Raw genomic sequence first — 144,179 nt, forward strand, 5'->3', positions numbered from 1 at the left:
GTCAAACTTTGAGCCACGTGGTCCAGTGGAAGATGTCCCTGCCCATAGCAGAGGGGTTGGAATTGATGATCTCTGAGGTGCCTTCCAACCCAAACCATTCTGTGATTCTGTGACTGTGGTTCCATGAACAGCCAAGCAGTAATGTGAGGTTGAGGGAATGGTTCATGTTTATTGTATTTGTGGGGTGCCCCGTGGCAGGAAGGAAGGATGAATCTGACTCCATGTTCTCAGAAAGCTAATTTATTATTTTATGATAATATATTATATTAAAGAATGCTATACTAAACTATACTAAAGAATACAGAAAGGATACTTACAGAAGGTTAACAAGGTAATAATAAAAAACTCGTGACTCCTTCCAGAGTCTGACACAGCTTGACCCTGATTGGCCAGTGAGTCAAAACAATTCACACAAAACCAACAAAACAACCACCTGTTGGTAAACAATCTCCAAACACATTCCACATGTGCGCAAAACACAGAAGAGGCAAATGAGATAAGAATTTGTTTTCCTTTTTCTCTGAGGCTTCTCAGTTTCCCAGGAGAAGAATCCTGGGTGAAGGGATTTTTCAGAAAATATGAATGTGACACACTTTCAGCAGTACACACCTGTCTGTGGGTGGAAAACCTAGCCCATGAGCTCCCCTGGCTCAAGGGGCTGTGAGTGCAGAGCAGACAGCTCAGGTGAGCCTCCTACCATGGCAGATGTCATGAACACACTTTTATTTGTCCTACAGATATTCCCTGTTGCTGAGGGTTTGATATGAGTACCATAAAGGGCCAAACTGTATTACCGCGCCTGAGTGGGTCGCAGCTGGTGAGAGAGAGACGGTGAATCTTGTATCTCGAATCAGAAGGCATATTTATTAAGATATTATATATAATACATTATTACTATACTAAATAGAATATAGAGAGAGGTTTGCAGAGCTGCTAGCTAAGCTAAGAAGAGATAGACAAGAATCCACAACAAAGCTGTGGCCAAGGACTCAGTCCCCTGGCTTGCACTGGTGATTGGCCCTTAATTATAAACATAAAACATGAACCAATCACCAATCAAAATAAGTGCCCCTGTTGCATTCCCCAGCAGCTGATAATAATTGTTTACCTTGTCTTCAGAGGCCTCTGGCCTCCCAAAGACACAGAAATCCAAAAGAAAGGATTTCTGTAGAGAAAGTCTGCGACAAAACTGAATGCATTGCTCTGGCCTGTCTGGCAATTACTCTTATTTCATATGGTAAAGGAAAATTGATGTCTCTGTTATTTTAGGATACAGCCAAGCAAATTACTTCAACACATGAATAAACTGCATGCAAAGAACTTCATTCCATAGAAACTTTGTCCAAACTGGGGGAAGATGGGTTTATATCTCTACCACTGTAAAACTATCTCAGATGAAAAATTATTCTAAAAAATTGAACATTCTATTTTGATGCAGCTCTACCTGTCACTTTCTTTTTTCCCCTTTTTGCTCTTATCTGACATTGGAGTTAAGGAACAGCTCCCAGAATTCTGGCCAACTGCACATGGTAATGTGATGATGAAATATAATTTCTTCTCTGTGGTCCATATGTGCTAAGACAGAGACTATGCAGATATGCTGTATTTATAAGATAATGACAATATTTCCTAAAGCAGTGCAATTTTTTACTGCTTTTGCTGGGTTTCAAGTCATTACCACATCTTTCATGCAGTATTTCCTTAACCTCATGATTACTAGGGTGAGTGCAAGGAAATACTGCAAGGAATTGCTAAAGATGAGAGTCATTTATACAAAAAGTCCTTTTTTCCCCCTGCTTACAACAAGAGAATGTGGCAGTCACGTAATGTAGAGCTGACCTCAGATCAGCATGTGCAGAATGTCAGGGATATTCAGCTCATGCACTCAAGCTCGCTGGAAAGGCAGCTCTCAATGGGGCAGCACTGCCAGCAGTGCAGCTGGAGGAAGGCTTGGCCTGGATCCCAAATTCAGGGTCACAGGGTCACAATCCCCCACACAGTGACAAATCTGAATCCAGGTTCAAGTGCCAGGGGATGCTGGAAGAAGAGAGTTCTGCTGCTGTGTCCAGTGCTGGTTCCTGTCAGATGCTCCACATTAGGTATGAGAACAGCACAGCAAACAGAAAGAGCAGCTGAGGATTTGGTGTGCAAACTTCTTCTGAGAGCTTGGCCACTCTGCATGGGCAGGCACAAAGCTGCCTCCAGACACACATTGTATAAACACCTCCAGTTCATAAAAAGGTGTAAGCAAGCAAGCACCATCAGCTGTAACCTGCCTCTCACCTTGAGCCCACCCCAGTGGGAAAAGTTGGACTGTGTGATCCAAAATCCCCTTGAGCATTATGCCTATGATTTTGAGTTGTGCCTTTCATACAGCAGAAACTACTCTCTAAATGCTGGATTCTCCGGGGAGCTCCAGCTCCTTTATGCTGCTCTGGGGAAGCAAAGCAATTAGCTGCTTTAGCTTGCTTTACAGCTGCTCCGTGTCCCTGGGGCACTGCAAAGGGCTTTGATGCATTTTCTCCTGCAAAGCCCAGGGCATGCTAATGGTAGGTGTAGGAATAGACATTCCCATCTGGGACAAGGCAACAGAATCATGCCCAAGAACCTTCCAGAGACCTCGAGCACACTGAAGGACACTGAGCTTAGCATTAGCTGAGGAAGCAGGAGTATACATTTTATGGAGTTTTCCACATAATTTGCCAAAAGTCTCACTTCCAGCTAAGAATTGGTACAGAAAATGCTGCTGGATGTGCAAGAACTAGCACGTGTGTGGTTTAAGGGATAAGCTGTGGAAAAAACTATATCATTGGGAGCTAGATTTGGGATTTATATGCCCATTACAACTCCTTGTTCCATGCTGTAATAATATTTGATTATCCTGCCAGCCTGCAGCCCAAGATCATGAAAAGTTCATGCATAAGAAACATGTGTTTTAGCATTCATGACAATAACTCAAACAACAGATAATTTACTCCAGCACTTTCTTCACCATGGTCCTCCACAGGACAGCACAGTGGAAACAGCTATTCCTCAGCAAGTACTTGCATCTCCCAGGGGAGGGGACAGAAGAAATGCCAGATTTGGGCTTGTTAGTGAGGATGTGTCACCATTCTGAGCAAAGGAGCAAAATTTTAAGAAAACATGGGAGAGGGATGTGAATTTGAAACCACTGAAACCACTAAATATCCTATTTCTCTTCAAAATTCCCATGCCTCAGTTTTCAAGGAAAGTGTAAAAAAGAGACATCAATAATTGAATACAGAGGGTTGACACTTTCTGCCATTTAATGGCGCAACTCTTTCTTAGGCACCTGCTTCCCAATCCAGTGCAATACTGAGGTTTCTCTGCTTGCAGAAGAGATGATCCCAAAATATTTCTTCTGAGCAACCTCTTCCTGGTGGAAATGATTGTGTAGAGGATCCTGGTTTCCCCCAGTCTCCAGCTTGGAGGTGAATCACAGACTCCCCTGGTATGGACTGGCAATTCCAGGCATCAGGCAAATGCTCTATGAGGACATGCAAGAAGTGGAAGCTGGGTCAGTTTAATGAAGATGCCTATAAAAGAATGGCTGGAGCATATAGGGACAAAATCATAAAGGCCAAAGCACAAAATTAAACACAACTTGCAAGGGATGTGCAAGATAGCAAAGAGCTTCCAACTAATATTTCAGCAGAAGGAGGAATATGAAGGAAGAAGCTGGTCCTTCACATAGTGAGGAAGAAAAGCTGATACTGCCTGGAGGGCTGAAGTGGTCAATGCCTTTCACCTTTCAGCCTTCACTAAAACTGCAGTGAGTCTATAACATGGTAATACCAGTGAGGGGAGAGGAGTAATTCAGCTGCCAGCAGGCAGAAGGCAGCTAAGGGGGTTTCATTAAAAACACAGATTTTTTGTTTTGGTTCAAATTTCAAAACTGGCTAGCCACTGTCTTGAAGGATATGTGAGACCTAGGAGGGAGAGAAAAGGGCAGATTTGGGTCTGATGTTCCGAAGGAAAGGGAAGAGCTAGGGAATTATCAGCAAATCTGCATACTGTCAACACCTAGAAAAAATATTGAAACAAGTGAAGCAGACCATTTTGGAACACTCTGAAAGTCAAATCATGATTAAAAGAACACCAAACTTGACAGATCTTGAAGGTATGGGAGACAGAGTATATACTGTAAAAGAAGATGAAGTTGCTGTGGTGTGATTTCACCTTGACTGTAGGAAGGCTTTTGCTAATATTTCACATGAAATTTGCTCAAGTGAATTGGAAAGCTAATCCAGATTCCATCCTGTAGTGTCCATGGCTATCTTCAGCAGGGGTTATCTGTGCTGCCCCCTTGTCCTGGAGGAAAAGCTGGAGGGGGGCTTTGGAATGTAGGCTGGGGTCTTGCAAAATCTGCCTTGAACAGCAGCACATAAGGGCTGCACCACTGATGATGCAAATCCAGGTTGGAAAATAAAAGATCCCATGGAGATCCTATGAAGGAATTATTTCATAAAGACATTGAGGAGAACAGCAGGCATGGAGCTGCATCCCATTTTTCCTCTTCATCTCTGCAGTCAGCTCACTCAAGGCTGAGGACCTTGGTCCTGCTCTCAGCCCATATCCTTCCCTGGTCCAAAAAACCTGCAGTCCCGAGGCAGGCGAGGGCTTGTGATGGCTCCCACCTGAGGAGGTTCTTGCCAGGAGCTGTGCTCCATCTCTGGTACCCTGATGGAGGCCAGGCCTCTCCACCACCCACGTGGACACTTTCCCTGGGCACATTTCAAGAGCCCTGACCCAGCACATGGTGAATAAATAATGCCAAGAGGTTTTTAACAGAAGAAAGCTCTCCTGACTTGGTCACCTTACCTGTAATCTCAGCAACGGCTTTAAGCATCAGATGGGTCAGATATTTTTCTTTCTGAGTTTCCTTTGGAAGGTGACAAAAGATGAAGTCAACAGTCCCCACTGTGCAAAGAAAAGAGTGATTTTCTTGGGGAAAAACAAAAAATCAAACAGACAAACACCAGACACCATGCTGGCCACAATTTTTCCTCAATTGAACTACAGGCTTTTCCCTCTGGATATTTTTCTGGTGCTTAAACCCAGGGATAACAAATGCAGCCTAAGAAACACAATGTGGTGGATCCCCTATGAGGTCTCACATAGTGCCCCAAAATATATCTTCCTTGTCCAAATTTCTTTTGGAAGCCTGTCCTGACTGAATATTTGCAGCCCAGCTGTTCCTCAGGGACTCAAAAGCTTCAGGTGTGATTAAAGGGAGATGGACCAAAGTCATATTAAAGGGAAAGAAGTATTCCCAGAACCCAGGAGATCCTGAGTTCAATTGATGAAGAAGAAAAACATTTGCTGGATCAAGGCAGACGTAACTGCACCAACATTTCCTCTGAGCATGTGGGGTCAGTGCTTTGATGCAGCCTGATCTTCTCCTTCTCCTTCTTTCTCCTTCCTCCCTTTCTTCAGGTTGAATACAAGTCTATATCATGTCTTCTGCTCCAAAAGGGTGATAAGAGAAGAGGAAGGAAAAATAAGTCCAGAGGCAAACAGCGATCACTGTGTGTGATGCTCTCAGACCAGGAGAAGGTGGAAAGTTTTATCAGACTAGGCAGGGATGGAAAGAAGTAGAACTGATCACAAAGATCAGAGCCCAGGAGAAGGTGGAAAGTTTTATCAGACTAGGCAGGGATGGAAAGAAGTAGAACTGATCACAAAGATCAGAGCTCAGGGCAGTGATTCTGCTCTGGCACCCCAGGTGAGATACATCTTGTGCTCTGGTTCCTTTCTTTGCCTTGAGTTTGTTGTGTTGGCAACAGTATCCAAATAAAATTAAGAGACAAAGACATAATGCTCCCAATTTTGTAAAAATGGCATTGAATGCTAGCAGATATTGTGATGAACACCTTCCAGGGCATGGAAAAGTAGTTTATTATCTTCACTGTAATATTTTTTAAATGCTTCAAATACAATTATCAATGGTAATAAAAATGTGAATATTCTGAATGCTCTCCTTTTAGACCTCCTTCTGCTGAGAAGAGGTCTAAAAGAGCTCACATCATCAGACCCTCAATTTATTCATCTTCTTGAGACAGAACCACTCTATATCAACTGGAAAGTGTCTGTATCTTTGCACTTTAAAAGCATCCAGGCAGGAATTGGGAATGGACTTAATATTTTACTTCCTAAGTTAGTAGTGTGAAAATGGATACCTTTGTTTTCAACTCTTTTGCTTTTATAACCAAGATCAAATTAAGAACAAATATTGGCATGAATTGGGAGAAGAGGAAGTGTAGAGTTCTGCTTGCAAGAAATAAAAAATAAAAATATGAGAACCTGAGAGCACGTGGGCCATGTGTGCCTAAAGTAGCAGTATTTTTGTGAGCATTACATCAATAGCAGCCACTTTCCCCACAGATTTGTGTCTGGAGGCTGACTGCAAACTGCAGCTGAAGGTGTTTTCCTGCAGACTGACAGGTCTCAGCTGTGTGGCTTCTCTGGCTCTAATGGTGTGTGAATAAACAGCTCACTTTTCCCAAAAGTGTCACACTCCGGTGGCCTCTCTTATCTCCCTCTGTGCCTCCTCTCACAAAGTGGAGAGATGGCATCATCAGGTGAGATACCCATCTTTCTGACATAATTTGGCTTGGTTTTGCCCAAAAGGCTCAAAAATTACTGCAAAGGCACACAGACAGACAGACATGAACACGCTCAAAGTGATTGCATAAGCTCCATTTCCCCAGGAAACACAGACTGAAAGCAGCTCTGTTGAAAGGAAAACATTTACTAACCAAATGCTACAGGAAACTTTGAATAAAAAGTTACCAGAGTTAGAATGCAGAATTTGGATACTTGGGCTATGGAGGAAAAATATTTGGTCCTCAAATATTTCATGTTTCAAGCAGGTTTGATCTCATGGGAATTTATTCATAACTTTTCTAAATGTCTCACAAGGTTTCATTATTATTTCCTTTAATAAGAAAATAGTATGATTTGTCTGATTTATGAAAAAAAATTTTTAAAAACAACACTTGGGCTGGAAGAGCAGACCTGGTTTCCAACAAAAAACAAGGCAATATCAGACAGGAGATAGTTCTGTTTTATAGACTTCATTTACTTCTTGTACATTTAAGGCAATTTCATGTGCTTGTTTGGTTGGGTTTTCCCTCAATCAAATATGTGTGTAATCTAACCCAGTCTTGGAAATGCACAGACATATCTACAGTGCTGGGAAGCCTCAGTGTGTGAGTGAAAAGTTCAAAATCTATTCTTCCCTAGAACTGAATTTCCAGGAGAACAGAGGAGATTTCCCTCCTCATGTAGCCAACTCCATCCCAGAAACTGCAGAATATTGCAGCACTAGTAGAAATAAAAAAGGGCCAGATTAATGTGTAATTTTGCAGTTCTGTGGTCACTGATCTAGAGAATAGAATTGTCAGCATGTGGACATTATCTGCAGTGGGTGACATCATTTTTTGGAGCATGTAACAAAATTGCTTGTCCAGGAGACCATGATAATGAAGCTGACAAACCTACAAAGGGAGCAAGCTGTGCCATTTCAGGAATGGCACAATATTCCTGAATTTCAGGAATGTGTGTCCTAACAAAATTATTTGTTAAGACTCTTCATGCTTTCATAGCTTTTTAGCCAATATATTTTCCTCTCTTTTAATGGGCATCAAGAAAAGCATCTGCAGGAGGCAAGCCCAAAGATTAATTCCTCCCCTGCACCTCCTGCATTTGTTCAAATAGTTGAACTAATATTTATGAATAATGCATTGCACCCATGAATGCCACAAATCAATGCAACTCCAAGCACTTCATACTTAAACCAGCTGAGGCTCAGACTCAATATGTATTATTAAGCCAGCTTCTTTTAATGGCCAGTAAACATTATGTAAATATTTGTTTCCAGAAGACTACTTTTCTACAGGAAGAAATTATTAGGAGTTTGTTTGTGTTTCTGGCAGTTTCCTCATTCTTTATGGCCTGTTTATTTTGTTCATTAATTATTTTTAGAGCTTGGTATCTTACCTATGTGATGGTTTTGTGTTTGATTTTTAAAAATTATTGTTATTATTTTTTATTCAAATTTCCATTTGAAAGATTTGATTAAGTAATTGGGGATTTAAATGCAGATATTAAGACAGACAATTATTCAGGAAAAACACTGGATACCCTAGGGTACTGCTGTTGTTGTTACAAATGCCTGGTGGTGGTTCAAAACCGTCAGAGTGTGTGTTTTGCCCACATAATGTCCATCAGGAAGTGATGAGAATTTATGAATGGATGAACACAGTAGTGAGGCTATTGAGGGCAATGAAGAAAATACAATGTTGCTGTCATCAGTAACTGAAAATCTAATATAAACAGATTTGAAAATTGATATAAAGTTCTATAATCTTTTATATGGCAAACTACAGTATTTTAATGACTTGTTTCTTAGCTATTGCCATTGGTGCCTGTTCATTTTTGCACAGCTCGGATGCTGTCAGCCAGATTAGTACTGCTGAAATCAAAGGAGTCACACAGATTGACACCAGCTGAAGACCTGTCCTAATAAATCTGACTTTATTTATGGGGAATGAAACCACAATCATGTCTCCTCAAAGGCAGCAGTCCTGCTTAAATGGTGGGAATAAATTATTTTGGCTGCATGAATGAATTAAATATTGAATGTTCCATTTTTCAGACTTGGCTGCTGCCTCACCTAACTCAGTGGAGCTGATTTACACCAGCTCTTTGGAGAAATGACCAGCTGGTCCTGGAGTGCTGACAGTCAGGCTGGTTTACCTGGACCAGCTGATTTTCTGTTTAGCAGCTGGGTGTGTGATCAGCCCCACAAATATTCTGGCACAAGGAGTTCAATCCACACACAGCATGGTGCAGGCACACTCAGTAATGGAAACCTGGGCTGAGTAACATTCCAAGGTAAATCCCTTCATCTGGCATTTCCTAAAGGACTGAGGGAATTCAGTGCTGGGTTTATTCCCTTAGGTCCCGGAACCTTCTGCATCACTGTATCAGGGGGACATGAGGCTGAACAGCAGCAAAGGAGCTCTTGGCTCTGAATCCAGTGTGATTCCTGTCCATCTTCTTCTTTGGAAAGACTCTTTAGACAGCAAAAGAGTGAGTTTTCCTGCTGTATTGCAGCTTCTTTCACTCAGGTGCCAGGTCTTATCTGCAAAGGCCAGCATCTCTAAAAATGAGATATTCACTTGTGCTGAAGTGGGGCTGGATGAGTGCTCAGATTCTTGATGTTATCAGGACTCAGCTAAAACAGATGGTTACATGCTCTGGTTTGTAAAGCTTTCATATTTCAAAGGCCCAGGCTGATGTAACTCTCCTTCCTATCTCCTAATCAGTGTCAAAAAAAACAACAATAATTGATGGTACAGTTTGATTTCTCCACCTCCCTTTCCATTCTAGTATGTTCTTCCTGAATCCCAGCCTTTCTTGATGGTACAGTTTGATTTCTCCACTTCCCTTTCCATTCCAGTTTGTGCTTCCTGAATCCCAGCCTTTCTGCTGATTGAAAGGGATGTCACCTCCATCACAGAGAAAAGCAGAAGTAAAAGCATCCTGATAGGAAACTAACACAGCCAGTAGTTTGGATAATTTAAAAGTCAGATCCATGACTCAGCCTTTACCTTTAATGAGTCAGGAAAGTCCAAGATGTTTTTTTTTCCCCTTGGACATGTAGGTAGACTCTGATCTCACCTATTTATGAAGGAAATCAGCTACAGACAAGGAGATATTCTTGCCATGCATTTACAAGAGGAAACAGCACCTATCCTCCCTGAGCTCTCTTTCTGTTCTTAGTAGTCCCTGTATTCTTTGGCTGGCTATAGCCTTCAGTAAAAGTGTCAGACAAATCAAACAGCATAAAATAAATCAATCTATTTCCCAGTTTATTTGTTCTAAGACTGTAAAATGAAGTCAAGTTGAGAAACCTGTTTATGTGGCTGAGAGACATAAGGGGTGTATTGAAGAAGAAGTGATATTAAAGCGCCAGCCTGAGAGAATCAGAGCTAGCTGGAACTGGGACATGCTGCCTGTTGCCTGCTCACTCTGGATGGCTGTAGAGTGATGGATAGTGCCATGTGCATATGTAATGTCCGTGGAAAGGTAAAGAGGTAAAAGCCATTCAACTATTATATTCAAGTTCCCAAAAAACAATTTGACACTGAGAATTAAAAGCAATGTGGCTTCCTTGTTTTATTAAAGGGAAGAGTCAGCAGTGATTTATGGAACCTTTGCATATTTATATGCTGGAAGAAAGTGCTGAATTCTCATCAGCCAAGCAGACATTGGCAGAAAGATGAAACCAGCAAACTCAGACTGAAATATGGCACAAATGTTTAAAAGTGAATGTAACTGAACTCATCAAAACATGAAGTGGATTTTCCATCATTTGAAGATCTTAAATTGAAGTCTTTGAATTAGACAGAGAAGTGTCTTCAGAGGCTTCATTTACTGGGATCAGTACAAGACTCCCCAGGATCAAGCCAGGGTGACACAGGACTGCAGTGATCTCTTTTAGCACTCTCATCCTTTGAGGGACCTGAGACCTCATAGAAGCCCAGGTTTGGGCTACTGCAGTCAAAGAGCTCAACAAGAGCCAAAATGTCCCTGTCATTTGGGATTTAATGAAATTACATTACACCCAGGCACACCTGCAAGTTCTCTGTCACAGACATCTTTTATGAAAAATCCTTTCCTTAGGATTTTTCCTCCTGAGAAGCTGAGAGGCCTCAGGAACAAAATGTAAACATTGATTATCTGCTGCTGTGGAATGCAACAGGGGCATCTGTGATTGGCCCATGTTGGATGTTTGTAATTAATGGCCAATCACAGTCAGCTGGCTTGGACAGAGAGTCCGAGACAAAGCCTTTGTTATCATTCTTTCCTTCTTAGCTGGCTTTCTGATGAAATCCTTTCTCCTATTCTTTTAGTATAGTTTTAATATAATATATAACATAAAATAATAAATCAAGCCTTCTGAAACATGGAGTCAGATCCTCGTCTCTTCCCTCATCCTAAGACCCCAGTGAACACCGTCACTGTGCCCCAGTGTGCCATACCCACTCAGGAATCACCACCAGAAGGCTGCTCAGGCACCTGGGTGTCCCTGGGACTGCAGGGCCAGTGCTTGAGCCCTGTCTCATCCAAGCCAAGCCAGAGTGAATGCTTTATCATCACATGACAAACTCTCCGAGCCAGCTGAGGTGGGCTGTGGAGCTTCAAGCAGCCAGATGTCCACATCTCAGTGACTTCATCCTTGCTGACACACTCAACCACAGCATTTGCTAAGGAATTCACTGAGGCAATGAAATACGCTGGGGAAATAGTCAAAGAGTGGGAGATAACCAAATGTTTTTTGGGAAAAAACCCAAACCAACACAATGCCATGTTTATATCATTTCTAAAGTGCTCTTTCCCTTGATGTTGTAGTCTGATACCACATGAGCTTTGAACTTTTGTTCCTCCTTCATTTGGAAAGTTATTTTTGCCAGACCTGCTATCATGGCTCCTTTATCTCCAAGCCAGCAATCACAATCTGTATGAAATATTATCTATCAGATTTACATCTGAGCCTTTTACCCTAGGCTAACCCAAATAAGAAAAAAAAAAGTGAAACTTTTTTAAAGAGGCCTTTTCACCTAGGTCAGAGGAATTGAACTCTCAAAATGCTACTTTCACTTCAGAGAGTATTAGAGGTTTGGACCCCAAAGTCTGGCACTCAGTAGTGTCCACATGCAGTGAACACCACCTGGGTGACACCAAGATTGCAGGGTTTGTGCTGCAGAATATCAAGAGCGCACAAGGAAGGATGTGCTGGCGACAGCAGGGTGAGAGAAATATTGAAATAGAAAAAGCTGGAATGAACAAACACAGGAGGAAGTGAGGAAAAATGGGGAGGATGTAGAGAAGGGAGAATAGACATAGTTCTGGAGGAACCTGACAGAAAACATAATCCTGATCCTGCTCTTCAGGGTTGTGACTCCTAGGAAGGGGCTGTGGCAGGGGTGAAGGTGCTGGAGGAGGAAGACAGCTCGTGGAACTTCCTTCAGTTTGATTTAATTCTGTTTGAATCATCTCCCAGAGCAGCTGTCTGTCCAGACAAACAAACCGATCTTTTAGAGCCCTCTGGTCCAGCTGGTGTGAAACCATTACTCTGCCCATGCCACATCCCACAGCATGGATGGGCAGAAGCTGCTGTGTGACCAGGAGTCACTGGAGCAGATTTCTCACCCTCCTCACCCCACTCACTGTCAGCCCCAGCCTTGAGCATTCAGTGTGCCAAATCTGCAGAGCAAACCCCACATAGCGCCAGACACCCAGCAGGGCTGGGAGAGAGCCACAGAATAGTTTGGGTACAAAGGGAATTTAAAGATCAGCTCGTTCCAACCCCCCCTTCTGCAGGCAGGGACATCTTCCACCAGACCAGGTTGCTCAGAGCCCCATCCAAGATCAGAGCCCTTGGTCTTGAACACTTCAATGGATGAGGAATTCACAGTTTGTCAGGAGAACTTGTTCCAGTCTCTCATGATTCTCACAGGGAAGGATTTCTTCCTAATATCTAATCTAAATCTAGCCTTTTTCAGCATAAAGATATTTTTGCTTATCCAGTCCCTACTTGAAGGCCAAAGGACCCTCCCCTGCTCTCTTGGAGCCCCTTTACATACTGGAAGGTGCTATAAGGTCTTCTTGGTGTCTTCTCCAGGTTGAACAATTCCAACTCTCTCAGCCCTTCCTCACAGGAGAGGTATCCCATCCCTCTGATCACCTAAGTGACTCCTCTGGACTCACTCCAACAGCTCCACGTCCCTCTTAGTTTGGATGGCTGCTTAGGGTGAGGGGCTGGGAGTGGCTCATCCCAACCCAACCTGGCACAGCTGAGTTCCAGCTGGTAACCAAAGCAGAGCAGAAGTTAAGGAAACATCTCAGTTCTAGTTTGGCCATCAGAGTGATTCACCCACCCATCACTGCCCAGCCTCAAGAAGAGAGGTTTGCCTACTTTTAAATTTAGCTTGACACTTATTTTAGCCCATGAACAAACTCTTGCATCTAAGACCTGTGAAACTGTTTAACAAGGTTTTCCTTCCCTTTGCTAGCACTCATTTTCCTTATAATATTCTATTTTAGTTTAAGGATGGAAGAGACTTCAAATTCTCTCAAATTCAGATTAGGAATGGTTGGGGGAAAGCCTATACCTGTTCCTAAGTAAAAGGGCAAAAATACATCGGACTTTTTCTCAGCTAAAATCAGGGCATATGTTTGCAGGGATACAGGTGATCAGAGAGTTTGGGGTGAGGTTTGGGTTCAGGGAGGGGTTTGCACTCCCATGTACCTGGACAACATTTGTCATGCCCACTGCTGGCACAGGACAGAAGTGTAATAGGGCTGATGCACCCTCCTAAACACTGAAATCATGGAGGGGATGTGAGGCATGGCAGGGGATTGTGTGATCTGGGGTTGCTCTGTAAAGAGAGGAGTCCCAAAGGAGTTGTCAGACTGCTTCCCACAGGGTGTGCAGGACAAATGTCCTTTTGCTCTTCAAATGAAGTCACTCTTTTAAAAAAAATCAAACACATCAAACATCTGTGAATAATTGTACACGTGTCATGTCATTGATTGTAACCAGTAAAGCCAGATCAAACTTTCCTCGCTGTACCAGCCACATTGCCAGAGTCCGAACGCCTTCAGCAGGGTGAGGGATGAGCTCTGAGCCCTTTGGAGCTGAGCTAAAATCGCAGCGGGCTGGACCCGGCGCTGCCGCTGCCCCTTTAAGAGCCCTTTGGCTCACGGCGATGCTCTGAAATGCAGGAGGTGGGACAACACCGCGCACAAAAATGAAGAAGTGAAGGCAGGAAAAGTTTCTCCAGAGGAAAAATGCAGGGCTTGTCCTTCACCGTGACGTCAGGTCTGTCTTTAATAAAATCCCCAAAGAGCCAAGAGAAAAAGGCAGAGTGCCTAGGCTGGGTTGCCGGTTCAGGATTGCTCTGCGTTCCCCAAAGTGGTGTTTTTGTTCAAAACGGCTCTAAATCTGGGTTCAATCAAATGTATTTAATCCCGGCTTCCAGGGATGAAGTGGCTTTTGCCCTGGATTCTAGCAGCAAGCAGCATTTTGCAGGTGAGTTTGGAAACTGCCGGGGAGAGCTGTCTCTGCATACACACCGGGGTTGGATGCAGGGTGGGCTGGGAGAGCCGAGGGTGCTGCAGAGATCTGGGGAGGTGTGAGAGCAGGGGGGGAAAGGTGAGCTGAAAGGAAAGGAAAGGAAAGGAAAGGAAAGGAAAGGAAAGGAAAGGAAAGGAAAGGATGCAGAAGTGTCTCAGAGTTGAGCTCTTCTCAGCATCCAGGTGGATCAGCACAGAAAACTGTCGGGTTTTTTCTGTGTATTGCCACTATTTATGCCATGGAGCAGAAGAAGGATGAGGAGATTCCCCTCAGCAGCGCGGCCGAGGCTGTCAGGACCGGTGTGGAGGGGACAGGGCAGGTTCCCCACGGGTGCCCAGGAGCGCCGGGACCGAGGCAGCCCCGGTGCCGGTACCGGGGCGGGGTGAAGCCGTGACGGGGCCGGGATGGGGATGGGGATCGGGACCGGGATCGGGTCCCGGAGGTGCCGCGGCCGCTCCCGCAGGTGGAGCCGCTCCCGCCGCTGCCCCGGGAGAAGGGTTTGATCCTCGATCCCTTCCCGATCTCTTGGAGCCGCTTTCCTCCCCCTCCCCTTTGGGAAAGCCGGTCCAGGGAAGCGCTCGTTTCCCAAAGGTGCCGGAGTTTTGCTGTGCCTTTGCCGGGTGGATTTCCCGGACGGGAGCCGGGGCTGGGAGCGGCTGAGGCAGCCGAGGGTCCGGCGGGACCCGGTGAGCGATCCCTGTCCCCATCACCAGCGCTGCACTCGGGGCTCGGGGAGCCTCAGGGACCCCGGGAATGAGTTCCACTCTATCCTCCCGTCCCCGGGATGTCAGAGACCCCTTTGGGCTCCCCAGCTCGGGGTGGGGTTCCCGGATTCAGACACGTGTCAGCGGTGTCCGAGCATCCCTGTGCCCGGAGCGGGGTGACACCGCCTGCTCTGCTCTGCACCGGGGATTTTGCATCCCCTCTGCTTCAGGGGCTGGTGGTTTGTGAGATGCAGCGAGACTCTAAACCAGGGGAGCAGCACACCTGGGTGACGGCAGATGGCACACAGATAAGGCCTGCGTGGATGCTGATAACAGGCCGGCTTCTGTAAAATAAAACACTCCGCAAAGCCGACGGCAAACAAACGGCACCTCCTGTGCTCCTGCGGGAAGCTGGTTCTTACCGCAGCTTATTTTTGTTCAGCAGGGAAAAAAATCAAAGGAGGGAGGTGCCCCCTGCCCCCCAAACACTGTCACTAGAAGAGATCTGTGCAAACGTTGTAAATTGTGCAGGGGTTGTCCTGGGTTCCCTTGGTATCAAAGATTTTTGTGAAAAACTTGCTGTGGAATGAAAATCTCTGTGTATGTGTCAATACATGCAGGCACATGCTTTTGCTGAGGGGCTAGGCAAGTGAGTGCAATCCAGATGCTCCTGGCAGCATGTTTGGTCTAAAGAGTATCTAAAAAGAGTTCAAAACAGTTTAAAAAATAGCCTAAAAAGTCTCCTGGGTCTCAACAGTTCCAGCTCAGGCTCTCCATTGAGCAGAGCAGGTGAAGCTGCTCCTTGGGGCATTTGGGGACGCTGTCACCTCCTGAACACACCCTTGGGTTGGAACTTGGAAAGCTGTGCTCGGAAACCACTGAGTGGGGATAATTTCTCCCCAATAATGAAATGGCTTTCTCTGGACCCTGTCCATGCCTGAGCTGGGATGTGATGGGGGTTGGTAGGCTGAGCAAAGCAGGTTTCTGTTTGTCATATACAGGGGAGTGGGGAAAAGATGAAAAAAGTAAACAGCATGAATCAGTGAGAGGGGGTGGGCAGAGCACCTGGGAGGGAGTATTGGCCTATGGAGTATTGACAGGACTTTGGGGAGCAGAGAATTCTTAAGGGTGTTGTATGAAGAAACAAGGAATATTGCAATTATTTTGAGATATTGTGAATATTTAGCTGGCCTGGCCACCCTGCTAATGAGATATTTTAGATAAGTCATGAGACTCATAACAGATGAGTCCTGGTAAAGCTCCAACACTGTCTCAACTCATCATCCGTAGCTTTTTGTCTTTGCTGGCATCATCACAACAGTAATAAAGATCTTTCTGACTGTGTGGAGACATCCATGGAGTGGCAGCACCAGGCAGGTCACTGTGCACATTGTGCAAAGCCCTGAGGTCTCCATGGAGGCTTGTCACTCTTCACATATGGGAAGAACTGTGGGCAGAAAAAGATGTTCCACTGGGAAAGGATTGACCCTCTGGATTAGATATAATATTGTTCCAGGGAGAAAGGCAGAGGAGATAATATAGGAAGGTCAGGCAGGTCTCAAAGGCATTTCAGAGGGCAGCTCTCAGGTTCTGCATCTCCTGGTACTGTTTGAAGCAGTTATTCAGTTCTTAAGGAATTTTATCAACAGGGGTTTTTATTAGGGCAAAACTGCACAGGTGATGGGCTTGTGAAAAAAAAAATAACTGAACATTGCTGGAATTTTAGGCATAAGTTTTGAAAGATTTCTTGAAATATCTTGTTGTTTTGGGGTTTTTTTTTGTGGGTTTTTTGGAGTTTTGGGTTTTTTTATGTTTGTTTCTTTTTTCTTTTTTTAAATATAGATATAGGGACAGAGACCTTGGGAGCCTAAGTCCCTTCAACCAGGCTGAGATTCCTCAGTGCCTGACTCATTTTTGCAGCAAGGACTTTAAAACTGGATGTGTTGGCTCCTTTCAGGGTTGCACATTGAGGAGTCAGAGCCAGCATCTTCAGTCTCCATTCCTGATGAGTCAGAAGTGTGAGACCACTTCTTCAGAAAGGACAAAATGTCCTAAACCAGGGAGATGATTAAATAAACTATTCTGCACTTTGTAGAAAAGTAGCAAAGGAGCTTAGGTAAGAAGAACAGCATTGGAGGCTTCTAAAACACTTGAAGTGGAAGAATGGGTGTTGTGTGGATCTGATAATCTAAAATAAAAAATAATAGGGTGAATGCAAACCTGCAGACTTCTCAAATAGAGAAAGAAAGCAATGAATCAAGTTGTTCTTCATCACATCTACTAGGAGGCAGGTATTGATTTATCTGATGTGATGGCAGTCATGGTCCACAAACACAATGCTTTTGGCTTTGATGGGTGGGAAGGAGGAGAGAGATGCTCAAAAAATGGTTTTATTTGGCACCATCTCATTTGCGGCCACCTATTTCACTACATAGGAACTGATAATGACCCAGGCTCAGGGCTGCCTCAGGCTGTGTGTTAAGAACCACAATGTGTTATTTTTCCTTCTTTTATGAGACTTATCTTACAGATATAAAGCCAAGAATTTAATCTTTAAGATATTTGGATTTGGTAACATGAAAAAAATTTAAAATTTCTTTGGGCTCTTCCAGGAAAAACCATATTTCCACCAAACATAAACATAAACAAAACCAAAACAAAAACACAAATAAAAGACAAAGTGACACCTTTAGTCTTCCCTGCAAAAGTCCCATGGGTCTCCAGGGAGGGTGAGCTGAGCTTTACCTGTTAAGTGCTTCTTGACAGAATGCTCCTGGTTTGCACCATGGCTAATGATGCACAGATAATCTCAGGCAGCAGAGGTTCAAAATTGCAGTGTCTTGTCCCTCTAACCTTCCCACTATTCCCTCTTGCTCAACAACATCTGGTTACCAGAGGTAGACTGGATACACTTCTCTGAAGGGCTCTTATCCTACACTTCCATAAATTGTGGTCAGCAATTAAATCGCTTTGGTTATAGCAGCTGAAGATTCAGCTCTGGAAATTTAACATCTTGAGGCTTGGAGCTGGCAGACACACCTCCCATGGGCATGGCTGCATTGTGCACTGGGCCCTCACAAAGCTGAGCTTTCTTTTGGCAGACCCCCTCACACATCCATTGCAGAGTGAAATCATTGCTAAGGCAACGTCCTGAAGGTAGCACTGAATGTTCTTCACGTGGGTCAGAGACCCACACCCAGGTCTGGTTTTGATGAAGATGCTTCCTAAGTACACACAGACACTCACACACAGAATTTCTGCCAAGGGAAGTAGGGCCTGATGCATTTTATTTCAGAATTTCTCCTGGAAGTGTCTGAATTTGCATTGGTAGTGTGAAACAATATCTTTTCCAGCATTGACCACTACAGGGCTGTGGGCAGGGATTGGTTTCCTCACCCTCCTCATAGCTGTGCCTGTTTGTGTCCCCTGGGACAGGTCCTGTCCCCATTCCACACTGCAGCACTCCTGCCCTCAGGAGAGGCTCCTCCAGGAGGAGGCATTAGTTAAAAGTGAGAGGTATGGAGTTTAACAAAAAGGTGAGGTTTATTTGATGATTCTGTGTGTCTGTCCTTTCAAGTACTCATGCATGTTTACTTTCTCCTGCCTTCCCCAAGTGCTATGGTCAAAAATTTCAGAAGTCCTCAATACCCATAGGGGACATTTGTTCTTCAGAAGCTCTGGATTCCCATGTTAGCATGTGAAGAATTGCTGTAGCATTTTGCCAGGCTCAGCTTGCTGAGAACTGCTCCTTTTGGATGTCTCTGTGTCCCAGAGGGGTCTGGAGCATTCCTGTCTGGACAGCCCTGGCTCTCAGGCATGAGTGGAATTGAAGCTGTTCACAAACCCAAGAAATGTATGTGAACCTTGGCAGCTGTGGCCTGGCAAAGCTGGACACCCACAGCTTCAGCTGAAGATACATTTGAATATTGAACCTGGCAGTGTCTCATGGTGTGGGCCAGGAAGCAGAGTGAGATTTTACTCAGTCTTTCAGATTTGTCAGTATGAGGTTTGGGTAGCTATCCTGGATTAATTTATTCCTCCTGTTTTCCCCTTTGCTTTCATATTATATAGTTCAAGCATCCTCATTCTTATGGCACATATCTTAAAAACACAATTTTCCCTTTCTTTGAGTAGAAACATTGACTGGTAGTTGATAGACCCAAAGAAATGCTACCCATTTCTTTCCTTTCTGTGTTCTGATGTCCACCGAGTTGGACTGGACTTGCAGCACCCAATTTCATGTTTTGTGCCACCCAGGGTTTGCTGCTCCCTGAGGTCAGTTCACTTCAGCTCCCCATTGCTGCAGGACACCACAGATCTGATTTTCACAGATGTGTTGCAGGGTCAAGGGACTCTGAATGCTGCTTTAGGAGCTCTGTGCAGGTGTTCTCCAGTGCTGCTCTGAGTTTCCTAGCTGTGGGTGAGGGTCACAGGTTCTTCTACAGCCTGGTGGTCTCCCAGCTTTGGGATGTACCTCTGCTGGTGCCCTGTTCTTTCTTCATCCATACTGAAACCTTAAGTGTGTTTTGGCATCCTGGATGAAGCTTCTGGAGTCCTTTTAATCCCTTGTATTTTCTTGTAGATTACTGCTGGGTTTTGTAATCCTTGCATCTGGGCAAGGTGTGGGAAAGCAAAAGGAAAAAGGGCATTTTTACCTCTGTGGGTGCCAGGCACTGACTCTGTCCCACAAGAAAATATTCTTGTGGTTGGGGAAGGAAAGGAGAGCCTTCAGGCTGCAATAGCTGTGGAAGAAGATAGCACTTGAGCTGAACTTTGTGGCACAGCTCAAATAATGCATTTCTAATACTTGGGTTGGTAATGCATTCCAGGACTCTGTGGTCATCTCAGTTCCTCTTCTGTTTCTGAATAGCTCCCACGTTGTTCTTCTGTTTTATTAGTCTGGGTCTGTCATTCCACTTAACCTACAAAGCAAATGAGAGATGAGCAAGTTGGAAGGCCAAGTTCCATGAAATCCAGGATGGTGAGCCATGAGCCCAAAAGGAAACCTGAGAGGGATTTGCAGAAATAATTGTGGGCTCATCCACAGAGGGTTATGAGTCACCTGGACCCTGATGGTGCTGGACACCTGCACAGTTAAACCTTTGCAATTCCAGCACTGAAAAGGACCTTATCCTATGAGCTTGCACTGCAAATTCACAGGATTTTCTTGGAAAAAATATCTCATGCTGCGTGGTGGGAAGGTGCAGCAAGATCTCTTGATCCAGCATGAAACAAACTGCTACTCATCTCAAAGTAAACTTGCCCTTTCCCTTCCAAACACATTGAAATAATCTCCAGTGAAAGGCTTGGAAGAGGATATGATGGATTGGTTTTATTATTACATCTCTAACATGCAACTGTGTTGCTTGACTCAGTTAGTATTTACATTAGATTCAGAAATATGTAAATATCATGTGCAGTCATAGAATTATAGAATGGTTTGGGTTGGACAGGATTTTTAAAGGTCAAGCTGTCCAACCCTGCTGCAATGAGCAGGGGCATCTTCAACTCAACCAGGCTGCTCAGAGCCCTCCAGCCTGACCATCAGTGTTTTCAGGGATGGAGCAGCCACCACCTTTCTGGGCAACCAGTGCCAGTGTTCAACCACCCTTCCAAAAATCTTCCCTATGTCTAATCCAAGATCCAAGTTGTCCTTCCTTCAATTTAAAGCCATTACCCCTTGCACCCTTGCAGTGTATAAGGAAAAGAACACAGTCAAATCAGGAGCAGTAACCAGTTTTGTAATTCTGTACAATGCCTGACAGAAAATTAGCTGTATGCCACCAGGAGCAGTGCAGCCCACACAGGCTTCACAGCTCTGACCAAAATTGCTCTGAATGACCCACTGACTATTATTATTTAAAATAATGATAATATTTTCATAATAATGATTTTATTTTCATTAGAAGGTAGCAATAATGTGTAGCTGCATGAACTGCTGCACTGTCCCTTTTCTAGGATTTGTAAATGCAACTCACATTTGAATTTCTGAGTGGCTTAAAGGTTTTGATTCTTTCCATGCTCCACCAGTTTTCCACGCTATGATCAGGGTTTTGTTTCTGTTGCTTTCTTACTGAAGCTTTATGAGTTACAAGTGATGGCAGGATGGGTAGGGGGTTGGTTTTTTTTCTCTTACTGAAGTTTCCTCTTCTCCACACACATATCCTTGTCCTGTGAAAAGAAGAATATAGAGTAAGAAATGGAGCATGGCTTTGCTGGAACACAGTTTGATGCCTTTTGGGAGCAACACTAATCATCCCAAGCAATGACTCTGGTGGATTTGTTTTATCCATGTAGAGACCAGTCTTCTTGCACTGGGTGAACAATGGCTCTGCAGAGAGACCGGGAACTTCCCCAGAAAGGGCCATGATTATCCCATAGCATCTCCTGGCTGTGCTCTACACCCCTGTGCCATCATCACTGCCGTGCCTGCTGTGTCCTTAGCATTCTCATAGCTGTGGGCACATGAGGCCACTCTGCAGCTGAGGTTTTGGACTTGCAAATCCTCCTTTCTGGTTTTGTGAAGTCCACCAGTAAATTCCTGGCTGTATGTGATGACCAAGCAGGCTACAGCTCACATTTATGGTCACCAACTTGTATCAGCTGTGACAAAGGGAACTCTGTATCTGGGCTGATAAGGAGGCAGAGACATTGAAATCCACACGAGGAGAATTAAATTCTCCTCTGAATGGCTGGCACATGTTCCTGGCTGCCCCCCAGGCTACCAATTCCTGGGCTTGAGACTATCAGCTGGGTCACTTTAGCTGTTTAGCAAGGAAGGACCAAACCACAAAAACTGCAGCCAGTGCTAAGGATCTGCAAATGGATTACAAGACAAAACTCTTCAGTTACATTTTAATGAGGGGGAAAAGAAGAATAAGGAAAATAAAACAAGAATAAGGAAAATAGCCAGGTTTCATTAACTAGTTTGGCATTCAGCAGGTGATTTATTGATAAGTACTGCTGGCAATATTTCCTGCAAGATCTTGGATTTACGGGACTGGATCATACCCACAGCATCTGTGTGTGGGCTGATAAACACTGAAGTAAGAGAATGAGGGCACATTCATTTGGCTGCTTTCTGTGAGTTTAATTTCCACATTTGACCCTAGCAGTTAAATATAAAATGATATTCCTGCTATTTGACACTGCAGTTCATTTATGGAGACTGTTCACTATTAATTTTCACTGTTCTAGTGGCGTCCCAAGGGCACATTTTTAAAATGACATTTATTCTATGAGGCACAGCAGTCCTTGAGCCTGACAAAGGGGTCATAGGGAGTGGAATTTGGGAGGTTGCTTGAGTTACATTTGCAGATTTTTCATCAAAACCTGTGCTGTTGTTGCTCAGTGCACTGGGGCTCCCCACAGGGGTGGTGTGATCCTGCTTATGAGGGCTGGTGAACTCCTTGCCCACCAAAGCTGCCTGGGTGTGGGTGAGCTCCTGGGTTTGTGGTGGAACAATGCATTACATACCTAGTTTCGGCTCAAATAAGATGTTTCTGCTTTTTGAAGATGATTTGTTTAATTTTGTGTGGTTTACATGTATGTATGTGTGTGTGTGTATACATAGTGTATATATATAGTACACATATGCATACTCCACTCTCTTTGTATTTTTTTGGTTTGTGTCAGTTTTTCCATACATATCATACAGAGAGTCTGCTTGCACTTGAGGAGATGTTTGTGCTGTATTATTCACTGTTTCTATACTATAGAAACTATATTAAAATGCTTGCCAGAGTATCATCTGTGAGTCTGGAGTATTTGATCAGAGGAGTAAATGCATACCGCAGCAGCAAAGTTGAGATTCCTTTAAAACCTCTGCATCCTCGATAACTGTAACATTTTATAGGGCAATTATTAAATAATTGAATTTATTTCATTCCCATGTAACTATATGACTGTAAAGGGCTTGATCAGTGTTTCATTGTTCACCCTCTAACATACAAGGGAAATCTTCTTACAAAAACTGCCTCTGCAGTGGGAGCTGACAGGATATAAATGTATACAGGATACAAATATATGGCTTCACACCTCCCTGCCCCTCCCCATTGCCTGCTCCAGTGTGGTTTTTCTGGCACAAAAGGTGTCCGTGGAGCAGCCTTAGCCCAGGGGATGCTCTGCTGGGAGCACCATTTGTGCACCAACACTGCCCTCGCGTGTCGGGGCTGGGGCAGACCAAAATGCTGGTAACCGCCTCATCAGCAATTCATCTTCATCCTCCCAGAGACAGCTCACACAGCTGCTGTTCTCCCCCATGGCTGCAAGCAGCAGTGTTAACTCTTTAAGGGCTGAGGTGTTGCCACTTTCCAGGCTGGTGTGGTTTGGGATGGGGAAGTGACAGCAATACCCTGGCCTGAGCAAAGTTCTGTTTGGTTTTGCTTTGTTCTGTGTTGAGACATTCACAGTGTCAGCAAGTCTCTGGATCACAAACAGGAATTTTGTCACCTGCTTGGTTTAGTCTCAGCAGTATCAGAGCTGCCTGCAAGCAAGAGGGAATTGTGTGAAAGACCCATTTCATCACTCTGCACAGACCCATCCAGCTATAAACTGCTGATCGCCGCTGATATGTGAGATTTGAAGGTGCTGGAGAGGTGAAAGAGTTCTGCCCTTTTGCAGGCATCAGGTGCATGTAAGGATTGAAAGCCAAACACTAAGAATCTGGCTTTGCTGAGCTGACAGCACCTGAGAGGCAGCTCAGGGGAATGATTTCTTTTTTGCATCCAGTCAGAACTCAGTAGTTTATTAGCTGTGGGTAGGAGGAGGGATGATGGTATGGTTACAGTGTAGGAACAAGAAATCTAACTGCTATTTCTGGCTCTGCCACAGATAGCCTGTCTGTCTGTGGGACAGTCACTTCACCTCTGGGGCCCCAGATTAAAACAGAGTCATTTAATAATATCACCCTCATGAACCTTGCTTCTTTCCACCATGAGTGATCCCTCCTAGAAACAGAATGTGACACCCTCTTCTTGCTTGTGCATGTGATGTATATGCATCCCAAGCTGGAGAGATGATACCTTTAAGTACATCAGAGTTCATATTTAATTCCTGCATCAGTTTTTTAGGTTGACTCGCTGGCATATCTTTTTACCAAAGCTCTGAATTTCAGTTCTGTTTCCGCTGACATTGGGATCCAAGAGATTAATTCTCCAGCTCATTTCATCCTTTTTATATATTTACAATTTCACTACTTTTCTTTTTTCTTTTAGTGAATTTGTGCCTGGAACTGTTCCCTTTTCATACTTGTAGTTTCCACTGTATTTAATTCAAAAGCTATGGTTTTGCCCCCAAAGTCATGTAAAAGTCAAGGCCTCTTTCTATTTTCTTTCTTCCAAATTTGCAATCTGTCAGCTTTTGTTAGGGGTGGCAGGGAAGGTACAGCTGCTTTTTGGAGCTTTCTGTTGTGTATTAAAAGAGGATCTGAGCTTCAGGCATATCTGGTTTAAGGCTGGAGTGCAAAGCCCAGGCTGGCTCAAGAGCTGGCTCTGATTTCTTCTAAGCCCCCTCACTCCCACTGCACAAATTTTCTCTTTTTGCTGTTTCTGGGCCAGATCATCAGGAACAGCCTGTTCTCCCTGTCCAGGGACTCATCACCCCCACTGCCTTCTCTTTTGTGGCACATGGGACAGGATGCTGCCCATAGCCATCACTCTGCTGACTGCTCCTCCCGAGCAGCTCTCACTGAAAAGAAAAAAAAAACCCTTAGGAAAATTGTTTGGATCAGCCCATGTCCCAGGCCTCACATGGGAGACTTATCCAGGTGATCTTCTCTCCAAATTCCCTTTGGCTCTGTCTCCCTGCTGGCTTCTCATCCTTTGTGCTGTGCTCAGCTGCTGCTCGGGCAGCCAAAACGTGGCTGAGAGAGCCCTGTGGTGTTCTCCTGTCAGCAGCAGGGACTCTTTGTCTCCCAGTGTGGGGCTGCCAAGGCAGGTGAGCCCCAGGTGGTGACCTCGGGGCCTGGGCACCCACAGCCCCAACTGTGGCATTCACATTCTCCGAAAAAATTCCTTCGCCCAGGATTTTCCTCTTGGGAAGCCGAGGGGGGGGGGGGGGGGGTCTCAGAGAAAAGGAAAACAATAATTATCTCATTTGCTTCTCCTGTGTTGTGCTGGTCTGGAATGTGTTAGAAGATTGTTTACCCAAGGTGATTGCTTGATTGGATTCTGGTGTAAATTGTTTTGACTCATTGGCCAATCAGTGCCAAGCTGGGTCAGGACTCTGGAAAGAGTCACGAGTTTTCACTATTATCTTTTAGCATTCAGGAAGCATCTTTTCTGTATTCTTTAGTATAGTATAGTATTCTTTAATATAATATAGTATAATAAAGTAATAAAGTAGCTTTCTGAGAACATGGAGTCAGATGCATCCTGCCTTTGTTGGGCCATTCCCTGCAAACTCAATACCCAATGGGCTCCCCTTGACGTGGGCTCCAGGGCAGGAGCAAACTCCTGACTCAGAGCTGTCACAATGCACTGGCCCTGGGACCTGACCACCTTTATAACCACCTTTATAACCACCTTTATAACCACCTTTATAACCATCTTTATCCAAGCCTTGCATGACAAACATTCTCAGCCAAGTGCTGCTGATTTTCAGAAAGGGAAAGAATTCTTTTCCCAGCCATGAGCTAGCAGCCAAGAGAAGGAACTTTCCCCTGCCAGGTCTGTTGAATTTTAAATATGAGCTCTATGGAAATCCAGACCAAGAGGGACCAGATGTGGTGAAATTGCCCATGACAAAGTAAGGAAGCTTTACAAATCTGAGAGAACATCAAGGTGAAAATTTTGAATCTGAATTCAAGGTTTTTTTTAAAGAATGTTATCAAGTAGCCAAACTATTAAAAAGTGATTTCCCTTAACCTGAGATGCAGAGACCATCTTGGAACATCTGCTATGGGAACTTCCTCATGAACCCCAGATCAGTGCTGAAGAAAAACTGTTTTGGAACAAAACCATTCTTTTCTTCCCTTCTCACGAACATTGAATAAATCTTTCTCAGATATTTGAATAGCAGACATTCTGAATTATCTTAATGCCATGGACATACCTGCTGCCTTCTGACAGTTGCCCTGGATTTTCAGCCTCTGCTTGTGGAAACCCCTGGTTCTTCTGGGTATTTTTTAAATCTCATAATATTTTGTGATCATCTTATTTCCCTTTGCTGCTATTAAAGTGTAAAACAGTGTTTGGTTTTGGTGGTGTTTTTTTTTGTTGTTGTTGGTTTTGGGGAGTTTTTGTTTGGTTTTGGGTTTTTTTGGGTTAATCTACGTGGATTATTTGATGCTATTAAAAACTATGGCATGAAATGATACAGCACCATTTCCCCTGAGTTGAGTAATTACCTGAAATAAAACCCCCAAACAAAGAGGATATGGATCTAAATCCCTCTTAATTATTGAAAATAAGGTAAAAATGTGGCAGAGTGGCTGTGAAACCCAGGCATCCTCTCTCCACAGCCACTACCAAGCAGGCAGTATCTGTTTTCTCTTCTGACCTGGGGATTTAATGGTTGTGGGCTCTGTGAACATGGGGGCTGAGGCTCTGGTCCCTAAAGGTCAGCCTTAAACTCCCCCCAGCCACCATGCAGTTTGTAACAGACTTGAAATCATTAGTTCTTGGCTTGCAAAATGAGTATATTTGGAAAAAATAAAATGTTGTTTCTTCTCAGTTTGCATCAATCTCCGTAACAGGCTGGCTTGCTTGTGTGCCTGTGGTTTGTTTTTTCTAATAAAAGAGACTGAGTAGGAAGGACACTTTTGCTACAAGTGCCCTGTAGCAAAATTTGCAGGTTTTTTACTCATCTTCTGGTAAAAATGCTAATGCACTTCCTGCCATTTTTGTAGAGTTGTGATGAACTGTATCAGAAATGGGGGGTGAAGGAAGAAAAGTCCTTTTGTATTACAGTTAAAATGCTGAATTCCACTGTTTACTTGGAAAGCTGATGGGAGATCTGGGTAGGGTCAGGAACCTGATCCACACCAATATTCTAAAATCTCTTTATTTTTCTCTACTTTGTGTCTGAGTTTTATATTGAAACCAATGAGTGTTGGACACTCCTCTGGGGCTGGGAGCTTGGCTGAAGGAATTCAGAAATACAAAATTGAAATCATAAATTCTTAAGGGTATTCAACCATGGAGAGTAGGGGAGAGAGGAGAAAAGTGGCCTGGAGGCCAGGCAAGATGTGGGGGTGTATGCTGAGATGGAGAGTCATGGAGGTCCGGTCCACACAACTTTGGCTGCTTCTGGCTCAGCTCGACCCAAGGGCCTGTCAGTCATCCCCATGTCAGTAAATTCCCATCATCTGAGACTTCCTTGAGCCTTGAACAGGCTTTATGTCTTCATGGTGGGCTGGAGAGAGGATGCTACTGCTGATAACTGCTGTGCCAGCACACTGGATCTGCCCTCTCCCTCTCTGTCCTTTGTTGCTACAGAGTTTGTACGCTTGTGGTCTTTCTTTTTTGTGTTAAATCTCCCCTGTTAATCTCCTTGGTAGGTTTGAGAAAGAAAAGGACAAGTTTAAAAATGCACTTCTGACTCCAGATTCCACTTCCTGTTGATACAGCTGTGTTTCCTACTGGATAGCTCTGTAAACACAGAGTTTAACCCTTCACATCTTCCAGTTGTGTTGCTTCAGCATCACCAGTTTCTCTCCTTAAAGGAAATTTCTAGCTTCTCTGTCCAGAGCATCCTTTTTTCCCTCCATCTTCTTTTAGCACATCCTCACACGTTACACATCCTGCTGTAGCTTAACACTTCACTCAAAAGGAGCAGGATTTCCTCTTGCTGTTGGTGAAAACACTTCTGTCCTTCAGAATCCCTGTTTTGTCATGTTATTTTGGTGGAGGGGAAATAATTGAATCTTCTAAGTTTAATCTACAGGTATTGAAATAATTAAATTTCCTGGCAAGAGCACCAGCAGAAAACCAATGTACCAGAATTCCGTAAAGAGAATTTTTAGTGCATGAGATGAGAAAGTGTCTAATAGACCTCAGCTTGGGATAAATGACATTCCAGGGGTGAACAAAATCTTCACCTCTGTCTGTTTTCCTTTTGGGTCTGCACACTATTTAATAGATGGCATTGGGGGTATCAGACCCTATTTAATTGATGGCATTTGTGATATCATACCCATTGGTGAGGACCTGGTTGCATCTGACTCTGCCATCCTGAGTGAAACCTCTCTGCTGCTGGAGCTACAGGCATATCCAGCCTGAAGAATGTCCTGCCTGCCAGATCATGCCTGAAGAAAATGCAGAAACCCTTATTTTTCTAAAGTAGATTTCCTGAAGGTGCTCAACTGTGGTGTTCCACCATATTTGAACTCTTCCAGACACATCTGAAAGTCATATTCAGACAAAATCATATGCTAAAAGCTGAATAAGGATATTTCTGTGGGTGAGTGGGTAGAAATTTGTTCTTCCCAGGTGCAGCACCAGCAAAGCCCTGAGGTTACAGCCCTTGTAGCAGCTCTGGGTTTCCCACCTCTCCCTGTCCATACTGATGTCTTCATAGGGAACTCATCCCTCACCTGCATTCACTCCCTTCTCCCTGGCAGCTGCATGTTCCTCCATGGTCTGGGCACCTCACAATCTTCAGAGTTTGTTCCTTGTAGCAACAGAATTGTTACCACTCCTGTTCTGCAGACACAGAGAGGTTCAAACAGCAAAGTCATGCTCTACTCTTCCAAAGCAGAGTTTATGTTCTCCACTTTGGCTGCATTAAAATCAGGCATTTTATGTAGAATTGTCAAGATTCTTGTGAAGTCAATGCAATGATTCCCTCTGCATTTAACACAGGTTTGCACCAGGGTTTGCACCCAGCAGCTGTGAATGCAGCTCCTTGTCAGAGAAGCTGAGGAGAGTGGGTGGATTTTGACACATTTCAGCAGTGCCAAAGATCCCAGTGACCTACTGAGTGTCTCACAAGGGTGGTTACTGCTTATAACCAAACCTGGAATCTTCTATAGCACTGCACAGAGCTGTGACCGTGTTCACAGGGGTCTCAGGTTGAGGGAAGAGATGAGGATCTGACTCCATGTTTCAGAAGGCTTGATTTATTATTTTATGATATATATTACATTAAAACTATACTAAAAGAATAGAAGAAAGGATTTAATCAGAAGGCTAGCTAAGAACAGAATAGGAAAGAATGATAACAAAAGCTTGTGTGTCGGACAGAGAGCTCGAGCCAGCTGACTGTGATTGGCCATTAATTAGAAACAACCAACATGGGCCAATCACAGATCCACCTGTTGCATTCCACAGCAGCAGATAATCATTGTTTACATTTTGTTCCTGAGGCCTCCAGCTTCTCAGGAGGAAAAATCCTAAGGAAAGGATTTTCCATAAAAGATGTCTGCGACACAGAGCTGGTGACTTGCTCCAGCACATTTTTGGACCCAAAACACTCATACATTTGACTTCCAGGGGGATTTATTTGTGGACTAGATCAAATTAATTTGTCAGTGCAAATTATCTGACTTTTATTAGCATAAATATTCTTTTAAGGCATTGCTGTTTTAGTCATGCTGTTCTGCCTGTCATTTATCCTTTGCAGTGACTATGAGAAGTGAACAAGATGCATGCATGTGCAATTACCACGTGGCTTTGTGGTCTATATTAGAAAAGGAACTTCTCTTACATAGTCTTACTTGTAATTATGTCTTGCTGCATGGGCATCTCCAGGTCCCAGACAAAACTGATTTCCTCCATTTCTCCTCCTCTCTCCAGCTGAAAGATTTTGTGTTGTTCAGCCTGGAAAAGAGAAAGCTTCATGGTGGAGTCATTGTAGCCTTCCATGACTTATAAAAGCAGCTTATAAAAAGAGAGGCAGAGATTTTTACATGGGCAGATGTGACAGGACAAGGGGGAACAGGTTTAAATCAGAAGAGGAGGCACATTTACATTAAATATTAGGGGAAATCCTTTACTGCGAGGGTGGTAAGGCACAGACACAGCTGCCCAGAGAAGTTTTGGACACATTGTCTCTGGAAGTGTTCAAGGCCAGGCTGGATGGGCTCTGAGCAATCTGCCCTACTGGATTCTTTCCTTCTCTGGGGGAAATCTGGTCAGATATCCTCTTGAATGTGTAAGAAATGAGTAGCTTCTACATTCACAGAGAAGAAAAATGTTTCTTTTATACCTTTAATGGGATAGATTGACACTGAAATGACTGCATGCCCCAAACCCTTTCCCTCCTGATGGGCTTGTCTTGAAAGCAGATTTTCTTTTCCTTTCTTAAAGAAAAATTAGAGGTTGGTTTGCTTGTGGTTGGGCTTGAAGCTTACATGAAGTTTATGACAGCACTAAGAAAATTAATAATATGTAAAAATAATTTGTGTTTTGACATGTCTTATTAGATGTTCTCTTGGAAATGCAGTGCTGATGCTGATTTCCAGCATGATCCCCAGACAGGTTAAAGTCTGTCATAAGAACTCATCTGTCCCAGATTGGTGCCAGCTTTAGGGGGTAATTTTCACTCTAGATAGCATCCAGTCTGTGGGCTTCTGATGTCCTTTTGCACATCTCTAAATTCAGGTACTGTACAGCATTTCACACCTGACCACCACTGAGACTGAGCTGATCAGCTGGGTGAGAATATCACTTGATCTGTTTTCCTAGATTTCGAAGACAGAGGATGCTTCTTTCCAACACTGTCTGTTTTGGTAGACCAAAAACTACCTGTGCAGGCTTGTCACTTGTAACAGATCACAAAAAACTGAGCACAGGGCTGTCCTGGATCTGGTACATCTGGTGATGAGTACTTTGGGTATCTGAAATTTACAGTCTCTTCCTTTCTGCTTGCAAAACCTGTATTCCAATCTACTTCAGTGTCTCAATTACCATCTGGAAAAATTAACAAATTGCAGATTTTTTTAGTTTTCCTTTCCATCCTCATGGCTTTAGGCCTAATGGTCTTTGATATCATCATTGGGAAGGGATGTTGTGTTCATGTTTTGGCACATAATGTCCCTGCTCCACATGTTGAGCTAGTAAATTTCTTCAGATAGGCTGGGCTTGTTCCAGGGATTTAGGCAGATAAGTTCAGCAAAGCTTGGGAAAAGCAGGCCTCCAGCTAATCACTGTGCTCCTGCTAAATGATCTCACCATAAAATTGGCAAGGTTGTTGGTGCTGATCTCAGTTTAGCTTCTAATATGAGCTTAGAGCAATTCATCATTTCTCTAGCTTATGGACCACCCCGTGTCTGGCTTGCTGCCTCCCTGCTGTGCCTGGGCTCAGACTCCCTTCCAACCATGGTCTTCTGTACATTTGATCTCATGAAGTGCTTGCAGCTACATTTATACTGAATTTACTGGTTTTATTTAAAAAATCTTAAGTCTATTTTTGTATGTGTGTGTTGTTGTTGTTTGGTAGTTTTTTGCTTTTCAAGTCAGAAGAAAAATGCTCAGAAGGCTTGTGTTAGCATTCTGCTGCTTGCTTCTCTTTTTAGGCATCACTGCTGCAAAGGACTTCAGATTTCCTTTGGAGAACATTTTCTGCACATTCTAAAGCACAATGACAAAATACATAATTAAATCTGTTGGGGGGATTTTAAGAGGCAGTTGTTTGACATTGGTACCCTGTGATATGGCTAAAAGGTTGATACCAGCTTTAGGAAGTAAACAGATTAGGAAGATAATGTCTCCCTAGGGAATTCTCTACTTCAGTTCCTCTAGGATGTGATTTAAAGCAGCATCTGCTCTGTGCTGTGTGTTGTTTTACACTTTCCTTAAGATCCCTGAACTGAAGATTGTTTAGATGTGTGTCTGAGTGAATAATTTTACACTGTAGCATAGAGAAATGTCATGGGAATTCTGTCTGGGGTTTTGAAAGAGGCAGAAGGAACTTTACATGGTGTCCCACCCTTCTAAGAAAGGGAAGCATTTGTAGGTGTTCATGTTGACAAACAATGACAAAAGTCCATGAAAACTGACAAAGTTTTATTGGTTTTCCACTTTGCATGGAAATTGGTGTAAGTCAGACCCTGTTCTCCTAGTGTAAGCACACAGCAGTGGGGTTTGGGTAAAGGAATAGGGTGATAGAGAAAAGAGAGAGATGGATTGGATTAAAGAAGGGGAGAGACGGGAGGGAAGAGAGACATCACCAGTCCTGGTGATCCATCTGATAGGGTGTGCAGGTTCCTGAGGGTCACAAACACCAGGGCTTCATGGGGGCACTATTTTATTGATAGATCTTCCTTGCCCTGGAAATAAGTTTCTAATTTTCTATGGAAATTATTTAGCATGCACAGACAGTCTGTTCTTTTTGACTTTTCTGGAAATGGGTTGGAGGATTTTGGGAATATTTAGTGGTCTTGAGCCTGTTCCTCATCCTCCTGTGGTGCTGTACTGAGTTGCGTTAATCTGCAGGAGCCAGAGCAAGGACATTTATCCCAGAAATGTACTGTCTCTACCTGCCCATGATCCCTTCTCCAGCCACGTCCTGTTCTTCCTCACAGTGTGTTATTACTAACACCTTTGGCTGGCTCCACAGCTGTGTGGCTGTTGGTGTTTGAGGCATCCACATCAGCCCCTCATCTTCTGTGATTCCATGACTTACATGACAGTGAGGGCAGAAAACCCAACCCTTGGAAGTAGCACAGGCCATGGTGCTGTTTCTGTGCTGCTGTCAGTGCGATCAGATGCCCCCAGAGGGTGATGGGGGGAAAAGCAGAAGGTTCCCCTTTTCCTCTTTGTGGAAAGGTTCAATTCCCCTTTTCCTCTTTGTGACAGCCTGAGCACTCCAGCTACCTCATGTTCATGGTTTGTGCCTCCCCCTGCCTTAACCATGTCAATGACTTTAACTCACAGGGAGGTTTTGTGGTTTGTCTTCTGTGTGAGTCTCTCTTTTCTCTGCACCCCCAGTGTGATGACAACAATCAGTCACTTCCCAGATGTCTCAGCACTGCCATGGTCCTGTTTTCAGGGATTTCCAGATGTCTGCTGCTTCTTCAGAGCATCAGTCAGACCTCTGGCTGTCTGGATGCATCTTCAAGTCATGTTTCCCTTCTTAAATTTAAATGCTGTTCCATTTGATCTTTGGAATTTGATCTGGTTTTTTTTTTTTCTCAGAGGAACTCATGGTGGGGGAGATCAGCTGAATTTTTCACAATACAGATGTGAAAGTATCACAGGCTGAGCTGAGCTGTGGTGGAGAGTCTTGTCCTTGCAAGCACAACGCAGCAATCATATGGATGGGGTTTGTCATTGCTGGTACTTGGAACTGCACCATTGCAATTCACTCTTTCCCCCTGCTTGGTGTAAGATAAAATCTGATGATACTCCTTTCCCACTCTGTGTTTCACAGCTTTCCTGATTTGGTTTTCTAGAAAGGGCCATAGGCTCTAGTTAAAGTCTCGAATATTGAATACTTGGATTCCATGATTCTGCTGCTTTCCTCACAGAAGCATGGCCAGAGCACACCCAGATCAGGCCACCATCCACTGTGCTGGGGATGCCTTGGCTTCAAATGTACAAATGCTGCTTTACTGATCCTTTTGCACACACAGAACCAGCTCACTTCAGATGCTACAAGAGATTTGTGCCATGACTTTGCCTGGCAAAGGGTGAGATAACACATGCCACTTCAAGCTGGATCATAATTTTCTGCATTCAGACTCAGGATTAGTTTCAGGTCCTCCTCAAGTATGCAGAAGTCTGGCATCTTCCATTGGCCCTAAGGATGGTGCTGACCTCTCTCTTCTCTCTGCATCCTCTGTCTAGCAGATCTCATAATATACCATATGCCAGTTACCAAAATATGCCACACTTGGAACAAAATACCCTTTTGTGATGGGACTCTGTATCTGGAAATGCTGCTGCTTATTCAGACAAGTTGTAGGCTCCATCTCTTTGTTACTTAACCAGAGGGATGTAGCAGTGCAAAGACTGCTCATCTTTCATTGAGAGCCTTGAGGTGGGTTTGATATAATGATGTAACACTGTATTAAATGGCAGCTATGTTTTTTTGGATGAAGCCAGGCACGCCATGTGTTCCAAAGGGGCCATTAAAGTAGCAGTAGCAGCAGCTTCTTTTTCCTTCCAGCTACAGAACCAGATTTATGGTATGTTTCCTGTCATCAAATAAAATAATAATCTGTCAAATAGCTTTTGTTTGGCTGGGCTTATGATAGAAGTTGGCATGGTCCTGAAAAATAGAATTCTTTCATCTGCATTATATGCACCATTTAACAAACAGATCAGTTTTTATTCCATTTATGAGCCAGAAGCAGACTTTGGGGGGCACAATGCAGAACTGAACTGGGGAAGATGCCCTGTAGGTGGTTTGGGGGCATTTTCACATGTGGATTTGGCAAGGTGTGCCTGCACAGGCTGCCAGGAATGCTGGCTGTCCTTGCCCTCTGAGGGCGACGCGTGAGGATGGAGAATCCAGAGCCTCCCTGGATGTCCTGGTGGTGCATTGCTCTGCTGGTAAAGAAGTTGTGTTCAGAACCTCCCCAAATATGTTTTGTGGCTTCTGCCCATTGTTTCACCCTCTGCTACCACTGGGAAGAGTGGACTGAGAGCAGCCCAGCTCCCTCAGTGTCTGCTCCTTTTGGTCTCTGACCATCTTGGCTGCCATGCTCTAGACTGCAAATTCCCAGACAGACCATTTGAAGTGAGAGTTCAAGACTCTACTCCAGGAATTTAATTGTTCTATTGATATCTCACCAAAACCAGATTCTTTTCCATGTTGCATCTAAATTAACTTATTAACATAACAATTGCAAAATGAGAGCACTTAATATGGATTTCAAGGAAGAAGAAACTTTGATAGTTGGAAAATAAAGTGACCAACTCAGAAATTCAGAGCTAGAGAGAAACAGTTGTGAAAACTTGATATGGAGGGAAAATTGCTATTTAAGAGAAATAGGGATTCTTGACTTAATTAGGGATTCATGACTTAATCAGTTAATTAACAACTCCAGGGAAGAGCAGATATTAGGTCAAGCAAATTGTTTCAGATTAGAGAGTTTAAATAACACTGAAATTTAAAAATAAAAAGTTGTTTTAAGTCAAAATTCTCTGCATTGGAACAGAAACAGAAAATTCAGGATACTTGAAACTGCAGATTTATTTTTTTGTTTTAAAAAATCCTGAAAACCAAGATAATATTGAAGAGCTTAATGAAATTTGGACTATTCTTGCTATGGGGAAAGACACCACAACGAAACAAACAAGTGGAGCTTTTAAATTTTTCTTTACTTTTTATGCACAGCATGGAAGAATGTCCCCAAGAGGGTAAGAAGATGAAAAGCATCTTCCTTTTGATTTCACAGCCATGAGTGAAAAGGAGATAAGCAAAAGCAGAACAAGGCCACTTGTAAAGTAAAACCTCTGCCAAAGCACTCTGCTCCTGTCTGGCTGCTGGAACTGACACTGGTTTTCCTACCCAGCTTTTGGCTCCATACATATCTTGTGCTGTGCAGTTTTAGGACGGTTTCAGACTCTGTGATCTTGGATGGTGCACACACATTTTCCCTTTCCTAAAACTGAAGTCTGTCTGCTTCTGGAGACTTTTCTCATTGCTCCTCCAGATGTTCCCTGTTACTTTTCAAACTCCAGTTCAAGCTTCTTTCATGGGATGAGCTCATTGCAGCACAAGACATTAAAATGCTCTTAGACCACATAAATTGTGTTCCATATCTCTATTTGTGGAGTCAGTGGTGGCAATGTCAATTTGTTAATGATGCCCAAACATTTTTAGGTCACCCTATTCTAAGTAAGTGCTTCTACAGGGGGCAACAGTTATGAAACATCAGGTTGCTTTCTAGCAGGGAAGGTTTTTTTCCCTCTGAATACTCCATAGAAATATATGAAGAAAAGGGGAGGTCACACTGAGTTTGCCAGTATAAGCAATCTTTTGGCAAAGAGATGAATGTATGTAATCTTTACTCTGTAATTGTCTAAACTGAGTTAGAAAAGGCTATTCCAAACATCTGTCTACATTCTTCCCACAGATACATTTCCCAAAATAAAGTTATGGGAAGCTGATTGCTCATCATTCATGGATCCACAGACTTATAATGGTTGGCTCACTGGGGATATTTTATTTTCTTGGGCTATTGGGTGTTTTCCTTAATGCAGAATGTTCTTTTCTGTTCAACCTACCATGCACAGCAAGAATAAATCCAGCTGGCACCTGACATCTTTAAAACTGTCTTATATTTTCTGGGTTCAGAGTCTGTTATTTCATAATATGTCCAGGAGATTTCAAGTCTGGGATCAATTTTAATGAGCTATCTAGACCCTCATGCATGGGGAAGCTGAGCCCTGCATAATCATATTTTACTCTGACCATTAAATTATGTGTCCTGCAGAATCAGATTTATATCTCTGTCCTGATGCTACTTGTGCCTAGCATTAGCTTGTGACAATTTATGAGCATTCATGGGGACTTAGGGATTTGTTGCAAGAGTTTAACAGCAAGGAAGTCCTGATGGTACTGTGATTACTGCTGATCTCCCTGTAAGAACTGGCTCTCTGTTAACCCATCTGTTTTGGGTATAATAATAATGCAAATATTCAGAAATATTCAGCACAGAAGTTTCAGCTGAGCAAAATCAAGAAAAATGTCTACCCTGAGGGCCTGATTTAAGCCCACTGATGTAAGCCAGGTCCTGTTTTACATTGCCATCTCTCTGACAAGCATTATGAGTTTTTAACTTCTGTCAGTTCTGGAATGAAACTAAGCATCCTCTATGCTTGCCCAGAAATACAACTGAGGGATGGAAAGGTATGTGGCTTTATTTAATGGATTTTTATATTTCATTTTGTCTTTTCATTTTTTACTTATTTATTGAGCTGCAGCTGCTGTGTTCCCCTGGGAATGTGCTACATCAGGTTAATGTAAGAAACTCTGGGAATGTGCATGAGTCTCCTGGGGTGTCTTTAAAATAATTTTGGATAATGGGAATAATGGGTTCTTGGAACTGGAATTGTCTCTACAGGCATTTCTGCTTGTGCTGTCTCAATAGTTCAGCCAGTAGGTGGAACCAGGGGAAAGCAGATGTGTGTTATGTACAAGGGCCCAGCCCTTTCCTAGGAGATGCATCCCAAAGTGTCTGCATAAAACTGCATTTTTTACTTCAGTGTTCTTGTTTAGTACAGTCAAACTCCAAATCTGGACTTACTTCTAAACAGTGACAGGATGACGTTGTCAGACCTTGTAGTACAGAGAATGTTTTAATAAAATTTCCTCACTAATCATTTTCACTTGTGAGTATGTCAGAGATAGAGAACAGGATAATCCAGATCACATCATATCCCTCCATCAACAACATCTGGCATTTGCTCAGAAGGGCAGTATCAGAATTGTAGGTTAAAACTATTTTAATGTGTTCTACTGTTAGAAATTAAATGTAGTGCACCCAGCAATGTGTATCCTGCAAAAGACTGCTTGGGCAGCTCTGACTGAAATAAAAAGTTCTCCTTTGAGACTAAATTACCACCAAGGAGAAAACAGTGGAAGCTGATAAAGTACCAAGGTTTCTGCTGCTATGGAACCACTTCTCCAGCTCTCTTGGCAGCCAAAGGAATCCAATTTAGAAATCACCCTCCTGTCTGAACATTTCCCATCAACAAACTGGAAGGGAAGAACAGGGAAAGTTTCCCCCTGCCTCCACCCCGCTGAAAAGAAAAATACTTGAAAGAAAAAGGTTTTAAGAGTGAGATCTTTCAGCACTGAAACAGTAAAATCAATGCACATGAATTTATTTTGAAACATCTGTAAAAGCTGGAAGCAAAGGGGTATATTGTGATGCTTTGCTGCTTTAAAGCAAAGGTAGAGGTTTCTCATGTACTATGTAAAAGTTCTGCGATAAGACTGCCTAGCTTGTAGTTTGGGCTACATACACTGGTTTCAGTACCATAGTGTGATTTTTCCAGTTTTCAAAATTAAAACATACTTACAATTGCAGGATTTTTCAAAAGATTGAAAATATGTGCTGCCAGTAGGAAGAATGTGCTGCTAAAATGCTGCTATCCATTTTATGTCTTAAAAATTGGTAGTAAAACTCCTGGCTAATAAAAATACTGAGTTTGTGGCTATGGCAGACAGTGGGTAGTTTTCTTATTTTCTCCTCTTTTCTTGAATGTGAAGACAGAAATTAGCTGGGAATTGTTGCTAGCCATCTGCTCTGCAGATGCAAAAAGAAAGTAATTTTGGAGCTTGGCAAGCATATATCAGGATGAGAAAGGCTTCATCTTGTTTTAATGAGGTGGGCTTGTGTCTCCAGAAGCAGAAAAATTAGAACTCATGAATAATTTTGGTGGAATATTTTCTCCTTGGCACCCAAGATAACAAATCTGCAGACTCCAAGATTAAAGAATAATTAAATGAAACAGGTTAATTACCAGTACTTCAGAAAATTAATTTCCTAACAGGCTAATTCTTTTATCTTTCTGATATTTTGAAATAAGCTTGTCAAATCCCCACTAGTGTGACTTTTACTATTCATTTTCTCTTTGTTCTTATCACTTTCTTAAACTGAAATCTTATTTCAGATTTCTTACAAAATCATTGTCCTCCTCTGCATTATACTGACCCTAAATACATGATTCCTGAAACCTTAAATAACATGGGTGGATTTTTTGGGGGTTTTTTTGGTGTTTTTTTCTAATGAAAGACAGCCATTGGGAAAGGCTGTTACAGTGTGATTTCCTGTTGATAGCACTTGTGGAAAGCATTAGTCATGATGATTTAACCAATATACTCATTAAAATGGAAGGGTCTATTTTCTAAAATGTTCTGGGACATTGAAGTAGTTGGGCTGAATGACTTTTCCAAAGAGACTTAGGTACTCCTAAGTGATGACAGCTGACCATGGAAAGGGGAAACCCAAAAATTTTATTAATCTACAGAATGGTTTTTCCCTCAATGAAGGCCTGAGGGAGAGGAGAGGAGAGGAGAGGAGAGGAGAGGAGAGGAGAGGAGAGGAGAGGAGAGGAGAGGAGAGGAGAGGAGAGGAGAGGAGAGGCTGCAAGGCTGTACAGGTTGTGCCCTTTTAAAGGCTCCAGTAGAAAACAGTTTCCAAAGGCTGGGTTTTGTTTAGGTGGAGATGGAGCCTAGGACACGATGCCAACCCCAACACTCCATGCCTTCCCTGTTTGTAAAACCCAGAGTGATGGGTTTGATGCCTGTCCACACTGATTATCTGAAGATGCTCATGTGCACTATCCATCCAAGGGACTCAGCCACACCTCTGGACAATTCAGCCAGCACATCCACAACAAAACCCTAGCCCCTGATTTTTTATCATGCTCACTTCATGACTCACTTTCTCTTTAATTATCCAACCCAAACTTCTGTCATTCATGTCAATAAATCCCCCCTTCTAGCAAACCACCCATTGCTCCAAACTCTACCCCCTGAACCTGACCATGAACTTAAGCTTCTTCAACCAATTTCCAAGCCCACCCTTCCTAGGAATCCCACTAATTCTCATCTCAATAACATTCCCAGCTCTCTTACTACCCTCCCTAGACAATCGATGAATTACTAACCGACTCTCAACCCTCCAACTATGATTTATCAACCTTGTCACAAAGCAACTAATAATACCCCTAGACAAAAAAGGACACAAATGAGCCCTAATTTTAATATCCCTCATAATCTTCCTCCTACTCATTAATCTTCTAGGCCTACTACCTTACACATTTACCCCAACTCTCTATAAACTTAGCCCTAGCTCACTGTAAGGACACTGGAAGGGCTTCCCTGGCTGGCTCAGGTGTCAGACCTAGAGGAAGGGCTGTTGAATAATTTACTCTAATAATAATTTACTCTAAACTCCTGTTTCTCACAAGCCACCGAATGTCTCCCAGCTGTTCTGTGCTTTACAAGAGCTCAGCCTCAGCCCTTCACATATTAACTAAACCCACAGGAGCACGAGGGCTCCTCTTTGCTACGTGTGCTGGCTCACAGACACGTTCACATCTGCACAGGGAGAAGCTGATTGCTCATGTTGACAATAGAAACAAGGGATGGTGAAGGGATTTACTTACAGGGCTGGGCTGTGGCAATGAGCTCTTTAAATAGCTTTGTGTGACTTTTGTCTGTATTTCTGGACCTGATTATTAAGCACTTTTTTAAATGATCAGCAACAAAGTAAATAGGTTTATGGCACTTGAGGAGGCCTCTCTTCTCAAGTGGCAGATTATTGCACCTACTCAAATGATTGTGAGTGGAATGAAAAATCCTAGGATTGAAAGGCCAGAGCTTTTCATCAATCTGAATGTTCCTCTTTTAACAATCCTGACAGCATCAAGGAGCCCTAAAGTGGGAGTAAATTATATTGGTATGTTTTAGTTTAAACAAGAGTTTAAAGGTGTTTTTAAGCCTACTTTAGGGCCAACTGTTTGTAAAGGGGACCTTAATGGAATTGGGAATTCTGCCCAGAGCAAACACATTGTCTATTTGGCAGTGATTAGCAATGTGTTCCCAATTTAGTGTTCTAAATATAGGATAACCAGTTTCCAAGATATTTAAATACACCTTCAGATACAGCAGCAGCAGGCTTAGAAATGTACTTTAATAAAATCTGAGCCTGCTAACAAAGAAACTGTAAAAGAAAGTAAAGGGACTTCGTAGAGCTATCCTGATGGATAGCTCACCAGCTGTGGTGTCCTTTCCCACAAACTCTTGGGTGAGGCATTTTCTTCATGGAGAGATTTTGGAAAACCTTTTGTTTGAGACATCTCAAACTACAAACAGGAAAAACACTGGGGATATAAAGTACAGTACAGGGAAGGCAGTAATGGAGGGAATTGCCTTAGCAATTTCTAGAGTCTGACTTTCCTTCTTTGAAGTTTTTAGGGTTGCACACTTATTTTTTGCAGCACTAGAAAGGGCTTCTAGACTGCACGTGCCCAAGCAGTGCCATGTTCCTTCTGCTGTCGACCTCATGTGAATAACTCCATTTGTTTCTGTGCCCTGCTTGACCCCCATGTAAAGCCCAGGTTTTCTTTGCAGTGATTCTCTTAGAAAAACAAAATCTTTGCTTTGTCACTTGCCTGATTTGCACCTTTCCTGCACCACAAGCAAGGCTGGTGCTGTTAAATGTCATCCAGAGTTTGTTGTCTAGGGATTTGAGAGCTCAGAATGCAATGAGCCTCTACCTTCTCTGGGTTTTGACATGAACTACGGCATCCCAGTTCTCCATGATCTCAGTAATAGTGACCTGGAATGGCATCACTGTGCTACATGAAATCCCTTTCCTACCTTGATTAACCTTGATCATACTTTTTATCTGATTATCAAATTTTGAATGTGATAATTCATTGATAACGAATAATTGAATAATGAATAATGAATAATTGACTTGTAGGCTTGGTTTGTTAAAGTTTCTTTTTTTTACTCATGAGACCTGAGGGGATTTTAACTGAGGACTAAGCAGCGCAGGGTTTGCAGCACAGGGTTTGCAGCACAGGGTTTGCAGCCCCCATTTCTCTGTAACGCCCTCCAAGCTGTGTTTCTTTGTTTGCAGGCCACTGGCCAGACCTCCCTGAGCATGAGCAGCCCCGTCCCAGCCACGGAGGAGCCCTACACACGGGCTCAGTACTGCAGGTGGCCCTGCGAGTGCCCCCGGTCCCCGCCACGCTGTGCGCCCGGCGTCAGCCTGGTCACGGACGGCTGTGACTGCTGCAAGACGTGTGCCAAGCAGAGAGGGGAGAGCTGCACCGAGGCTGACACCTGTGACTTCCACAGGGGCTTGTACTGTGACTACAGCGGAGACAGACCTAGGTACGAAATAGGAGTATGTGCACGTAAGTGATGTACATATATTTTTGATTAGATATAGGCTGGCAGCTCAGCTGGCTGAGCAGGGGTTGAGATTTATCTCATTTTAGATACCTGGCTTCACGTTTATCAGCTCCTCCATGCGGCATCTTCCATTCCCTTGTAGCTGTCTTTGTTCTCAGGGCACTTGGCTGGATGAGAAATGACACCTGAATTCCTGCCTTTTGATTTGAGTGCAGCCAAGAGCAAAGACCACCAACATTTGGAAGTCTCCATATGTGTAAATAGATTATTCTGTAACAGGAGGAGGTGCTGTAGTAGGTTGGGGATGAAGGAAGGATAGATAGACAGCAGGATTTACAGACAAGTAATATGGGCCCCTACATGATATTAAGGGGGCTCTTTTGGCCAATTCCCTATAGCAGATACCTTAGAAGGATAGCACATGGTCTGTAGAACACCCTGTCAAGATGGTCAGGAATTAATCATCTCCTATCAGATCTTGTCAGCTACAAATTGAGGTTTGAGCCTCAATTTTACAATGGTTCCAGTCACATTAGCTGTTATGAGGCAGAAGGATTTCTTTCCACCTCTGATAGCAAACTTTTGGTTCCCTGACACTGGAATGTTTTTCAAGAAAAAGCACAGAAAGAAATTAGATAGTGGTTTATGTATCAAGAGCATATTCACTTGTTCTGAGTTCCATTTATGAGACCCTAAATCTCTCATAAAAATTAGAAATTTTTGAAAATTATTACTCTGGGAATAATTAAAAGTGAAAGGATCATCAGCCCAGCCACACACATTGCTGATCAGAAAGGCTGCTTTTAGTAAGTTATTAGAATATATGGTCATGGCTTTAGGTTCATAAACAGGAAAAAGCCATTCAAATCAAGGGGCTTCTGGACCGGAACATAAAAACAAATTATTTAAGAGAAAATGTAAAGGTGAAAGGAAACCCGGAGGAGAGCTGACTGTGAGATGGACTGATAGAATAACTCATCCACAGAAGAGGAAAAATATCGCAAACTGTGGGCTTCAATAAACTTAGAATATGAGCAGAGGTTACCCAAAGGACAGGTTTGAGGAGTTAAGAAGTTCAGGGTAAGCTGGCAGGTTCTTGCAGAAGCGATACTAGGCATTGCTCAGCAGCAGGGTGGGAAGTCTAGTAAGAAATGACCCGGCTTTGCACTGGCTCAGGCACAAAAGAAGAAAAAAAAAAAAAATCAAGCATGCAAAAAGTGCAGTCTGACCAGATTTTTGTAGGATACAAGCAAAATAACAACAAGAGAAGTTACGTGCTAGGAGCTGTAAGGTTAAACAGTGATTTCAAGATTAGAAAAGATTAAGGCTAAGAAAAGAGGATATGAGATCATTTAAATGCATTGTCTGGACTGTGTGTAGAACATTCATGAGAGGTCTGCAAGAGCAGGTTAGACAAACATTGTCAAGAATGACATCGTTACAGCTGGCCCTGTGCTGGAAGAGGAAAACAGGCTGGATGGTGTCTCAAAGCTATCAGGCTTCCTAGGCCTCTCTAAAGGCCCTCGTGGTGCTTTGCATCTGTTTATTTATTTAAATGGCTGTTTTCTTAGTTGGATATCTTTTGGTCTTTGCAGTCCTCCCACACATCCCAGGCACTCTGTGTGCCAGGGGCACATCCCTGTGCTGAAGGAACACTGACCCCAGCTCTTCCAGTGAGCTCTGGAGGCATTCCCAGTCTGCTTTCCCTTCCCTACTGCCATGACAACATGGGACATTTGTGGTTATGTGACATTTATGGGTTTTTTGGGAGCAGCTTTACAGTGTGCACAGCTGAAGGGAACAAGAGGAAGCTCTTTCCATGGGTAGGATGTGAGGCAGATTGTCTCTGACTGCCAGAGAAACCTGTGGCCTTTCCCTTGTTTTCAGCACCCAGGCAGAGGCACAGGACAGGGTCTGCTGATGTGTTCTTGTACCCTGGGCCACACAGAGGCTGCATCACCCTGCTCTGAGCCCACCAGCTTCTGTCCTGACCGGGGGTCTGAAAGCTCCTGTGAGTGGGAATCCTGTGCTGGATGTTGGGGACTAACTTCTGTGAGGAACTGGATTTGCACATGGATGCTTTTGGCTGGATCTAGAGAATCCAGGGCTTGAAGGGCTACAGAAACAATGTAATTTATGGAAACTAAAGACCCTGAAAGAGTCAGGAATATGTGTTGGGAAAGGGAGTGGTGTCAAACTGGGGGAAATTCAGTCTGTATCTGGACTGCCATGCTGAGGTGTGCCCCGGGATTTAACCTCACAGACATCAAATAGGAACCTGCTGGGAGTCACTGCAACTCTCCTTTTGTTGTTGGCTTTTCTCTGCAGCAAAGCAGAGGCAGCAGGTGCTGAGCACAGGCCCAGGGGGTGAGGCAGATATTGTGCATGTGGGGCTGGGAATAAGGATGTGGGTCCAAATTGCTTTATTTTGATGCAGACTCAGTGAAGTTCTTCATGAAGACATTCAACAGCCCCTTTGTCTGCGTTTGGGGATGTTCTCATAGTGAACCTCTTGGTTTATGAGACCTGTAGGAAGTCTCTGCAGAGACTTCTAAATTAACATAATCCAGGAGGAATACACTCATAAGAAAGCACCAGGAGACACAGCATTTTTTGAACTGTCACAATCTGTGTGTGTACCTAGAAGTCTCTCTGAATTCTCAGGCCCAGCTCCAGCACTGGGTGATTGCCTTTTCAGTACAAAGGCTGAAGCATTACAAAAATTGGAGCTGAGTGTGAACTGGAGATCTAGATCTGTGCTTGAAATTCCAACAGCTCCCATTTTTGTGCAGAAAAAGGGATTTGTGCCTCATGTTTTCATTCAGCTCATTCTAAAAATAGGAAGCCTTTGCAGAATTTTAATCCAGCATTTCAATTTGTGTTTTCCTGAAGCAGCTCCATTTCTGACCAGACTCAAAACATAAGCAACACAACCAGTGTGAGCAGTGCCTCCATGTGACTAAACAAGAGACTAAAGTTTGAATTTTCCATTGAAAGATGCTGCTTCCAAATAACTGTCTATAATTTGAAACAACAACAAAAAAAATGCTGCTCTGTGATTACTGTTCATGAGCAATCAAAAGGCTTGACTTTTAAAAGTGATTTTATACAAAAAATAATTACACATAAAATATTTATTTTTATGGCTTTATAATGTGTACTTTATTTTCCAAGAAAACTGCTCTGTGATAAACTGGGTAAGATCTAGTTTCCTGAATATAGGAATCCAGTGACATTTAGGTGCTCCTTTTCCTCCCTTGTTTGTTCTCTCTTTTTGCTTCAGATATACACAGGTGTTGTTAACAGCTGTGTCATATGTGCAATTCCATGAATGTCTCATATATCTCTGAAAACCTCAAATTTCACTAAATATACTTTTTTAAATTATTTGATTTCTCCCCCTGTGAGTAATTCCTACCACCACGCTATGAAATGATTTTGGTTTTTTTAAGTAGGAATTTGTAGATAAAACTTGTTTTATTTTCTAACTTATTTTTTCATTGAAACATTAAAAGGTTCTCTTTTTTTTGCTGTGATTTAGAATGGAAACAGTTTCCTAGATGGTGTAACTACGCATGGTGCAGCATCAGGCTGAACACGATGCTCTGCAGAACTGCCAGCCCACAGATCAGCTTGGTAAAGGAATACATTAGAGCTGTTTGTTGCCAGCATTCTTTTAATGGTGCTCTGTGTGTTTTTCTCTCTTTTTCTTTCTTGTCAGAGATTGTTGGTGTAGGATGTGTCCTCAATGGACTCAGGTACAAGAACGGGGAGACATTCCAGCCCAACTGCAAATACAACTGCACCTGCATTAATGGTGCTGTGGGCTGTGTTCCCATGTGCACAAACTCACGTCCTCCACTTGTCTGGTGCCCAAACCCAAAGCTGATTAAGATGACAGGGAAGTGCTGCGAGCAGTGGGTTTGTGATGACTCCAGGAAAATCAGGAAGACATCTCCACGCCACATCTCCTCTGCAGGTACGGCGGGGATGAGGCAGAGCTCTTTGCCAAGGCAGATCTCTCCTTTGCCAAGGCAGAGTTCTCCTTTGCCATCTGGCAGAGTCTACAAGCAAAGTATCAATTTGTATTGCCATTCCTGGCAGGTGTCTGACCTTTGTGAGGGAGACACAGCCTCCCACACAGCACGTGCTGAAGGACAGGGCAGGCAAACACCAGTGGAACTCATTAGTAGCAATATGGATTTGGATGCCCCATCCCTGGTGGTGAAGGCCCTGATCTAGTGGGTGCTACCCCTGGCCATGGCAGGGGAGTTCATTGAGATGATCTTTAAGGTCCTTTCCAACACAAACCATCTCACAATTCCATGACTGTTATATTCATCAAATATGCTTGTGCATATTTGATGAATATAATGATGTGCATATTCCATTCTGGAATTCTGTGTGCCAAAGCCCCCTTTGAAGGACATGTCTGCTGGAACTCCAAATATATCAAAAGTCCTTTTTAATTTTTCATATTAATTTTTTTCCCTCAGTCTGAACCCTCTGGGAAAGAGAATGGACTCAGTTTAATTTGGGACTGAGGCTTTCTGTCCAGGTTATATTGCTACTGTAGTGCAATTTTAAAGCCCCTGTACATTAGGATAGGACTTAGGAGTCTCAAACTTACACAACACCTTAAAGGCAATTATTGTGTAGAAATTTCACTGTGAGCTGGGCTAAGTTGTCTTTGTGGTAGTACAACTTTTCATCAATTCTGAACTGATGGCATCATTAAACATTCTGTCCTCACACTCACATTTATAATAATGATCACGTAACCCACTGCACAGAGGTGCTATCATTTGCCTCAAACATGGTCCCAAATGCTTAAGATGGATTCAACTTGCCAAATGTCTTAAATTTATTGTCAAAATGCCCTGTTACAACTGTAGTGACATTAGCCACATTAGCTCCATGTTTTAGACCATCTCACAACAGCAGAGCTCAAGGAGAGACAGGATTGTTGTAAACAAAGATTTTGGCTCCTTGGTGGGAAGAGCTTTTTCCCAAACCTTGGTCTTTTGTTGCAAAAAAATAAAAAAACAAACCTCAGTCTTCATTTTTGAGGTAAAACCACCAGAGTTTAGCCCTCATTTCTTTGTCCCTGATAGCTCTGAAATGTGGGGTGGGCCCAAATTCAAAATATCTACTACCGAAACTGGCCTTATGTCCTCATGGCTGTGTCCCAAAATGGGCAAAACATAGCTTTGTTTTCCTGGCTTTTCTCCTCTAAGGAGAAGTCTTATAGAAGTCAGAGTAGCATTTATTAAATTTAATATAATAATTAATATAATAATGAATATAAAAGCGAGCAAGCTCAATGCAGCAGTTTCTATGGACTGTCCTGTGAGCTGTAAAGCAGTGGGGACTTTGGCTGAGGTTGGGACAGAACTGTAAGTAGGGATGTTGGCTGCTTTCAAAACAGAGCCCATCCTTTCTTCAAATGGCTGCTGAGCTCTCTGAGAGCTATTGAAGCTGTTCTTCCTCCCAGTGAAAGGCTGTGGCTGCTTCCCAAGCTCTCTGCCATCCAGCAGAGACGCTGACCACTTTCTGCTATGGGGAACCAAGTGAATGGGCTCAGAAATAAACCTTCATGGTGAGATCAGATCTCACCCCCTCTCTCCACCCGCTGGCTCAGGCTTCTGTAATTGTTTATACTGTGGCAGCACCTGGGGGTCCCAGACAAGGACCCCCTTGTGTGAGGCTGTGAAGGGGAATAAAGGAACGAGCCCTGGCCCCGAGCGCTCGCAGCGATGGAGAGCCTGACACAAGTAGGTCAGCACAAAGAGGGTGGGATGTTCACAGGAATGCTGGGCCACTTTGCTGTGGTTTAGTTATTTGGGTTAGTGGCCTGAATGTGCAATGAGCTGGGGAGAGGGTGTTTAATATGTAAAGCTGCCCGGGCTGAATGACGTGGGGTTAATCTGTGTCCGCAGCCTACGAGGGAGAGGAGGAAGCCTGGCAGAAGAACTGCATTGTGCACACCTCACCCTGGAGCCCCTGCTCCAAGACCTGTGGGCTGGGCATCTCCACCAGGATCTCCAACGACAACGAGCAGTGCCGGCTCCTGAAGGAGAGCCGCCTGTGCAACATGAGGCCCTGTGAGGTGGATATAACCCAGCACATAAAGGTGGGGGCTGTTCCTTTGTGCACCCCATGGACACTGAGTCAGCCTTTGTTTGGCAGCGTTCAGGCCTCATGAGGCTGCACTTGTATGTGGACTTATTGTGCTGCACAGAGTTCCAAAATATGTCCTGCCTGTGCTGGTATGAAAACCTTTCCCTGAGAGTCTCAGCTCCAGCCAAAAGGTCCTTGCAAGGAAAGCCAAGCCAAGCCTGCTGTGCTTGATGCTGGCTCGGACAGCCCTGTGCTCAGCTGGCAGAAAAGCAGAGCTGCATGCCTGGTCATGGCTGTGAACTCTATTGTGCAAGTATATGCACAATATACAACTCTATTGTGCAAGTATATGCACAATATACTCTACAGCTTTTGGGTTCCTCTGTCTAAACATGTAAATCTTTCACACTACCTAGGTCAGGGCTGTAAAATCTTTCCTAATCTACAAATCCCTTTAAACATAGGAATCATAGAATAGAATCATAGAATCCTTAAAGTTGGAAAGAATGTCTAAGATCAGTAAGCCCGACCTTTGACTGAATACCACCATGCTTGATAAACCACACTGCAAATTGCTATATCAGTTTCTTGAATACTTCTAGAGATGGTGACTTCATCACTTCTCTGGGCAGCTTTTTCAAATGCTTAACCACTCCTTCAGTGAAAAAATTTTTCCTGATATCCAGCCTGAACCCCTTATGGCACAATTTGAAGCCATTTCTCTTTGTCCTACCACTGTTCATCTGGTAGAAGAAGATGAATCCCCTCCCTTGCCTAAGCCTCCTTTCAGGTAGCTGCAAAGAGCAATGTGGGTTTTATTTCCTACATGTCTCAGCACTGAATATTAACCTCTTTATTTTTATTTTCTTCTCTGATTTAGCCCGGGAAGAAATGTTTGGCTGTCTACAGGGCGAATGAGCCCATGAACTACACCATCTCTGGCTGTGTGAGCAAAAGCCCCTACAGGCCCAAGTACTGTGGGGTCTGCACAGACAACAGGTGCTGCACACCCTACAAGTCCAAGACTATTGAAGTGAGCTTCCAGTGCCCAGATGGAACTGAGTTTTCCTGGAAAATTATGTGGATCAATGCTTGTTTTTGCAACCTGAACTGCAGGAACCCCAACGACATCTTTGCTGACTTGGCTCATTACTATGATTACTCTGAAATCGCTAATTAAATTGGCTGAATGCTGGAATTGACCCTTTGCTCTGATTTTACAGAGGTTTTTAAATAAAAGGAGAATCTTCATCCATTACCAATGTGCAATTTGTTCTTTTCCTGAGTTAGGATGTTGATGCCTTGAGAGGCTACCTAGAACAGAGGCTAGACAGTGTCAAAGGAATAAAATATTTATTTAAAGATATTTATTAAAAAGGCCTTCAAAGAATACACCCTGGGCAGCACAAGAGCCCAGCTGGGGCTACACCCAAGATGGGTGACTGGTTGTGTGTTTTCACGCTTGTAAGTTTTGGCCCATTTACATATTGGGTTAATTGTCCAAATACAGCTTCAGGTTATGAAGTCCCATCCTCCCAGTTTGCTCTCCTTAATTTGCTGTTGTTTGTACTTTTTGGGCCTGAAGCTGCAGGGGTGTCCTTGGTTCTCAGGCTGGGAAGGATTGTTTTGTCTAATGAAACTGTGAAGAGAACTTGCTAACACTCTACATGAAGTTCAGAGTTATAAACTAATGCACTACAGAATCTGGAAAATATGAAAGCTAAAGCCTAAGGCATCAATGTTAAATCTCTTTGTTTTGTCACACTGTTTTTGACGAGGCCTTGAACAAACAAGATTTTTAATAGCTCTTCATCCATTAACAGTAGCCAGAAATTCCTTTATGCACTGATGCTGGGACTTGAATGACAGTTCTCTTGGCACTGTCATTTACTAAGCCAGCAGTTTAATTGCCCATAGGAAAGAACAGTGCACTAGTATGACAGCAAAAGTATGGCTGTCATTAGCTTAGACATGAGGTTCAGACATCCTTACTGTCATTTCTTGAACGTTGTTGTCTAAGCTGGAAAACTGATGTAAATGTTTCATATTCAACATTAGACATCAGGATTTGATGGCCTGACCCTTGCAGCTAAAGTCTAACATCTGTCAGGCTGAGATCAGTCCTAGAATCACCCCTCTGTTATTCTCAGACAGATTTTACTGCATGGTGAATTTCATGGAAAAACCTAGGGGAAAAAATGTTTCTCCTGAAATCTCTGTGTGATGTTTCTGTCTCACTGCAAAGGCTGGGTCCAAGAACTTCTGTGTCCTGCTCTCCTTGGACTCACCTCAATCTCTTGAAGTACCTTGTGCCAATAACATTTTCATAGTTCTCTGAATTCTCTGATATTGAATAGCCTGACTGAACCCAAAACAGCCACTCCAGAGCTCATGTTTTCAGGATCCATCTAATCCACAGTATTGTTCCTAGGCTATCTCTGCAGATGAAATGTAGAGAGCCAGATAAGAGGTGAAGGACAAAACCTCTTGCATCCATTTATTCTGATAGAAATAGAAATTGTGTGGCCTCTGCTTAGGGACCACCAGCACGTCCTGTTCCCCATGGTGTTACCAGCACACAGGTGCCTCTTCCCACTGCCAACTTGCCAGTGACACAAATAATTGTTTTACATGACTGGGGAAGAGGGAAAAAAACATGTTAAATGAGAAAACAAGTGTTAGGCTTTACACCAGCTCTGAGAATGTGTGGATGCAGAAGGAGAGGCAGCCCTTGGTGTAGCTTCTGGTGCATTCATTCCAGCTGGGCTGATGCTTAGAGTAAACATCAATATAAACATTTTCTACAGAAGTGGTTTCACATGCAAATGTCAGCTAAGAGAAAAAGAAAAACAGCTCTGCCATTACCTTTCCAGGTAAGAAATTTATCAACACTGAAGGATGTTGGAGCCAGCTTTATCTTCAATAAATTTTTAGTACAGCAGCTATGCCCCAGGGCATGTTTGCTGCTGCTTCAGTTGGGAGAGCAGAATTGTGTTTCTGTATGAGCAAGAGAAATGTAGTATCCACTTCAAAAATCCCCGGTGGCACAGCAGAACTGCTGAGTGACACATGATCTGGGGATCTGACCTGTACAGGGCTGAACTTTGGGTGATGCAGTTATTTTGCTTTATTTTCAGCTGGCAAATTGTCTGTCTTCATCTTGATAACCCAGCAGAAGCTTGATTAGTTTCTGGGAGACATAAATTTTTCTGGCTATGATGAATTAAAATTTCTTGTGAGTGGCCTGAAAATAATACCATCCCTATAAAAAAACAATTGGGAGAAATGTTGTATATCATCAAAAGCTCTTAATACCAATAGCATCTCAATTTGTACACAAGGATTTGGTTCATATATTCTTTATAGACCTAGGTCATTCCTGAATTTAAAGCTTTATTTCTTTTTTGAAACTTCCATGAAATCTCTAGTGGCAGAAAGGAAGGGTGATCCCTGCCCACAAGTTCCAATGCAGGTGCAAAGCTCCTCTTCCCTTTGTTTCTCTGGTCTAAGGAACCTGAGGCCACCACATTTTGCAAGACTCAACCTCATGACTGCCTTGGCCTGGATGATGTGACAGCAGAATTGATACCTGACTTATTTGCCTCCAGTACAACAAGACCTCAGCACTTGCAAGAATGAGAATGTTACATTTCAAACTCCATCCTTGGTAAAAAAAAGTTCCATGTGAACACACAAAAAAGAGGCCATGGTCAAGAATTTCACAATGTTTTCCAAAAGGGAAAATGGTGTGAATTAAGAAGTTATAGGGAAGAAATACTAGGACCTCTTTCTCAATCAGTTCCCCAAAATATGACTTAGAACCCTGTGTTCTAATTCTTGCCCATCTTAAAATGCCATATATATGCATGTGTGTATACACATTAAAATAAATAAATAATAAATAAACAATATAAATAAATAAATAAATATACATTTATATGTAGATGGATACACACCTATAAAATATTATGTGAAGTCATCTATATAATATTACATATAAAATCTTATGAAAACATGCCCTTGAATATATATATATGTGTTTATTTACCTATATACATTCTTATGGGGCACAAAAAGCAGTGCATGTATAATGGGTGTTTATAAGTACATTCAGTCTTTCTCTGTCTTACATGAACACATAAGGAAGCAAGAAAACAGGATCAGATCATGTATGAAAAACTCTGTCTCTTAACTGGCTTGCTCTGCTTGCAATTAGTTAATTCTGTAACCACAGCAATCAAATGCTGCAGTGGCTGTAACACAAGGCTTTCTCTGAGAGATAAAAGAAGCTATTGAGAGCTAATGTATGACCAGCAGCTCCAGTGTGTGTCAGTTTTTAGTGAAGTGAATGCCTGGAAACCACAGATCTTGCCCAACGCACCCAAGATGTTTCTGTCTCCAGCCTGGTTTCCTAAGGAAACTGAGTGTATGCAGCCATACTGTTCATTTGTGTGTCTGTCAGGCAGCCCCTTTGTGGGAAATGTCAAACAAAGCAGGCAGAAGTGTAAAGATCTCAGAAGCCTTGCAATTCCTGCAATAAAACATAAAATCAAGGAGCAGGGTGGGGAAGAGGCTGACCACATTGTCCCTGCCAAGGCCATGCACACCTGCCAGGCAGTCACTGTATACAACACGTCTGCAGTGCGGCACAACCACCCCAGCAGTAGCACAAAAAGTGGTTTTAAAACAGATTTTCAGGGTGGAAAAAAGTAGCCATGGAGGAGGCAGAGCTGAAGGAATCACAAATGGGGAATAGCAGTGGTTATTACACTGCTGTAAAGGAATTTTGTGGGGACATTGGACACAAATCTGTAGGAAACCAAGCACTGGTAGCTCTACTACTCTGCTTGTACCACTGGTTGTCTGTCTAGTGGCTCTGAATGGGGAAGAACATCACTTGTAGCCAATTACCTTGATCTGCAGTCTGTGGTGCATTTGAGATCCTTTGTTTTAGTAGGTGTTTACAAGCAGATTAGCCCTAGGACTGAGGCAACAGTCCAGCTTTAGATTCAGTTCCCTGGCTCCCTCTGTGCCTGGGGAAATCATGTCTCTTTTACAAAAGTACTTTTGTGGTTACTGTTTGAATTCATTGAAGATCTAGATCCCCGAAGGCTTTCATGGATCCATCCCTTTGCTTCACACTTCCTCAGGATTTCAGAGCCAGAACAAGGCCCTGCTGTTCACTGCCTCCTCCAGTAGAAACTGATGCTCATTGTACATTTGTGCAATGGGCCCAGGTCTCTGCTGGGACCTGAAAGTGATGCCACCACCAACAATTATAGCACTGAGGAGGTGCCAGGGTCAGACCCCTCTGCTGCAATGGGCAAGTGAAAGGCTAAAGAAAGGATGAGAGGGACAATTTTGCAATCCACCTAAGCCAAGACTGTTTGACCCCCATTCAGCTCATGGCGATCATCCTGTTGGTCCTCTAGGTTGGGTCAAGGATGCAGGGTGGGATATTGAAGGTCTGGTCATGCTGGTAGGAAAGCAGGCATGAAGATTATTAAATTGCCTTTGCATGGAGTGCTGGCTGGAACTTAAAACACCATTTTGGTGTGCATGCAACTGGAAACAGGGAATAGTGCAGTTGCCATGTTTTTCACATGTTCACTAGGGTTGTGCTGTGTATATGTAATATTTCAGGAATACCACAACATTTAGAAAGACTGTGTCATCTTGTAAATGAAACCCTGGGATTTTGTTTTCTCAGCTTTCTTGAAGGAATTTTGAAACAGTTTAGTAAACTGATAGAGACAGTGTTCTCACTATCTAGAGACACATCTCCATACATTTACCTTCTCAAATTGGAACTTTCCAGTTTTAACATTTCTATAGAGTTATTTCTGTAAGCTTCATATACTGAAATATATGAAAAAATAATGAGAAAACCATTGGTTTGGCAGTCTGAGTTACTCCAGCTATATAACACATTACTTGTTTGTAAAGCATCATGGTGAGGTTTTTTAAGATGGCACATTGCTTCTGTGGTTTAAAGATATTAAATAAGTGGCAAATAGTTAATGAATCTGTGACTGGCACCTCATTAAGAAGTTTAGGCAAGCAAATGAAGGTGAAATATATCTGTGACTGACATTCCCTTTTCCCATCTTCTTGCCTGGCCAATGTCCAAGTGGGCATTTGCAATCTGTGACAAAGCTATGAACTGGAGGACACAGAAAAGGAAAGAGCCTGCACTGTAATGTGGTAAAAAAAAATTGGTCTGAGAGCGTTTCCTTCATTTTGAATATTTTGGCAGATTGGAAAATCCAGTTGTTTCCCAATTTACATTTCTTTGCTGGTCTGTTTCTGGCTCAATATTTGGGTTTTTTTCTGCAACACTCTTATTGGACCTGGGACAGAGGTCTAGAGTATTTGAGCAAAGTGGAGTGTATTACCCAACCTGCCTAAGCATGTCTTCATTATCAGCTCTCTTGAAAAGTTGCAGGAGTAACCTGTTTGCAAAAGCCATACACACTGAAATTGTTCAAACAAGGTTATTAAAGACATGGGGAAAAGCATTTGAATTAAAGATCACTGTTTTGGATCCTTTCGTTTACATATCTCCAGAGCTAACTCAGTAAGGATTCTACCTTTTATTTCTAGAAATAAATGTCTGTAGTGTTTTCCAACAAATCAAGCTTGCCTTCCAGCCTGAAGTACCCTATCTGCCTTCATAGGAGCAAAAACACTTTGAGTGGCCTCCTGTCCTGGACTGAGATTGGTTGATTTGGCTTGTTTATGGCAAGAAAGCACATTCTCCTCATTCTCCCCACCTTCTCCTCCAGTGTGCCTTTTTTATACTCTGTTTTTTTCTTTTTCCCCCAAGAAGGGCAGTTCTCTACATTTTTAAGCATTTTCCAGCCATATTTACTGGCAATAGCTTTCAACAAAGGAACCATATTTCCCTGCTGTCTCTACAGGCACCAGAAGTCCCATCTGGCCTCTGCAACCTCTGCTCACCCATGTGGCAGCTGCCCAGCACATAATCCTGCATGAAAGGCTTCCTGGCTGCTTTCACTAGTCTGGGAATATCACAATCTCCTCAGTATTTGCACTTTCCAAATGAAATGCTGGCCCTTTGTGAGGCTCTGCTTCTGTAGGATCTCCTCTGCCCCAAACACTCATGAGCAGCAGAGAGGGAATCACCACAGGATCAAAGTTTAACATTGGCAGCTGGTGATAAAGAACTAAGATTTTTTCTATTTGGTCATATTATCACTAAAAATAAATGAAACCATGTTGCAGTCATTCAGTAAATGACAATTTCCTTGCTGGAGAGATCTGTGTGGGTCTGAGGCCCAGCAGGGCGGTGGGACAGTGCACATCTCACCACTGTGCGTGGGGCTGGGTGGCACCTTTGCTTGGCGTGGGCTCGCCAAACCCTACAAGAAGATTGGCTGCTCCCTGTGCCAATGGCAGGTCCAAAGGGTGGGGCAGAGCCACAGCTCAGCAGCCCCATCCTCCCTGCCCGTCATGTGCTGAGCCTCGTGGGGACTTGTGCATACACACACAGATACATATATACACAGAGCCAGGGCATGAAAAGCCCAGGCTGGTGGTGTATCCTGCTCTTTTCCAAGTGCCCTGGCTTGTGTAGGCTTTTCCTGGAGCTGCCCCAGCCCTTCCTCAGTGCTGCTGCCCAGCAAACAGCCCTGCCCTCCCCCAGCCCCCTCCACGCACTGACCTTGGCCTGAATCCCATAATCCACTCCAGCCACAGCAATTGCAGAGAGTGGCAGGTCACCCAGGGATAGTTCCTGCAGCTCTGCTGCAGGTCAGAGCCCACTATGGTGCAGCTGCTTGTGAAGGAAAACTGCCTGCCATCCCCTTTGCCAGCCCTTGGGCTCTTTCCCATGCCCAGGGGTGTCTGCATCGAGTGTTTGATGCACATCCCCCCAGAGCCAAAGCATGTAGGGGTCCATGGGATGTGGAGCTGCCTCTTTAATAACATCAAAACAATAACTCTCCTCCAGCCCATAGGAGTGCTGGGTAAGAAAATGATCCCCACACTGAGCTGCAGAGAACAGACACTGAACTGTCTGGCAGTTGCAATCAGAAGCCTTTTTTTTCCTTTTTCTTCCCCCCTAACACTGGTCAGCAGCTGTGTTGTTTATAAAATGAATGGAGCCCTTAATGAAGCAATAGATAGAAACAGTGAGAGGCAGTGTCTGTTTGCTACAAAGGGCTGAGGGGGAAGGGTTGAGCTCTTAAAATACCCTGACATCCTTTCTGTCACTTATTTAAACATTAGGCATAGCAGTGATCAGCTACCACCATAAAGTCTATATTTGGCTCTGTGGAAATGCTACATCCGCACTCAAACCAGCTGTTCATATAGACAGGGAGAAGTTTCAGTGCCTATGAATGTAAAACAGTGCAAAACAGTGTAAAGAAAAAGGAGGAGCAGACAACATGTGGGCAGGGGGAGGGCCAAGCTGCAAGCAACACTGCTCAGGGTGTTGCATTGGTGGATGCAAGACCCCATTACAGGCACAGGGAGGATTGCAGCAGATACCCTGCCCAAGATGCAAAAGCAGACAGGGAGAGGATTCCAGCCCTGGGGAGGAAAAATAAGCAGCTTTGCTATAAACAGTTTTCACTCCAGCTCAGCCCATCACTCACAACACATGACATTAATCATAAACCTCAGAAACACATCTAGGTTAAAGTTTCCAGCTGTTCAGTCAGTAGAGACTTTTAAAGAGGAAAGCAGCAGCATCCTTCAGCACAAAAGTCCTGCTGCCAGCACATGGGATTGGCACATTCCCTCCCACTCCCCCTCTGCAAGGACAGGGAGGGGCAAGGATAATATGAAGTTTAGTCAGATTTTTATACAGTAGATGTCAAGGCCTAGGCAGAAGTGGAAATAACTTGGATTTCAGCAATGACATCCTTTCTATTAGTGATTTTGAAGTGTACCACTGCAGCAAAGATTTGGTATTGAGATACACTAATGCAACCAAGCCTCATGGTCCCTGGGAGCCCATCCTGTTTTTTTACTTTATAGCCCCAAAAGCACTGTGAGGAGTGAACTGGATATTTTCTGGAAACCTCCTGTCACCCAGTCAGAATTTCTTCTATGCCACAGTAGCTCCCTAGTGGCCATTCACACATGGAAAAAAGTGAGACCCCAGCTCCATTTTCCAGGTTAATGACTCTGCAATATCCAGGCTATTTTTGTCTCCAACAATAATGCAGAAGTCAGTACTTGCAGGTTTGGGAAGGGTTTTTATAAAAATTTCTGATAAATCTGCAAGCCACTTGCATCTCTTCAGTTACAACACAAGCTAAAGATGCCAGGAGAGCAGCACTGCAGGAAAGAGGAGTCATAACTCCTTGTAAAAGGTGAGACACCACTCCTCTGTGCTGCCCTCCAGCTTTTATGAACAGGAACACAGTGTTCTCTGCCAAATGAACACTCTGATGGCAAAGCTGACATTTGTAGTGATCCTAGCAACTCCTTGCAGCTCAGAAGTTCTTGCAGATCCCTTTGTGCTGCAATAAGGCTTGGATGCATTCCTCCCCATTAAACCAAAATAAACTGCCTGGGCTTGACAGGCACACCATGGTGTCCTTGTGGGAGGACATTAGCCATTCCCAGAAAAGCTCAGCAAAGAACCCAACTTTGCCCCTCTTTTGTAAGATGAGCTGGCACAGGTTGCTGCTGTTTTCACTGGCACTGGCTGTCAAGCCCTTTGCTGGTATCAGTCCAGTCCTGACTGCTGAATCATCACATCCAGTAGAGCCTTGGCTCAGACATGACAAATATTTGCTTTTGCATCTTCCTATCACAGGATTTTTTGAGCTACAGGAGGAATGAGCAGCCCAAAATAGTCCTTGCAAAGTCATCAAAGCACCTGTCCCTGAAAACTCCAGTATGTTAAGTAAGTCACTGGGTTAATCTTTACTTTCCTGAAGTTACATTCTTGTAAGAGCTCCAAAAAGAACCACCTTCAAAAAATCCAAGTGGCATCTGCAATTTCAGTCAAGAGGCCTGAATAACTCCAGATATGCATGGGGAATTCATCACATCAATGGATTTAGATCTCAGAAAGGATGCAATGATTGTGGCACCACCTCCAGTGAGGAAGTCAGACCCCAGATCTGTGCACTAGACAGAAAAAAAACTTTAAACAGCAAATAGTATTCTGTATCATGGCTCAATAATTTTCTGCATTTCTATATCCTTTAGTACTAAAATAGTCAGCAAAAAAGCTGAAGAAGTGTGTGCTGTTTTCTTAGAATAGTACGCTGGAGGAGGGAAAGCTCTGAGTACAAAAGCAGGGAATGACAGATCTGAGTGAAATCAGAAAAACTTCATTGATACAAAGGGATGACAAGAATATATTTGGACTGAAAAAGATTATTGTGCTCCTGGTAAAATATGAAGACACCAGACATTGCAAAGTTACAAATTTATTTGTTTTGAAATAAATACAAATACTTCATTAAGAAACTTTTCTTGATAGACTTTACACAATAGCTTTATTCTTTCTGGAAATTGTCTGTTCTTCCCACAAAATGTTATGGATATTCTACACAAGAGCTGAAGTTAGTCAATATAAAGTAACCTAGATGGTGTTCTTCTGAACAAGAAATCCCAAAGTATTAACATTTTCTTTTTAACTGCTCAGCATTTGAGCTTTTTGTCTGTTGTGAGGACTGCAATTCAGCAGGTATGCACTGGAGCTGTGGAAATCCTGTCCCACTAGCTATGGAAGGACAAACTTAAGAACACCCAACTGTGACATTCTGAGTGGCAGAAAGGTATCAAGCCACTAGCTTCAAGGAAAGCAACTCAAGGAGGCTATGCAAAGATGCAGAACCAGCAGATCATGACATTTACAGAGTCATTAGACACTGCATTCCAGACATGCAGTGTTGCTGCTCCACCACTTCATGGAATACACTTCTCAGCACCAGTGAAATCTCATCAGTTTCAAATCTAGTAATTAGTGGCAGTTGAATGTACAGTATCTAATTACATGCCCGTCCCACAGTTATTCATCTCTCCCGACAAAGAACAGCTGGATCTGTCTTTGCTTACAGAATTCCAAATTTATGACAATTGTGCTGGACACAAAAAAACTTGAGCTGCAAAGATAAGAAGCTTTCTGAAGGAAATATCAAGCTGTTTCTGTTTAGCTGGCATATCAAGCTGTTTCTGCTTAGCTGGCATATACAGCTACCCTACTTGTTACAACTACACCAACTTCTGGAGTTTGGTAAACCCTTTGGCCCAAGTTCCCAAACAGGAAATCCTACCTTGCTTACCAAATTTAAATCCTGTCCTCATTTGGCTAAGCAGGTTTTAGGGTCTAGGAGGGGGGAAGGAAAGGAAGACTGGAACAATCTCAAAAAAGTGAAATGAAAAACCTTAAAGATTTAGTTCATCTCAAAGTCACATTAAAATTGCCTATTTTAGTAGTATATTATTGTACATAGGAAAACAGGCTTGAATACTAATGAATTAGAAGGCCTATAAATGCACGATACGTTAACTTCTCTATCATTTGAAGTCAAGCTATATACAATGAATTCAACTCCAGCTTCAACATGAGGCCATAACACATTTGTTTCATTTCCTTTGCTTAAAGTCATTCTTAACAGTTATTTTTTTCTCCCCCGCTTTGAAACTCATCTCAAATTGTGCCAGTTTACTTCAAGAGAAGAAGAGATAAAATAAAGGGGCTTGTAACAGCTTTGATTTTAAAGGAGGGTATTGAGCAATTCTCTTTTGACTCTGAAGTGTTTACAACCACATCAGCTTTTGGCAAGAATCCTTTAGAATTTGGCATCCACTGAAGGAGGGCACAATAGCAGCAGCTGTCTGAGACACAAGAATAACGATAGAGCAAATGAGATGCTTCTTTTCTTTGGTCCCTCTCAGACCCTGGTGAACAGAGTTCATCCTACAGAATATCTAGAGATTAATACCAGTTATGTTTTTGCAATACACAGGGGGCATCCATCACTTTTTCACACTGTGACCAGTTTTGAACCTCCCAGAGCCATCTAACAGGACACTTCCATGGACTTGGGGCTCGATTGTTCCGCGTTGCTCGCCGAGTTGGGCGTCAGCTCGATCCGCGTGTCTGTGTGGGAGCGGTTCCTGGAGCCGTCCCCGGTGTGGGAGCGGCTCCGCGTTCCCTCCCCGGTGTGGGAGCGGCTCCTGGTGCCTTCCCCAGTGTGGGAGCGGCTCCTCTGTCCGTCCAAGGAGGTGACGCTGGAGCCAGAGGCCGTGCGGGACCGCATCAGCCTGGTCATGCTGGCAGAGGGCACTGCAAGAAGAGCCCTTCATTAATGCCTTTCATTAACGCCCCTCATTAACACCTCGCTGCATGGACATGGAAAAATGCCCTTGCCTGTCACAGGCATATTTGCTGAAAAATCCTTTCCTTAGGAGCTTTTCTCCTGAGAAGCTGAGAGGTCTCAGAAATGAAATGTAAACAATGATTATCTGCTGCTGTGGAATGCAACAGATGCACCTTTGATTGATCTCATGTGATTGTTTTTAATTAATGGCCAATTACAGTCCAGCTGTCTCAGACTCTCTGGTCAGTCACAAGATTTTATTATCTTTCCTTTCTAGCCTTCTGATGATATAATTTCTTCTATTCTTTTAGTATAGTTTTAATAGATAATTTTCTTTTAATATAGATCATAAAATAATAAATCAGCCTTCTGAAACATGGAGTCAAGATTCTCATCTCTCCCCTCATCCTGGGACCCCTGTGAACACCACCACACTTGCCTTCCCCTCAGCCTTAACCATCCTTGGAGGACCCTTCATAGTGGAATAGGTACTTTCAGGGTACCCTCACATGCTCCCCTGCTCCAGGCATGTGGTTAAGGAGACCAAATCACTACAGTGGAATTAGTGGCCAGGGCTGAGGGATTCAAGAAACTTTAGGGCACACTGCTGTGCCTGCAAGAATCCAGAGGGAGACTGAAGAGACTCATCAGCCCTCCCATTACTTTCCAGTATTCAGCCTCTGAAAAAGTGCATCCTCACAGCAGCTATCTGAGGCAAAAATGTGGAAAAAACCCAGCTACAACTAAAAGAAGTTTAAATGAGGTTTTAAACCTCATTTAAAACCAATGAGGTTTTAAATGCTGTGTGCAGTAGATGAACCTCATCCTTTGATGCCACGAGGGGACACTTAAAAATAGCCAACCTTAACAACATTGAGATGAAGTAAAAGAGGTATTTGTGGGTATAAGCTGTTTACAAAGCACTCTAATATTTAATAACATCACTTGGTCTGAAAACCTTTTGCCCAGATATAGCATGTGTTTTTTCCCCTTAAAAATGCATTTCCGAAAGGGAAAGAGTGACACATCTGGGATCAGAGACTTCTGGGTGCTTAAATGCCCAATTAACTTCAGTAGCAAGATCAGCCATTCAATAAAACCAATACTTACTGTATCCCATTCCCTGAACAAAGTATTTGAAAGCTTCAGCAAGCTTGGCAGGCTGCAAAAGAGAGGCAGCGTTATCATAGGCAGTGCTCAGTAGGTTATATTACAATTTTACATATTCCACAGATGCCCTATTTTAACAGGGACATATTAAATATTATCTGGGTTCTACTGACTGCATGAAAACTTCATTTATAAGAAAATTCCATCATTCCCCTTCCTAGTCATCCCCCCAATATTTTACAAAATGGATACATGCATTTGAGATCCAGGGAACACAAAGGGTCTAAACCTGGCTCAAAACTCAACTTGTGCAGGTGAACCAAAGTAAAACAACTGTCCTCACAAAATGTACAGGGCAGTTCATACAGGACTGGTAATTGAGTAATTCCTATCAGCAGAGAACAAATTCAGCTATTCAGACCTGAGTTATGTGTACAGGGCTAGAAAGCTCACCAGGCATACACCAGCACAACTGCCCACAACCAAAATTCTTGCAATGAGAATTCTGTTCTTCTCTGCTAACAGTGGCCACATCAGCTTTACAGTCTCAGTTATTTCACATGAAAATATTTTTTGCATAATTCTCTGAAACACTGCAAAGAATGGACTCCCTATAACAGAAGCAATGCACATACTACCACATGGCTTTTAAAAAACCTTTTCCCAGTTCCTACTGTTGGAGCACACACTGCCTGTATAGGGATTCAGCTGCAGGCAATTACAAATTTAGCTTTTCCTGAAGTTCACAAACACCACTTTATATTTCTTAGAAATCTGTTTAAATGTTAGATCACATTCCAAAGCTGATTACAAATCAGCTCTTTAAGTGAAGCAACACAAGGGCATAGGTAAATTTTAACTTTGCCTGCCTGGCTTTATTAGCAGCTTGGAACTTATGCCTAAATGTGTTCTAGAAACTCCGGTTCATCCACAGTCAAGCTGAGCCAGTGTCTGCAATACCCTAGCATTGTTATTTCCTGTCTTCCACTTTCCTGATATATTCTATAAATAGTCCAAGTAAGAATGTTCTTTAAATGTCAGTGGTTAAAGCCTTAATCCACATTACCTTAGTAAATAGGCATAAAGTAATACCTCTGCATTCCCACCTCAGTTCTTTACTTGGTTAAAACTATCAGTGAAAATAATATCCCCTTCCAGTGTTAATTTTGTGCTTCATTGCTCTTTAAAGAAAAAAGAAAGCTCAGACGACCAACTGACATCATTATTCATGAAATCATAACCATCCTTTTGGCTGACATTTGGGAACAGCAAGTACCCTACAGGAAAACACCCATTTGTTGCAGAACATGGTTAGTAGGATTTCCGACAGCAAATCCTACCTGGGAAACTTGGGGGAGCCCACCACAGTCAGCCATCTGAAATGGGATGAGAACAACCAGTTAGAGTAATGCCAGAGGAACTCAGTTGTGCTCAGGATATATTGAAATGACCTTTTCAGCTATCTGGCTGAAAAACACTTCCTTTTGTTGTGTGAGTAACATACATGTGGATGAACACATCAAAGCAAGCTGTTAAATGTTTATAAAGTTACCACTGCACCCCAGAAAACCACAAAGGCTCTTGATGCTCAGGGAAAGCATCAGCTGGAGCTACAAATGCTTTTTGCTGGGCAGCAATTACCAGTTTCTTAGAAACCAGCCTATTAGTCCTGCTTGCAAGCTCAGCTCTGAATTCCAATAACATGACTGTGTATTAACCTGGATGACAAACAGGGTAGGGAAAACAAACACCTAAAGCTCAGAGGTGAGAGAAAAAAGGGGAAAAATTATTTGCTGAGATTGCTGATGGCAAGCATCAGCCTGACTTGCCAAGGGAAGCAGGGAAAGCCAAATGAGAAAAGCTATCTTGAGTGCATGAAATATTTTTGGAGCATTTCATTTTTCCTGCCACTCCACCCCTCAAAGTCAACCCAACAAAAACAGTCCTGTTCCAAGGAACACTACAAGCTGAAAACAGTAGAGTTGTAAATTACAGGAAACCCCAAATCCCATCTAGGATTAGTTAACAGAAAAACAGGCCTGCAGCAGGATCTGGCATCAGGCATATCCCTGGACTAAGCAAAGGCTGGCCACTGATACAAATACTGAGACAGTGTCAGATTTTAGGGTGATTGCCACACCCACATTATAGGGCAGCAGAATAACTCTTCAATGTTAGGAGGAAAACAAATTAAATATTTTTATTTATTATAATTTTCACTGACTAGCTCACTAAAGAGAGATGCAGTAGAAGCTCTTGGCAAAGCATGACCAAACTTGTTTCACTGTTTGCATGCTATTACTTCATCATTACTTCATTACAAGCTGAAGATTGCACTCATACTCTGAATGCCAAATATCAGCCAAAGCCTTTGCATGATCTTCTGCTGTTTTTAAGTGCATTTTATCAATTTTTCTGGAAATTAGCAGTAAGATGTCCTAGACTCTACCCTCATAAAAGGCAGATTGACCAAACTGTGGCTGATAGATTAGTTGTTCATTCACCTGACACTGCTGTTGAGAGGCAACCACAGGAACAGAATGAACTGGTTTGCACTCCTACTCTGCTCACAGCTTTTCAAACCTTTCAAAATATTTCAAGATCATCTTTGCCAGCTCTAGTCAAATTCATTATGGGTATGTGAAATACTGAACATTTCAACTCTCATCTCTACTATTCTAAAAATGGAGGAGCTGAGAAATTCCTTGCTGTAATTCTGACATGAAGCCCCTAGTCTTGTTTATCCCACTAAAATCTCTCACCCTGAAGGAACTGTGTTTTTAAATCAGAACTGGCTTCTCACTGTATTATCAGTATTGCAACACATCACTCTAGTTCTGCTTTTTTAGCTAATCCATCTGGTTTTATGTGAGAGGAATGTTTATTTTGAAAAGCACAGTTTTTGTTATTACCTTCAGAAGCGTGGTCCTTGTTGGGTCCAGCTTTGAGTTGCATTCAACCTATAGAAAAGAAAAGCAGCATAAGGCATTGCACACAAGATTTTAGGTATGAACTTTTATATGAAAACAGATCCAACACCTTGTTTTCTGGCTTAATTCAGACTAAACTGAGTGTCTTATGATTCTGTGTGAAGACTCTGTGTATACATGTACACATCTCTAAACCCAAGTAAGTCAGCTCACATTTTTAACTGCATTTTCTCCACGTTACAAACCCATACTTGGGAACTGGAGACTTTCTTTTCCCATCTGTTTCTGGGACTTCAATGGCAACAAGTGTTGTTTATCTTGTGATTTGGGGTCATCTGGTAGCGTCCCAAGTGGTGAGTAGCCATGTGGCCACGGGCCAGCAGACTGGGCATGCCCATTAAGGCACAACATTTGAAGTCATCCAGTCATCTGGGGAGAGTTATAATGGTCAAAAAGAACCTCTTCACTTGCAGAGTGACCCAGGGCACAGCTCCAGCACCACACAGCAAGTTAAAATACCAGCAGCAGATTCCTCTCCAAAGGAAAATATTTGCGGTTCACTGCAACTGCTGTGGTGATTGTTCCTAATGTGGTAGCTATTAAATAATAGTGCACAGGCAGAAGGGACAAACAGCATGGAACTAATGGCAGCTCTCCTGTGGTCTGGAGGAGGAGAGCCACTGGGCTGGACTGAGAGCCAGCAGGGCTGCAGGGTGGCAGGGGCTCTGCTGGCCTCCTGCTGCCCCTTGGCTCACCCACCCATCCCCAGCAGGGTGACAAAGAGGGCTCGAGGTACCCACCACAGCATCCACTGCTGGGGAGCTGTCACCGACCACCAGGAGGACAGGACACCTGCAAAGAAGCACACATGAGAGGTGTTATCTCTGCCACCCAGCCCAGACTTGCCCTGAGCTGCATTTTGTGTCTTTGGAAGGGTGGGACAGTGAAGAGTGTGGAAATTATTTGGTTTGTATTCCAGGCGCCTTAAAGATACATCAAATCCTGTATTGGCTGCAGATCTAGTGACATGCTCTGATTCCCTGCCTGAGAACCTGTTCTCTTCCCCAGCTGGCAGCAAACCAGCCCTTGCCAGTGCTCTTATTCCTTCTTTGCTTTATAAGAAATTGAATGTGAGTATCAGCATCAAAGCCTCCTGCCTACCCCCCAGACCCCTGAGCTCCAACTTTGGTTCTGTCCATCCAACTCCAAACAGATTGCCAGAGGAACAGAGTGCCCTGTGTATAGCCATCAGCAGCTGAGCTAGGAAGACTTCACAACTTATATTGCACAAGTTGGAGCATAAGCAAAAGCCAGATGATCTATCAGTCATTCTCACTCCTGCTTTGTCTTCCTGGGAGTTTTTGTTGTTTGGTTGGTTTTCTAAATGGTTTTAAGCTGGGCTTTCTTTATTCTTGGTTGTATAAGCACAGCTCAAGTGCCTTTAGAGGTATAGTTCCATTAACTGTAACACATTTCTGCATGAATCTAAACACACTAACTTTTCAAGTACTTTGTAAGCCCAAATTTTTACATGTACAGTGACAGGAACTACTTAACTTTCAATTTCAATATGCTTGCCAGGTCTGAAGAGAGGAGTTCTCCCTAATGACAGTCCCTAACCTGCAGTAAGCTCTGAAATAAAATACTTACTGAAGGGTGACAACATTCACTCCAGGAACAGGGCGCTCAATCTCTAGGTCTCGTCGACTAAAAAAAAAAATAGAGAGGACAAAGGCTTTTAATACTCTGGAATTTTATATTCTTCTAGTTTAGGGAAAGCACAGACGCTCACATGGTAATTTAATTGACTTAATTTAATCACAATTTAATGCATTGTGGCCTCCATAACTGATGTAGAACCACACTTAGAATGAAGGATCAATGTTGTAGTTCAGTCCCAGTGTACAACCTTTCACCACACAAATACATGAGGTCCTTCTCCAATAAGCAAGCCACCTGAGATCCCTACAGGTACTATTAAGCAGAACTTCATACTGGGGGAACACATGTAATCCCACCACACAAGAAATACTGTCTCTAAAGAGCTGGACAGCCTCTTAAAAGTTTCCAGTTAGAAATCAGGTAAATGTATTTACCTGTTGTAAGAGTTGACAAAGAGATGAAGGTTGGTTTGATTCATATCATTAATGATATGCTGACGGTAAGTATGGATCAGGTCATGGTTGCTGTGAATCTCTTCCTAAAGTGGAGACAGAATTGTTCAGAACAGGGGCTGTTTTCTGAAAAGATCTGAAGACATGGCACAGTAGTTGTGTATCAGACTCATAGATATGAGATGCACAACAGGAGTGCATCTTGAGGGAAGGGACAGCTTTCAGCACCCAGTGAAGTCACCCAGAATTAATACTGGCTTCTGATTGCAGCACCAAAATTTTCATTTGAAAACTCAAGTATGTCGTAATGTTTAAATCTCACAATTGCAAAACATGTTGTAGTGCAGATGGTTACAGTCAGACAAGTGTGAGGTTTTAAAACAAACAGAAGAAGATTCAGGGTAAGAAGCCTAATAAATGTTTCCAGAGTAAAGCAGATGTTGAAAGCTTACAAAAACATGTAACATGGAACTCAATTTCACAATAGTAAATAACTAAGCTTTGAGGACTTCAATCAAACAGTTGGGTTCTAAAGTCTTTATAGATTAGTTCCTTGTTCTGGTGGAATGGAGTTTTCCATTGCATTCACTAACAATTTCAAGCACAGCAAAGTAGCCTCAAAAACAGTCCAGCACTTTACATTCAGCTTGTGCTGGACTGGAGAGCACTGTTAATACCAATAACCAGCTGACACAGAGCTACAAGTATATTATTAAAAAAAAAAATCTGTGGGGTTTTTCAGCTCAGAACATGAGCATATACAACTCTTATATCATGTTTAATTGTTGGCTGCCTAGGCAGGAATCTGCACAACTGAGGTGCACTTGAGTACTCAGGACAAAGAAAACCCCAAGGCAGAATACTGCCCAAAATGCTGGGGACACAAGTATGAATCCTATCTCCGTTTAATTCATCTTTTGTTGTTTGACTGAAAGCTTCTGCACTCCTCCCAGCCCCAGGAGGTAAATACACATGACTGAATACATCAGAAGAATCTTTTGAACATTACCTTTCCAAATAGATGTGAAATGACCATGTCTGGCAAAGCATTCGTCCAGCCTGAAATCTGAACAGCAAGATCAATTAAGTATCTGCTATTAACACAGCCCCTGGACAAATAACACCTCCCAATTACCCATAAACAGACCAATGGATGCTCTCTCTACATATAGAATATCCTGAAGTGATATTTTCCCCCCTCAATCCAACTAGAACACCATTGGGCATTGGAGTCATTCTCATCAGATGCCTTCACTAATGAGGTTGTACAGGGAACACACTGCTAGGGGAAGAGGTGTTTAGAGAATCACTCCCTGCAGGAACATCAAGCAAACCAGCCTGGTGGGTGTCACTGAACCCCACTGCCCACTCTCCTCCCTGACAATGCAATGGAACTGGGACCAAAAGCTCACAACCCACAGTAAATGCTCCTGCTTTAGAAGGACACAAGAACATGAGGCACCTGCTGTGCTCCTGAGGTGAGCAGTACTCCCCTTGAGAGGTGGAAGGCAGAGGCACAGATATGGAAGAATTTAATGCACTGAGGCGTTGGGTGAGAATCAAATGGGTCAGGAGGTTCATTTCAGCATAGAAAAGTTATTACATTTCATTTAAATAAGTTTGTCTCTCACTTTATTTTGATAAGTTTGATATGGGAGTGTATTTAGTAACTAAGCTTGAAAGAATGTTACATCCTGGCTCTGCAGGTTTCTCCTAGGAGTTTATTTTATGCCAGCATCATCTGGTTGTACAAACCATCTGCAACCAATGCTCTTTTCTAAGTCTTTTTGGCATCTAAGACTCACAAATGACTGAAACATGGAGGATGCTGTTCTGGACATTTTTCTGTGCCCTGCTTCATATTTTGGGCTGTGTTGGTAACAAAGCCATGGAGAAGAAAGCACTGAATGCTATACTACACTTGATGTTTTCTTGAAAGTTGTTTCCAAAACTACCATGTCCAGGTAAACTGTTCTCCCCAGCAGTTATGAGCTGCTAGGAATTGTCCCAGTAGCTCCACTGTGCCACATGTATCTGCTTTCTCAAAGGATTTATTGTTATCACTAGCCTTGTATGAAGTTTTTTTGCAAATGGAAGAATAAACCCAAAAGGAATTAGCCCAGGATGTTTAGCATCTGCAGCCATGCCTGACATACAAGATGGCCAAAATCCTCACATCCCACAGGCTTGCTGTAAGATTTATTTTTCTAACTTAAAGATATTTACCTTAGTTGCTGCCCAGTCCATCCAACCCTCAGCACAAGGGTTTACATTAATGAGAACTAATCCCTCCACCATCTCTGGATGGTTTAACTGCAAAAGAGAAGATCTAAGATTTGTCAGATATCCTTTGCAGCTCAACAGTCAGCAAAAAAATTAAATTAGCAAATTATGGCATGGGGAGGAAAGTGGTAGGTCTAGTTTTATCTTGCAGAAAAGACACATATGTATGGGAAAAAAATCATTAAAGCAATTCAACTGAGCAGCTGGAGAACATTAGGATTTAACTTTTTCTCCACCCTCAGTTTAAATAGAGAACTCCCATTATAAAAACCTTCTGCAAATTAACTGGGTAGAGCCCAGGCCTTAAAATGGAAAATCTATGTCTTCTGGATTAGCTATCCTGCAGATTGTGGTATTTCACTTAAAAGCTTGGCTTGTATGCTTAACTGGGCACAGCAGAGCAGGAATTCTCCATGCACACTATGGGGACAACAATATGTAAGGAAAATCAGGTTTAAGGCTTTAGGGAAGTGCCACAAAACTTACAGCAAATCTGGTTAAAATGTAGGCACCAGCTCCAGTTCCCATTCCTATGATGGTCTTCAGCCTGCACAACAATAAAACAGAAGAGACAAATGAGGAAGGGTGCTGAAAATGAATTTACATCAGTAGCCTTCCTCTTTCACATGCCAGAGTGTATCTGCAGAGGGGAGGGCTCAGCTGGGGCAGGCTGTGCACCCCCAGCCATGTCAGTGCCCCCAGGAATATTTGCAGCACCCTGGTCCTCCTGCATTGCAGGGCAGCAGCCATCCTCACTTATCTTTAAGTAAATATACTGAGCAGCCACAGCATTGTTCTGATCCTGGGAGGAAATGGTTAGACTCTGGCAGAAAAACTTATAAGATACAGACCTGAAATTTGCAGCCTAAATACAAAGCTCCCCTTCCCCAGGCCCCCCCATCCCAGCTGTCCAACTGGGGCACTGGATCCTCTCTAACAGGAGCCTGGCAGGGAAACATCTCCTGCTATCCAGCCACTGGGGTGATGAAGTTTAAAGTTCATAACCAAACAGGGCAGAGACAAACCAAATATTTGCATTTACTGAAATCAGATTTAAAGCATCACCCTCAAGGTCAGAGAAAATACATGGCAGGGAAGGCTAGACAAAACCACTGAGAAAAACAGGTTATTCAATGCTTTTAGGAAAATACCTGAGAATAGTTTTAATTCTCATTAGCAATACTAAATCAAGATTTTGTAAATACACTCCAGTTTCATTGATTTCCAAGGTACTGATGTTATTGGTAACATTTTTTTTTTTGAGCAGGGCAACAGAACTGGCAACCCTGTGCCTGAAATCAGGCAGTTCAAAAAATACACACCCCCCTAAGGAGGGAGAGTGAGGTAACCTGGACCACAGTGCTGTAAGAGCTGCTTATAACTGTGCAATGTCTAAATTGGGGAGATGGTTCAATTTTTGTGTTTGCCAAAGCTGCCTAACTCTGAATGCAAAGTTTTCTCTGCTTGTTCTAAAAATCTCTTGGAAGTGTCTCCTGCCCTCTCCACTGTGAGCCAGGAGCATGAGCTCCGCAGAAAATGAATTTTTCTCAGCTAAAGCTCCTGCTAAAGCTGAGCTTTAAGGGAGGACAAATCCCCAAACCTGGTGCAGGTAGACAACCCAGGAACACTGCCACTAGGTCTTTCAACACTGGTGACTTGGCATCTGCGCTTGGTAGTACAAGATGCTCAGGGAGGTCAGACTGACCCCCTAGAACACTCAAGCCACAGAAGCAAAACAGTAAATGTCTTCAGATGGCACAGTGCTTCTGTTTTTTTCTTGTCCTGCTTAACCACACAGGAAAACGTGGGTTGTTACAGTGGGAAGAACAGATTGTCTGTGCCCTGCCCCTGTGAGGGATATGCACACAGAATATAGGAGGAAGTCCCTAAATTAGGCTCATGGGATTTCTCCTAAGTTGCTTCCTGTTTAAAAATAACCAGACACTTCAAAAAGGGCCACAAAAGAAGCTCTTTCAGAAACCAAGGCAAAAGCAACCCATCTGTAAGAGAGGAATCCAAAAGAACCACGAGTGTATTTCTAGCAAACAAAATGCCAGACAGCCAAGCTAAAACAAATTCCTGCTCTTTCAGTGAGCCACATAGAGAGAATGAGAAAAATAAGTAAACAATTCTGCACTCACCCAAACTGTTTCAGGATTCCAGGAATCATTTCAGCCAGCTGATCCATGGAGGGATACACATACCTAAAACAAGCATGTTTTTGAGGAGTTACTACACCACATCCAGCAGAGTACTCTGGCTTATTTAGAGACACAGTGATCACTGTAGAGCTAGTACTAAGTGTGGTCAGTGTGAGATCACTGAATGAATGAGCTGAATTTAAATCAGGAGCAAGCACAAACAATTTTGCAGAAATATGAGCATAATCCATATATGTATTTTATATGTTACAAGACAATAGATGTGAAAGAACAAAGCAGACTACAATGAATCTTTTCCAAGGAAAGTTTACACTTAGAACTTATGAGAAAGTTTGAACAAGAGAGATGAGTTTCCAACCACATTCACTATGTTTGTATTTCTAGTCCACCACCAAATTTTCCCAGTATTGCATAATCAGAGACCACAGAAATGTCTTCTAGATATTTGGCAAAAAACTTACATGCATGCTAAAACATGTCCCTAAAAAGGACACAAATATTACCATAGGATAAATGAGAACAGCTTTCCATTAATATTGATGAAGAAAATGAAGGCATAAGAAAGACTATGAAGCTGATGATGAAGGCTCAATAAAAACAGCTGTTTGTTAATGCTCCTGGTCTTCTTAAATCAGAAATAAAACTTTGAGAGAAGGAGATTCTGAGCAAAATCTCAACTGAGAAGCATGTGGAAAAAAAAAAAATCTATCCAGAGTAGAGCTGGAAAACATCTGCCTAGGATGTATTTAAATCTCTCTTATACCTAATTATTCTCTAATTTAGTCGCCAAAATATAACCAAACAAAAACCACCAAGAACTGTGAAACATTTTATTTTTTTAGATTTTCTTTTTGGGAAATTAAACCTTAACATGACAAAAGCTGGTGTCACTGCAACAGCTTTGCTCAGGGAGACTTTATTGCAGCCTTTCAGTACTTTAAGGAGACCTATGAGAAAAAGGAGGACAAACTTTTCAGCAGGGTCAGTTGTGATAGGAAAAGGGTTAATGGTTTTAAACTAAAAGAGGGTAGATTTAAATTAGATCTAATGTAGCCCCATATTTCTCTTCACAGAGAAAAGCAAGGCACAATTCTTCCCAAGAATATTTCTGGGTTTCATATTCTCTGAACATCAGAGAAAGAAAATACAATTCTTATCATTTGCTGTGCCTGTGTTGTGCCAAAGTAGAATGCAATATGGAGATTGTTTACCCAAAGAGATGGGGTTTTGTTTCCTTGGCCTAGCAGGGCCAAGTGTGTGTGTGTCAGGGCTGTTGGGTGACAGTCACAGGATTCAGTGCAGTGTGAGAGTTGTGTGCAGGGTCCAGTGCTTGGCAGCTTCAGTTTTAGATGTATAGAATAATATAGTATAATAAAGTAATTAATTAGCCTTCTGATATCCATGGAGTCCTCCTCATCATTCCTCACAGCACAGCTATAATCTAAGGAAGAAGTTTTTTTACAATGAGGGTGGTAAACCCTGAAGCAGGTTGCCCAGAGAGGTGGTGGCTGCCCCATCCCTGCAAAGATTCCTGATCAGGTTGGACAGGGCTCTGAGCAATCTGATCAAGTTGTCCCTGCTCACTGCAGAGGGGTTGGACTAGGTAACCTGCAAGTTTCCTTTCTAAACCAAAACATGATTCTATGACTTAATTTGGGAATTCTGGTCTCCCAGTTGAAGGGCAGGTAGAGATAATAGAGCTTCTTACAAGCCCACCATGATTACACTAAGTCTTTGCCAGCCCCAGAGCAGGATGGTTGCCCTCTGCAGCTGCCAACTCAGAAGTGTTAACACTCGCTCAGGACACGAGGGCTAAGGCACTTAAAAGCTCATGATTTAAACAAATGCAAAGACAGGGTGACTGAAATAGCTTTGTAGGCTGCTCTGACAGACAACTGGGCCATTGCAGCTAACAGCAGCATCAGACCAGCTTAAATATTAAGCAGGGAAATAGACTGGCTCATGCACTAAGGGTACTTATAAGCTCCTTAATACGCATTTCTTACAGAACAACTGCTCCTTGCCCTGTTCCCTCCCCTGGCATGTTGGCTGCTCCCTTCCTCAGCCAAGCTGCTTCTTGTCCAAGGGGCACCTCAAGGTAAACCTGTCCCACTTGCCCTAAACAGGTAAAGCATTTTGGCAATGGCAGTGCTCATGGCCCACCAGGTTTCCAAGAGTTACAGCATCATACATGACAGAGTCAGGAGTGCAAAAAGCCTCTCTAAAACCTTCTGTGGGGGTCATCATCACCCTGTTACTGCCCAACAACCTGCATTTTCCAGGTGGGTTATCAACTTAACATCTACCATGCTGCCACTTCATGAAGACCACAGATTTACAATGAGATGATGTAGAGGTTAATGCCTGTCTTGTTTAGTATTCATTCAGTATTTATATTCAGGGTGTCATTACAAAACAAGCTAAGTCAATACTTAAATTTACAAGATGTAGATATCTGTCAAGGAACTGCTTTACAAGCAGCTTAGTTAGCAGAGCTAAAACACAGAATTGCAGCCACCAAGTCTGATGTGAACTGGCACAACAAAACAGAGCTTCCAAAACTCCACTGCTTTAGAAATAGTGTCAGGATTTAAGTTCAAAAGCCAACTACTGTGCTTAGTGCAATTACTTTTTAATGAAACTGCAGCTCAAGACTCTCTTTTCCCAAAAAGAGGGTAACAATGAAAGCATGGGCTGATTCCCTGACAACTCACCCAGCCTGGAAAGATGGTGCTCCATCCTGCTGACCAGGTGCATCCACGTGGCAGACTGCAAAGTGCTGGGTGATTTCCTGCATATCCTCAAAGTTGAAGAGAGGATTGAAACATGTTTTATCTTGGGAAGAAAAAGAAAATATGAAATAATTGTGCTGATGGAAATACTAAGTTTGCAGCTACAAAAATAATTTATTAATCAGGTTAATGAAAAGTTGAATCAATCAGGTCAGCTAAGGTTTTCCATCTTATTTTTGTACCTACTAGAAGTATTTACTTGGTACACCTAATTCCTAAAAAAAATATCCTTTATGCAAAAGTTAAAATACTAATAAAATTTAGCCAAGGATATTCATCCCATTCGTCTTAGATTAAATTATCCATTTCCTTGTCTGTTTTCTTTTTTTTCTTTAGTTGTGTCAACACAAATGGAGGGAAAAATATTCAAGGCTAAGATTGTGACTTGTGCTTTTGCCCAAATATTACAAATAGAACATTATGTGATCAACTCCTGCAGCTCAAGACAAAAGCATCTTTTTGGGATACTCAGTGCTGTAGGCTCCAGGGCTTGAGATGACATGATTTCTGATTTTTAAGCAATATTAATACAGGGAGAGGATTAGCATATTTTTCCTTCTGGGGTGGAAAGCACCATCTTTGAGATGCCTAGAAAATGGTTCAGCACTCTCTGTGCTTCTGAATGTCCTCACAAAACACACATGCAAAATTTTGGCAGAATATAAAATAATTTTAACTTAAATCAACTTTAGAAGAATATGCAAATCCAGAACAACTTTGGAAAGGAAAAAGGTGTAATTTAAAGTTAAGTTATAGATTCTCTGTGCTGATTCATTGAAAATCAAAATTAATTACACTTCCAGGAAACACAATGGCAATGTGTTTCCTGGAAATAAATGAAGCTTTTTTTTTGTCTTACTAGTAATATTCACCCCCTTGCAATAGCCAGCCCATAAAGATCAGCAGGTGCTTTTAAATATCGATAACTGATTAAGAAACCATGAACTGTGTGCAACAAATAGGATTGACAAAAGAACAAACTAGGGCAGGTCTGGCTATTAACTCATCATATGACAGATAAGATAAAAGGCACCTCAAGTTTTTTTTCCTAATGCTGGCTAAGGACACAAAGCCAGCACTCATTTCATACTGACTTGTATAAAAACCAAGCAGCACAGGGCTGCTGATCAGACCGGACCAAAAGCCCCAGCAGAGTTCTTTTTCCAGTCCTGTTGGCAATACACCATCAGCCTCCCCTTGAGATTTTTACAGCATTCATACACAATAATTGTGAACTACCAGAGATCCTTTAAAGTATTCCAATTATTTACTTGGAATAATTGGAATACTTTAAAGCAAGGATAAAAAAAATCTGAGAACTACACTTGCTGTAAGGGTTAGGTGCCATCTAACAGCTTCCAGGGCACTCAAAGAAGCAAGGAGCTGGGGAGGGTTTCCCAAGCACTGCTGCTGCCTGGCAGAGCTGTCCCAGGAGCTGCGCAGGTGCAAGCAGAGCCCACTTACGGTTGAGGCCGATGTCATGGTAGGTGAGGATGGCCGGGCGGTTCCCGCGCGGAGTGCCGCACATGGTGACCCGCACGGAGCCGTGCACAGTCTCCACATCCTGCTCCTGCCAGGGACAACAACAGCCTGTCAGGGCTTGTCTAAGGGCTCCTGCAGCAGAGCCTGATGGAGCACAAGCACAGGTCCTGCCCCACACCAGGGTCTGCCCTGCAATCCCACCCTGACACCCCCCGTTCTGCCCCATGGTACATTTTACATTTGATGTCACCTCCTCCAGTCCACAGACAATTACAGAAGCACTCAAGCTGCTAGCTCTAACCAGATGCTGAGGGAACAGTTTAACAGTTTTTAACCACATTAAAAGGCAGAATAAGAAAACAGAGAAAGCAGTTTTGTTGTAATGACACCTAGAATACCAAGAGCTTACAACTATGACTCTCAACATTTGCAAAAGTACAAGTCACTAAGATAAAATATTTCTGATTTCTAGAAAAGAACTCTAGCTGAGAAAATGATGACTATTCCCCAAAGAAAGTAGCATTAAGCAGCTTGTACATGCTTATCTGCCATAAGGATTTATTACACTGTGAAGCCTTGTGATTGCAGCAGTCTCCCCCAATAAAATCAGCAGCCACATGTGTTTGTTTTATGAGTTGTGATGTACAGACCTGAGCATAAACCCAACTGTATAAAGTTTCCTATTAGAACAAAATTACCACAACATTATTCTGATGGCTACCAGAAAAAAAGATTAAAATGTAAACTGCTATTATTTGGCATAACAGGAGTTTATACTGCTTACTGATCTCAAAGTCAAGGACATGTTCATTAACAAACCAAAGTCCCCATGAGCACCATCTTTTGAGTCTCTAAATCAGATGTGACTTAACACAATAGATGGAACAGTTTTTTGTTTCTTTTCCACTTGAACTTCAGATGGGTATAAACAATTCGGTATTTTGCCAACATGTATCAAAGGAATCCCAAACCAACAGTTATTTCTGACACTTATTTACAGTATGGCTATATTCACATAACAATCAAGGGGTTATAGAGGCAGTAGCCAGTCTTTGCATCTCCCCAGAATCCTTTATTTACAGCACAGGACACAGATATGATCCATGGCATTCAGTGCAGTGCACTGCCTACTGCTGCAGGGCTTGTTTGACTTGTTCCATGCAATAACACTTGGAGGCAAAGTCCAAGTAAAATTCAAATCTATCAAAAAATTATTCTGTAGATATCAGAGATGTACAGCCTCTGCAAAAAATCTTTTTAAAAGGTTTGAATACATTCCAATATCTGAAGTAATAATTCCATCTAAATCTCAGCTCCTTAATTTGATACAAGGAATGCCCTGCACATTTTGTTGCAAATAAAGGTTCTAGGCAACACCATTCTACATTTCATGTATTTTTCTTTTAATTACACAATTACATCAGTTTTAAGTTACAACTGAGGCAGTAAATCACGATCTATCCCCCCTTGCACACAGGACATCACTGCTCTCTGAACTACACCCCAAAACTCTAATTTTCAGATTCTCTGTCTCCTCAGAGACTCATTCCTCTGCATACTCACTGCATTACTTATCAGGTAAGCTGTATCTTCCACATCTAGGACCATCCTTAGGCAAAACAGGGTGACAAATCCAGCGAGTCACACAGAGGACGGGTGGCAGGTTTTTATTTTGCCCCAGCAGGGAACTGGGTTATATAGACAAGCTGCTCTCCTACATAGGCTTATGACTCCCATCATGCCCAGCTGGGAAACCAAAAGAGACTCAATCACGAGGATGTCGCTCTTAAATAGGATTTGAGCCAGGTTTGACCAGGGGAAGAATGTACTCAGAGGTCAGACATCAAAGATGAACTAAGTCCTTGCCACACAATGTACAAAGTGCCAAATTTCTGACCTGGGATTTAGCAGAGCCTTTCCTGTTGCTGTTTCCATCAGATTTTGAGACGTTTACATTCATTTAATGTTTTGTTACGTGAAATGCTGAAAACACCCCAAACTTATGCTAAATTGAATCAGAATTGAGTTCTTTCCTAAAAGCCAGGATTAAACTTTTCAGTAAATGCAAAATAATGAAAAATTAGTCTAAATCACAATGATTCTGAACCAAAAAAAAAAAAACCCAAGGCCTTTTAAATGCTTGATATCTAGTATTTCCAAAGTAGATCATCAACATTTAGTTTACAGAATTCCTACATCACCCACAAATGTCATCAAGTTCAGCTTTTGGTGGAAAATATGGTGTTGTGCATTATACATTGGGTGGTTCATTAACATATACTATTAAAATACAATTATAGAAAGGCTTGGGCTGGAGGGGATGTTAAATATCATCTAATTCCAACTCCCTGCTGTGGGCAGGGATGCCACCCACTAAATCAGATTGCTCAGGGCCCCAATAACATTCTATATCATTAATATATATTTGGGTACTTTCATTATATAATAGTCCTAAAGAGATTTGCAGTGCCAGTATATAGCAATTAATAATACATGAAATTAATAATGATGGCAATTTATATTTTCCTTTCCTATTCTACTTTCTTATGCTTAGCTAATTAAAGAAATAATAATTTGGCAACCTCAGCACTGTAATGAGAGTAAGCATTATTGTGTAACACACCTCCTGCTGAGTGTGGAATATTGAAATTATTTTCTCCTCAGTTAGAGACTAATAGGCATTTCATATAATCAGATTTTATTGCTAGAGCTTTCCAGTAACAACAGTGAAAATCCAGGACTTGTTTTCTTTGCAGGGAGCACTTTCAAGATTCAGGATCAACCTCCTTCATGCATGAAAGAAAAGGTCTGTTCATGGTAGACAAAACCAAGCCCTTGAACCTGCACATCCCACTGACCGCCACAGAGAACTCTTCCGGAACTGTAAACCTGGATCCAGTTCAAACTCAGTGCCAGCTAAAAATAGCTCAGAGACAACAGGTGACCACGCTCCCAATAAGTGGCACAACACAGTCAGTTTAACAATTGGCTCAATTCCTCGTTATTGTCCCAGTGAGACTCCCCTAATTCAATAGGGTTGTGCTGTTTTCCTGTAGCACAAGTTCTTAATGGGAAATGCACACAAGGTTCTAAAAAACAATCAATTCAAACCAGTTTTTTTGGTGACATCAACAACTTCACATCCCTATTGATCCTATTAAAGATCAAGAGATTTGTCTACGTGATGTAGGGATGGATGTTTTCAAAATGCAGAGCACTGAAAACAGATGGCAGCACATCCCAATCAACATCAACATTATAGTAAGAGGCTCTTCACCAACTGATTTGTATTAAAACACTATCTTGGAAAAAAATCCAAGGTACACTAATCCGATAGAAGGATAAAGACAAACACACCATCTGTTCACATCTCTCACTTTAACAGAGGTGCAGTCTTATCTCAGTGCACTAAACACACACATAAAAATACTTTCAATATGTGCAATTTAAGGGAGGCTGTCTCAGTTTGGAGGAGCTGGTAGATCCTAAAATAGATTTTATTTTTGCTTCAAGTGACCTTTTAATTTTTTTTTATGAGGTTTGAAGGAGAAGACAATTTGTTATCACACAGGAGGGCTCAGTAATTCCTTCCCCTCTACCTTGGGTAAGTAAGACATGGATGGAGAAACATGTTTATGAACAAGTTGTTTTCTCAAGTACGGAATACACGACCAAAATATCTCAGATATCTAAAAAGGAAAACTGCATATGCACACTGCACATTTTGCTAAATACGTCATGTTTTATATTTTAAGTAAAATACTGCATTCCATCAAGATTATTTTAAAGCTTTCAAATATACTTAATCCTCAATTAAAATCTCATGCTTTTATTTTAATTCATGATATTATGACTGTCAAATACACCTCCCTTCTCTTGCCTTAGAACTGAGGGAAAAGCTTCGGAGCTTTTAAAGAAGATTTAAATAGCTTTTAAATTTCTAGGAGCAAGTATATTTTAAATGCTTATTACTTAAGAACTTTATTACAGTAATACCTGCATAAGCTATTTTTTCACTTTCCTTTTTCAATTTCTTGGAGATTAAAATTATTTGCGAGTTCAATGTGTTATTTCAATGTTGAATTTCAAACTCCCTTTGCCCTGAAGTTCTTTAGCATTTTCTCAATAGATTTTTTTTACTCTAAAACATAATTTCAATTTATCTTATGCTTGTTTTTTCCTAAAACCCCAAAGCCCACATTTCCTTTTTTTTTTTTTAATTAGTTAACATTTCTATTCTGAATTAGCAATATTAAGAAAAAGTTTTCCCAAAACTCAGGCAGGGAGTCAGGTACATTAATAAGAATGATACTTCAGATGTAAATGTAAGTGACCCTGCTAAGGTGGAAGCCAAGAACAAAAACTTTGCAGCAGGAACTGACGCAGGTCATTGCGACAGCTCTGCCCAGGGATCCTTCCTAGTCCGATTAGCAGGGGTCACCCTGCTCTGCTCTCACTCTGGTGATGCAAACCACAGCCACCCCCTTCCCTTCCCTTTCCTTCAGGGTCCCAAAGGATGAGGAAATGCACACAGCACACTGCAATGCCCCAAACCTGGGAATCCCACCCCTCCTGCCGGCTGCTCCAGCTGATTCATCCCCCCTGCAGCTCTTCCCTTCTCCATCAACAGGCAGGAGGAGGAGGAAGCAAGGCAGAAACAGATCTTTCCTGCCTATGGATACAGATGGCCACGAGTGCAGGGGACAAACTCATCTCTGCAGCTGCCACACCAGAACTTGGAGCACCAAGTTCTGCTGAGCCACTGAGGAAGCAGAGTCCTGATGGACTGAAACACAGCTGGGAGGAGGAATATGCACAGTGAGAGGAGCCAGGGCTCCACTGCCTCCAAAGCTACTGAGCTAGAGACTACACACATATATCAAACTGGAAATGCAATTAAAATGTGCTTGGCATGAAGACAACACAGGCACCCAGGGCACAGTGCCCTGCACCGTTTATCATCAATTATCCTAAACCAGGTTTGGCCAGGAACATTCCCTGTTTGAGACAAGGGAGACCTTTACTGCAATTTTCAGGGGGTGCCACAGACATCATAACAGACAAATTGCTGACTGGAGGCAGCTCAGAGCTGTCAGCTCTTTTGTCTCTTGTCTTGGCCATCCCCTAGTAACTTCACAAAGACTTTCCTCCAGAGAATAACCACACACATGCCTTGCAACATGTGCTTTCAGAAGGGCAATATACCACTATAAAGGGCATACTCTAAAAATGGAAAGCTGTGTTTAACTCCAGTCTGTCTAGAACTGCATGTGAAGTAAGAATCTAATTTTTCCAGATCTGACTAACTAGGTAAAATTTACTTTTGGAAAGGAAACACGTCACAGACAGCTCTTTTCACTAGTGGCAGAAACAAAGTCGTTAACTGAACACTGCTTAACTTGCTCCCAGAAGGATGGAGGAACTTGCAGTGGATATAGTGGACATCCACATCCATACACAGGCATTAAATAAGAAGCTCCATCCTGCCAAGCACCAATAACTTCCTTCCCTGGCCAGGTCCATCCTCTTCCCAAGTAGTTCATAGGAGAGGTTACTCCCTAAGAGCTTCAGCCTCAGTCCTGAGTGACCTGGGTCCTCTAGAGCCACACAGGAATTTCTCTAATGAACTAAGCAATCAAATCTCTCATAGCAGTTCCAAACCACTTTTTCCATAAATCAACCACAAAAGAACTTCAAGAAGCACAGGGAGGGTACTTGTGGCTTTAAGGACCAAAGAAAGGCCTCCTTTGCAGTCACAATTCTTAACAAAATGCATTGAGACTTATTCCACATTTTTCTTGAACTAGAACAACTAAAGATTAAACTCTTAACAAAGATAGATCATTAAAAAAAGTAAGAGCTGGCAGAACATAGCTAAATGACAAGAACCACTGCTCTGGATTAGTGATAGTTAATCCAAAACATGGAGAGGAAAAAAAAGCAAAAAGGCTTAGAGAATTTGATCTTGCAAGTTAAAACAATCTATATATACACATGGTTTACAAACCAAGCAATTTATTCCAAGAATAGAAATGAAATATGGGTCACTTCTGGATTCTTAATCAAAAGACTGTAGTATTCCTGCTAGCAGACTTAATCTGGGATTCAATTTATTTAGACCAAGTGATCAATCTGGAACCAACAGAAAGCTTCTCCCGTGCTGTGCACAGCCCTGCCAGAAGCTGTGTGGTGACAATCTTAACTTACATTTATCAAGACCTCAAGCAGTAGATTTCATTGGAAAAAATAGGGGCAAGATGCAGGATTAGTGTAAACTACAGCTTTGTTGTAGAAGTAAGAACCATTGAAAGATGAAAAAAAAGTTCAAGATAGCTGTCTCACTTGGTTTCCAAGGAAAAGTCTCAAATTTGGGCTGTATTTTTTAAGCAACTGGCACAACATTGAATAAAAATATAGACAGGTGCTAATAAAACACAACATTCAATAAAGTAGAAAAGGGTTATTTCCTTCAAGGACCTGGACAGAGACTAGAACAATTGAATAGCTTTCCCTGGTTCTGCACAGTCTGCTTCCATTTCTACACACCTTGATAAAAATGAGACACCCAGTGAGCCTCTGTTCCCAGGACAGAATCCTCATCCTCAGCAGGGGGAAAACAGCACTCACACTGAGCATCAGGGCAGGTTCACCCTCCCTGATCTCCATCCCAGCTCATCCCAGCCTGGCTCCTGCAGCCATGCAATTCCTTGGTCTCAGCTAAGAATCAGCAAGGACAAACTTCTCAGTCAAAAGCCCAAATGGCAATAAAATGGCAGGAGAGTGACCAAGTCATCTGTCAAAAGTGTGACACTCAGGGAAAGTGAAGGGCCTCCATGTGACCTAGTGCTGTGCTATGAACTTGCATGCTCTGTCTCTAAATAAAAATATAGAAATATCATCACTCCTTTTACTGACAATACTGATTGTTCAGCACCTTCCACCACCCCACAGGCTTCAGGAATATTTTGGAAAATTTCAACAGCATAATGGGATTCATCCAGAGGAATGTTTCCTCTGAGGAAATGCACGCTCACTGCTAATGAAAGCAAATTAACTGGGGGAAGTGTGTGCCCATATGGGAGGGGAATATATTGTTTTCACCACCACTGCTGAAGATTCTCATTCTCCTAGCAAGAACAGAACTGCTTGCAAACCAGCCACCCCTTTGACCGAAACTTTCTCAGCTCTAGCCTGAAAAGGCCCCCTGTGGTCCCCTTCACATGGCCGCAGCACAGCCCCATTCAGAACCCTCTCCCACAGTAACAGCATTCCTGGCAAGCAGGCAGACCCTTCTGGTCACATCTTGCTGTTTTCTCAAATGTCAATTCAATCTCCCTTCATGCAAAAAGAAAATAAATGGAAGAAGAAAAAAAAGAAAGAATAATAGTTTTACTTGCCTGAACATCAAAGTCTGGAAGGAGGCGAGTGATGGCCTGTGAAGAGATTTGAAAACATTAATGGAAGTAAGTTGGAGCTGTGGAAATCTATGCTTGGATATGTGTTCTAGCCCCCCAGTTCTGCAGCTGAGAGCTCTCTCTGTCCATTCAATGAAAGCTCTTCTGACGAGCATCAAAATTCACCCAAGAGCTTTTAAAGCCACTAATCCTCATGAAGAAATGAAAGCAGTAAAATACTAGATTACAGACCAGCAAAATGAAGGCCAAAAGCTGCTGCATCCTCAGTTATTGTTAAATTTCTGAGCAATACATTCGCAAGGAGCAGTAAAACTGAACTTTTCTGCCGCACTTATTGTAGCCATGGGACAGCCAAACAGCCTCAGTCCTGCCTGGGGTGGGAAGTCTCAGTTCAAGAATGCACTGAACACTTGGAACTCAGTTAAGCAGTCATTACTGGCACTTGGTTCTGTGATGTGGAAAGTGGGAAGGGTTTTATTCCAGCCAAAATCAATCATTGCAGTGTTTGGGAAGCAGGCTGGACATACAGAAATCCATTCCACCCTGTCACCTGCCATAGCTGCCGCTGACAATCTCCTGCACCTGTCAAGGGTCTCCACCAGGAAAGGAATTAGGTGACAACCTCCCCAAGGCTTATAGCTTCAAAGGAGGAAATGTCTTATAGTTAGCTCCTTTTGTTAAGGGAGAAGAAAGGAGTCAAACTCTTATTTCCACTGGAGAAAGAAAATAGAGGGAAGAGCAGCCAAGCAAACACTTTATGCTACAAAGTGCAAAAGGCCAAAGCTTGAAAAATAATATTGAGTTAAAAAGGAAAGCTTAGAATCTTGGCAAGGAGGTCACTCAGCCTCAGAAGCCCAGATAAAGTAAGGACAGACGTCAGAAGCACCACAGGTACTTTCCAAGGGACCCTCAAGCACTGCAGTACAAACTGTAATTCTCAGTTGTAACTTTTAGGCAAAATTTTGGACGTGTAAACAACTACCTAAGATCTAAGCGAGCAGAAATCATTTTGCACAGCCTTAGCTTTGGACAATATGCTGTGTTTCACTCTTACTGTATTGTTGGTCTCATGATCTTTTAAACAAAACATTTCAGCCACTGTTTGCTCCCATGGGACCGAGGGCTGAAAGGAATAAGTGCATTTGGCACCTGCACCAACAGCATATGAAATAGGGGTGCTCATTGCTCAGGAACAAAGACTTGGCTGCAGCAGAAACCCAAGCCCAGCAAGCCAGGACACAACTCCAGAGAGCCTCACCCAATAACCCACTCAAAACCAGCTCCCCTGTTCATCTCAATAGGTGCTGAGCATCATTCAAGGCAACGTTTTCCACTTTTTCAGAACAAATTAACATCTTTCACCTACGTTAAAATGATCACAGAAGAAATCAAACTCTGTCCTAGTTTTCCCCATGCAGACAAAATTTAAGGCAACCTCGTGAACAAAAGCATATAGGGCTCCTTGTTAAGATTCCAACTTTTGGCCCATGAGGAACCAAACTCCAGGAAGTTAATCAGTATTTTAAGATATTTCTGAACTTTGAAGCAAAGATGTTCCAGTACCAACAGGATTTCTGAATCTTAGAATCTCCTTTGCTTTGGTAGTTCTGAACAATATGGGCATTAAAAAGGGGTCTTAGCTGCTGAAAAGTTTGAGCACTGCATTCAGTGGTATCCAAACAAGCTCTGCTTTCATGCAGTGTCCTTGGCAAAGAGCTGTGTTTAAAGTTTCTCTAGCCATTTCACTGCAGTCACAAGTGGGAATTATTTTCTGAAGTGTTTACATAAAAGAGGGAGGGAATAAAAAAGAAAGCAGTAGATAAAGCAATGAATTCTAGTGTATAAGACCAGAAAAAAAAAAAAAACCCAGCACATTTATATAAATGATTGTCAAGAAAAAAATGTCATTGGGAACAAGAGAAAATCTTAGTTTTGTTTCAAGAAAACATTGAGATGTTTCTTCACGTATTACAGTGAATTTTTTGCCATGAACTTACCAACGCACAGAGTATGGCTACCAAGAGTCAGACACTGAATCCAGATATTGTTGATAGGGTTTAAAAAAAAGTCCAATAAATAGTGGAAAGTAGTACAACAGGTTAAAGAAAAAAAAAAAAAAGGGCTAGGATGATGTTTCTGTGCTGTAACCCCAGGGGCTGAAACAGTCTGTGGGTTGCACACACCCAGCTGGCTGCAACTCATAGTTCAGTGCACTCAGGACAAGAAGGGGCTCAGCTCTACCTCTGGACTCAGCTGTGCCCAAAGGAAATGAAAAGGCTCTCTCTGAGAGAGGCAGCTGACAGAGCAAAGTCTGTCTTTACACTGAGAAATGTGTAGTTGTAGAGGCATGTACATGAGATTGCCCAATTGGCATCATTTGATACAGATAAAGACACCCAGAGCTGTCATTAATAAGAGAAGAAGAAAATGTCACCATCATATTAAAATAATAAAACCAAACAAGAACAAATAATTAGGGTCAGTTTTGCATTATTTAAAAAACCAACCCAATGAACTATTCTTATTCTATCTCCAGTTTTTCTTTTCTTCTTCCCACAATATGTTCAAGGCAATCTAAGAACACACATGCAGTTCCAAAAGCAGTCATGACAGAAAACACAGAAGCTCTGAAAAGCTTTAGATTAATTACCTCCTCCTTCTCCACCAGAGGTTTCACCTCTGCAAGGTGAGCATCCTGGAACTCTGTTGACATGGTCAGTAGCTGATATCTGCAAAGAGGAAAAGAGATTTGTTCTCAGCTTGCATCAAAGATCAAATACAGGAACAAGAAAAGATCCTGCTCCACCCAGCCCCCACAATGCCCCACTCTTTCAGGTTATAGTTTAAAAGACCTCTGCTAGAAGATTGTAAATCTCTTGTAAAATGTCTCCCTGGTTTATTTATATACACACTCCTGCACAATATGAGATTAAAGAAATACTAAGGCTGCAAGATCAAAAAGAAGTTTGGCAGCTTCAAAGCAGAGAATGCTGAAGAAAACAGGGTAGGGACAGCAGAGAGAACCATGGAAACTGTCATTGCATGAGTGAAAGAAGACGTAGCCAAATCTGCATGACTGCCTGTTGAAATGTGCTTGAACAGTTTCTGAAAACCTTTTTTTTTGCAGTGTATGAAAGGCTCCCTCACTATTCCCCAGATTTTTACAGTGAGAAAATCAAACTGGACACTCATTAGCATCTTTTTATTGTCAGATTGATGTGCTCCATTCTTCGGGACAGATAAAAATCAGAGACTCCTTAGAGTGGACACCAACAAGGTTCATGCAATAATGCTTTTTTCAAGACTGTCAAAGGAAGGGACAAGACTGCTGTATCCTGCTCTTGGACAGGACTGGCATTGTGATGTGCAGCCCTCAGCTGCAGAAGCTTAACTAGGAACCCAGACACAGCAAAGCACAGCAGAGGTGATGGCCAAGGCAAACAGAGTCACAGGTCATGCTCAGGTGCAGAGCACCTTCTGCATTTCCCAGACTGGGAGTCATCTTCTCATTCCTTTGGCAAAGATAAGGGACCAGAGTCACTTGCAGGCTGCTCCCTGTGAAGCTCTAAGGAATGACGAGGAGCAGTTCTCAAGAGAGATCCCAGAACTGCTGCAGCAGCAAACACGAAAGTCAAAGTCTATCTACTACCTATCCTTTAGTCTGCTGGAAATACATATCATATGGGGTTTAGGCATCTTAAATAAGTTTCCAATTTTGTACATTTACACAATTGTAAAACAAATTAAATATTTACTTCCTAAGAAAATTTTAGAATGGTCTCAAGTAAAGCATATGATTAAGTGCACTCAAAGCAAGCCAAAAGCCTGAAATATATTAAGGAATTATTGATTAAGAGTAACTGAACACATTTTAATTATTTTCTGAAAATAAGCATAGAAGTACAGAACACAATTTACATCGATTCTTTAAAGCATGATTCCCCATCTCCTGACTTAAATCTGATTTAAGCCCATCATGCTGTCTACATAAATGACCTTATGGCTCAGGAAGGGCTGTGAAGCCTACAGGAGCATCCAGGCAGTGGCAGCAGCATTATTTTTCACTCTGCCTCATGGGTTAACTCAATGCACTTATCCCTGGGCAAAGATGCTCTGGTGACACTTTGCAGGACAGCTGGATGCTGCAGAAAGCCGTGAAGGGACACACTCAGACTAGAAGAGTTAATGCTGGAAAAACATGGGTGTCCATTCACATTCAAATTGCTTTGTACTTTAGGAACTCTTCTTGCTAGCTATGCAGCTGGGGAGATTTTAAGTAAAAATTAGACTGTGGATTTTAAGTTTAGAGAAATTTTTCATTAATATTTTACACCATCAGTTGAGGCATGAAGACAGAACCAAAACTAATCCTAGTGTCAGTGCTTTGTAGTTCAAATTTACAAGATGACATCAGAGGTACTTTAACAATCAGGGGACTCAAGTGACTCTGATTCACCCTTTTCTCCAGGTTTTCCATTGTGTTTTGTCCATTACAAATTTTAATCATAAAGAATAAGCAGGAAAAAGAAAGGCAAAATTCTGAAAAAAAGCAAGTGATATTTTAGCAAACATTACATGTTTTTGTGACTACAGCCTTCTATGTAGTCTGCCATTCTACATGGTGGGCCATGGGAGACAGCAGAGAGGAAAAATAAATGCTGTTGCAATATTTGGAGACTGAAATAGTCATATGCAATTGCACCCAAGAGCTTTTTTTTTCTTAATTCAGCAAGTTCTGTTAAGACAATTACCTTAATATTGCGCCTAATTCTGCAATAGGGATTAGAAGTGCAAGAGATTTTTCTATTGTTTGCCCAAAGGTGAGGAGAGTAGGAAGGCAGGTCCCTGCAGTTTTCCAGTAAGAAGTTGCTCAGGGAACAAAGCCACGGCCACCGTATGTGGAATAGAGCTGTTTACATAGGGTAGTTTTGGATTTTCAGGGACTCAGAGCATTGACTACAAATGAGCAAAAAAACTGTGCCAAAAAAGAACAAGATGGATGCTTTTTATAGCCTTAAAAACAATCCTGTTTTCACAATAGTTCAAAGTTGTTGCTCTGTGTTTCCGAAAGCACCGGCATTAGGAAGTGCTGACCAGCAGATTGCACGACTGCCACCAAGCTTGCTGAACAAAAGCCCTACCTTCACCAAGCTCTCACTTTTGGAAAGATATCATATCTTGGAGCCAAGTGTTTTCAGATCAGGCATTTCCAAGCTCTGGGTTTGCCGTCTGTGCATCAGGAACACCTGAAACGCTCCTAGCGAGCGGCAACCTTGCTTCAAGGCGGGATAACAATGCGCTGTTTGTTCACAAGGACTGCCAAACAAAGCCCTGCTATCTGACAGCACTGTAAAAAACATCTTTGCTAGGGAGAAAGATGGGGAAGTGGCTTTGTACCACCCTTGTTCAGCACAAATTTTATACTTTCTAAATAGGTGCTTTGTGCTGCCCTCTGTTATGTGACAGGGCAGCTCAAAGCTAACGTAGCTGCATAAGTCTCCTAAATAGAAAACCATACAAGCACCCCTTTATGCACATTTCAAAGCACTTCCCTCACAGATGCCTTCCAAAGACAAAGTTCATTTATATCTGGAAGCAATAGTGTAAAGTTGCTAACTGGGAGAAAAACAACTTTTTTTCACTCTGCTTGGCCAATTCAGCCTGCGGAGAGGTCCCAAGTTCTCCTCTCCAGGACAAACCACTACCACCAACCTGTACCCAGGTACCGGTCTTAAAATAATTATACTTTAAGAGAAAACTAAATGTTTAAAATATTTGAGATGGCAAAATGCTTTAAAATGCATATCTATCTTTGCCAAGTAGTAGGAAAGGCATCAGAGTTTAGGAAGCAAGGAAGGTGTGGGGTAGGGTGAAGTCATCTGTGTTGGCTAATTTCATTCAGAGGTTTTTCTATACACCCTTTCTAGCCCAATCCCACTACTCCAAATCCACTGCAGCAACTGGCCAGTAGCCCAGGAATTTCTGATTACTTTGATATTAAAAGTTCAGAATACATCCCCTCCCTCTGCGTCACTGCTGGAGGGACAATCACTGCTGCAGCCTTGTTTTGGTAGCAGAAGGAACAGCATAAATGTGCAGCCTGGCTTTGCATAACAGAGATCCCAGCAAAAAGGCTAAGAAGACACCCATCAGGCCATCCTCAGACCCCAGCAATGACAAATACCGAACATCAGGTAATATGCATGTCTGTGACAAAATTCCTTTCAAGCACAGAAGCAAAACAACTTCCAAGATCTCCCATTTCAAACCTCTTGCTTCTGAAAGCACGTGCAGGGCTGTCCAAGCTTGTGCCATGGGGTATCTAATCAAACACAATGGCCTCACATCCACGAAGGGCTTGGGGACACTGCTACTGGCTCTACAGCATTTCTCTGCCCTCACACCCAACCATTTTTTATTAATATGCTGTCATAGAAAACAAAAAGCAACAAAAAGCTCCTGCCTGAGTTTCATAAGGAAGGCAATTTCCTCAAAACTGCTTGTTTAAACACTGGCAGCAGAGATTATTCTCCTTTTGAGTACTGGTGTGTAGAAGGGTAACCAAAGCATCTTGATGGCATTTTCATCTCTGCAGGCTGAGCAAGCAGGAGGGACAGCAATCACTTTGCATGGGGGATTAAACTCTCATGAGCATCTAATGGCAGAGAGGGAAACAGTTGTGGTCACTGAGGGTGCCAGCTCCCAAGAACTGGTGTTGTTCCCTTTGGAGAGAGGGACCATGTGAAACTTGTGCTGCAGAACCACAGGTGAGAGGTGTTTCCAAGGCTGTCCCATCATTCTGCCCTTCATCCCTTGGAAACGATGGGTGTCTTCTGCACTGTCACCAAAGAAGGCAGGGAGGACAGGGGTGGTGGAGGTTTGTGCACCTGTAGCAGCTCCCAGAACAATTATGCAAGAATGAGACAAGAATGGAGAGAGCTGAAATGCCTCCAAAGCTCTGAAAAAGTTGATTGGCAAATATCCACATCAAAAAACAAACCAAATCTCAGGCATCTGACAATGAGGGAAAGTTACTGAGATGCTCAAACAGCCTTTGAGCCTTCCACAGTCAATTAGACCTCTTCCAGTCATTAACAGTAAATGCTGTAAACTTATCTGTCTGGCCTAACATAAACATGGTTACTGCAAACTGGAGGCAATCTTGACAAAAAAAAAACAAACTAGTCTCCACTAAGCAGAGACTAAACAGAGATAAGTGCACAGCAAGACAAGACAGCTCACAGCCCCCATGTGTGGGTTTGGGCCATCATGCATCTCTAAGTGCAGTTTACATCTCAGGTATTTTATATCAAAGTTGACAAATTTAATCTTCCTGTTTGTGAACAAATGATTCATCCGCAAGCATCCAAAGAGTTCATGCACGAGCATCTGCCCCCACTGTGCCCTGTTTAAACTCCTCTTTGTTACAGGCCTTGCATCACGAGGTCCTTTGTGCTCAGTTACTGCTTTTCTCTGCCATCGTTCCACACAATAAATTATGAAAGAGGTTTTACAGCAATTCCTCCCCTTTAAAAAAGGCAAATTACTTTTGACATTTAAGTTGGATCTGAACAAACATTTTGAGCAGGAAGTGTCAAAAGTTGAAGACGCTCAACTACCTGGGACTCTCCAGGCTTCCTTAGCCTCCGGTTACACATTATCGCAATTTGCAACCAGAAGTTAATAACCTGAGACAAAGTTTCAAAGCGGAGCCCTTAAATAGCCTGAAGTTTCAAATGAGAAAAGGCCAGGAATCAATGCCTTAAACCAAATATTACCAAATTTTATCAGGGAACTGAAACAGTTGTGCTGCCTGGTGGTCTCCAGGTCACAGGTGTGATAGGTGTTCATAGGTGATGGCAGTCCTGGGAGCTCTATCACCTTGCTCTCTTCAAGCACAGGACACTGCTGATACTCAATGTCATTCCTTTTTTCTAACTATTTTACTTTTATTTTCTTTCAACCCTGTTTGCGAGTTACTCCACCAGCAAGTTTTCATGAAGGCTCTAGTTGAAAATGAGAGCTGGCATCCAAGGGAAAAAACCCCAAATGTGGGTTTTTAGGAGGATAACGTAGTATAACAGTGATTCTTTTCAAGCAAAAAAAAAAAAAAAACAAGAAGAGCCTTAAGTTTTAACCATTTTTAACTTCACCCTTATGCTATGTGCTAACCAATCTGATTAGAAAATCAAAGCCTTTCAGCCAAGAACTTGAGCCCTGTGCCAGGGAACAGCTGGGTGAAGCTGCAGGGACACAGCCAGCAGCTGTCCAGCACAAAGGCACAGCTGGGGGCCACAGCATCCCCCAGCCCCACCTGCCAGCAGCTGGGACACCGTCCTGCAGTGAGGGAGGAGATCCCCAGGCTCAGCTCCAGCACACCTCCCCTGGCTCATCTCCTCTCGTGCCACTGTCCCCAGTGCCCGAGGGACAGAGCTCAGCTGAGGCCACTCTGGGATCAGACACAGCCCTGAAACTGCCAGTCCCTCACACCAGGGGCTGGTCACCACCCATGAACCCTGCTGGCAGCTGCACATGGAGAGCAGCACCAAAACACAGGAGCTGGAACAGCCCTTCTGCCTACCCCACAGATGTTGAGCAAGCTGTTGCAATACAGCTTGCACAATCTCTTTCTGTGGGATGAGATGAAGAATGTTCCTTAGAAAGCTTGAGGTCCTTCTGTGTTCCACAGGAGCAGAAGTTGGCTGTGAGAAGGGTTGGTGAGCTGGGCAAAGGACACCCCTGCTGTCCCCATCACCACTTTGTACCCCTGCTGTCCCCATCACCACTTTGTACCCCTGCTGTCCCCATCACCACTTTGTACCCCTGCTGTGTACCCCCTCTCAATATAATGAGCAACTCTCTCTTCCTAGCTGGCAGGGAAATGGAAAGATTTCAATGCCTTAGGGCTTTTTCCTATTGCAGCAATCCCTAATGTTACCTACACTATAACATCACAGCTCCATGAGGGACAGATTACAAACCCTAATGCAGTTCTCAAAAATTCATGTTTACCTGAAACTGCCTCGGGGCACATCTCTGTGACAAGTGCTTCTGTCTGATAATGCAAAGTTCAAGGCCAGGCTGAATGGGGCTTTGAGCAACCTGGCCTAGTGGAAGAAAGGTTGGAAGCAGATCTTTAAAAAAGACAGATGTGCCCATTCACACTGGTGCCAGTGTTGTGCTTTGGCTTTAAAGGGCTCCAGGACATGGGTGGCAGCACTGCAGGGTGGGAAGGATGAATAGCAATCAGCTGCTTTCCCAGGCTTTGTTTCCTCACACCCACCCTGCCAGCCAACCTGTCCCTTCCACTCCCCAGCACCCTTCTCTGCATCCATCCCACTGCTCCTTCCACTGACCCACACCAGGGTCTGAAACAAAGATTGAAGGTGATGCACTGACACAGGACCTGGCATCTGCTCTGCCCTGGGGTGTTGGGCTCTGGGGGCAGAGGAAATTACAGAGATGTTATGGGGGGGCAGAGATGGATTAGGTATTTCATAACATGGAAGACACAGCTCCTGCCACAAAGATTACAGTCTAAACAGACAAGAAAAAAGCCATTGTTCCTGCAGCTCACAGTGTCAGGACATGCTCCCTGCCCCCTCTATTCTCAATCTGCCATGCTCTAACAGCCCAGAGCTGCTGCCCAGCTGCAGCCGCTTCTGCAAGTGGGTGGTGCTGTCAAAGATAGAGGCAAAAACACACTGAGATTATTCCAGAAGGGAGAGGCTCACAGTATACTCAGAGATGAGGAATGCTGTCTGGCTCTCTAGGCTGCACCCTCACAAGATTATAGTGGAGCATTTTTATATATTTTGCATTGTCATATTGATGTTGCAATGACAAGGACTTAAGTTACAAAGCATCACAGCTAAGGTTGATGACATTTCTCATTTATTCATGAGGTTGTACTATACAGGTTGCAGCTTCTGAGTACATAGGCGACTTGTTCTACCACCTATTAAAATTGCTTGGTCATTGCTATTACAAGTTCTTTCTAACCCCTGCCAAAATGTCTGGGCTGAAGTTTTCCATGATGAGTGCATGAGGATTTTTGCTTGTTTGTTGAGCAGAAAAGTATAATTTATGGATATTATTCTGTTCCCATGCATAGCCAGTTCCCTTTTCTAGGATGAACTTTAGCTTTCTAGAGCTTAATGTGAACTCAAACTTTGCACAAATGGCCATTGTGTTAAGACATATCATTCATTCTTCCCAAGCAAGTCCCTTTATAAAATTACCCAAATGTAAGCATTTTCACATGCTGAATTATGTGGGACTACATCTGGGCAAAAGTCTTTCACTGCCTGCAAGCATCAGCACCCAAATATATAATATGATCTTCCCAAGGGCTGAGGACACAGCCTGTACCACAACAGGTGGCACTGCTGAGGAAGGGTCTAAATCAGCACCATCCAGCACCAGAATATTCCTTGCTTCTCAAAATAAGCCTGTTCAAAACCCTTCAAAGTGGGCAAAAGACAATTCACCATTCTCTGCTGACTTATTTCAAAGCCTTACCTATCTACACTCCAGATTAGTGCCCATCACAGGCAGAGAACTCTCTTATCACTTTCCAGGCTGTGTTTACAAGAAGGGTGGGAGTTATACATGTCCAAGCTTTTGTATAGCATTGGGATGTTACATAAAACTTCATAAAACTCATAGTGTTTCAGATGGGGAAAAAAACGTGATGCTATTAAACTGAATCATCTAGGAAAGAAAATATAAAAGGTCATCATAAAATTCTGCAGTGCTTCTACTGCATTATTAGTCCCATAGCCCAAAATGCCACACCTTTTCAAAGGATAAAAATACATCTTAAAATTTAGCAGGGATATGTTACAGCACATGCAAAGCATGTTTAGAGCACTCCAGAACTATGGCTGTAGGAAAATTACATCATTTGACAAGGTGCACACGATCTTCCTGAAGGAAGCAACACAAAAACCCACAGCAAGAGCAATCCTTCCTTCCTTGAACAGTGCATTTCCCATCTGGATGTCTGTTTACTGTGTTCACAAATAAAAGTTCCTTTGAAAGTTGCATCCTACTTTGCTGATTACTCTTCCATTACAGATTATGCCCACTAGTAAACACACTAGCAGATTTTTTGTCATATTGCCTCCACCTGCAGAGTCTTCACGAGGGCATTAGAGTTGAAAATCCTTATTAATTAGTTTGTGCTTCCTAAAATTCAGAATTTCTGTAAGAAAAGTCATGTTGTAAACATGGTGAAATGGCAAGAAAAGCCACACATACACAAAACAGCCAAGGAATGGTTGAAAGCAAATGGAAAGATTTGTTTTGCAGTGAGTTGGGTTTTCATGCTGTACTAAGTCTTAATGTTTGGTGTTTCCACTAATTTCTGCATCATCTGTACAGGTCTAGCAGACTGGCCCTACACATCCATGGTAGAAAATAAGCTGAAAAAGCTACACTTTCTAAGTTATACTTAGGTCAGGCAGGAAGCAGCCAGTTGATGGCTTCAAAAAGTGGTGAAAAACCAGTTCTAAAAACCGGTCTTGAAAAGGAAGATCCATATTGACTAACTTCCAGCTACCAAGAGAAAAACCTTGACAGATGAAAAAGATATATTAAAATTTTGACAACTAACTGAAAGGAAGCAGCCCCAAACCCAGAAGAAACATAGGAAACGTGATCAGCCACACAAAATAAGAGCAGCAAAACTGACACACTTCCTGCTTAGTACAAAGAGATACAGCTGTGGAAAATTTCCTCAGCACAGGCAGTCCAGCTGTGCATCAGCAAGCACACCATGGAACACCACTGCATGGAGAACACCTCCTCTGACAACAAACTCCTGGGCATTATCCAAAGGCAACACTCTCTTGCCAGCTGGGAAACGAAATAGGCCTGAACCTGCAGCAGCCCTGAGACAAAAGTAAAACTAAACTCCTCTCCCTCATCATCCAACATAAGAGCTTGCACGTTCAAGTCCAACACTTGGACAATTTCAGGCTTTCCTTTTTTCTGTACTGCACTCTTGCTGTTCTGGATTAAATGCCTGACAATGGTACTGATTCCCATGGGCTCTCAGTACTGGGATTAATTATTTCATAGTAACACTTCAATGATACATGAACACATTCAAGAATAGCTCTAAATGGCTCCTTACTGCTGCTTTAAAACCACAGCTAGAGGAAATTACCGGCAGGGATTACCTCCCACTAGCTGTCCCTCACTGAAGTCACCCAGGGCTCTGGAAGTGACACAGATGGGGAGAAAAGCTGCCACCATTTGATAGAAATACCAAGTTCAATAGCCATTATATCCACAGCCATTGATTTCCAGGATGTCTAACCCAGATTTTAGTCATCCACAGGAACACACACCACTGAACCTGAAAATGGGTTTGCCTTACTCTTAGTCTTTGAAACAGTTGCAGAACATTTCCCCTAACTTTCCAGTAGTAGCAAGTAATTGACTGGAAACTTTTGGGACAAAGCTTTTGACAGAAGGCAGAGGGGTAACTGCTGCTCCTGGACCTGAGCAACCTGATCTAGTGGGTGGCCCATGGCAGAGCGGGTGGAACCAGAAGATTTTAAAGGTCCCTTCCAACATGAGCCCTTTATGATTTTATGATGAGCCACTGAAACTGGAGATCAGTCCCCACCTAACTGTCCAGGGAAATTCTCCAGAGACAGCTCCAGGGACAGCACCATCCTGCTTTAGGCAAACATTGAAATTCACACCTAGAGCTGAAGCCAAGGGCAGTCTGTAAGTGCAGTGCCATCTTTTTAGCAATACAGTGACAGGAAAAATTGGGATATTCTGTACTTCTGTATTTCTAAGTGCTGTGACTGAACTTGAAAGTTAGATCTAAAAAAGTCATCTGAAGGTCTTACTTCATCTCCAGAACCAGTATTTCATCCTTGTTAATGCTAAACAGTTGCATTTCCTGTATAGGGGAAGGTTTTCCTGACCAAACCATGGCACTTAGAGAAAGTCACTCATGTTGTCATTGCTGTGACTGAGCTGCTCCAGGCCATTGCTTGCCCAGGCTCTGCTCTCCCTGACAGCAAACAGGCTTTGCTGCCTTAAGCTTCCAGCTGTGCACATGATGTAAACATTGCTGATCCACCACAATCAGAATTTGTCTTATTTTTGAAAGTCTCGCAGTTCCTACTCATGTTCTGAAGAGCTTCAAGGCAGCTTCACCCCTTCTGTATCTTTTCTTTTACTCTTTGTCTATTTTGAGAAAATAAAAAGCAGGAAATGTCTCATTACATGTATGCTCTATGTTTTGTACTCTAATGAGGTAAGTGAAAAACCAGTATTTTCTGTGGGAATCTGGAAGTTTGTCAAAATCTCTTAAGCTGCTCATGAGAAGTTTTATGTTGCACTTCAGTCAAAGAAATTAATCACTTAGGCTTAAAATCTGAATCAAAGAATTTTTCTCCCAACACTTCACTGCTAATCTCACCTGAACTACAAGAGCAAATTACTTAATTGCCTTATAACTACCTCTAAGGATCAGGTTCCCTTGCCAAAGTGTTCCAAAAGGTGCCCTGTAATCTCCCCACATAATTGTCATAGTCCAAAAAGGAATGTAAAAAGAGCAGAGTACCTCCCACTAGAGGAAAGACAATGGGGGAATCCTGCTGGTTTTACTGAGCATTCATACAATCTACCCAGATGGTCTGCCACAGTTTTAGTTTAGTGTAAAAAAAGCCATTGTGGAAGGCACAAAGTGAAAACCTTAAGAGCTTGTTTGCTGGTCGCCCAGGTGCTGGTTCCCAAACACAGGCAGTGCCTGTGGCAGCTCCCTCAGCACAGGGTGACACTTCTTTGGCTTTGCCTAATTCTCTGGACACCTGACACTTTGACATCTCTATCCTGCTGTCATCTGGGTAAAGAGGCCAACAAATGCAGAAAATAATCACACAAACCCTTCTTTCTATGGGAAACAACTGCAAACCCGAGCTTGTCTAGACCCTTCTTGCCCAGTCTGGTTCAAGGTCAGTGACTTTGCAGTGCCCATTCTCAGGGGAAGAGCTCATCTCCTTACAAGAGTATGCAATGACAGGACAAGGGGGAATGGTTTTACACTGAAAAAAGGTCCATTTTAGCTGGATATTGGGAAGAAATTCTTCACTGTGAGGGTGCTGAGGCGCTGCCCGGAGAAGCTGTGGATGCTTCATCCCTGAAAGTGTTCAAGGCCAGGCTGGATGGGGCTTCGAGCAACCTGATCTAGTTGAAGGTGTTCTTATCCATGGTAAGGGAATTGTAATAGATATTCTTTGAACAAAAACCATTTTGTGATCTCACAGTTCAGTACTTGTAGAAATGTTCAAAGTTTTTAAAGTTGAAATCAAACCCCTTCAGTTTTCTGCTGCACAAGGAACTCAGAAGTTAAGGCCTTCCAGGTCCTCAAACCATTATGCTGTGGCATCTGTTCAGTTTTTACTGAAAAATATTAGGTGTAAAAGCCAAACCCCAAGGAGTCCATCATTACTACATTAAAACCTGCTTCCACTGCATCTGTGTTTTCCATATCAAAACACACCAGGTCCTCCTGAACACGTTCATGAGTTACTCTTCTTTGAGGGCCTGGGACTCATTAGTACTCTGGGAACTGTACAGGCCTTTAAGAATCACAATTTGTGCTGCATCTACTCTGAGCTTCATCCAAAGTCATTAAATTCTTGCTGTGCACAGAACATCATACAGCATTAGCTGCCTGCTGTTTACTCAAGTACCTGTGATAAAAACACAGTCATTCCATGCCAAACTACATTAGACTCTGGTTAAAAGACCACAAAGTTAAAATAAACAGGAAAGAAATATCCACACACACACACAAAAAAAACCTTAACAAAATGCATACCAAAAACAAACCAAAACAGAAAAAGCCCCCTCCCCCTGCAAAAAAACAAACAAACAACAACAAAAAAAAAAAAAACACAACCAAAAAACCAAAACACAAAAACCTACCACTAAATATGTTCCCAGAGCCACAGAGCCAAGTTCAAAGTGCACCGCTTAATGCCAGTGGCTGAAGTTTTGATGTAAATTATACCTGTAACAGCAAGGCTGTAACAGCAAGGCAGGCTCCTCAGATGTTTGCCTGAATCACTTATAGCTCCTCTTTACACTCATTTCCATTGCTTGCCGTCAACAGTGAGTTTTACAGCAGTTGTGTATCTTTGACGCACTTTGATACACACCAAAAAAAGTTAATAAAAAGCCAGAAGAAAGCAAAACAATCAAAACACCATGCAGAGAACCTGGACAGAAAGCTTCAGGTTGTCTTTGACCTCTTCTATGTCATTACAAGCGCATTTTCTAGGTTCAAAATACGGTTCCTATTTAAACCAGAGAAAGAAAATCATCAAAATAACGTAGATGAGAAATATTTCTGTCTAAGCCCTGTTTGGGGATGGGGTGCCAAGCAGGGCACTGTGATCTTTGTGAAACAGTGGGTTATACAGTGAGCAGTGCCAACTTATAAGTGTTTCATAGGAAAACTGAACCATGATGAAAAACATCAACCAAAACCTCCTCGTTAGCAGAGATGCAATCCTTTCACCAAGCCCAGTGCACGCACTCACACTCCCTTCAGGGGCTCTGAGTCTGGCAGCGCCCGGGGGACGGATGGCGAACTGTGCCTGTCACCACACACGGTGACAACGGCCCCGCTGAGACACACGGTGACAATAACCCCGCTGAGACGCAGAGCGGACCCCGAGTGCTGTCCGGGGCTCCAAACCCAGCACAGAGCTGCGAGAGCAGAGAAACGCGAGCAATCACCAGTGGTCAACTTCCTCAGAGAAAGTACGTGCCTTGGCTCCACAGCTGTTTTCCAGCCCATCCCATCCCACCCCGCTGCTCCGCGCCCGGGAGCCCGGAGCTCGGCAGCAGCAGCATCCCGGGACGGGCCGGGGTCCGGCTGGGAGGATCGAGCCGCTGGGAGCCCCCGCTGTCCCGGCACAGCCCTGCCCGGCGCCACGGGGAGAGGGGCTCCGTTCGAAGGGAAAGCGGGAGGGTGATGCAAAGATGCGAGCTCGAGGGGCTGCGAGGGTGGGTGAACGGAGGGATGGAAGGAGGGATGGAAGGAGGGATGGAAGGAGGGACGGAAAGAGGGACGGGGCTCCCTTACCCGCCGCTGTCCGTGCGCCGCCGCTGCCGCCCCGCGCTCCGGTGGCCGCCCGCGGCCCGGGGTGCATTTATAGCCCCTGCCCCGCCCGCCGGGCGGTGCCGCCGCCGCCGCCGCCACCGGCTCCGCCCGCCCCGCTCGCCCCGCCGGCCGCTGCGCCCCCGTGCCCGGCCCGATGGGGAGCCCGGGTATCGGCAGGCAGCCCCGGGTATCTGCAGGCAGCCCCGGGTATCTGCAGGCAGCCCCGGTATCGGCAGGCAGCCCCGACACCCACGGCAAGCCCGGCCGCCCCTCCCTGGCCCCGGCGGAGTGGGCTCAGCGCTGACATCGCGCTCCCGGCGGGCTGGAGAGCCCCCTCCCGCTTTCCCCGTTAGCCGCGGCATCCAGCAGTTCGGTCAGGAGAAGGGAATGTGTGCAAGGGCTTGCCCAAGGACCCAGCTGCCGCCTTGGGAAAGGCTGAGCTGAGAGAGGCGACAGCGGTGACCTGGCACAGGTGGTCTTGGTCCCAACTCCTACTACTTCTATGTGATATAAAGTCTATTTACCAGAGTTGCAAAATCTTATAGTCACACATTAAAATGATCACTAGGAAGGAACTGTAATTGCAGGGGGGAAAAATGCCTTTGCACATTTCTGGTGAGTTTCAGAGGGCGCAGCCAGTGCTGCAAGTGCTGGGTGAGTTTCCCAGTGAGCAGCCCTTTGGCAAGAAGTGCAGCTAATCGTTTATTCCAAAAAAGAGGCCCTGGCCTGCTGAGCAAAGAGTATCTCTGTACACACAGTTCTGTGTGCAGCCATCCGCCAAGAGGTGGGTTAAACTGTCACGGCCTCAGCTGCTTTTTCCTGACTTTACTGTAAAACACTCTTCCCCCAAGTGTGTGATTTCACTTAACAAACTTCACTTTTATGGCATGTTACTGTGACCCAAACACATGAAATCCACAGCATGTTGTCATTGCCCCTTATGAGGTGGCCTGAAGAGGAAATCAGAAAATCCTCAAACTCTGAAACTCTGTTAAACTCTCAGCCTCTGTTTTCTCAGTTATATAATAAGGTTATTAACTTGAGTCTACAAAAGCTTGCTTCTATTTAAATGCTTCTCTCCTCCTAAGTCAGCTTCTGCACCTGAGTCAGAAACTGCTGCCTTTGGAAGTGGAATCCTGGAAGTCTGGTTCCTTTTTCACCACAAAATTATGGGAGATCATGTTGTGCAGCTCTAATTGCAGTATTACCAAGTGTAGAATAAAGGGAATGTTTTGCTTTCTTCCCTCTGATTAATTAATGTCTGCAAGGATGAAAAGTATTTCTGAACAATGCATGAGAGCATTTGTCATCCTAAGACAGCACTGTTCTCTATGTGCTTTCTTTGGTTTTTTCAATGACAAAAGGCCTAATCTTTTTCGTAATTGTTTTAAACTGTGATGCCAGGAAACCAATGAAACCATCACAAATAATTTCATTTGCAACTGAGCCTATTTTGAAGTCATATGTTCAAAATGACATCATCAGCTCGCTGGCATGCTGTGTTTGTTAGGGAAGCTCAGTCTAGCTCAGTGTACCCAAGTCATGGAACAACTGCAAATGCTAGAACGAGAACATGGGCTTGACTAACTTTCCAACAGAATAATCCTTCCTTCATCTGATCATGAAACAATATCCTCACTCAAAAACATTCAGTTCTTCAGAAAACAGATCTGGGGCAGTGTCTGAATTGTATGATTTGGCCCATCCTCAAGCAGTTTTAGAGTGTGCTGTGCTTGGCTGCTTTTTGGGGAAGGGGCTGAAATCTTCAGAGATTCAGATAAAATGAGCTATTCTCTGCTCACCAGATGCAGAGTTTTGCAGTTAAAAAACAAGTGCAGAGTCTGGAATGGACTGGAAAACTGAAATGAAGTGTTTTCTTTCACTTTGGCCTTGCAGTTTATTTAGATCACATGCAGCGTTGGACTTTCAAAAATGTTGAAGGCAGGCATGTAGAAATCCCAAGGAGTAGTTGCTTGGAAAGCCTGGTAATCTGTGCATCCAAACAGAGCCTTCAGTAGTTCATGCACTCCTCCCAGCTATTTTGCTAGTTGTGGCTGAGGATAACCTGATTTACAGTCACTTCTGAGAGACTGGTGGATTGCGAAAGAAAATGAAGTAATTCTAAAAATCCAAGTTAGGAAGTATTTTACTGTGTAAAGATATAATTGGTAAAGCTTGCACTCAGAGATCTGACCTGTGCCAGAAAGGAGCACAGCTGAAAGCTGAGGGAACATCACTCCTCTCTGCTTGAAAAAGTCTGCGCAGAAGACAGGTTGGAAAAACAGGAATCTCCAGGCTTAATTTGCCAGTGTCACTGCTGACAGTGCAACAACTCAGCCTCAGTGAGTTTTTTTAGGCCATGCTGGGCTGCAGAACTGCTCTCACTGCATTCCCACAGCAGCTGGATGGCTCCTGCAGCAGCAGCTGTACGTGTACAGACGTGTGTACTTCAGGAACCACCGGGCTGGGGAGACAATACAAGCTGCCACCCATGTGAGCCCTCTGAAATCCTAATGGGTATTTCTGTTGTAAATATTATTTCACTTAATAAACCAGCTCTGTGCAGCTGGCAGGCCCTTGTCCTTTTGAGAAGAGCATCTCTGGAGGGGTGGCTGCCCTGACACAGATCTCCATTCCCATGCCAGCAAACAGGCTGTGCAAACGAACCTGTGTCGCAGACATCTTTTGTGGAAAATCCTTTCCCTAGGATTTTTTCTTCCTGCGGCCTCTCAGCTTCTCAGGAAGAAAAAATCCTCAGAAAATGTAAACAATGGTTATCTGCTGCTGTGGAATGCAACAGGTGCATCTGTGATTGGCCCATGTTGGTTGTTTGTAATTAACGGACAATCACAGTCAGCTGGCTCGGACAGAGCCGAGCCACAAACCTTTGTTATCATTCTTTGCTATTCTATTCTTAGCTAGCCTTCTGATGAAATCCTTTCTTCTATTCTTTTAGTATAGTTTTAATATAATATATATCATAAAATAATAAATCAGACCTTCTGAAATATGGAGTCAGATCATCTTCTCTTCCCTCATCCAAAACCCCCTGTGAACACCATCACAAACCTGAAACCTCTTCTGTGCTGCTGGTGCTTTCACTTGAGATCACAGCATAGGTTTTCAAGTTATTTAAGAGTAAAGTAAACAAGTCCTTGGTTTACTGTTTTGTTTTATTTTATTTTACTAAAATGTGTTGCTGTAGGTATCCACACAACCAAAGAATGAAAGGCAATAATTCCATGCTAGTGCAAGACTAATCACATATGCTGAGCAGAAACCTGCCTATGTGCTCCAGTATCTGGCAGTAACAATATTTCAGCATTTAAATAGCACTTTAAAGCCATTAACTAATCAATGCTAACAAGGCTCCAGGGAAAAGAGTATGGTGCAAATGAAGAACCACCAGAGTAGGGACCTGGTCCAAAGTCCACTAAAGGGTGTCAATTCCATCAATTTTGATGCTATGGAAACAGGTGTTAATTATGAGATTACTCGTCTTTCCCTTGACATTATACTTCTTGCCATGCCAACATTAATCCAGGAAATTTCAGTGGTTGTGCTGCAGCAGCAAAGAAGGAAAAAAGAGTTAAATAAAGTTGGAGTACAGTGTTATATTTTGCAAAAGATATTATGCATTTGTTTAGAAAGATCTCTGCACACTGTTTACATTTAAGCAGTGGTAATATTATTAGTCACTGCAAAAGAAACTGGGTGTTCCCTTGTTCTCGCTAACAATACAGGAGGGATAATTTTGGATTAAGCTACATGTTTTATGAAAAATATACTTGATGTTTGCTGGTTCATGTTAAAAGAATTCCCTGTGTGACCCATCAAATATCACACCCTGTCCACTGGGAATTTAATTCTACTATAGTCTTTTGTTGTTGTCTTTGGATCCCTGGATGATGCTGACATGTAGCCATTCAGATCATTTGTCCTTCCAAAAATTATTCAATGCAGCTTTGAACCAAGGGCATTGACCTCAATTAAAAATGTAAATAAATAACACCACAAACTGAAGATTCACATGCATTTGTCAGAGATTTGCCTGGTATTATTCATATCCCCACTTAAGTACTTATTTCCAGTTTGGAAACTTCTTTTGGCAGGTTTAGCTGCTTCAGCAAAAGCGTGGAAGGGGGTGAGTCATTATTTGGTCTTGCATTAGGAACTTCCTGCCATTTGCAAAGGAAGTGGCTTTTTTAAAAAATATTTGAAAATATTGTGTTTTTTGGTAAAGAATGGAGGGGCTGGGGGGTTGATCTGTTTTGCTTTGAACAGGTTTGTGCCTTTAGGAGGTTTTGGTGGAGTGTTTTACCATGGAAGCATTTCTGTAGGAAGCTCTGATGCTGCTGTGGAATCTGTGAGTGGCATTGGCAGCAGGACTTGGCTGCTCAGTGACGCAGCCCCACGTTGCCCGCTCAGGCTTTTGGTCCCATGACATGGACAAATAAGTGCCTAAGAACTGGGTTTATGAGAAGCCAGCATGATGACTGGTAAATATTAAAGCTAGCCAAGAGAAAAAGCCAAGAGAGACAAGGTCTAAAATAGATTTTATGTTTATTTCCACATAAGGTTTTTGACTGTGAGTTCCCTCTGAGATGAATACCTATGGTCACTGAGAGTTTTCTCTGTGCTGCCTCTCAATCTGTAACCCAGAGAGGATGCAGGCAACCAGGGGCTTGGTGTCAGATCCCAAACTCAGCTGTGTGTGAGCACAGCTCTTCTGCTAACCAGGAAAATGTCTCAGCCACAGCCTCCGGGGTGGGGGTACATCCATTGCACAATGCTTTGCCTGCAATCCTTCCTGAAGGAGTTAATGCATTTTGTAAAAATAATGAAAGTTCTTCAAGCCAAACAGGAAAAAGGAAGAATTTGGCTCTGCAGCTCACAGATGTCATTGTGAAGGCAGAGAGATAGCTCTACATGCCTGCTGCAGTTGAAAGGGGAATTGGGATTTGCTGCATACTTTCAGTCCTCCTCCAAACAGAAAAGGCTCCAATTGCAATATCTAGATGAAAACCTCTCTCTCACACTAAACTCACAGAGAGCCTTCATTTTTGGATCTATCTGTTGTGCAAAGCTTAAGCCAGCAGGAATTATCCTGAAACTTGTGCAGGATAAGACAAAAGGAAAGAAATCCCAGTTGGGGTTTCAACTAGGAGCAAGAGCAGCTCCTTTTCCTAGGGTGGCAGGGGTTTCACACACATCCTGATTTGGTGGCAGCACAACTGGGGTTTTATAGGTCTCAGTGGCACCTGTGCTTCAGACTAAAGGAGCAAATGCTGGGTCCTGAACATGTGCAGGAATAACCCTGGGCATCAGTACAGCTTAGGGGCTGACCTGCTGGAAATCTGCTCTGTGGAGAAGGACCTGGGGGTCCTGGTGGACAACAAACTGTCCATGAGCCAACAGTGTCCTTGGGAACCAAGAAAGCCAGAGGTACCCTGGGGTGCATCAGGAGAGCATTGCCAGCAGGTCAGAGAGGGGATCCTGCCCCTCTGCTCAGCCCTGTGCAGCCAAACCTGGAGCTCTGTGTGCATTTCAGGAGCCCTCTGGGCAAGAGAAATGTAGAGATCCTGTAGGGAGTCCAGTGGTGGACAACAAAGATGATTGAGGGACTGAAGCTTTTCTCTTCCAAAGAAAGGCTGAGGGAGCTGGGCCTGTCCAGCCTTGGAAAGAGAAAACAGAGAAGGGACCTCATCGATGTCTGTCTGTCTGTAGGGAGGTGTCAGAGGATGAACCAGGCTCTGCTCAGTCGTGCCCAGCAATAGGACAAGAGGCAATGGGCAGAAACTGATGCCCAGGAAGTTCCACCTGGATATAAGGAAGAATTTCTTTACTGTGCAGCCGTCAAGCACTGGCACAGATTACCCAGAGAGGGTGTGGAGCCTCCTCACTGGAGATATCCGAGAATTGTCTGGACACAATCCTGTGCCATGTGCTCTGGGATGACCCTGCTTGAGCAGAGAGGTTGGAGCAGATGACCCACTGTGGTCCCTTCCAGCCTTACCCAGTCTGTGATCCTGTGACTCTGGGATTCCCTGAGGTTCAGGTGAATTCAGCACAACCAAAGTGTAACACACAGATTTAGTCTCAGTTTGGCTGCTCAGATGGGTTCTTTGTGTAACCTTCTTTGTCACCTGCTTGCCACTGTGCAGAATTTGAGCAGTGCCATGCACTGTGGCCCATGAAGATCCCTGGTGGCCCCAGCAGGATGTGACCAGCTGCTCACCTACCCTCGTGTTTGTCCAATGGTCTAAAAGAAAGCTGTTTGGGGCTGATGGGGGATTGGAGAACTGGGTTTGCTTGAGTTTGAGTTTGTTTGCTCATTCTGGAGGAATGTCATACTCTTCAGACCTGTCCTCCTGTTAAACACACATGTACACACCTTGTGGACAATTGCACAGTTTGTTGCTTTAGATCTACACTAAACATACACAATAAGTTCCTTACAGATGTAGTTTTCCAAGCTGGCATGATATATTATTTTTTTTTCCATTTATGTGGATTTTTTTGCACTCAACTATGGGCAGGCAAGGAAGTACAGAAACCAATTTAACTGTGAGCTAAAGGCAGTGCCTTAGTCCTACACAGCAGTCAGAGATGGGAGAAATGGAAATTTGAAAGGCTTTAAATATGTGTGGATTTTTCTCAGCTCTCTCAGAGATGGGTGCCCTTCTCTACCCCATCCCCAATGAGAAAGTTGTGTTTGTTCAGATGGAGTTTCCTCTGCCTAAAGAAATAGAATTAGTAAGTAATGCTGTCATCATTAACATCTAGCCTTTGACATTCCTTCCTGTTGAACTTTTCTTTCCAAAACAGCCTACAAGAAGACAAGATGAAGACTAATTAATTAATTAGTGGTTTAATTAGACCACTAATTAAACTTCTGAGGGGTTGAGTGAGCAGAGATTTTAACAGCCCAGCTAAAGCTCACAATTGTCCATCTACAACTTCTTCATCTGAATCCTCCCTGTCTGCCTGGCCAAAACCTTGGTGTGCCAGAACTCCCTCCCCATTCATCAATGATTCTTGTGGGTCCTTTCAAGTCAGTATATCCTGTGGTTCTGTGATCCTGTGATTTGCTCAGTGAGGATCTGACTGACCATCCACTGCAAATACTGTCCTGTGCTGCAAATTCAACAGCAAATTTAAAAGAAGTACCTGTAAGTTGTAATTTGCCTTCCTTAAAAGCAGCTTTCACATACTAGAAAGGAGGGATTCTATGAACCTGACCATCATGAACCCTGCTCACATCCTCCCTGGAGGCTCAGTGTCAGGGATGTTCCAACAGAGGTCACCTTGGGCTGCATAAGCAACTTGAAGGGGACTTTTAAAGCCATTTATGTAAAACAGACTTTGCAGCAACTTGTTCTTTAGCAGGAAAGTGTGGCCAAAGAGGTGTTGTGTATGAGTCTGTGCTCTGATAAATTATGCTGCTAGAAACAAGAGATCACAGAAATTGGAAGCCACTAGGAAACCTGATTTCAAACAGTTTTCTGCAGATTCCTTTAGCTGAGCTGCCTGCAGTTCCTATACTGACCAGGGCAGAAGGCACCAAATGCAATTTGGCATCTTTTTGATTATGTGTGGTCATTATTTATTTGAGAAAAATTGCTCCAAAGCTGAAGTGCAATTGCCCTCCTCTCTCCCTTTTGCCCCCATCTTTATCTGTTATATTTTTAAAGAAGTTCCTCTGCTGGCTAGAAATCTGGAAAGTGCTTCCCTCCCCCCTCACCTCTTCCTCCCACTCAGTCTGGCTGAGGCATTGCTCCACACAAACACGTAGCCAGGGTTCATCTGTGTGTACCAGAATCCTTCCCATTCCATTTCTCACAGTCTCACTGAAGGAACATCCAACTCACATCTCAGCTGAACTTTTGAACCCACCAAGGCTGACATAGCTCAAAATCAAGCAGAACAGGCTGAAGGGAGCCTATCACTTTGAGGAGCAGCTAAGCAAGTGCAATTCTGTCCTCACTGATGTCTGATAAGGAAGAGCTGGTAAAAGGCCTGATCATTGTCTAATCATCCTCACACAGAAATATCATGTGCCCTCTGCTTGAAAGTGCACTTAAAAGTGTGTGTCTCTTTGCCCAGGGGCAAAGCAGAGCAGTGCAAAGCTGAGCAATTCACTGAAAGAAAGTCTGGTCCTTCAAGGCCCTGAATGACATGTGTCACTTGTGATTAGCTAGATGGCTGCTGTTTTTTTCTGAAGTTGTTGGTCATAAATGCTGGTCTTAGAACTTTGAACCAAGGAGACACAAAGTAATATTGCTGGTTGGCAATGTATACTCAGAGCTGACCACACCAACAGGACTGAGACCACGTTCCTGTTCTTGGACTCCTGGGCATAAAACACAAACACCAATGAAACAGAGACTTCAGGTTTCTTCCCTGATTTCTGTTCAGGCAGAGGAGACAAGGGTTGAATGGCTTCATACAAAAATTTCAAGGAAGAAGATGCCAGAGAGAGCATGGATAGGACACAAGCAGCAGTTTCTGATTGCAATCTAAAAGAACTTCTTTTGACAAATACTGGGTGTACCCTTCAGACAAAGCAATGGAGGGAGTAGGGACAGGAGAAGAGAGCAATAGGTAAGCTGATTGTAGCCCTTGCAGCAACACTGGACATGCTCTTTTTGCCAGCCATTTCAAAACAGTTGCTCAGAATCAAAGAGCCAGCTCTAAATCAGCAGTTCATTCATTTAATAGCTTTAGAGGCTGTTCCCTATTAAACAAGGCATGGTAAATCTGTTTCAGATTAGCAGAGCAAAAGAGTTACAAAAAAAATCCCACTCTGGTGTTAAGTTTTGGCCTGTACAAGCTGTCTCTCAAACAGATGCTGTGTCCATTCTGCTAAATATAAAATGGGCAGCCCCAGTGTCTGGCCCTGACCCCGAGTGACGTGGCCTGGCTCCAGTCTTTGGGTGAGCCCTCTGTGTCAGACTGACCCCACAAGTTGTGTGGCACTTGGCCCTGGCTCCCTTCTGTGCTGCAAGTGGTGTCCCTTCGGGTCCTAAGAGTTATCTTTATTTCTCTACTGTGTTTTTGAGTACAAAGGCTCTGAAAAAAAACTAAGGGCGGGGTTGCAACCCACAAGAGTGATGTATTCATGGCCTGAAGCTGAAGGCGTGTGTTGCATCCCCCGGGGTATGCATGAGGATGGGGCAGCCTTGGGAGGCTGTGTGGGCTGGAGTGTGGTCATCACAAACTGCTGGCAGCTCCTGGGGAGAGGGCAGCCCAGAGTCAAGGAGAAAAACAGAAATTCACCATGTGGCAAAGCAAGGGTATGAGCTCACACCCTGTCCCTTTTAGCTTGCACATCCAGAGGAACGGAGAAGGCTCCTCTGTGGGTTTTATTATCACAAGCATCCACCTGGAGTTAAACACTGAGCAGAGACAACTCCTGAAAACCTATTTAGCCCTCAAAAACTTGCTAATGAAGAATTACAGCAGGTGAAGCACCACCTCTTCTGACAGCCTCTGGGTAGGTGCAAAACATTGGGAAATTTCAGCTTCCATCTGCCTGAAACTGGGTGCCAAAAGGAAGGCAGTAGTCTCATTTCTCACAACAGCTGAAATGTTTGATATGTTTGTTTAACAGCTTTCAGTGAACTCAAGAACAGCTCTGATAAGTTTTTTTTTAACAGAATACAGACACTCCCATAAATAAAACATAACTGCTGTATTGTTATCGGAAAACAAATTGTAAAAGAAAAATGAAGAATTTCTCAAGATGCCACAGAATAGAGACATTTGCAATCCAAATCATACCTCCAGGAAAGCGTTCCTCAGCCTAAGGCCGAAAGAAGGAGAGAGTTCCTTGCGGTAAGAACCATCAAAGATGAGTGATGATTGCCAGGTTGATGTCTGCCATCAGCAAAGCATCCTGTTATTTATGGGAGGTTCCTGACATTTGTCCTTGGAAAAGGACAGCTGTTGGAGAGACTGGCTATGTGAATAAAGAGACAGTGAGAATATATCCTGTCTCAGGTAACATTTTTGACACTCTCACCCACAGCATTTTTATTTTCAAGTTGAGAAAGTATTGAAGGATGCATGAGTGTGCTTGAAAAAAGGCTGTGATACCAGGCCTGAAGTGTGTCAAAATCAGTGGCTTAACATCCAGCTGAAGGCCAGTAACAAATGGAGTATCAAGGGCATCCAGGATTTTTCAATGTCTTCATCAGTGATTTGGATGATGAGACAAGGGGTTTGCACCCTGCAGCAAATTCCAGATGATGCTTAGTGAGGGAAAATGATTGATCCCAAGTAGCAAAGCTTTAACCCAGAAGAACTTTGAGAAACATGAAAAGTGCCAAGAACTCCCTGAAATACTGCAGGGAGAAGTTTCAGGTTCTGTGCTGGGGTGGAATAACCCCACACATCAGCACAGGCTGGGAACTGAATGGCTGAGACTTTATAAAAGGGAATCTGGATGCCAAAATGTGTAAAGAGAAAATACTCTGCTCTCATTACAGGTGGTGCAAACAGCACATGGAGCTATATTAGGAGAAAGAGATTCAGGGAAATTATTGCTTCCTTTATTCACCCCTGGTGAGACCAGTTTTGGACTTACCAGGATGTCAAGAACTTTAAAAGCTCATCAAAGGGTTGCAAAGATAGTTATGGAAGGGCTGAAGATCCTCAAGGAGAAGGTCAGGGAGCTGAGCTTGTTTGTGCTGCAAGAGGAGACTCAGGATGGTGGAGCAGCAGCTGCATCTGTGTGAGGGGAAACTGGAGGGATGACGAGGACAAACCCTTTTTGGTAGTGGCAGAGAATATAAAGGGGAAACAGACACAAATCATGGCTTGGGAGGCTGAGATAAATCTGATGTTTAAGACAGTAACAAAAAGCTAAAGGAAACTGAAATAAGTTCTGCTCAGTGGAAGGAGCAGGCCCAAAGGAAAGGAGGGCATGGAGTAGATCACAGCAGTGCTGGGATCTCCACTGTAAAACAGAGTCAACAGTGAAGGGTGCCAAAAGGGCTTAAAAAGGTGAACTCTGGAGGCTCCACCTACTTGGAAAAATAAGCAGTTTCTGGACAGAAATTCTACTGTACAGCATGTTTCTGGATATGGGAGGAAGGCTTAGAGTTTAAAACCTAGGGAAAAATGAGAGGCATAAGGTCTCTGTTAATTTTGGAAGAAATATGGTTCTTTCTGACCTACTTCTTAATCTTCAGAACAAATATCTAATAGAGCAAACATCTGAGGGTCAATGTGGGCAGGTCAATGTCATTTAAAACCTGTAAACATCATATTCCTTTTTTGAACAAATAAGTGGTCAACACTACAGAACTACTGCTAAGGATGGGCTTTAGATGAGAAAACATTAGTTAAAGTTGTTGTTAGGAGGCAGCTGCACTGCCTTTTTCCAGCCCCAGTTGTCACTGGAAAGGTAAGAGCTCACTGTAAATAAAACTTGCTTCAGAGACATCAAACTGCAGAGCACAGGCTGGAGCAGGAAGGAATTCTGGTGAAAATGCTGAGGACAAGGATGTCACAAAAACTGGGAAATTTCAGGGCTGTGTTGAAGGGTATCCAATGAACAGAGACAGAAAAATCTTAAGGCCTGCCTTACTTACAAAAAGTACAGATCAAGCAGAGTAAGAAGGAACAACCAGAGCAGTGTTAACAGCAGCTGGAAAAATGCATCTTAAAGGGCTACTTGTATTTATATTCTATGAAGCACAGCCCTTATAGCTTGTATCCTAAATGGCCCTGATGGAAGATCCAGTACTGAGACATATAATTTCTCTTTAATTCACAGCTCATTTCACAGCAGGTGATGCCCAGCACTGATCACAGCCTGGGGGCAGGAGCTCCCACAGTCTGTAGTGAGTTATTCCTGCTGCTGCTTGCTGGTCCTCACTGCAGTGGGCTGATCACCAGTGGTGCCAAATGAAAAAAACATCTTTTCAGGAAATGTATGTTGATCCCTGTTACCTCACTGAACTCTCTAAGTGTCTGCCAGCATGGCTGAGGATTGAATTTAGCTTTTCATCACCCAGAGCTGAGACTTAACATAAAAGGATGCAAGGCTATTAAACAGGTGTTTAATAGTGCACAGCAAAGCTTTACAAACGTGGCTAATTATTATTCATTAATTTTGTTGTTACATTGCTTGGTAGAGCTAAGGTTAGGTTAAGGCTGGTTTACTAAGTTGAGGCTAATTTGTTCAATTAAAGTTAATTTCGTAAGCTAAGGTTAATTTACTAAGTTAAGGTTATTTTACTAAAAATTAATCTTGAGAGACCTTTTGTGACAAAAATTACTATTGAAGTGGTGAGGAAATTCCCTATCCTTTTCTGCTTGAGAGCCAAGGCCAGAATATAAGACTGGAATACTTTGAGGTTGCTGGTAATTACAAGTACTGGAGCTAGCACAAATATTATTGTTGTGGGATGAGCAGATTCTGAGTGCACGTAGGCTTTGGGTAAAGGCCTGAGTGTTGTAATCCACCCACACATGGTCTGTGGCACTGGGCAGCCCTGCAGAAAGGGAGAATCCATCCCAGCAAACAGCACCATGTGTGGCGTTCACATTTTCTGAAAAATCCCTTTGCCTTTGATTTTTCTCCTGGGAAGCTGTGAAGCCTCAGAGAAAAAGGAAAACAACTCTTATCTCATTTGCTTCTCCTCTGTTGTGCTCACGTGGAATGTGTTTGGAGATTGTTTACCCACAGGTGGTTGTTTCATTGGTTTCTGCTGTGAGTTGTTTTGACTCCTTGGCCAATTGGGGCCAAGCTGTGTCAGGACTCTGGAGAGAGTCACGAGTTTTCATTATTATCTTTTTAGCATTGTCTAAGTATCCTTTCTGTATTCTTTATTTACTTAGTATAGTATTCTTTAATATAATATAGTAACATAAAATAATAAATTAGCCTTCTGAGAACATGGAGTCAGATTCATCATTCCTGCCTTCCTTGGGGCACCCACAAATACAATAACCATGGATAATGGAGCTTGGACACATCTGAGCAATGAAGGCAGGGGTCTGAGCAGGATGATTAATATAACATCACCCTGGGAGAGCAATGTGAACATACTGAAACAAAACAGTTCATGCTTAAAGGCCCTGTATCTGAAAAGTCTGCCTGTACCACACTCTGTGTCGTTTCAGCTCTGAAAGACCCTGAGCAAACTGATAAGGGAATAATTAAGAATATTTGTTAGTGACTGTAAGATTTCCTGTTAGCATGCTTTCCCTGATGGAATTCATTTATGGCTTTGTTTGTCCCACACATTGTAGGTTATCTATATCTCAGAAGAAGCTCTTTAAAAATTATCAGAGTTTAAAAGAGGGCAAAAATCTGTTGCAGTTTTTACTGTCAATTTTCAAACATGATATCTCAAGCTATATTTGGACAGCATTTCAAACCCATCTTGATAGAAACTTAAATAAGTTCTGAAAACAATTCTAAACTGAGAAAGGAAGCCTTGACCATAACTAGTTAACACATTTTAAAAATCATAATGATCCATCTGCAGCAGGATTTAAAATTGGGAATTACAGTAAAATTGGAACATGCTTCAAAAATTCTTTTTAGGTAGCATGGAAATAATAAAAAAACTTTACCTAGATTTTTTCACTGCAAAACCAGATATGCCATATCTGATTATTCTTGTTGGGTTATCACTGTCATTAGTTCCAGAACAGAAAAGCCCACAGAAGCCAAATGTAATGTTGTGTTCTTTCTGTGGCATTTGATGCAGGCTGGGAGAAGGAGCAGCTCTTGCCCCACGTCCCTGGGCAGCTGGGAAGCTGCTTTACAGCATTTTATTCTCAATGGTGAAAGGAGATTTTCTAGACCTTTCTGTCTGCCACCATTAGAAATTCAAGACAAAGGCTGAAAGCAGACTCGAGCTGCCTGAGACCCATTAGTGATTGGTTTTCATCAGGTTTTAGCTTAATCCTGGTCTTGGCCATGCTGAGAGCTCCAGATGCAGACATGAAAGCCAGAGCACATCTGTTCTTTCTCTGTGTGTATGATGGTTTTCCAGGTAGGGTCCCAAAGAATTCCTGAGATACCTGCAGGAAGCTCATCCAGGTCTGATCTCCCACCTCTCCATAACCTCAGGCAAGAGCTCAGGTTTCTCACTCACAAGGGATAAACACTCAGGTGATGGAGGAATCTGGTGGGTTCTATCCTCAAAGGACAAGATTTGTAACCCTATCTGCCTTATGATAAAGTCCTTCAGGGCTTTTTCTAGATGGGACAATCCACATCCTTGGTTTGGACCCTCCTTCAGGCAAATTTGCAAGAGTAGGTCATGAGAATTTCTGTTTTAGGGAAGGTGCTGTGGAAAATGGATCCTCACCTGTATCCAAGTGGCTTTACAGTAGTGTCCAGCCCTTGGGGACCAGCCTCTCAGTGCTGCAGGGTAGCTTGTGTTCTCTGCCTGTGTCATCACACAGAACCAGCACACTAAAACCCCAGGCAGGAAAAAAGCCCAAACAATGTCCCGTGATAACTGCTGGTACCAAAAGTGCCCTGGGTTCTGCAGCTGCCAGTGTCTCTTGTTAAAAGTTTGTCAAAGCAGAACTTTCCTCACCAAAAGGGGAACTGTCCTTTTCCCCCAGCAGCTGCAGTGTACTGAACTAGACATTTTTAGAGCCACATTGTCTGTGTGCCCATTGCCAACATCCAGCAGTTCTGTTATGTACTCAGGACTTTTCCTGGCCAAGTGTCAAACCTCCCTGGAATAATCTGAAGGGGCCTCAGTTCCAATGTTCCCTGGGACTGCAGAAAGGCTGAGCCAGTACACGGAGCGAGATACTGAGCCTGCAGGTCTGGTAAATATTTAAGGATAACATTAACCACTATTTTAAAACACCTCTTTCTCATAAACACTCACTTGTGTTATGACACCCAAAGTCCTTTCTGCAGTTAAATAACAATAATGATTCATGGTTGCCATTGATGTGTGTTTCTGTTTAAATGCTTTAATCAGTTCCTTAATATAGGAGGTTTGTTTATAAAAGTGGAAAAGGAACAGCATATCTATCCCAGTCTGACTGATTGAGAAAGGATTTGAGGTGCTTTCATTTAAGAGGGAAACCTGGGCATCGTAATGTTCTTTGTTCAATCCTTTTTTGAATGGGAACAGATTCCTGTTTTTCTGGTCATAGAGAGAGGGATGGAGTAGCAGAAAGCATGAATAAAAAAGGGGTGGGAGGGATCTGGTAGCTGAGGTAAAAGTTAACTTCATCTTCTTTAGACTGTTTCTCACTTAAGGATAAACACATGGCAGAGCTGCTGGGTTTCAGAAACCTGAACTGCTTTTAAGATGAATTTAAGTCCAGGAAGCTCCACTGGCAAGGGCTCTGGACAACATGGGCACACATCACTGTGCTAAACAGACAAAACACAAGTAACTCTGGAAGCTGAATATGATTTTTCCTGCTTATTCCTTTGTGCTGAACCTCCTCATAGTGCAAATATTTAATTATTGCTTTGTGACCAGTTTATCAATGGTGTAAATGTTTCAAGAAGGAAAACAGCCTAAACATCACCAGAACATGTGGAGAAGGGAGGCTCAGACACCCTGGAAAATGGGATGTGACCCTTTAAAGGACTGAAAGAAGGTTTTCATCCAGCTTCCTATAGAAAGAGGATTAGGGAAGCTCAAGCGGTTTCTTGTTTTTGTGACCATTTAAACAGAAAAAAACTTCAGGAAAAAAAAGTACCAAAAGCAATGTAGTGCTGCATAAAAAGGGATTGTAAAAAGATATTAGATGGAAACACTACTGAAAGTACTGACTTACTGTAAACATTTGAAAAAACCAGGCTACTAGCCTTGAGGCTTTGAGTGAAAATCAAGGCTTTAGTCTATTGACAGGAAACCAGAGTTGGAAAGAAATTCACAGCAGTTCCAAATATTACTTTTTTTCCCCCTTAAAGTGAGAACGCTGCCAGCAGCTCTTAGTGGAAAGAACATGTATTTTCATATTATATTATAGAAAACTAGAGTTGAAGAGAACTCAGAATGGGAATCTGTGCCTCTTTGGAACAAGGGTCAATTAAATGTAGCCATTGCTTACCAACACTTTTTAAACCTCTTTTAAAATCCTCCAGAAATAGAGAACAAGCTTTCCTTCTAATATGTAACATTCTTGATAACATTTCCAAGTACAGGAAGGCCAGCAGTTTTCAGGCTTTCTTTCTCTGTGTGTTTCTGTGGTGTTTCTACTGGTTCTTTTGCCCTTTTAGTACAGAAAAGCACAACAAACTTTATTTTTAGAACATTTCCTCCTAAGTCCTGTTGCTTAAAGGGCATGCCAGCATCACAGTTTTTCACTTTCTGTTTTCTTTACATCCTTTTTAACTTCTGGTATCCAAAGCTGGCACTGAAATCTGGAATTCAGAAGTGCTGAAGGGTCCTCTGGATTTGTTACTCAAAAGGGATAAATGGAGGGCAAAGTTTACCTCCTATGTCTGACTTACAGTAGCTCTGCTAATACAGCCCAGGGTGATGTTTGCTTGGTTTCCCAAATATCATCCTCTTTCATATCCAGTTCGTAGAGCCTATTCTCTGTTACTGCTGCCTTGAGAGGTTCTCTTTTCTCCTAATTAGTCAATGATTTCTGATTTCTACGTTTTTAATAAAGTCACTAACTTAGGCCCTTTCTTCTGCTTAATGACATCAGTTTGAGTGTTGAACCTGCCTGCACATGTTGATGCCCGTTGCTTGTGTAAATTGGATTTCTATTTTAGTGATATAAATCACAATCTGAAAGGAGCTATTTTGTGTTCCATCTCTGTTGGGTAGCAACTTTTACACCCTGCTATGAGCATATCACTGAATTTTGTGGTTACATTATAGCAGTTTTTGTAGACCATCTATACCAAAGCTTTATTACTAATGTAATGAATTACATCAATGCTTCCCTGTCATCAGCTGAGTGTGGTGGATTGAGCTTGGCTGGCCAGCAAGGGCCTATCAAGCTGCTCTTTCACTCCTTAGCAGGATGAGGGGAGAAAATGAGGTGGAAATTATGTGGGCTGGGATAAGAGCAGGGAGATCCCTCACCAGTTACTGCCATGGGTAAAACAAACCTGACTTGGTGAAAATTAATTTAGTTTATTGTTAATTAGCAACAGTGAGAAATGAAAGGAAAACTAAAAGCACTTTCCCTCCATCCTCCTTCCCAGGCTCAGCTTCACTGCTGACTCCTCTACCTCATGCTCCTTCAGAAGCCCAGGGGGATGGGGAATGGATGTTGAGGTAAATTCATCACACATTCCTCCCTACGCTCTTCCCCAGCTCCAGCATGGAGTCCAATCACACAATTATTCTTCATGAACTGTTCCTCCATGGCTCCTTTCTACAGCCTGCATCCTTCAGGGCAAACTGCTCCAGTGTGGACTCTCCTCCTTGGGCCACAGGTCCTGCTGGAAGCCTGCTCCAGCCTGGGCTCCTCACGGGCTTCAGCTTCCATCAGGACACATCTCCTTGCTCTGGCAGGGGGGGGGTCCTCCATGAGCTCCAGGTGGATCTGTGCTCCATCACTGATCCCCATGGGCTGCAGGTGGATCTGTGCTCCATCACTGACCTCCATGGGCTGCAGGTGGATCTGTGCTCCATCACTGACCTCCATATCTGCAGGTGGATCTGTGCTCCATCACTGACCCCCATATCTGCAGGTGGATCTGTGCTCCCCCATGGACCTCCACAGCTGCAGGGGCAGAGCTGCCTCACCAAGTCTGAGCTCCTGGTGGTTCTGCTCCAGTGGCTGGAGCACCTGCTCCCCATCCTTCTCCATCAGCCTGGATTTCTGCAGGACTGTTTTTCCACATATTCTCTCTCTCCTCTTTCCTCTGGCTGCTGTTGCACAGAAGTTTTTTCCCCCTGTTTTAGTTCATTATCCCAGAGTTGCCACTGTTGCTGGTGGCCTGGCCAGTGCTGGGTCAGTCTTGGAGCTGGCATTGGCTCTGTCAGACAGGTGGGAAGATTCTGGCACCTTCTCCCAGAAGCATCCCCTGTAAACCCTGGACTTCCAAAACCTGACCACATGAGCCCTGCACCACATCAGAGAGGGAGCTAAATTCCATTAACATGCTTTGCTCCTGACAAAACCCTGCTGGCCATTTCTGAGCACTGTATTTTCTTCCAACTGCTCACAGGCCATTGCATAATTTATTCCAAGAGCTTTCCACATTCAACTGAATTCTTGGATTTGTTCCTCTTCCTCACTTCCACCTCCTTAAAGGCAGATAGGGCACTCACCCTCACCAGCCCTTACTGCAGTCAGCCTTTAAAGGCTCCCTCTTTCAGGGATTTTTCATGCAAAATCAAGTGAAAAAGAGCACAGTTGGTGACACACTTGCTGGCTCCAACTGGACATCTCTGTATTCCTCATTCTTCCTAAGGTTTTTATTTGGCTGGAGTTCATGAGTTGTCTCTTTCCCCAATCTATACAATGCCTGTTCCACACTGGAATTCTGCAAAAGGAGTCAGAGGTTTTGGCACGCTCTTGATTGATTTTTGATAACACAGCTCCTGCTGTAACAGCCTGCCATTTGTCATAACCATTCAGTGAGCAACAAAAGGTCTCTGTTAAATGTTTAATGCCAGGCATGATCCCAGCAATCAGGGCTGCTAGACTTACAAGAATATGAAATATATGAGGTAGGAAGAAGACAGAGGAAGAAAACTCAAGAGACAAAATGTGGAGTTGTTGTCTGGGTTCTGTATAAATATAGCTGGAGGCATTATTGTCTTTCAAAGTGTAAGACTTTCCCTTTTTGATAGAAATAAGAAATTGAATGAGTATGAATATTCCACTTAGCAAAATAAAAACTGCAAATCACAAATATATTTTATTTTACTCTCCATAAATATGCTTGATTCAAAACAATCAGCCATTCCCTAGAATAGTTCCATGTAAAAAGAATCAATTATAGCAAACCTATTGGTTAAAATTTAACTTTTGTTATTGGAAGGCAACATTGGCAGCAACAGTGACATTTTTTTCCTCCAGCACTTCTGCTTTGCAAAACAGACTAAAATTCCACTGCAGGCCAGAGTCATCCACCATCCTTCCTCATCTGTGCTGGCCTTAAAAAGTTTCATAAAAACTATATAATGAAACTTGATTTATAGACATGTTTTTTGTTTGGTTGGGATATTTATTTGGGAGGGATGGAGACATTTGGAACATATTGCTGTCTCAATGTGGAAAATAATCATCCTTGACTCTCCAAAGATATCATAAAAATGTGGAAAAGTGTTCAGAGTGCTTTGAGTTGATCTGAAGAAGCCCTTTAAAGCTGCAGCATGTCTAGTAAGTGTGGTACAGATAATTTCCAAGTAACAAAAAATAAAATCTTTGAATCAAAGCTGAGGTGAAAAGTCTTCAAATATAAATTCTTACAACCCAAATTCCAGTGAAGTGTGGAAGCCATTAGCATAAAACCTCATTTCAGAGGATCTAGAACTGTAAATAGTGCCCAGTAAATAGCAGCAGTTTATGTTTGTATCACTAAATTGTGCAACTGAGGAAGGATTCAGCAATTGATGGCAACCTATATTGTCCAAGAAAAAGCAAAATTCCCTTTAGAATGCTATTATTGCTCAACCAAGTCTTATTTAAATTAATTATCTTCCCAAAGGAATAGGATTTTGTGACCTTTTCAGGACATTATAATAAAGTGTGCTTTGTTTATTGAGTGTTTTTGAAACAGCTTGGACCAAGATGCAGTTTTGCTCTAATAAAATGTAGCTGGAGCAGCTCCATTACCCTCCCACTCTCTGAAGCCCACAGGACTAAATGGGTGTAACAAAATGAAGTATTTGGCCATTGACCTGTGAGTCCAGTGACTCATCCTGGGTCACATAAAGCTGGTTCCCAGTTAGAGCTGTAACAGAGGGCTGTGCTAATGCTGAGCTTCCCTGCTGCCCCACAGAGTGTGAGGGGATTCAGGGGAAGGGACCTTTCCTGTGCATTCACAGAACCACAGATAATGATGGAGGCAGGAAGGAATTTCCAGAGGTCACCTGGTCCTTCCCCCTGCTCAGGCAGGAGCCCCCAGAGCTCAGGATTGCCCAGGATTGGATCTGGCTTTTGTTACCCTTAAAGGGAGATATTCCACCAGTGCCCTGGGCAGCCTGTGCCAGAGCTCAGTCACCTGCATGGCAAGGAATATTTCTTATATCCATGGAATTATCCTGTCTTTCAGCTTGTGCCAATCACCTCTGCTCCTGTCAGACTGAGGAGAGGTGGAGGAGTGAGAAGAAGAAGGTTTGGAGACTGGAAAGGCCATGTTGAGCTGCCAGCTGACTTCTCCTCCAAAGCCAGTATTCAGGCTTCATGCTTCTGGAATTTTTTCCTGTGACAAAGTCCTTGCTTATGGGGCTGGAAAGCTGTGGGAGTTTTGGTTAGAGGGTCTCAGGACCCATCGAGCTGGCTCAGTGTGGAGCTCACTGGTTTTTCAGATTCCCAAATTGCTGGTGCTCTCCACAATGCACAGACAAATAGAAAAACCTCCATCTGAGCAGTTCTGCCCAGGTCTCATCCCTGAGTTTGCTCATTCCATAGGAGCCTGACTGTGCTCCAGCAGATGAGCCATGCTGCTGTGGGAAGGGAGGAAGGGCAGGGATGTCTGGGGTGAAATCCATCCCTATGTTTGTCTGTCTGCATTTTTGTGCTATTCCCATCTCCATTTCCTTTCTGAGACCCTCTCACCTGGGCTGTGTGGAAGCACAGTCCCTCTCCATTCACACAAGCAGAGAATACTGTATGATCCCACAGATTTTATTTTAGGATTTGAGGATTCCATTACTTATGAGGATTGCCTAATCCAACACATCAGCCAGCCAAATTGGCCAAGCATGTTACTGGGGGCTTTCCTATTTTGCTCAACCAGGGAGCTAAATGTTTTCTCTGCCTGGAAAATTTATCAAGAAATATTGTTTCAGAGAAAATGTTTTCGAAGCATCATCCCAAGTGGGGATTAGACTTGTTTTAACTAGGGTAATCTGCAATTGGAAAGCTGCACAGACATCTGAGAGTGTCTGGTGATATGTGGAAGCAAAAAGGTGAGACTGACTCATAAAAATGCACTTGGGGCTGTTTTACAACAGCAATTCACAGAGCATCTGATCCAAAACAAAGTAGGATTTGCTTGCCTGCAGGGATCTCTGTGTATATACAGAGGAAACAAAGGGCTTACATCTTTCAACACAAAATATTTCTGTATAAATAGCTCACAGGAACGCAACTAATCTCTAAGGCCTTCTGTCAACCAGCTGCAGAAGAGGGAGGAAAGGAAAATCATTTAGGGAAGGGTATCTTCAGCATGAAGGGTGGGCTTTTTTGTAGCCAAAAAGGCCCATACTTGGTGCTTCACTTTTGAATCTAAAAATTCAGAAGAGGGGTGATTACTTTAAGCAGAAGAGCCTCCTTCAAAAACCAGGGACTGTGTCTTGTCTGTCCCTGAGACTGTGGTGTGAGTTCTGAACAGTTTGATCTCCCACCTGTGCTCTGGTGTTATATAAAAATAAAACTTATCCAGAGAAGAAACTGAGGCAACTCAAACTCTGACTGCCCACACTGCAGGACTATTTCTTCTTTCCAGGATCTGTTAGAGAACAGCCCAACCAGCTCTGCCCAAGACAAAAGTTTGGCTTGGTGTGGGTAGCAGCTCCCCCAAGAAGCCTTCCCCACATGCAGTGAGGGTGAGACCAAGCCAGGTGCCTTACATTGTCTTTGTCATCATCCCTGCTGTGTTTCAATCCCCAGGCTCCTGTGCTTTCCTTAGGAATGCACCCTCAGGTTCATATTCTACAATCACCACCCTGGTGCACCTTGTGACAGGACACAAGGATCAGTTCCTAGAGGAAATAAGTTTTTGGTGCCCCACAGGGCAGCAGAGCTGATTGCCTGATGCATGGGCCACTTTTCAGTGAAACTGGGGCATTTGGCAAATTCTATCTGTCCATCTGCTGTCAGACACAGAAGAATGTCTAGGAGGGATGCAAGGAAGAAAACTGTCTGCAAGTCAAACAAGGCCCCCAGGTAGTATGGCTTTATGGTGTGTACTCACCTTTAAGGGGCACAGCCTTGTAAGGACAGCCTAACATTTCCTTTCAAACAGAAATACAGAACTCTGGAAGGCATGTAAGCACAAATTTGAGAGCTAACCTCACAACCTCATTCTTATGTGCTAGGGTAACAAGGTGTACAGATCTGGGGTCAGCTCCTCAGGTTACTCAAACCAGAGGACTGAAAAACCTCAGAGTATTGAACTTCTGATTTTCAAATGTTTGTGAAAAAAATTAATGGAAATCAGAAACAGATTTTCACAGGCATGGGGAAGAAGAAGGAACAGGCTGCTTTTGGGGAAGGGAGGTGCCTATTTTCTAGATACATGTGCAAACCACATGTTTTTCTCAGCAGTTTTTCAAGACCATTTAATTGACAACATGTTAGCCTGGGAAAGAAGAACAGCTTGCAGAGAGTTTAGAAACACCTTTCCCATGGACACCTTGGCTCTTGGTGTTGCTGTTGAGCAGGTAAGCAGTGCCATGGCACTGTGGCCCAGAGATCTCAGCATCTGTGGGTGCAGGGTCAAGGTGGGGACACCCCTGGCAATCAGGGGGATTGATCTCAGCTCTTCCTTTTGCCAGGACTGTCACTGTTCCATGCAATGCAAAGCAGCCAAGCTCATTCCCCAGGTGGGCAGCCAATGGAAGGAGGTGGTGCTCATGCCTCAGTGACAGTGTGGCTGATATGGTGATGGCTGCAAGCACAATGAATTGCTCAGGAGAGAGGTGAAAGATGGTTTCTGCCAGCTTAGGTTTTCTCCCTCTGATGTGCACACACCCTGAGGCAGTGGGCAGGGATGCCTACATTTGAGGAAAGGCCAGGAAAAGCTTGTTGGTCTGTGTAATATTTCAGCTGCACAGGTACAAGAACTGTTCTATGCACAGCAGAAATATTGTGGAAAGTAGCTGACCAACCACACTCTGAGATGGGCTCTAGTTGTGCTTGAATCCCAGGGTTTTCCCCATCACAGACATGATGCTCCACGGTGGTGTCGCAGACATCTTTTATGAAAAATCCTTTCCTTAGGATTTTTCCTCCTGAGAAGCTGAGAGGCCTCAGGAACAAAATGTAAACAATGATTATCTGCTGCTGTGGAATGCAACAGGTGGATCTGTGATTGGCCCATGTTGGTTGTTTCTGATTAATGGCCAATCACAGTCAGCTGGCTCAGACACAGATCTGAGCCACAAACTTTTGTGATCATTCTTTGCTATTCTATTCTTAGCTAGCCCTCTGATGAAACCTTTTCTTCTATTCTTTTAGTATAGTTTCAATGTAATATATAACATAAAATAATAAATCAAGCCTTCTGAAACATGGAGTCAGAGCCTCATCTCTTCCCCCATCCAAGGGGAACACTGTCACATGGTGGGATTCTGTATTAACTCTGGTGTTTAACACAAGGCACCAAAAGCACATTTCATCATGCAGTGAGAGGTGAAACAAAACAAAACCAACCTCTCTTAGAGGACCTGTGGCCAGTCATTGGCCTCAGGAGTGCCAAGGCTCAGGCCTTACATGCCCAACCTCACCATGAAATCCAGACATAAGATTCCATAAACAGTGCATAAACATGATCTGAACATCCAACACAAGCACTGCCACCTGACAGGAACATGAAGTGCATGGCTTTGCTGCATTGCTGTCCTACCCTGGATTGATCTGCCTGAAGCAGAAGAGAAATGGAGCTATCACTGTGTGCTGAGGACACAGAGCCTTCTCCTGAGAGCAGGTGACTGCTGATGACTCCTGTGTATGGGGTTTCCTTTTGGAGCCAGGCACCTTCTGATCTTGGCTATACCCTAACCCACACTCCAGAGGAGTACTGGAACAGAGTCCCATTCAAAAATGACTGTTTAGGGTATTTTTAGGGTATTTTACAGACAGGCAGAGGATGTGCTACACAAAAGGTGTTCCATATAAAGGATGTCTGTCATTATTCATGGTGTAGCAGTGTTTCTGGGGCAAACAAGAGTCATGCAGAAGAGCTGTGAAACAGTCTGAGGGAGATTCTGCCTGCCTTTCCACCATGGCCCAAATGGAACTTTGAGTGTTCTTCTCCCTACTAGATCCCAAGGTCACAGGATTCAGTCTCCCCAGGCTGTGCCAATTATCAAGGCTCTCCACTCACAGCTTGGGGCACAAGGCTCTGGGGAGCTGCAGGGGTTGAGCAAAGTGAGGGAATGAAAGGTTTCTTTTATTTTTTTTTTATGCTTTGGCTGGTGGTTTTACACATTTTTGAGATCTCATTGGACTCTGCTGTGTCCACCTTCCTTCCCCTGATATCCTGGCTGTCAATGACTGCCCTACTGGCAGAGCAGTATGTGGCAGCATTCTTCAGTCATCTGCTCATGAAAATCAGCTCAAGCTGAAGGATAAAAGTAATTCAGCTGGTTTTCCATGAGAAAAAGAAACAACAGTCCCTCCCACAAATGCATCATCCAGTAAACTGGCAGTGGATGATTAGACTCCATCTAGGAGGAGTAACCACTGATACAAGTGCATCCTAGCAGTGTGTCTAACCAGATAGACATTTCTGCTTGGGTCTCTCTCAACCTCTCCTCTGCCTAAACACTCCTCTGGGAGAGTTTCCAGGAGAAGCAAAACCTAAAAGAGATCAGACATCCTTTCCTGCCTATGCATTTGTTACTCAAACACACTTCAGAAGGAGATCTATTTCAGTTGAGATCATCTGTCCAGGGCAAGACTCTTTCAGAGAGCTTTGCTCTGCAGGTTGGTTTGAATCATCTCCTAACAGCTCTTATGCCATGGCACTCACTTGGAAAACTGATCCCTAAACATTCCAGCTCCTGGTCAGTTGACAGGACATTTCTTTCAGTTCCCATTGAAATGTGCACATGTGTTCTTCTCCTTGGAGTCTGCACAAAGCCCTGCATTGTGGGCTACACTGAATGCTAAAACCAGTACAGTTGGCTTAAACTTGCCTTTTTCAAAGATTTGCCCTGCCTCTTTTGAGCAAAACAAAGCCTTTTGTATTTTTGAGGCCAAAATGGTTCAAGAAAGGCAACCACAAGGCATTAAGAGTGCCCAGCTCCTCTCCCATGGCAATTTGGAATCCATTTCCCAGCCCAATGTGAACACAAGGGACAATCATATGGAACTGTCCTGCATAATTTGCTTTAGGAGCATTGCAGAAAGGAATAGCTGAGAGCAGAGGTGAATGTTCATTCCAGTTCTCCTGCCAGTCTCCAGAGCTGGTAGAAGAGAAGGTTTCTTTCCCCTTCCCATGTGTTGATTTACCCTCTGAGCCTCCAACACATTCATGATTTTCATAAAGACTTTTGGCAATGAGCAAGGTGAATACACTGGAATTAGGAAAATACCTTTTGAATTCAAGATGGGATTGATGACATTCTCTGGCAATGAAACAACAGAGGTTTGCTAAGGGAGGGGGGCAGGACAGGAAGTGAAAAATGCATTAAAAATAAGATGCAGGGAAGAGAAGATCTGGGAGGTGGTGTTGCCTCTAGATTGTGCCAAGCACAGGCACAAACAGATGCCTGTAGTAGCAATGTTTTGCTTTCTCAATCAGCCTGACCACAGAACTGGTTCAGTGACTGGTCTGTGTGAAAGGCAAGCACAGAGGCTCTAAAGAACCAGTTCCCTATGAGCACTACGTGGTGCCAACAGCAGCACTTGCCCCATCCGAGGGCAGCACTGGCAGTGCATGGGGGTGGGACATGAACAAGCAAGGAAAGCTCTTATCACAGTACCGAGTAATAAAGCACAGGAAGTTCCAGTTGTGCCTGTTTAGTTGCCTGGCACCTTGTCCTGAAACCAGTCCTCCCAATCTGCCCTGGGTCCCAGCCAAACCAGGGGGTGGTTCCCTTTGCATCAGGGACTTTCAGTGCAGAAAGCCTCTAGCAGAGAGCCTGCTGCTCCTCTGAGGCACAGGAGGACATGCTCCACTGCCCAGGGTCCTTACAGCAGGTCCATAAAAGATAACAGTACAGTCACTCAGCACCAAGGGTCCAAGCAAAGATCCAGCATATGACCTGAACTTGGATGAGAAATGTTTCCCTTATTTGTGTCCTGACAAGATGTCAATTTGCAAAATGTGGTGTGAATTCTGCCCCTGTTCTGTGTGTATGGATGTAACTGGGGTGGTGCACTATGAAGTGTGCAGCCTGGGGGGCTAAGCCATCACTTCCCTAGGGACAAGTTATAGGGAGGTTAAAGAAAGGCAGAGCTTAAGTGTTTAATTTTTGCAGGACATACGAGCCTGTGTTCTGTGCCAGTTCATCTAAAAGAAATAATTATTCATGGCTTTGCTGCAGAAAGGCAGCAGTGAGTGCCCCAGACACGGAGGAGGTGCTGGGGCAGCCGCAGCAGGATGTCCCTGGTGCTGGCTCACTGCTCACTGCTGTGCAGAGCTGCCCAGGCTCCTCTGCCTGCCCTGGGCAGCTCCTGCAGGGCACAGCCCCTCCCTCCTGGGGCTCTGCTGGGCTGGGAGGCAATGTCAGGAAAAGGGAATGGGAAAGGCATTTGGGAAAGGGTGGTAAGGGGGAGCTGGAGCAGACCCTGAGAGGAGGCCAAGCCAAGCAATGATCTGACCTAAAGCTTTGCCCTTCACAGGGGCAGCACCAGGATTGGTGCTGAACTCCCAGAAGAGTCCTGGAGGCGAGAGTTCTGCCTTCAGTGGCTGCTAATGACTAGCTGACAAATTCGGGACAAGTACCTTTGTCTATGCAAGGTGGCATTAGAGGGCCCATGTCATTAATGAGGCTGGAAATGGTCTAGTTTGCTGACAAAGCTGAATCACCAACTGTCCTCACTGCAGAGTGCTGTACCAGGTCTTATAGTTGAATACAAATTATAGTTTGTTTGTTTGTTTGATTGTTTTTTAATCCATTCTGTATTTAGGTTATAAATAGATATGTTGTGGTTGAAAGCTTCATCTCCCCCATTTACCTATTAAAGTCATATTCCATTACTTGGAGAAAAATAACTCACTGCAATGCAATGACTAAAACACTCCTTTCAAAGCACTTTAACATGTCTGCACATTTCTCAGCTGGGAAAATGCATTATTCACCCATGGTATGGTTAGATAACCTAGGGTACATGATTGCAAAGGAACCAGTCCATTCTGAATGAGTACATCTCCTAACTGGAAACACCTTAACCTAATAAAACAGACTTATGAAACTATAGACTTATAATTTACCCTAATTAGCCAGGGACAAACCCTCTGGCCTTTGGTTTGTTTGCTCTTTGCATCTGAGCTTCCATTTGGTTCATGCTGGGTGCTGTGTAGACATTCATTTTCAGTGAATCAGTGAGAGAACCATAAGTCATCCAGGATGACTGACTCACAGTCCCATGATTTTTAGCAACAGACATAGTGGATGGTTTTAGATATGCCTAATAGCACCATTTCACTGGCACCAACATTTTAGGAAAAAGCAGATCAACTGCTCAGAGATACTCCCCTCCCATTAATCAACAACACAGTGGAGTCTCATTCACCAGACAGTAAGAGCAGCAAGTCACCTGAATCCCTTTGATTGGCAGCTCAGCTATAAAAATCTTTAATCAAACTGAACTATTTTTCTCTGGGCTTTTTTGCTTCAAACAGCTTTAAAGCACAAGATACAATTCATCCTAAACAATCCTGGGAGAAAGTAAACATGCTGTGAATTATTAGCTAACTTGACCTCCACTTTCTAGTGGAACAATGTCTTTTATGTGAAAAGTTGGAAAACACCAATGAGAACTGATGTGTGACTGCAATTAGCATTGCTGATTACTGTTGCTGTTTTGCCACCCACATCCTTTAGGAGGCTGCTAGAAAAGTTATCTCTTTTCAGAGCTCAGTTAGCCCTGCTATCACATGAGGTGCACAGGTCATGGCTTTCACCGTGGCATGGCACACTGAACTTCCATGCTCTGCAGTATTTTGTGCACAGGCCTGTTTTTTTCCACTTGGACAGCAGCATGCCAGATTTAGTTATTTGATTTACTCCAGCAAGAGGACCTTGACCCTCTTTGCCACTGCTGGTTGAAATGAAATGCTGTCTGCAGTTGCCAAGGATGAAACCTAAGTGAGGAAGCTCAGTTAGGAAAAGAAGGCCTGGTAAAGAAGAACAGTGGAGATTTGGTAACGACCTGAAAGCAGTGCTGACATGACATGGAACTGATCAGTGTCCTGCAAAAAGGAGCTTCCCAGAAGGGCCCTAAAGCAGTGCCTTGTATCAGAAACAGAACCAGGACCAGGGATCAGGACCAGGGCAGTGATCAACCCCCTGTACTTGACACTGATGAGGTCATACCTCAAATCCTGTGCTCAGTTTTGGGCCCCTCACTACAAATAAGATATTGAAGCATTGGAGTGTGTCCAGGGAAGGGTAATATGGCTGGGGAAGGGTCTGGAGAGTAAATCTTGTGAGGAGCCCTGCAGGGAGCTGGGGGTGTTCATTCTGGAGAAAGGGAGGCTCAGGATAGACCTTATCACTTGCTACAACTCCCTGAAAGAAGATTGTGCTGAGGTGGGAGCTGGCTTCTTCTCCCAAGTAGCAAGCAATAAGACAAGAGGAAATGGCCTCAATTTAACCAGAGGAGACTTAGTTTGAATATTAGGAACAATTTCTTTGCTAAAGGGTTGTCAAGCCTTGAAACAGGCTGCCCAGGGAAGGAAGTCTGTTAGTGGAAGGAAAGGAAGGGGAAGGAAAGATATTTATTTATCATCATAAATCACTCCAGGATTCATCATCTGTCCTAGAGTGATTAATGATGATAGTCTAATCCCATCCCTGAAGATATTTAGGAGATGTGTAGATGTGGCACTTGGGGATGTGGTGTAAAGGTGATCATAGTGGTGCTGGTTAATGGTTGGAGTCAATGATTGTTCAGATTTTTCCCAACCTTAAGGATTCTGTGATTCAATGATTGTATGACTGAGGTGTCAGGAGGTAAAGGGTGGAACAGGGAGAAAAAGCAGGTAAGCATGAGCTAAACAAGAGTGGAAATGCAGGAAAGGCTTTGGCAAGGTCAATGAACTTTACTGGAGCAAGGGCTTTGAGCACATGGACAGGAGGATGGTGAACAGAAGGAATCCTTTGGACTTTGTCCATTGGCATTATATGAGGATGTGTACTTGGGAGTGTGCCACTGGAAGTACTGCACATGTTTGGGAATCTGGTGGGCAGCACAGGGACATCTTTTCTCTCCTGGCAGAAAGAGGGTTAATTTGGACTTTGGAAGGGCTGAGAGAAAGTGGACTCGTGGACAGCGATGTCAGTATGGATGTGGATGTAGCACACAAATAACACTCAGACCAAATAAATGCTCAAAATATTTACACAGCAGTGACACTGCTATGACAGCAAAGGGACAAAGTCATATGGTCTGGGGGCACGTGCTGTTTGTTCAATGTTTGTGTGAGACAGGCATTAACAAATTAGGCATGAATGCAGGAGTTTGTAAGATATGAACTATTTGTCCCCACAGAGAGCTGCTTTGGGGTGAGCATGGGAGCCTCAATCCACAAGGAGCCTCAATCCACATGGAGACCTCACCACAAACACCTGACCATCACACTGCCCATGGGACTGCCAGCAGACCCTGTGCCTCCAAAGCAAACAGCATTCAGGCTGCCTGAAGCCATATTAAGCTTTCTAAAATCACAGAATTGTTTAGACTGGGAAAGACCTGCAAGATTATTGAGTCCAACCATTAATCCAGCATTGCCAAGTCCATTGCTAAACCGCATCCTTAAGTGTCACATCCATGTCTTTTGAACATCTCCAGGGATGGTGACTCTACTACTTCCCTGATCAGCATGTTCCAATGCTTGGCAACCCTTCCAGTGAAGAATTTTTTCCTAATACCCTGTCTAAAGCTTGCCTGGTACAATCTGAAGCCATTTCCTCTTCTCCTATCACTTGTTACCTAGGAGAAGAAACTGACTGTCACCTGGCTGCAATCTCTTTTCAGGGAGTTGCAGAGAGTGAAAAGGTTCCCCTGACCCTCCTTTTCTCCAGGGTAAATAACCTCAAGAGTTGGATGGGTTTAAGGACACCAGTTAAGATGTCTCTAGCCCTAATCCTCCCCAGCTCCTGCTGGGGAGGTGCTTCTGCATTTGCACACTGGATGTCTGCAAAGCATCCCTGTTACACCTGGTACACCCCAGGAAGCAGCCAGACTCAGATGGACACAAACAGCTGATAGCTCATCCTGGGAAGGTCCAAACACAACATTAAAGTCAAATACCAACAGGGAGAAAGGACTTTGCTTAATGATATACTCCAGCTGCTGGGTTTTTTCAATGATGTGGAGATCTCTGTATATCAAAAACAATCAAGGGATTTCCCCCCTCCCCCTGCCTTTCCTTCTTATGAGTGAAAAGTGGGTCTGAAATTTTCCCAGTGGAAAATAAGGTTGAAAAGAGAAGATGGTTTAACAGAGCCAAGGCAAAAGAACAGGTCAGCAGAAAGATAAATATTTGAGTAAAAACATTTATCATGCTAAAAACACTACATTTACTAAGAGAAAAACAATTAGGCAATTCACATTTTGCAGCAAAAATAGTAAATCAATTGTTTACCTTTAATCACTCATGAAGGCCAGACATAGCTGGTCTCTGCCCTATATAGGATTTCTCAATGCCAAAAAGAAGGAATATTAAATCACATCCTTCATGGCCAAAAAGATGCCAACAAGACATGTTTTATTGTGTTATGCTTGTTGCTCAGCTGTTTCCAAACCCTTAAAAGAGAATTATTAATTAAAGGGAGTAACTATTGCTTGGTAGAACTGATGATTTGGAGACAACAGATCCAAAGTCTTTCTCCAGACCTGCTGTTGTCTTTTTCTGTATTTTCTTGGCAAGCAATTCAGTCCTTATGAGTTTCAGTTTGTCTGTCTGTAAACAGAGATAACATCTGCCCACCAGTATATTAAACAAACTTGGCTTTTCTATCCATTCACATTTCCTTCCCTGTCCATGAGCAGCCTGGTTCTGCATGTAGATCACCTCTGGTCAATAAATTTCTTTACATGTGCTGTTTACAAGCACTGTCTTTGTTATCTAAAACTAAAACACTGAGAGTGACAACTATTTTGGCTCACTAGCCCCATTTTTCTGTAATTCCAGAATATTATACTAATCCCTCTTGGGCACACTGGGGATTGGATGGGGTGATGTGCCAAACATGAAGTGAACCAAATAATTTCATTGACATCTTATTTAAAAATATGTCACTTGCATGTCTGCAATGGGTTAGTGCTGCTGAATGAGAAACAAGTTAGTTACTGACTCCAGGGCCACAAGCAGAGCAGTTCACCACCACTTTGCTCATTCACAGTTCAGGCCTAACAGGCAGAAACAAAATCATAAATGCTCTCTACTCATTTTGAAGAGTAATGATTAAAATGCCAACAGAGATGAAAATCCTACCTTCTTCTGCACCGCAGTGGAGGAATGAACAGGGGCAAATAGATGCCACTCTTTCATCCACACCAGCTGGAGACTCTCCAAATCTGGTGCTTAACAGAGTGGTAAGCAGAGCATCAATTAAATAGGACATGGGCACAGTGTGTACACTGTGACCCAGAGAGGTCAAGCCCCCAGCCCTGTTCTGATGCTGAATTGCTGTGGTGCATCTTGCAGGCAGATTCCCATTGTCACCTCACTAGGCAAAAAAAGGAAGGCTCTGCCTATATTTCTCTGCCTTCCTCTGTGTTTACATTTTGTAGTGCTAGTCAAATTTAAGGGCAGCTCATGCTGTGGCTTTGGAAGTTGTGAGACTTACAAACAGCCAATAATAGATAGACTTGGTGTTTGTTTTGTATTTCTGGGTCAATGGTTTCCTTCTGTAGGGAAGGAAAATTTTCACACGGTCACAGATTTGATCTTTAAGGAAGACGTCTTTAGAAACTGGTAGTTAGACTAAAGTTTTAGCAGTCACAACACTGTACACAAAACTGTTTGGTTTTACTGCACTTGCCACAAAATGCATCCACAGACTCATACAGGTCGTGCTCAGGGTGTAGGGCTTTGATCAGAAGTGTCTTTTTGTAAATCACCAGGGTTCAGGTTATTTGTTACAGACACGTAGAAAATTCATTTCACCTCATTTTAAACTGAGTATCCTAAACATATCCATAATCACAATAAACTTGCAAGGCCAGAAAATATTGTAACCTCCATTATATAATTAAAGAAACTGAGGCAAGAACAATCTGTCAGCAACATTCCAAAATAGCAGGTCCCCAAGAGAGAGCTTAGACAGAAATTGGATTTTAAACCCAAGGAGATATCCACAAAATAACCACTAGGTAACTTTGATACTTAGGATCCCAGAACTTCCATGGCATTACTTTCAAACCTATGGGCTGCAGCTCTGAGGGTGTCTGCAGCAGTCAGTGGGCACCCAAGTCACCACAGCTCCTACACTAGCACGGCTGAGCCCCTGCAGCACCCAGCTGGACATGAACAAGTCCATGTTTTGCCCAATAACTCAGTGTCAGAGTGTGCAGAAGGACCCATGAGTGTCCCTGCTCCTCTAGCCCAAGGGGGCTCTGCTGTCCCTGGTGGGGAGGGCAGGCTCATGGGAGGGGGCATTAAAGCTGGGACAAGAGAAATAAAGAATGTGAGTAAAACAAAGAATGTGAGCCTCTGTCCGCCCTGTGGGTGAGGATGTACTGCCTAAAATGAAAAATTCAGGGAGCTACAGAGAGTGTTAAGAGAGAGCAAGATATTCAAGGCAGTAAGGAAGGTTCCTATCCCTGAGCAGACAAACTAGTTTTCCATTTGCTTCTTGGATTGTTTATGCATTTTTCATTTTAAAAAGTCATTGGGGGAAAAAGTGATAGCAGGCACACAAGAACCATAAAAAAATTATTTCCAGGGAAAACCTGGAGTAAAAGTCACAGGGGGATGGGAAGGAAAAGAGAAACCTCAGTAGAATTTTGTCATTACAACACCAAGCCACACAGTTTATATTCAACGACAAAATATATTGTGGCAAGAAGGTTGTGTCCCAGGGAAAGCTGTGCCTCTGAAGGCCCTTTGTACACCCACAGTAGGATTTTACCCCATCCTGAGTAAGAAGGCTTCAAGCTTTCCTTAACGTGGCTGGTGGCAGTGTCCCAAGCCAACTGGAGGCCTTTAAGTTCAAAACAAAACAGAACAATCCCTTCCTAGGGATTTTCTTCCCATGAAGCATTTTTGTGAAGAATCCAACCTCTCCTGAGAGATTTGGCAGTCAAAATCCAGAAAGCAAATATATAAGTGCTTCCTCTGCCTTCTCAAGCTCCTTGGCTGCTCTGGGCTGTTTTTATTGTGACTTCTTGGGGAGGGCAACAAATCTCCTGGCCATTGGGCTATAACTCCCAGGCCTCTTTAGGCCAGCAAAAAGAAGCTTTGACATGTTTTTAAGCTGTGATGAGGCCAGAGTTTTCTTTTGACCATGGATGGCCAGCTGGGGACTGATTCCTCTTTGGTTTCTTGCTTGTCACCTGCTGTCGAGCTGCTCATCTTACAGAGCCAGCTGGAAGAGCCATGAGGGGTTTGCACACCAGACCTTTACCCCTAAAGCATCCTCCTGGGGAGGGAATGGCAATGAAGCACAGGTAGGTTCAATGGTGGCCACCTCAACAGCCTCGCTGATTCGGGGATGGAAGTTGGCTCTCAGCTCTAGGAGGTGGCTTGGTTAAACCACACACAGGCAGGGATGGTTTCTTTTGTGTTTCAAGCAGGAGGTTTGATCTCCCTTCTCCATGCCCTAAAGTCAATTTGTTTCCCAGGACACTGCAGGGGGAGGGAACAGCTCTGCCATGGGCAGCCAGGCCTGGCCCAGCACGGACTCTGGGCAGGGACTCAGGAGGTTCTGGGGAAGAGGAGAGAGATGGTTCTTGCTTTGGCTCCTCTGTCAAGCTGGAAGACAAATACTGTGCTGACCAAGGGAAACTGCTGGGATCAACACAAAACTGAAATATCCAGTGATTCTAAAATTGCTGCACATCACAAACACAGCCTTCTGTTATGACTGGTTTTGCTGTGATTTCTGTTACCTCCTATTTTTGACTCTGACTGCTTTAACCACTTGGTGTTCATAGTGATGGCCACAGGCATGGGTGAAATTCCAGCTCCCAGCTCATTCTGAATCTAGGAGAACAATATCCCTCATGTGACTGGTAGATCTTAGAGAATTTCACGGAATGTTTAAAAATGTTTGTCCCTTTTACTTGTCACACAACAGGAGTTGCATAACATCATTCCAAACACTCCAAAAATCTGCACACAAAGAACTGCAGAGACCTGTATAACAGGCCTTTGTTCACCTGCCAGCCCACCTGCTCATGCTGGGAATGTTGGGTTTTTGCAACTCATCCATCATTCCAGTGGCTTCCAGTATTTTGGAATACTACTTACCCCTTAACCAGCATTGTCTTTTTAAAGCTTGTATTGAATAGGCAAGAATAATAACCTGATTTAACCCCATTAGTCTGAGTGCTTCTGAGGTCAAAATTGTGAAAATTGATTATGTTGAAATTATAGTTGAGAGAAATTGAAAACTTATGGAGACAATGAAAACCTCATTTTTCCAAAATATTAATATTTTTTTCCTTTCAGTCGTAAGTAATATTCATGTCTATTCAGGGTGTGTATATTATATAGGCATGCAATTTAGTACACGTAAATACATCCATGTGTGCTTTGCACTGTGCAGAGTGCAACAACAAAATCTGTTCTTGAACAAGAAGCAATGCTGTCACTATGCATTGGTGGAGCCTGGGCTGGTTATTGCAGTGAACTTCCAGTGGACACAACTTCTGCCGCTGCAGGGTCTCTGAACAGCTGAGACTGAAGCAAAGCCTCATCCTGCGCACTTTAATTCATGGCCCATTATCCAAGGGTCTGTGGTGCCCCATTAAGACATTAACATCAGATTTTGTGTACACACTTCTGCATCTACAGACATTTTGCAATCAAGTCTATGTAGCAAGCTGAAGCTCTTCAAAAAATCAGTGGAACTTGGTCAAACCACAAGCTTGTCTGCGAGGAATATTTCATCTATCTGCCATGCACTGAGGTTGGTATTAGAAAATCATATTGGGATTAGAACATGGAAGGAAAAGGGAGCTATGGAGAAACTTTTAAGTTGAAGAAAAGTACTCTGGAGAGCCTCAACAAACCTAAGGGTTGGTTGTTTGGCTCACAGATATATGTTGTCTATTTAAAAAGTTCTGTTCTTTCTGCCACAGAGATGTTTATTTAACATGGTTGATGCTGTCTTTTTTCTGACATTATAATTATATTAGCATTGCAGACTGGAGATTTAATCCAAACTTTTTTTTTTTTTTTAATTCAGGCAGTGCTATATTCAAAAATCATTCCTTGGCTTCACATATAGCTCTCTAATCTATGAGTCAGATTTTCAACAGCTATTTTGTACTGATTTACACCTGCTGAATAGCAGGGTCACTGCATCTAACAAGCTGAGGCCTAAAATAATTGGCTATGTTTCATTAGCCAACTGCACAGACAGCCCAGTCCTGGTGGATTTACATGTTTGCACAGGTCCTGAAAGTAAAATAATATTGGGATTCCTTGCAGTTATTATATACTGATCCAGATGCTATGCTGCTGCCTCCTGTTAATCAGCGGATTTCAGTGATACAATACATTTTCTTGCTCCTTAGGCATGAGAAGGGCGACCAGCCCTGGATATGACACACACAGTCCCTGCCCAAAATGCTCATGATTTCAGCAAGACAATCACAGAGCAGACAGTGAAAAACATGATGAAGGAGCTGCTTTAAGGGACAAATAGATACAAATTATTATAATCACTGTTATAATAATTTTATCTAATTACACAAGAGACCATTACCTGTTTGATGATACAGCAAGCATTGATTTGTTCTCTGGCCAAGAAATAAGTTAGTGACAAGAGTATCCCAGCTGTCTGTCCTGGACTGTAATGCCAACAGTCTCTATTCAGCAGCTGACTCTAATAAAATCATCTGGCTTTTTGAAAAAAGCAGGAGGGGAGGGCAGCAGCTTGCTGGGTGACCTCAATTCGCTGAGCTGAAAGGCTAGTTTTTTGGACTCCCCTTTTATAAATGCTGCAATTATCTTCTGTACATAATTCCAGTTACATTTCTGATTGGAAAATGGAGCTGCTTAGGGGAGCTTACAAGACAACATCTGTTCAACAACAGACATCTGTGCCAGAACAGCAAAACAGGGCTGCCCATGGTGGGGTGTTTGAGAAGGATGCTTGCACAAACCCACATCTCTGTGTGCTGACATGGACCAAAATTGGTCCTTCTTCCATTAAAATCTGTTTGTAACCCAGACCAAGTTCTCTTTTACTCTCTTCATTCCAACTTCTGTCATTAAAGAATGTTTTAAAAATATCTTATAAATGAAACCTCCCTGAATGTTCTGTCCATAAATCCTCTAAACAAAATGACTACCACAGATAGCCATCCCCTACACAGTGCAAAGAAGCAAAAACTGACTAGGAAAACTAGTTTTCAAGTATTTTTTGCTGAGCCTTTGGACTTATTTAACCTCCTTTTGATAGGGTTGACTAGTGAATTAGTTGATTTCTCTGCTAGCCCACTGCCCTCCTACACTGTCACACTGCACCTGCCCATTCCTGTTTGGGTACTAACAGCAGGCTCAGAGTTACACTGGACTTTATTTGCCTCCATTTAAGAGAAGTTAGAGCAAGTGCTCCTTCCAACCTGCTGCTGCTCCAGCCCAAGCCTTTGCATTTTGTGTTGGGCTATTTGGTGAGTAATAAACAACTCTCAATGAGTTTTATCATATTTTGCTTGTCCTCAGGTTTATCCCAACAGGACTTTCCAATTCCTGTACTTCCTTGCCTTTATCAGAGTAAAGCACTGGTTAACAGCTGTGAATGGTGGCTGCTCTGTCTCGTGTGACTCATGTGTGCCACCAAACTGGCCAGTTCTGCCTGTAAACAGCTATTGCAAACTCTTGCAGTATGTGGCCAAAGTAAAATGAAAAATACTCTCCGTCTTTCCTCCTCCATCCTTTCACTGCTGAAAGAGCCAAATTAGGGTCTGGCTGTTTCTCCTGGTTCAGACAAAAATCACAACATCTCTTCCTGAGTGAGCAATAATTTTTAAATTACAAAACCAAGAAAATAGATACACAAGCCAAAAACCAAAGAGAAAAACCTTTAATACTAAGCCACAGTTCAACAGAAATATTATAAAATTACTAAAATTGTTATTTCTATGATAACATATTGCTCTAAGGATTCACAAAGAATTAATGAGCTTCTTTTTCAAGGCTAGTAGAGAAGTGCACTCTAGAGCACACAGTGTGCAGCAGAATGACACTTGACATAGTAAATAGTATGAGGAAGATTCATTGTAAGCTCTGTAAAAAATTGCTGAAGTTCAGCAATTCAGTCTCTGAAGAGTCTGTCATGCCTCACATCCTCTTCTTAGAAACACCCAGTGATGGGTGGCTCTGAGAGTCACAGATCATGTCCTGACACACACCCTGTCACACCTGAGCCACCCCTGCTCCAGGTGCACTGCAGTGAGCAGGAGGCTGGGAATGGAAAGGTGCATCCTGGGCCAGCCCTGCATTATCTTCCCAAATAAAATGTTCCTGGAGGCAATGTGCAAAATTTGAACAAAGGACTTTGCCTTCTGCTGGACCTGAAACCTTCTGAAACCAGAAAATGGAAGGAAGGAAGTGGCGGAAGGAAGTGGCAGAAGGAAGTGGCGGAAGGAAGTGGCGGAAGGAAGTGGCGGAAGGAAGGAAGTGGCGGAAGGAAGGAAGTGGCGGAAGGAAGGAAGTGGCGGAAGGAAGTGGCGGAAGGAAGGAAGTGGCGGAAGGAAGGAAGTGGCGGAAGGAAGGAAGTGGCGGAAGGAAGTGGCGGAAGGAAGGAAGGAAGGAAGGAAGGAAGGAAGGAAGGAAGGAAGGAAGGAAGGAAGGAAGGAAGGAAGGAAGGAAGGAAGGAAGGAAGGAAGGAAGGAAGGAAGGAAGGAAGGAAGTGGCGGAAGGAAGGAAGGAAGGAAGGAAGGAAGTGGCGGAAGGAAGGAAGGAAGTGGCGGAAGGAAGTGGCGGAAGGAAGGAAGTGGCGGAAGGAAGGAAGGAAGTGGCGGAAGGAAGGAAGGAAGTGGCGGAAGGAAGGAAGTGGCGGAAGGAAGTGGCGGAAGGAAGGAAGTGGCGGAAGGAAGGAAGGAAGTGGCGGAAGGAAGTGGCGGAAGTGGCGGAAGGAAGGAAGGAAGTGGCGGAAGGAAGTGGCGGAAGGAAGTGGCGGAAGGAAGTGGCGGAAGGAAGGAAGTGGCGGAAGGAAGGAAGTGGCGGAAGGAAGGAAGGAAGGAAGTGGCGGAAGGAAGGAAGGAAGTGGCGGAAGGAAGGAAGGAAGGAAGTGGCGGAAGGAAGGAAGGAAGGAAGTGGCGGAAGGAAGGAAGTGGCGGAAGGAAGGAAGTGGCGGAAGGAAGTGGCGGAAGGAAGGAAGGAAGGAAGGAAGGAAGGAAGGAAGGAAGGAAGGAAGGAAGGAAGGAAGGAAGGAAGTGGCGGAAGGAAGTGTCGGAAGGAAGGAAGGAAGGAAGTGTCGGAAGGAAGTGTCGGAAGGAAGTGGCGGAAGGAAGTGGCGGAAGGAAGTGGCGGAAGGAAGTGGCGGAAGGAAGTGGCGGAAGGAAGTGGCGGAAGGAAGGAAGGAAGGAAGGAAGTGGCGGAAGGAAGGAAGGAAGTGGCGGAAGGAAGGAAGTGGCGGAAGGAAGGAAGGAAGTGGCGGAAGGAAGGAAGTGGTGGAAGGAAGTGGCGGAAGGAAGTGGCGGAAGGAAGTGGCGGAAGGAAGTGGCGGAAGGAAGTGGCGGAAGGAAGGAAGGAAGGAAGGAAGGAAGGAAGGAAGGAAGGAAGGAAGGAAGTGGCGGAAGGAAGTGTCGGAAGGAAGGAAGGAAGGAAGTGTCGGAAGGAAGTGTCGGAAGGAAGTGTCGGAAGGAAGTGTCGGAAGGAAGTGTCGGAAGGAAGGAAGGAAGGAAGGAAGGAAGTGTCGGAAGGAAGTGTCGGAAGGAAGTGTCGGAAGGAAGTGTCGGAAAGAAGTGTCGGAAGTGTCGGAAGGAAGTGTCGGAAGGAAGTGTCGGAAGGAAGTGTCGGAAGGAAGGAAGGAAGGAAGGAAGTGTCGGAAGGAAGTGTCGGAAGGAAGTGTCGGAAAGAAGTGTCGGAAGGAAGGAAGGAAGGAAGGAAGGAAGGAAGGAAGGAAGGAAGGAAGTGTCGGAAGGAAGGAAGGAAGGAAGGAAGGAAGGAAGGAAGGAAGGACAGCTTCTGGGTAAGGATGGGGCTGTGGGACCAGTTTTGTCTCAATGTCTCTGTTGTTTACATGCTGCTGTTTCACTTTAGTGGCTCTCGTGTAAAGCTCTGTTTGCTGTCATTTCCCCAGGCTATTTACCATGTACACTTGAAGTGGCTTAATTGGGACCAGATCCCATTAAACTGGACTGTGTGTGAACATCTTAGAGCATTTCAGGACTAGAAGAATTTTAAATCTCTGCCAACCTGAATGAAAAGCTCTCTGTTGCCAATAAATCATGAATTTCAAATGACAGTGGTCTGGTTCACAAACAGAAGTCCTCAGTCTCTGGAAGTGTAGAGATTCCCTTTCCTAGCACCAAACAAACCCTAAATCCCTCCAATTTTTGGGCCAGGATCTGCTATGAAGCCAAGTGTAGGAAATCCCAAGAAGATCAGGTCTCTCAGCATCTCACCTCTTCCAAGAGACTGCAAAAGATTATTTGTGGACCTGAACTTCAGATGAGTTAGATGTCAGCCAGCAAATTCACTAAACTTTTTTTGGCTGGACCACTGCCCAGATGCCTGCAAGAAACTGGTTATTATATTGTCCCCAAGTCAGCCTCCAGAGGCTGGAGTGGAAGTGATCAGATGTGAGCGTGGTTTGGGAGATGTTCCTGGTGCCTGCCAAGGGGCGTGCAGACAATCACGTAGAGCAGAAATGCACACACTCACCCAGGCTGCTCCTGCTGAAAAATGAAACTCCTGCTGCAGCAGCCCTGACTCACAGCAGCGTTTGCATATTCTTGAGCAGGAGAAAAATAAATTAATTAAAAAAAAAAAGCCATCAACAAAAGGACCAGGAGCTGAAGAAGGGCGGGATGATTAGGAAACAGCCAAGAGGAAAAGCATATTCACAAGTGGGTGAGGCTTTCCTCACCTGGGACGTGCTGCTCTGCACCTGGAAATGTCTGCCCCCCTCTCCTCCCCTGCAGGCTGACATGGGCAAGGAGGGATCTGGCTTAGCCTTGTCTGGGCCAGCCCTCTGCAACCTGAATTTCAGCAGGAGGGAATTATGCACATAATGGCAGTTATCTACACTGCATATTTTTACACCATTAAACTCAGAGATGGAGGTTTAATTTCCCCTTACCCTGGTTCCCAGGAGTGAGGCATTATAAGGCTGTTGACTTTTGAGATCTTCTGTGAAAGGAATAATTGCTGAAATCCCATGAGGTTTGAAACAAAACACTGTATTATTTTCACACACCCACATGCACACAAAACAATTTTACTAAATGAAATTACGACTATTTTCCTTAATTAACAGATCCTGTAAAAAAATGTTGCTACTTAAAGTGCAGACTGGGACAGGGTGAAAACAACCTATTTTGGAGGCACCAATAAATGTTTTAATGCTTTTAAAGGCAGCTCATTTGTTTAACAATGAGAACAGGATAAAAGGGAGCACCACACTCTCACTTTGGTGGAAATTCCTCTCTCCCTTGCCGTGGTGACAGGCACACATGTCCAGCTACAGAAACATGGAACTGGAGATGCTTATGCTGGAACAATTCACGAGGTGCAGTGAAGCATGTTCTATTTCTGCTGCTAAACAAAGGGACAGAATCCCACTGTCATCTGGAATTCCCATTAGCAGTGATGCCTTTGGAAGGAAGGGACAGAATCCCACTTTCAGCTGGGGATCCCATCAGCAGTGATGCCTTTGGAAGGAAGGGTGGGGCCCTGCTCTAAAGGAGTGGGAAGGGATGGGCAGCCATCCCTGGGAGCACTGAACTCCAGCAGGCTTTTGAGGAAGGAAAGGCAAAATCTGTGCAGAGGGCATCTGAAAGGTTCCTTTGCACCACTGCTGTCTCAATGCCATATCTGGGCTGGGATGTCCCCTGTGTAAGCCAGCACACCCCACCAGGGAGGGGTTTGCATTCCCAGCATGAAGCACCTGCAACCTGGCCAAGCTGCAGTGGTGTCTGAGGGGAACAGGGCTTGCTGGGCAGATGGAAAGGCTAAAGCACCTGTAGAAGATACAGACAGGTTCCATTTGCTTCCTTTGGCCTGGGTAGTGGGGCTGCTTGCTAGACCCTCACTACCAGGGAAGGCTGGTGAAGTGCCTCAAGCCCATGGCCACTGTCACAAGCCCCACAGGTACAACAAAAGAGGCTCCAGAGCTGCTGCAGTTCTCTGTGCTGCTGCAGCTTTCATTCCTGCAGAGTAAGCAGCAGTTGGTACCTGTGGCAAGGTTTGTTGGGTCAGGATGGGTTATCAAGGCTGCAATAAGGGGATAATGTCAGGGTTTCTGTGAATCCACATCACCTTTTTAGATCTCTAGGATACCACAGCCTTTAGCAAAGCACTCCTCTGATAGAAATCAGCATCACAGAGCTGATCTGATGTGAAGTTCATAGGGTCAGGCAGCAATTGAAGCACCCTTGGAAAAAAATGTATAGAGCAAAAAAGGATTGTTTAAACTATCCTGTGGAATTTAACATGGTAGTAACTGAAAACTGGCATCTATATGGCCTCACTGTCTTCCTGGCAGATATTGAATTTTTTTTTTGTTATGGTCTTCTTCTTGCAGCTGGTTTTCTCAAGATCATCTTACACACTCATGCTGGAGCAGGCAACAGAGGTTTTATTATTCCCATGTTCTCCTTTTTGCTGTAGGCCCTGGACACACATTCTTTTGCCTCCCAGTTTAAGTAGGTTAGTTACCTTTATTTCCTAATGTTAATACAATCTTTGCCTAAGGGAATGTTGCAATTGGATATTGATTTCTTATAAAAGAAATAGGACAGGTCATTGCAATTCTTCATGAACTTCATCTTCCCTGTTGCTTAGGCAGAGCTGGAGGATGGAGAACCTGCTCTTGCTCTGCCTCACTGGCACTCAGTGGTTTTTCTCAGCCTCTTCTTGCATCAAGTGCTTTGCTACACTGTAGTCACTTTTCTTATTTTGGGGTTTTTTATGATCTCTTTCCTTTCTGTGGGTGGCAGTTTTATCTATTCCTTCCTTCCTTCCTTCCTTCCTTCCTTCCTTCCTTCCTTCCTTCCTTCCTTCCTTCCTTCCTTCCTTCCTTCCTTCCTTCCTTCCGACACTTCCTTCCGACACTTCCTTCCTTCCTTCCTTCCGACACTTCCTTCCTTCCTTCCTTCCTTCCGCCACTTCCGCCACTTCCGCCACTTCCGCCACTTCCGCCACTTCCTTCCGCCACTTCCTTCCGCCACTTCCGCCACTTCCTTCCGCCACTTCCTTCCGCCACTTCCTTCCGCCACTTCCTTCCTTCCGCCACTTCCTTCCTTCCGCCACTTCCGCCACTTCCTTCCACCACTTCCTTCCGCCACTTCCTTCCGCCTCTTCCTTCCGCCACTTCCTTCCGCCACTTCCTTCCGCCACTTCCTTCCTTCCGCCACTCCCTTCCTTCCGCCACTTCCGCCACTTCCTTCCGCCTCTTCCTTCCGCCACTTCCTTCCGCCTCTTCCTTCCTTCCTTCCTCTGAATACTTCTCCAAGAAACTCAAAGCAAACCTGAACTCGCAAGAAAAGCAAACCAAAACGCTTAAGATTCAAACCTTGAGGTTCAAACTCATTGAAAGCATGGAAACATCATGGAAAGTTGCAGCCCAATGCTCTGAAATTTAGCAGCATTCCCAGTTATTGAAAAGAAGGCTTTAGAGCCAAAATGTTAACGTGAATAAACTGAAGTGGTCCCAGATTGACCCATCACTGTTTCCCAAGGAGTTTACTGGAAATACCTGTGCATTTCCTGGGTCTGATCACCCAGCACATGAGCTGCCTAATTTTACTTGGGAAGCTGAAGCAGAAATTGTGACAGTTGTTTTCAGCACCTTATTGTTCTCAGCCTGTACTTAATGATAGTTTCAATGTTTCTCAAATATACCAGTCCTTTCCATTGGACTTTGATGTTTGCTACTGTAGACACTTATTAACAAGTCACAGCTAATCATTTGGATATCACTGGCTTTGTTTCTTATCTTGAATGTATATTATGATCACATTTCCTGAGTGTATATAACTGCATTTACGCAGCAGAAAAGCAGATTCTGCTAAGTCTGGAAAAAATGCTTCCATTTGCAGGCAACATGCCTCTAGGCCTCCCTTACTAATGCATATTTTTACCACAATTTCTCCACAAGAGGAGAAAAGATCCTGCCAAAGGCTCCTCAAGAACTGCAGTAACTCCCAGTCCAGAAGGCAGTGGTGTTCTGTTAGAAAATGCCTATCCCTACAAAATACACATTGTAAAAGTAAGACTGTGCACATGGAGTTCAGTCAGCAGATGCTTTGTGCCATAAATGCACTTGTATGTTGGTGGTCCTCATATCTTTCCCATCCTCTACCAAAATGATCAAACTTCACATCCTGGGCCAGGGTTATGGTCTTCTCCCTTGCAATATTCCATGTTCCAACTCAGAATCACAGAATGGTTTGGGTTGGACAGGACCTTGAAGATCATCCAGTTTCAACCCTGCTGCCATGGGCAGGGATGCTCAGACTATCATCCAGTCTGGCCATGAGCACCTCCAGGGATGGGGCATCCACAGCTTCTCTGGATAACATGTACCAGTGCCTCACCACCCCTACAGTAAAGAATTTCTTCTTAATATCTAATCTAAACATACTCCCTTCCAGATTGAAGTAATTTCCCCTTTTTCTGTCACTTCAGGCCATTGTAAAAATTCCATCTCCACCTTTCTTATAGGCTTCCTTCAGGGACTGCAAGGCCACAGTCAGGTCACCCCAATGCCTTCTCTTTTTCCAGGCTGAATAATCCAAATTCTCCCAGTCTTTCTATACAGGAGACGTGCTCCATCCCTCCATCCCTGTAATCATCCTGATTCCCTCCTCTGGGTTGGGTCCAACAAGTCAGAGCTCTTCCTTATGCTGGGACGCCAGTGCTGGAAGCAGCCCTGCAGGTGGGGTCTGAGCAGAGCAGAGCAGAGGGGCAAACTCCCCTCCCACAATGAACAACAGCTCGAGCAGGGCTGGCAGGAGGCTGCTGAGCAGGTTCTGAGCAAACAGGACAATTCAGCCTCTCTCATTCTACACCAAGCTCTTCTTGCCAAATTGTCACTAAGGGTGGCAATGCTTTGATTGCTTGTGGGCTAGGAGGAGTCAGGTGGTGCTGTGAATGCTGGCCAGCCCTGTTGGGGCATCTCAAACCTGCCACCACACAGAAATCTGCCCACCGAGGGAGGGGAGCTCTGGGTGTGCTCCTGCTGTCTTGTTCCATTGTTTTCTCAGTGTTAGTTCCTGAAAAGGGATCACATGTGTGTCCAGTTATTATTATTAGTAAAGCTAACTGCATTTTTCCAGTTGAAAGCTTCCATAAAACCTTCCATTTCCCCCCTCCTTCTTCACATGTCTTTGATTAAAAATTTTCAGTGTTTTTTTTCTTCTTATATAGCAAAATGCTTCATTTTCAATTCAGGGATTCTGGAGAGCAATTTTCATGGCATAATTAAATGAAATACAATAGAAAATACAGATAAATTTGGGGCCCAGATCTGCTTGTCAGGATTATGTTGTATCTGTCCTACAAGAGTGCATTTATGATCAGCCTGAGGATATCTGAAGATTGGACCTGGCAGTCCACTTAAGCTCTTTCACAGATGATTACAGCAGTGCTGCTGAAAGCAGGGTACCAAGGCCTGAGCTAACAAAACCCATTTGAGTGAAGAAATGCATAAAGAGAAACATGACACAATTAACAGAGCTGCTCAGGCTTGTCCAGCTGCATGGACTTACCTGATGGATGCACTGGAGTTGATGGATCCCATCAATCTCTAAAGCAGAGAGGAGAGAACAGGGCTGGCTGCTGCTGGTAGGTGGAGTCTGTGCAGTTATCAGACAATTATGCACCTTCTCTCAACCTTCAGTGTCTAAAGGGGACATAAATGAGTATAAAACATGTTGTCTATGCAGGGCTAATAATTATACAAAGGGCACAAATGTTCACCTCAGGTTTCAGACAAGGCAAAGAGGTTTTCAGACCATGGGGAAGAATGTAAGAATCAATGGCAGGTTTATTGTCTGATGGATATAGTTCCAATCACTGAGCTGGGGGAGTACAGTAATATTTTCTTTCAACACAATTGCATCAAATAATAACCACTTTCAACCTAAAAAGCCACTTATGACCATGAAGACATACAGCTGCAACTCTAAGGCTCATGCTTTTGAGATCCTTGGTAATTCTAAGGCAGGAGGACTTGGCAATATACATGGACTCAGTTCATTTAGCCAGTGATGACTCAGCTCATGTTGACAAAAACATTTGATCAAATTTCCTCTCAGATTGCATCAGCTGTAAAAATATGTA

The 144,179-nt window shown here is 43.4% G+C and overlaps 2 protein-coding genes across 2 annotated transcripts; one reads left to right on the forward strand and one right to left on the reverse strand.

Annotated features, from left to right (window-relative positions):
- Window positions 1–13,867: 13,867 nt before the first annotated feature.
- Window positions 13,868–48,978, forward strand: CCN4 (cellular communication network factor 4). The gene is made up of 6 exons (XM_058814331.1): window positions 13,868–13,915; window positions 14,076–14,125; window positions 41,366–41,645; window positions 45,365–45,622; window positions 47,583–47,776; window positions 48,644–48,978. Exons 1-6 carry the CDS (start codon window positions 13,885–13,887, stop codon window positions 48,941–48,943), a joined length of 1,113 nt encoding a protein of 370 aa, XP_058670314.1. The 5' UTR covers window positions 13,868–13,884; the 3' UTR covers window positions 48,944–48,978.
- A 9,184-nt stretch (window positions 48,979–58,162) lies between these two features.
- NDRG1 (N-myc downstream regulated 1) lies at window positions 58,163–98,534 on the reverse strand. The gene is made up of 16 exons (XM_058823193.1): window positions 98,489–98,534; window positions 85,016–85,094; window positions 82,348–82,383; window positions 74,933–75,038; window positions 73,391–73,511; window positions 70,656–70,718; window positions 69,001–69,061; window positions 68,458–68,544; window positions 67,241–67,297; window positions 66,214–66,317; window positions 65,768–65,824; window positions 64,918–64,969; window positions 64,100–64,147; window positions 62,528–62,563; window positions 61,188–61,239; window positions 58,163–60,043 (listed from the first exon to the last, which is right to left on the reverse strand). The coding sequence occupies exons 2-16, from the start codon at window positions 85,076–85,078 to the stop codon at window positions 59,778–59,780; spliced, it is 1,209 nt and encodes a 402-aa protein (XP_058679176.1). The 5' UTR covers window positions 85,079–85,094; window positions 98,489–98,534; the 3' UTR covers window positions 58,163–59,777.
- Window positions 98,535–144,179: the final 45,645 nt, after the last annotated feature.

The sequence above is a fragment of the Ammospiza caudacuta genome, chromosome 1 (genome assembly GCF_027887145.1).
Source record: "Ammospiza caudacuta isolate bAmmCau1 chromosome 1, bAmmCau1.pri, whole genome shotgun sequence".
Lineage (NCBI taxonomy): Eukaryota > Metazoa > Chordata > Aves > Passeriformes > Passerellidae > Ammospiza > Ammospiza caudacuta.

Coding starts and splice junctions, on each gene's coding strand:
- NDRG1 (XM_058823193.1), bottom strand. CDS start 85,078: ATGTCAACAGAGTTCCAGGATGCTCACCTTGCAGAGGTGAAACCTCTG. Junction 73,512..74,932: donor CCATGACATCGGCCTCAACC/GTAAGTGGGCTC, acceptor TTTCTTCCCAAG/ATAAAACATGTTTCAATCCT. Junction 66,318..67,240: donor TTTCACATCTATTTGGAAAG/GTAATGTTCAAA, acceptor TCTCCACTTTAG/GAAGAGATTCACAGCAACCA.
- CCN4 (XM_058814331.1), top strand. CDS start 13,885: ATGCAGGGCTTGTCCTTCACCGTGACGTCAG. Junction 41,646..45,364: donor CGAAATAGGAGTATGTGCAC/GTAAGTGATGTA, acceptor CTTTCTTGTCAG/AGATTGTTGGTGTAGGATGT. Junction 47,777..48,643: donor ATATAACCCAGCACATAAAG/GTGGGGGCTGTT, acceptor TCTCTGATTTAG/CCCGGGAAGAAATGTTTGGC.